Source organism: Astatotilapia calliptera, chromosome 1 (assembly GCF_964374335.1).
Source record: "Astatotilapia calliptera chromosome 1, fAstCal68.1, whole genome shotgun sequence".
NCBI lineage: Eukaryota > Metazoa > Chordata > Actinopteri > Cichliformes > Cichlidae > Astatotilapia > Astatotilapia calliptera.
The window spans coordinates 37,139,975-37,283,711 of record NC_137422.1 but is presented as its reverse complement, the minus strand read 5'-3'; the positions used below and the strand labels follow the sequence as shown (position 1 = coordinate 37,283,711).

The following is a 143,737-nucleotide window of genomic DNA, read 5'->3' as shown; positions in this document are numbered from 1 at the left end:
ATGTGACTCTAAATCACCTGGGCAGGTGAGAGATTAAAATATGAACTGTAATCACTTTCTTTGTAGATGTTATATAACTAATGACACGGTGAAGGTGTTGACTACAGTTGTGCTGTTCGGCTTGGTGTTCCTCTTTAACGTGATCCTATTTGTGACAACTCTCTGGCATATTTTGATTCTCCGCCGTGTCAAAGAGGTATGGGTTAATCTTTAAATCTTTATAATGCATCTTGAAAAGTTTATGAATCTCCACATTTTTCTCATCGGCAATCCCTTTGAAAAGGCCACAAGGAACACGTGTTAAACATTCAGTAGCATCTTTATTTTAAAGGTAAATAAAGTGAAAGTGGGTTACCAGTCATTTAGTTTTTCTGATAAACATTTATCCATCTTCTAGTACATTTCTAAATTGTGTAATGGGTTAGGTATAAACTATTCCTGAGTGTAAATGCTCATCCTTGTGTATTCCTATCGATTTTCTGTCCTTAGTAATATTGCCTGATTACTGTAACCTGTGTTTAATGTGTCAGCTAATCACACATGTTGTTTTCCTAGTGTTTAGTGTTGATTTTCCCACGTTTGACTTTTTTGGAACAGTTTGGAATATGTTTTTTCCCTGCTTCTCACTGAGAATATTTGCCTCAAAGGATACCTTCCAGTGTAATGGCCACTGCCTATCTTGTGCCTAAATTAGTTTTTTACTCCTTAGCCATAAAAGGCTGATGGGGTACTGACATCACCCTGTTGGGCACATAGCCAGAGAGGTGGATGGCATGGACACCCAAGTTTGTGAATGCCAAAATTCAATAATGGGGTGACATTGGGTTTTGAAATTGGCACTGTAGGTGTAGCTACTAAAAATCTTGGACAAGTTCAAACCCTGGTGACACTGACCTCAATGTCAGAGCTCAGCCTTTCTAAAAATCACTTAGGATTTACAACTTTATACCATAGGTGTATCTACCAGGAGGCTGATGGGTAGTACTGGAATCGTATAGTATTTGTATAATTTTACTGTTTTTTACTTACTACCGCTGTGTGCGAGATACCTCTTCCTTGTGTCAAAGTGCTTGCTTGTATGTTATCAACTTCCATTTAGCATGCTGTATGAGCGAATGAAAGAGTCTAAAGATAATACACAAACTGAAAGAGATGTGATCTCATTCACTAGACAGGAGGCAGTTTTAGTGGTTACTGTTCAAACACATTTAAAAGTCATGTTAGCTTCAAGAGCACAATTTTACATAAGCTGAATAAGAGACATGCTTTCCCTGATGAGATAAGAATAGTGACAACGAGTTATAAAACAGATTTCAAGTTCTCATGCTGCTTGTCAGATGTTCTATAATGGGATGTTTCATTTTATGCTTGGCAAATCAGTTTGGACAGCGCAACCGTGACCGTGCCAAGAAAGATATTTGTACCCTGCTGGGAGTCATCACTCTGCTCGGCATTACCTGGGGCCTGGTCTTCTTCTCTTTTGGCCATCTAACCACTCCTGGCCTCTACCTCTTCTGCATCCTAAACTCATTGCAAGGTCTGCATAACCTGCTGAAAGATGAAATACTTGCTTTCAATTTTGCCATGAATGTTTGTAAAGTGTATGAACGAACTGTAACCAGGCACAGTCTTTACTACTTTCTCTCCTTTGTGTGATGCAGGTTTCTTTATATTCCTGTGGTTTGCGATGTCACTGAGAAAGACTAAAAATCCCCGTGCTATGCCAACCAGTGAAATGGCTACAACAAGCAAGTAGTTTGAACAACTACCAACTCATCAAGAAGCTCCCATGTTTGTGTAGTTTATAGGTAATACTGTAAGATGTTCCTACTAACATGTGCTTTCATTATTAATAATATGTCATGAAAAGAAGTGTAGCAAATCCAAATGCAGACTCCAGAAGCAGACGTAATGAAATGAAAAACAAGCCTTATGTGGCTGATTTAAAGCCAAAAGAATGAATCAAAACACTCAGGTCAACAATGAACATCATGCTGTTGTAAAAAAGTTGTAAAGTTTTTGCCTTGCAGGACGAATATAAGCTTACATAAGTGATATTAATCAAGGTTCTATATGATGTGATTTACATTAGTAATACTGTTAATAGGCTACATGTATAAATATATATCAGTGTAGGGTTTCTTTTCTCAGCTGTCACAAATTGGAAGATTCAGGAATTTATTTTACACTAACTGATTCCATATGTTCCTTAGTAATGAAGTGATGATTTTTACTGGTTGTTCTCATTCATATGACTTGCACGAATTACCACAACAAGAGCATTCTGGAGTAAACCAATATATCCCATATGGAAAAGAAATAGTAAAAACTTATATGATTTACTCATGAAAGTGGCCACTTTCTCATTACTTTCATATATTGTTTTAGTAAGTATCCAAAACATACAAGTTTCATTATATAATTTTTCAAGGGATCTTATATCTGTTTTCACTCTTGTATGCTTTTCATACAAGTTTCACACAAGACAGATACAAACTTTATAAGATTTATATATATCTTTTCCAAGGAGTCTAGAATAAGTGTCGCCAGATGTATCAATTTTCTTCTCCTAATTATTATTATTATAAACCTTTCCTTGATATGATGACGTTTTCCACTGAGGTCAAGAAAAATGCACCTTCTGCATTGCCTACTGATGTGATTTGGTTTTGGAAAGTACCTCACCTGGTGCTGGTTTAGTCCTTTGTAGTGTCCTTTGTACATCTGAACGAGCATTGTTAATTCACTAAATGCTGTGACATTAATATCAACAATAAAAGAAAATTAAAATTGTTTATGTAACATGTTTGTCAAGGGTGTAAGTGTGTGGCAGGCAGAGGTGTGGATCCAAAACACATGACTCTGCAACACAGAACAATGGCTTTAAAGCTGGTGAAAAGGGCAACAAAAACAAAAGGCAAAAATACCAAAGTAAACTGTACCAGACGTAAAATAAACTCACTCACTATAAGCTGAACTGAAGGGAAACAATGAGGATCTTCAAGGTTCAAAACACTCAGTAAACTACAAAATCTGAAGTTTTGTTTCATTTCATTCCAGTTTCAACAGGTGGCGTACCTGCTGCTTCTAGGCACTCCGAGGTGTCAGGAAATCTATTTTTGTTAACCAGAGTAAATTGTAATTAATGAATTAATGTTTTATTGACATTACCACTTCTATATATTTAACCTTTATTTATACAGGTTGTCCCAGTAACATTCACGATTTACAAGAGGGCTCTGTTTCAGACATACAGATTGTAATTACACCCATGTGTAAAAGAAAACAGTACCCTATATCTCATTATTTTTGCTGCAGATTGTGAAGCCCAATACAACACTGGAATCAAAAGTGTAATCAAGTAAATATGATATAGAAATTTGAATAGTATTTAAATACATTATTCAAATGATTAGAAGCATATAGATGAAAGAAAGAGAGATACTGCTGGGTGAGCTCCATTCACTCACATCATCAGAGAGTGTTATTTATGTATTACTCACATTATTTATTGTATATTGCCTTGGTGCCACTGGGTTTTAGCATGTCTCAATGTCTCACACATTGATGCCATTGAACAGCCGGATTATTTTATCTCAGGAAGTTGGGGGGAAGCAGACAATTCAACAGGAACAGTCTTTTGTCTCTTCAACCACTGTAAGAGGTAGCAAGGAAGTGTGAACTTTTCTTTGGGAGAAGACCAAAGGTGTAAAAACTGCCTTTTGTTTATCTCAGGATGGCTAAAACATACCCTCTTAGATGAACCTTGGCTAGATGTAGAACAAGCACTTTGCAATAATCTAGAGATCTCAGACCTACCATTTATCAGCTCAAACATCCAATGACATGAATGCTTTAAAAGCATCAACATCAGCTCTTCTCTGACAGCATGGTGGGAGTTTCTAAAATTTCTAAAAAGCGTCTTCATTAATCCCATGCAAACGTACACCTATCTGGAACAACCCTGACATATTACAAAACAATAATATGATAAACTTTTCAGATTGGAGTGGTAAAGGAATCAAATATTTAGAACATATACTAAAAGGAACAGAATTTATTTCATTTGACGGACTAGTTGCACAATATGGGATCAACAAGAAAAGATTTTTAGAATATCAACAAATTAAATCCATAGTAAAAAAGAAATTTAAACCGGGTCAAGTTGAACTACAAACACCACCAAGTGTGGTTCAATTTCTTACTCTTAAAACCCCCAAATTACTATCCAAAATATACAGAATGCTTTCTAAAACAGATGAATCAATATCACTTCCTATTGCAAAATGGGAAGCGGATTTATCAGTTAACTTAGACCAAAACTTCTGGTCTCAGATTTGCTTAAAAACCTTTCATCTAATTAGAAATCCCAGTCTTCAATTAATTCAATACAAAATATTACATAGAGTGCACTATACAGGTCATCGGATGTTCAAGATGGGCTTTACGTCTACCAGCAACTGCTCACACTGCCAAACCAATTCACCGGACAATTATATCCACGCTCTTTGGTTCTGTCCACCAGTTCAGAAGTTTTGGCGCGAGATATGTGAAGACTTATCGAAGTGTCTGAAATGTAACATTCCAACCTCCCCCTTAGTGTGTTTGTTGGGCAGCTTAGATAATGTCACTTCAGAAAAGAATATCGCCCATATGGTTTTCACTGCCCTATGCATAGCCAAGAAAACAGTCCTCATGAACTGGAAAAATAAAAATAATCTTAATTCTAACCAATATAGAAATTATCTATTAGATTACATTAGTCTTGATACAGCCTCTGCCACCACATCAGATCAATTGCTCTGGGCTCCTTTGATCAGCTCCATCACCTAGAGGGGGTTGGGGGTCATAGTTTGGTCCCGCCTTCACTGTTGTGATTGGTGTGGGGGTAGGGACAGGCTTAGGGCGTCGGGGTGGTCCCCGGAGGCATCTTCCGTGGGGGGCTCAACCCGGGGTAGCGGTCATGTCCGGTTAGGGGCTCTGTTGGCTCTCAGGTGACTGTTTCCTCGCGGCTGCGTGCAGCAGGGCTAGGGGAGGGTCTGTGCTGACGGACGTGGGTTACTGACCTGGTAGCCTGGCTGCCCCTGGGTGGGTCCGGGATGGGCGTGAGGTTCTGGGGGTGCTCCGTCTCTGGGCTGGGGCCCGGGCCTCGGGGGCTTGGGTCCTGGTTGGTGTGTTGCCGGGGTTGTGGGCGGGTGGGTGCATGGGGGCCCAGCCCTGGAGCAGGGTGCCGCCGGTGCATCGAGCCACCTGGGGGGCTCTTCAACTGGTGGGGAAGATTGTCACATCTTGCAGGAGCTTTCCTCTCCTCAGGGGCTCTCTCTGCAGGAGGGGGAGATACAGGAGAGGTGGAGGAAGATCTCAGCCTGGGTGTTTATTGTCTTATGTAGTCTGGAAGATGAGTGGATGGTGGGGTGGGTGCAGTTTTCTCTGCGGTGAGGTTGGGTGGACTGTCCCGGGCTCTGTGGGGCCGGGAGGCACTGCTGCGCTGGGCCCCGGTCTGGATGGGCCTGGGCCCCCTTTGCCTGGCGGGTCACGGAGTATGGGGGTGCCTACTGGGGTCAGCGGGGGAGCTGGCCCCAGGGAGGGGTCACTTGCCCCTCCCTTCCTTCCCTCCCCATCTCCAGCTGCCTCCCTCTTCCCGCTCCACCACAACCACCCACACATGCAGGACCTTGGAGTAGGGGTATGTCACCAGGGTGCAGAGGAGGCTAACCCCCCCCCCCCCCCCCTCTGTCCCCTTCTGGCTGCCTCTGCCTCAATTTTATCCCACAACTTAGACATTCACATTACTCACACTCTCATTACACATACATATAGGATCTTGGGGGTGGGCACGATACACGGAATCCAAAGTACCATCAGGGTGTACACCCCACCCCTGACGTCGTTGCCCACCTCTCAAGGTTAAATACACGTAGACATTGAGGGCTAGCAGGAGGGACCATGCGCTTACCTGCTGCTCTCTGGCAGGTAGCTCCATGCCCTCCTGGGTTTTAAATGCACCTTAGAACACACATGCATCAACATTACAATGAGCGGGTGGAGGGAGGTTTGGAGTCTTCTCTCACCCCCATTCTCTGCGACCTGCTGGAGCGGGGGGGCTAGGAGGAGGAGTTGGCCGTCCGACTGCGGTCTGGAGTGTGGGGCCTCCCTGCTGCTGCGGAGTCGGGGCGGTCTGCCTCCCCCCACCGCAGGGAAAAGGGTAACACCACCTGGGTCTGGGTGCAGTTCCCCCCTCCAGGGGCAAGGGTACCTAGACCCGGTTTGTAGAGTACGCTTGGGGAGTGTGATCGTGTGTACAGCGTCTCTTTATGTCTGTCTCCACGTTGGTTGAGTGTGGAGTAAGTGCATATGAGAGCATGAGGGTGGGAATGGATGTTTGTGTCTGTGTGTGCCTGTATTTCTGTGTCTATATGTCAGGTTGGGTGTCAGGCGCCACCTCTCTGGGGACATCTCAGGCCCTCCAAGGTTTGGAGGCCTATCTCCCCCTACCACCACTTCCCCTGCCAGTGGCGGACTCCCTCAGACATCGGTGCGTTGGTGGTTCTTTGTGTCCGGGGGTGGGCGTCCAGGTACACACCGGCTCACTCCTTGGCGGCCGCTTATCGGGGCCTGGAGCCTGGGGCTCGCTCGGGCCACTTCGGAGGTGGGGTGCCCCCGGCCTCTCGGCCTGGGGCTCGGTCACTCAGGCACGGCTGGCTGCCGGCGGAGCTCACGGGCGCGTCACTGCAACTCCCCCTGGCTTCTGCTCCGAGGCTGCTGAGTGAGCCCTCATCTGGGACTCTCCTCAGCTCTTTCCGGGACAGTGGCGCGGCTGCCCCTCTGTTGGTCTTCCTTGGTCTCTTGTGTTCTGGGGGCCTCTGGATGTCTGGAGTTTTGATCTCCTCCATACCTGCTTCACGCCCTGGAGGACGGGGCTGTGGCCCCCCCACACCCTCTAGCAGATCATTACATGAAGGAACCTTTAAAAAACAAAAAACAAGCGCGTCCATGCTCACAGGTGTACACACGGGTGATCACACCCACAAACTACACCCTTTTTGGCTCCTACCTCAAAGCACACTGTGTTCTGTTGATCTTATGTGCTGCACAATAATGTTTAATATTTAGTATTTACTGTCATATTCCCATATATCATTGTGATGTTGTTTATTCTATTACTCTTGTTCTCTTCTGCTTGTTTTCTTTTTTCTTTCTCAGCAGGTGATCCAGGTGATTGATATATGCATTTTTTTTTTCTGCTCATTCTGTTGGTTTATGTCTTTTGCCCTTCTCCCCGTCCCTCTTCTCAGCTGTTTCTCTTTCCCTCTTTCTTTCTCCCCTTCTTTCCCCCAGTCAAGTCTGTCCTGTATTCAGTAAGTGAAAATAAAATAAACAATAAAAGGTGAATCAAATGGACCATTACGGCAAGGCTGGGATGGTCAGTTTGGTAAAGTAAATCCGTTGGGCATCTTTCTTTGCCTTTAGACAACAATTCTGATGGCAAAAGAGCCAAACGGGACAGGCAAAAAAACCCCCAAAAAACTGCCTTTTGTTTCTGTAGAAGGTATTTAAACCCAGGGCTGTGCCAGGTTCAGCAGAGACTTTGCCAGTTGTTTGCCCCGCGATGCCTTCTCTCACCGATCTTGGGTTTTTGTTCTTTTTTGATAAAAGGATGTTAGCTACGCTCACCATTTGTCTGCAAGCATTATTGAATGGAAAACTTCCACAACAGGATGGCATCACGAACAGGATGGTCCATGTGGTTGGTGAACAACGGTTCCCGGGACAGGCTCATCACCCCTGAGGGAAAAGGTACCTTTGTCCTCCCGCCTGTTGAAGTGAGGAAATGGAGGAGCCTCTAGACTGTGTGTTTTAGCCAACACTGAGACATTCGACTCTGAGGGGACTCCTGCAGATGGGTGAGCTGTAGCTAACTTATGTACAGTCCTGGAGACTTTTTGTCTGGCCGTGGTGGAGTACCTGCAGACTCCGGAGTTCGAGTCTCTGTAGGAAAAATCCTCGGGTTCGAGTCCCCAGGCCTGTGTTTGGTTCTGGGCCATCACACGAATGGTGGTTCGAGTCCACTGTTGATAATCATTTCCGCATACCGCAATGGGTTAAGTGACGGTATTTTAGCACTTTTCTGCCGGGAATGGAAGAAAGCCATTGCAGAGGATGCTCTGAATGTAAAGGGAAGCTTGATCCAGCGGGCGTTCCAGGGACAAAGCTCTATATCTGACTATGTCAAGAAATGTGGGTAAAAGTATGTTGTGTTAGATGGCAGAGAAGGGTTTTGTGGGAAAGGGTTCAGCATGAACCAGTTGAAAGTTAGAAAAGCAGTTGGAGAGAAAGAAAAAGAGATGTTTGAGAAGTGAGTTAATAGGTTGATGTGTGGGTGAAAATTTTTAAAAACAATGGTGTAAAAACAATGAAAAATAGGAAATAAAGCAATGAAAACTAAAGAAAAAGAAAGAAAAGGAGAGGAGACAGTGTGGAAGTGTGTGAGAGGGGAATTGTCTCCAACTAGTGGGAGAAGGTGGTACTGCAGTCACCAGCTACCCTTGGTGCACACAAAAGAAACAAAATAGGAGTGTTATAATATTATGAAGAGCAATGTTCCCTCTAATTTTTCATGTGTCTGAGCGAATGCACAAACTCCCTGAGCGGTCCCTTGGACCACTGTGAGCAACAGCAGATGTGTGCACTGTGGTCACGCCAGCATCGAATCCGTCCAAGTTACATGGTTTATTAAAATAATCAAATTACAACATTTACATTTATGTGAGACTACCTGTGTGGTTATAACAATAAACACAGCATCCTTTTCTCTTTATGTTTAACTTTATGAATTGATTTATTGTGAGCAACACGAATGTTTGCAGTAAAACAGGAACTAACACACAGAGAGAGACTCAGACACGTGGGCTTGATTCTGAGACCAGAGAGAAACAACATGAAAGCATGACAGACCAGAGAAACAAAGGAACGGAACACAGAGAAGACACTCAGACAACTTGGTATTAGTATCTTTCCCAAGGATATTTGGTATGCAGACTGGAGGAGACAGGGATCAAACCATCAATCTTCAGATTAGTAGGTGACCTATTTTACTTCCTGAACCACAGCCACCCCCGAATAACTGTATCCGGTATATATTGTAAGTGGAATCATGTGTGAAGAGATTTCACCTCCACAAACAGCAAATGCATGGTTTGTGACACAGGAGAATTGCACTGTTAGGTGATTTAGTTAATTAATCTGACCTTAGCACTGCTGTTATGTTGCAGGTCAAATTGATCCACTTTAAAAGTTAAATAAAAGTGCAGGTTTAAGGGTTCAGATGTGTCAAAAGCTAATGTGAGACATATTTCACCACAAACAAACAAACACACACTCCCTATTGACCTCTTGCAAAAATAGGGTTGTTTTGACTTTTGATGGGACCCTTTTCCCCTTGTGTGGGCAAACTCCACCTACACTTAGTGGAAACTCACCAGGAAAGGAGCAAACCATATAGAGTTTTACAAAATGAGCAGCAGATGTAAACAGCTGACAGCCATGGAGGCTTTGATCACAGAAGAGGAGGATGTGTCTAAAGATAAAGACCATGTTGAGGTTGCTGCTATTCAGGTAGTCTTGTTCATTTTGTTAAATTGGAAGGAGCTGGATAAAATGCATTTACATGTGTTCTAGGGGTGTGTGTGTGGGGACTGGTAACAAATGGGTCCAAAACAGAAGGATAGGAAAACAGAGGTGTTTAGTAAATAAAAGAGTTTTTATTATAGATAATCTTAACTAGAAGAGCCGGCAAGGCCGTTCTTCCAATAACACTAGAAAAAGAAAGAAGGTCGCAACAACAAATAACACAACCAAACAAAAAACTCGACATCACGAGGAGGAACTTCCAGGGGCCCACAGGCCCATCATGTCACTACCAGCAGCTAGCTTTACTGCGGCTGAGGCCCACAAGCTCACACTACTCACATGAAGCAGCTACACTCCCCACTACTCCCCACTGCTCCCACTACTCCCACTACTCCACACCATAGGCTCTCTTCTGACACAATCTGGAGACACCAGAGAATACCACCCTGCCTCATCCAGTTCATCCCCAACTTCTATGACCTCAGAGAGGTGATTGCTGACTGGGCCCAGGTGGTAAACAAGCCCAATGAACAGCAGCTGTGTCCTGGGAAGAGAGAAGAGTGAGAGAGAGACAGAGGGGTGGCGCAAGAGAGGAGGCGGCAGAGAGAACACCACACTCACACAAGAGTAGTTTCAGGAGGCCCGTAACACATGGATATACATGAATATATCCTCGCTCGGGTCTGTAGGTCAAAGGATACATCAACTTTCAGTCTGTGGGATAATGGTGTGCAGATAAATACTGGAATATCGATTCCTCCGATACCAGATATTTATTCTCTAGAATTGATTCTCATTTTAAAATATTCACATTTTAATAATTTAGGGTACATTTATACTTTAACATTAACGGAAAAACAGTGAAAAGTAGTTATATTATCGGGTTCATCGGAATGATTGACAGAAGCTACTTGACAAACCTGTCACGGTGATATGTAAAATACAGCTGTATAAATGCGTCACAGCTCACGTGTGCTTCCAGGTGCAGCGGGAGAAAACGTGGAGCTGGAAGCACGCGTGTAGCTGAATTTGGAAAGTGTTGACGTTCTGTTGACATTTAAACAACAGGGACTTCCTCGTATGATAAATATTACAGAATCCCATTTGTTCAAATTTACATTCACAAATATGGTTATGAAATTAGTAATTAGTAAATAAATACATGCTACAGTACATAGCTGTATTAGTTTACCTTGGGGGTCATATGTGTGTCCCTGCCATCACATGGATTCAGTTGGACTAGATTTAGTCAGGTAAAGATGTAGCGTAGAGCATTTAAAGAGCATTACGTAGGTTGGGTATCATTAAAATATATGCAGTAGCTGTAAGCTACAACTCATAATATTTCATACATAAGATAGATCAATATAACCTGTATTGATAAAATGTTTCTCAGTTGTTTTATGATTTTCAATCAGTCACACTCATTTTTCATTTGAAAATTTAGGTACTTACTTTTCATGTTTTTTTATTTCTTGTATAATAATTCTTTCTAATTAATAAGAACAAGAAGTCTGATGTCTTTTATTCATTACAAAAGGTATACATTATAGTATACTGTATCATCGATGCCATCCTGAATTTTACTTGCTATCAGATCGGAATAGAAATCAGTATTGCACGTCACTGGCAGCCAGAGAGCAGCAGGCGATAGAGATGCTTTGGGTTTGTTTAGGGGAGCTGTTAGGTGTCCATGTTTTTCAACTGGTATTTCTTTCTATATATTTTTTTCTGTTTTGCAACACAGATTCTCTTTGGGGTTGCATAAGGAAGGTTGTCTGGTGTTTAAAAAACTCTAACAGCTCAAACACAGCTGGCGAATGACAAGGGACAAGCCATAAATGGTTTGTCCAACCTGAAAAGAGAAGAGAGTAGTAGAGATAGATATATGTTGATAGTTCCGCCTTTTGTTTCAGATAGTTTACATGTCATTTTATGAACTTGGCAGGAATCTTTCCAAGCGGAGCAGGTTTACTCATTTGCATTTTTCCTGCTGTCACATCAGGTGTGTTCTGGATTGTTTTCAGGTGAAATCATTTCTACAATGAGATCCAAAAAGGGTAGGCTATCATGTTGTTGTCCTTATATTAGAGAGCTCTTTTAGCTTTGTGTATTGTCCTTTAGTGTATTGAATTAGAGTATTTCGTCGTATGTGTTTTTATGTGTCCAGTACTAGTTTATGTGTAACTGCGGTTTACTTATTGATGCCTTTTTTAGTGAGGAAGTGGACAGTGCATCCTCGGTTTTTTAACATAAAACTCATTGTTGCATCCCAAATATGATCTCCTTAGACTAATTTTTAGTTTTAGTATCCTTATTTTCCTCTGACTTGTCTCTTCTGTGTCTAGGTTCTAGATCTAACATAATGTAATGGAAGTTTGTTAGGCACAACCACCACAAGACACAATACTGAAAGACAATGGCACTACACATATTCCTTAAAAAGTAAACTTTTAGCACTTACTTCAGATATCCTGCTATCAATCGGCAACTGAATGAAGTCAAGCTTGCTGTGATAATTCACTGAAAATTACGTCTACAGCCGAAATTCTCATTTAACGTAACTTATATCAATGTGACATTTAATTATTAGATGTCCATTCAACATCCTTCCTGTTCTAAAGGATTACAACCACAATACAAATGCCATACAAATACACCTGGCTGCAGGAATACAGATTGAAATCTGTCTGGAGATTCTCTCTAAATTACAAAGAAGTTACTTGCAAACTTCCAGCAATCTCTCTGAGAGGGACTGCAATCAGTCCAGGTCAGACTGTCACTCTTTGCAGAATGGTGGCTATCAGGCGGTCTGTGCAATTGCAGTGTGATCAAAAGTGGTCATGAGTGTTCAAGAGCCTCAAGTTCTGGGCATCCACCAGTTATAATCTGCTGGAGAATGTGAAAACATTAAAAAGAGCCACCAGGCTGCCACTGATTCGTTTTCATTTGTTGTTGTTAATTCAAGGAGGTTGCAATCCTATTTGTATTTGTGTGATTGTTTGATTCTCCATATTCAAAGTGCGTTTAGTGTTGGACAAGTTTGTTCAGCTAACGTTATCACTGGATGGTGGTGCAGGGGATGAGCCCTCTTGATGTTTAGTATTCTGAGTAGGGCTGCAGATTAATTATTATGGTAATCTATCAATTATTTCATCGATTCATCGAGAAATTAGATAAGAAATGCTTTTGGCTTATCAATGAGCAATAATAAATATTCAAATGAGAACAAACACAGGTCTTAAGTTGAACTACATTCAACATCTGTCCAAAAACAACAACTAAATCATTTGATTTTATGTCCGTGCCATATTGAAATTTAATTTTTAAAATAAACTGTTTCTATGTCAAGCATCATATGTATAATTGTCTACTTTACAATATAAAAGGGCCATTGGTGCTGTACAAATAAAATTGAATTGAACTGAAAGAAAGCATTTCTTAAATGCAAAAAGTATCTAAATAATCAGAAGTACAATCAAAGGTCAAAGTCACATAAAATACGGTATATATGGAATCTAAGAAATTTACCTTTACTATGTGTTCTTGGAAACCTTTCTGACATTAATAGGAGGCAAGTTTTTGTGTAGCTGAAAACAGACATTATAATGTCTCAGGTCATTTACACGTCATTTTTTATACATTTACAGAAAACATTGTCAAAGACAGCAGTTTACTCATTTTCTTTTTTTCCAATTGTTACATAATTCGTGTTCCATTAACTTTTCAGGGGAAATGAATTCTACAAGGGCATCTAGCATCATGCAAGGGTATGCTTCATTTTTGTTCTCTTTATGTTAGAGATGCTTTCTTTATTAAGTATTTAATCTGTTTAATGCTAGTTTAAGAGCACAAAATAAATATAAATATCAGGACTAAAAGTTGCCTATTGATGATTTTTGCAAAGGTACATGGCAGTAAGATTGTGGGGGTTTCTACATGCATGTTTTTTCTAAACATATTTTTCTATGAATATAATAATCATTATCATTATGATTATTGTAGTTGTTGCTATTGTTATTTTCATATATTCCATTCCATTGGATGAGTATTCCACATCCAAAACATTTTTCATTTAAATAAGGATACATTCAGATAAATATTTTGCTAATTCTCTTACTGACATGTGCAGTAAGGGGAAACTGTGCAATCTTATTGAAACACAAATGCAAAAGTACCCTGCCTCACTATTCCTAATGTTTTCTTTTTTTAATTAACACGCCAATTCTTTGCCTGTTTGATGTTAGAAGGCAATTGCATCAAATTTTCAATATAAACAATAACATCTTATATATAGAATCAGAATCAGAATCAGAAAGGGTTTTATTGCCAAATGTTGAGCAGGTTTACAACATTAGGAAATTGCTGCGGTGCGGTGGATCATAGCTTGGTCATTTTCAACCACACTAGGGAAGCTCGTCCCATTTTGACCCTGGGGCCTTCAGGTCATGCTCGGCACAAATGTTCCTGTATACTATGCTTGCCACTTTATGGCATTCTAGCATCTTGCACCTTGCACCCGAGCCTGTCCCAACTATTTGAGAAGGGTTCCTGCCATCAAACTCAAAATTACCTTATTTTTTTTCTTAAAATGTTGAGCTTAAAATTGTTAGATGTTTTGTGTGCGTTCTATTGTGAATAAAATATGGGTTCATATTTATAATCAAATGTATATTTATAATACAAATCACTGCATTTTGTTTACATTTACATTTAACACAGTGGCCCAGCTATAATTGAAATTGGGGTAATAGTTATATAAACCGATGCTCTTCATATTGGACTGATGATGATGAAGTTTATCACAAGGCCTATTCACCTTGATAAAAAACATGTAACTATAAATGAATAAGTGGTGTTTTGTTGTTGTTGTTGTTGTTGTTGTTGTTGTTGTTCTAAACTGATTCTCTCCATTTCCCCAGGATAACATGTTGCATGCTTTGGTGGCTGTTGTCTTTTGTATCTCATGGAAGCTTCTCCTGGAGCTGTGTATCAGGAGCTTCCTGTGGCAATTATTGCAGTTCAGTTTGTAATGAAACATTCTGTAAGTGGTTTAATGCATTTCTCTTAACTTTATCTTAAGTAAACTGAGAAGAGACAGGGACAAGTTTTAGATGAATTTCATAAATATTCTTTATTTATTAGGGTGGCAGCGTGGTGCAATGCTTAGCATTGTCGCTTCACAGCAGAAACCCCAGGTTTTGAATTCACTGTGGGACCTTTCTGTGTGGCATTTGCTTGTTCTTCCATGCTTTGGTGGGTTCTTTCCAGTTACTCTGGTTTTCATCCACAGTCCAAATATATGCATTGGCCTAGGTTAATTGGTGAGTCTAAATTAGGCATAGGTAAAAATGTGAGTGTGAAGGGTTGTCTTTCTCTCTGTGTTAGCCCTGGTTGTGGTAACCAAATCTTCCTTAACCACAAACACTTCCTTCCTTCCCTCAACTTTAGTTGCCTCTGGAACACATTTAGAGAACAATGGTTCAAGTGTTAAATCCTCTTTCTGTAGCCAAGCAACCTCACTAGCACTAGGGAGAGCCTCGGACTTCAAAGGATATAAAATGTGTTCAGCTACTCTTGTTCTCTTCACCTTTTCATGTCTTCTCTGTCACGTGCTCTTTTTTGGTTTAGAATGAGTGCTAGACTCGTCCAATGGCGCATCCTCATTTGCAAAAGGCAATTCATCCAAACCCAAAGCATTAACCTGCTGCTCCTTTGCTTTTGACCTTGTGACCGCTAACAAACTTTCAACTGCTTCAGCCTGACATGAATGCTTGGTTATTAGCTCTGTAAATATTGGAAGATCACGGCCCAACACCACTTGATAAGGCAGAGTTTGCAGCACTCCCACTGAAAGAGTGTAACACTGGCCTTCAACTTCAATTGCAACCTCAGCAATTGGGTACGATACCTTATCACCATGAATACAGCACACATTCACTGTGGAGGCCTATCTCCCCCCACCACTTTCGCTGCCAGTGGCAGACGCCCTCAGACAAGGGTGGATGGATGGGCATCCAGGTACCCATCGGCTCACTCCTGGTGGCTGCTTGTCGGGGCCTGGAGCCTGGGGCTCTCTCGGCCTGAGGTTCGGTCACTCTGGCACAGCTGGCTGCCAGCGGAGCTCACGGGCACGTCACTGCCCATGAGCTCCGCTGTTTATTATATTGCTCTCTTTTTCTTTGCTTGTTTTCTCTTTTTTCTTTCTCAACAGGTGATCCAGGTCATTGATATATATATTTTTTTGTCTGTTTGTTTTGTTGGTTTTTGCCCTTTATCACCGTCCCTCTTCCCCGCTCTTTTTCTTTCCCTCTTTCTTTCTCCCTTTTCTTTTCCCCAGTCAAGTCTGTCCCGTGTTCAGCAAATGAAATTAAAATAAACAATAAAAGCAAAGGTGAATCAAATAGACCAATACGGCAAGGCTGGGGTGGTCCATTTGGTAAAGTAAATTCATTGGGCATCTTTCTTTGCCTTAGACAACAATTCTGATGGCAAAATAACCAAATGGGACAGGCAAAAAAACAAACAAACAAAAAAAAAAAAAAAAAACAAGTACCCCAATTGATGGCTCATGTTGCTGACATTCAAATTCATTTTTGTGATTCTCACTGACTTCAGTTTGTCTAGCAGAACAAATGTAATTTTTACTAACAGACATCTTTGTACACTGAGCTTTAAGATGACCTATTTGACCACACAAATGACATGTTTTATTGGTTTTATTTTTTGTCTCAGATCTGGCAGGATCTGAGTTATACCAGTTCTGTCATGTGTGCTTAGCGTTTAAGTCAGTTCCACCACCTAACTCGTTCGATGGCATGTTGGAAAAAAAAACCTAGCTTGAATGAAGTCTTTTGATGGTCGACAAGCTGCTAAGAAAGCTTCAGCCAGTTCTGCTGCGTGCTTGGAAGTCTTTAGGATATGTTCCTTAAACCACATCTGCATATCAGGATTCAGAACCTTGAGAAACTGTTCCATAACAATGGAATATCCAATTTGATCGTTCGTCTTTGGGGTTCCCTCTTCTCCAAAAGTACTAGAACAAAACCTCATTCGATAGGTGTCAAAACTTATTTCATACTTCTGCAAGACAGCACACTTTACTTTTGCATAGTCCATAGTGTCATCAATATCCATAGCTACATAGACGGAACAAGCTTTCCCAGTTAGCAGTGGTGCTAGGTGAAGAGCCCACTGATCTCGTGGCAATTAGTAATTCTTTCAAATGTGATCAAATAATGTTCAATGTCCTTACCTTCACTGTCAGGTTGAATTTTTGGCACCTTCCAGTCTGAATGTCTCATCAGTGTTGAAAGCTGTGCTTCACTGGGTTGATGTACTGGCTCCAAGTCAAACTTATTTGATTCTTGTGTGCTGGAAGATGGTTCTGGAGTAGGTCCTCTTGAAGACGCAGATGTAGATGCTTGAACTTCAAGCAACTGACGCTATTGGTTGCCCTGCTGCACCTGCTGTTGAACCTGGGCAAACTGATGCCGGATTTGCCTGCATCTATCCTCCTGGTGCTTGTGCTCTTGCTCCAGTTTAGCATCGAGTTCAGCCTGCTGTTGCATCAGAGTTCGCAAACGTTTGGACAATTCAGCCACATTCTCTTGTCCATCAATATAGCCACTTACTGCCCCTTGTTGGTCGCTGCCATCTTGTAAATCACCTGCTTCACATTCTGGAACAAGCCCTCTCTTTGCTTGGGTAGACATCTTCTCCACTCATTAATTGGCCTGGAAACCCACTGCTGCTGCCACCAAATGTGGTAGAACTTGACTTAAGCGGCCAAAGAAGTGCAGGAGACAGATGCTGTCCAGTGTAGCGAGTGATTTATTCACCATTTTGTGACCAAACCATATTTACAAAAATAAATTTAAAAAAAAACTCAACTCCATAATTAACTCAGTTCAAATAAACATAACTAAACTTAAATCAACGGAAATTAAGGTCAAACTCCATACAGCTACACTGACCTGGTCCTTCCTTCCTGAACACCTGCGTTCACCCGCTTAAATAGTCCACTCACCCCTGGACTATTCCATTAGGTAGGTGAGAAGAACCAGAACCAGAACCAGTCCATTTACTTCTTTTGCACAAAGTAGTCTATGGCTAAAAGTTCATGATACAATGAATAATGTCTATTTTGAGCTGAAACGTAATACCCCCATGAAAAATTTATTTAAATTGTTTCCTTTAATTACTTTACAGCCAGCTGCTGTATGAGGTATACAACAAACATCCTGGATGGTTCAACCCAAACAAACCCTGCTGAGTAAGCATTTTATTTACCCTAAATACATGATTTTTTTTTTCAGTTTGTCAGAATTTGGTGTTTGAACATTTGTGTGGTGGGTGAGTGCAATTTGTAAAACACTTTACATTAAAAATGAAGAATTTGGTAATATTAAGAATATTTTTGTGTTATTGAATCGATGACAGGGTGTAAACTAATATAATACTTGTGATGAACTATTCTTGTCCTTTTCCACCAGAGCCTTGATGAGCCTAGAAAAAATTCTAGAAGAAACTCCAGTAAAAGGAGTCATAAATATATCTTCAGGCAATTTTGTGGCTCTCCTCTTCAAACCCACTGGTTCCTTTACAGGCCTTGAAATTTATGCCAGTGACAATGAGGTAAAAACCCAAAAGACAGAAAGGATTGACACTGCTGTTTTCACTTTTTGGGAGCAATACTAACCACGTCCAATCATTTCTTTGGCTTGGGCTGAAATATCTGAACAACTGTTAGACGATATTTAAACAATGTGTACACACACTTTGATCTCAGATGATGACTTTTACTGATTACTGCTTTGATTGACATTGCCTTGAGCACAATTTGCAGGTCATATTATTTTCTTATCAATTATTACATCACTGAACAAATTTCCATTTCTAAATTTCCTTGCTATTAATACTTCAAAAAGCCTTTTAAATACCATCAACTGTGCAGTAGCTGTGACAGTTCTATCATACTATTTCATGTATTCAAATGCAATATTTCTCCCTCTGTTTCTGGGAATGATATAGGCAGGATTGAGTCAGGTCCCCAAGAGCAAAGTGCATGTTCAGCTACCAAGCACTCTGGATATTGGACAACAGGACAAGATTGTGTTCTCCTTGTTTAAGTTGCCTGAAACAAATGGGGTAGGGCAGCATATGGGCTTCTGTAAAATACTTTGTTTCTTCTGTTGTGTATAAAATTCTCCACAATTTTCTCACAGTCAATATGAAATATGTTTTGAGTTCTAAATCAAGCTTGTTCCAATGAATCCCATGGATACTTGATTCGACTGGGTATTGGGGAGCTATCTTGTTATTTGATTTGTGAGCAGGTACCATTTTTAAACCTGATTTATCTTTTACTGTTGTAGTGTTTATAGTTTATTTCTGCACGTAACTCCAACTGCAAATTCACATAGATTTTTTTTGTGATTGATTGTATATCATTGGCCAAGTTTTAGCCAAGTTCACACTCATTCAGAATTCCTTTCAGTATTTTTGTACATAATTTGCTTTATTATTATTACAAAGGAAAAAAAGTAAATGGGTTAAGGGTTGTGTTACACATCATGCAGGCTGAATTATGTTTTGAAAAAAGAGGAAGAGTTACTCAAACACAGTGATGCACAAGAAGTTGATCTTTTGGTATTATGTAAATCAAAATGTAAAGCAATACAAATTTAGAAACATTTGAATTTAGGGGGTAGAGTAGTAGTACATGGGAAAAGACAAACCTCTTGTTTTTACTAAGATGTAAATGACAGATTCAAAACAGTGCGACATTATCTCTGAGTTGCTTTCCCCTTTTGCAGTTAGAATTTTATAAAAATCTTACGTAAAATCATTATGAACAAACTTTTAAATGAACTGGTGTATGTGTTGCATTCTAGACTGATGCGGGAGTGTTATATGATGTATATGAGCGAAGACTGGTTATCCTGAGTGTGCAGGGCAAGCGAATATCAGGTCTTAAGGATCCTGTCAACATCACCATAAACTTTAAGGATATAAATGTAATTATAATTTCATTTCATCACTTGTTCCACTCTTGCATATTGATATATAATCCTGAATATTATGGAAGTCTGTGTAAATTATTATTATTACTAAAAGTTAGTAAAAAAATATAGATGCATAACACTAAACAGATATAAAATAGTTATTTTGTTATATGTCTGTTTATTTTTGCCATAGAAAACCCAGGAACCCTCCTGTCAGTTCTTTAATTTTTCAACAAACAGTGAGTAACCAAGCATGATGTCTCTCATAAAAAGTAATATGTACCATAACTATGTCTTTTTTAAATTTGTAGTCATCTGGGTTTCTAGTTTCACTCAACATTACAGATTTCTGAGTGAACTGATATAATTAAGAGGTGACAGCATCTCATGGATAATAGTTGTTTTTGTTTCACTTACCAGATTTCAGTACGGATGGCTGTCGCACTCGGTGGACTGATGGTCAAAGTAATGTCACCTGTTCCTGTGACCATTTCACATACTTCGGCGTGCTCATGGTAGATTTATTCTTTTTTAATATACAAAGTATAATGAACAAAAAAAGGCATAAAATTATGCCAGTAATTTAAGAAATCTTTTAAATAAATAAATAAGAAGGAGAGTTTTAAAAAGAATTACATCACAGTTTTGTCATGCCTCAGTTAGGCTTGTTAAATCCAAAAGTTTAGGAAAACACTAAACAAGTATTGCTTGCTATGAAGGTTTGCCAGGGTTAGGGCTGCCACGATTAGTCGACTAGTTACGATTACGTCGACTATCAAAATCGTCGCCGACTAATTTAATAGTCGACGCGTCGTTTGAAGCTTTGTAAGATCACAAAAGACGCAGGAATAAGTAGTAGGATTTAAGCGTGTAATAACGGACCGAAACAGAAGATGGCAGCACTGCATGTACAAGGATGCCAGCTGCCATTAACCCCGAAGAAGAAGAAGCTATGTCCCAGAATTCATAGCGCAGCCCAGCTCAGTTTCCAACAATGGCAGCAGCTAGTTAGTTTGAATATTACTGGTATTATTCTTTCTGGGTCACAAAATAAACGTTTAACATATATTCAGGCGAGAATGTAGCTGTGTAAACCTCAAATATCTGCTCAGTTTATCAGGACACCACATATTTTCAAAAACACTCCGACGTTTTCGGAGACGTCTGTTACCCACTAGCTCGATAGCTAGCCGGGGGCAAGGCTCACTAGCGCCGGTGAGAACACTGGCCTCCCAGCAAACAGTTTTCAAACCCACCGCTGTCTTTCGCTACTCAGGTTAAACATATATGAGTCACTTAGATAACTTAAAAATGTTATTGTTTTGCTTTTTTTTGTATTTTATTTGTTCCTGAGTAAATCGGTTTGGCTGAGATTAAAGTTACAGTTTTTACACAACTGAATAAACGTCAAGCAGACAGCTGATCATCAGAAGTGTGAGATGCTCAAGAGTATACTCCGGTGTCCTGTTATATTTTAGATAGCAAGGAGCAGACGGAAACAATCTGCAAATTTCATTAAAATGTAATAAACTAACATCTTGTCTTTTTTAGTTAGCACATACCTTAAAAGCTTAAAGCTGTAAGCTAATGATAGTTATATAAGAGCAGATGCTGCTGGTGCAATAAGCTGTAGGTTTTACGTCCAATGGATGCATGATCTGATTAGTCGACTAATCGCAAAAATAATCGGTGACTAGTCGACTATCAAAATAATCGTTTGTGGCAGCCCTAGCCAGGGTAAGAACATTTATATGCAAATATTAGTAAATGAGGTCCAGTGTCCTTCAGACAGGCAAGAACAAAATGGAGGCAACGTACAAGAATACCAAACATGGAAAAGGTCCACGCAGCTCATACTCAAGCGTGGAATGATGTGGTACCTTGCAGTCATTGAGCTGACTGCATTCACGGTGTACCTATGCATTACAGTGTCAAATGTGAGGCACTCTGTCTGACAGCTAAAGCTTGGGTCAGGCAACAAGCTAATGACCCCTACACACCAGCTACTGGAATAAAAGTTGTGAGTTTATTATAACGGATACAGTAACATTTAATTAGCTTTCTGTTAAAAACAGCAGAGGTGATTTAATATGCCAGTTAACTTGCCAATTGTAACAAAAGCAGTTAGGTCTGAAATATTGTTATTAAAGTTAAAAAGGCTAAACTTAAACATTTTGTAAAATGAATAAATTTAAAAAAACTATCTTAAATAAATAACCGCCCCATTTTTAGGATTTGTCCACCTAGTAAATATAGAATCACTAAACTTAAAACATCTAAAAACCTCAATTTTGTGCCACTAATAATGGGAACAAATAATGTGAAAGTGTATTTGCTCCACAGACGTCTCCTTCTGTGCACGTCTCAAAAAAAGAAATTGAGATATTAGCATACATTTCTGTGATTGGCTGTAGCGTGTCTCTCTTTACTCTGATCATCACCGTTTTACTCTTCATCACAAACAGGTAATTTGTGGTTTTTTGTTTTTGTTTTTTTCCCCATCAACATATTTTTCAATCAAATATGACAAAGAAAGTTGTCATTTACAATAGATCCCTTCTTCTCTATCCAACAGGACGCTCAGAAAAGATGTTTCTATGAACATCCACATCAATCTCGTCATCGCCCTGATCCTCCTCAACCTGCACTTCCTGCCCAGTCAGGCAGTGGCAGCACACCCCTCCACTTGGCTCTGTTTCTACATGGCTCTTGCCCTTCACTACTCCCTGTTGGCCACTTTCACCTGGATGGCCTTGGAGGGGTTCCACCTCTACCTTCTCTTAGTCAAAATCTTTAACATTTCTGTCAGCAGATACATTCTCAAACTCAGTGTGGTGGGATGGGGTAAGTGGAATCCTTCAAACAGGAAGCAGTCAGCAATCTTGTGCGTGACTAATCATTTTTTGTGTTTCAGGTGTTCCTGCAGTCATTGTGTCAGTGGTGGTTATCACAGACAGAGGCTTTTATGGCCATGTCCCTCTAGACAGATCAAACTATGATGACATGAAAATGTGAGGAAAATATTTATTACACAGAGTCATTCATCTCTCTCTCTCTCTCTCTCTCTCTATATATATATATATATATATATATATATATATATATATATATATATATGTATATATATATTAGGGGTGCAACGATACACAAAATTCACGGTTCGGTTTGATGTTTTTTCGATAAAAAAAATGTTCATGCTTTTTTAATTTGTCATTTATTAAAATTATAAATATATATTTTAAGTCAAAAGTACAGTTTTTAAATTTAATGTTGCTGGAACAACAAAGGGATAAAATAATAAATCTATCTGATCGAGAAATCACTCATCTTTGGAAAAGAGAGTTTGTTACAGAGAAATGGCTCTTTCCAAAATAAAAGCTATACTATACGCTTCTTCTGAGCTATATTCTCAGCAGCATATTAAACATATCAGGTCCCCATAAGGAGAATCATGTGCTAACGACTGTCTAAATGGCTCGGGTAAAATTTGTAGCATGCGTGCTTGTTGTTTTTGTCTGCTTCCACTTGTCTTTGCACTAGGATGATGTCGGCATAAATGTGCAGTCATATTCATTGTGTTCCCACTAGTGCTTTCAGGTTAATCTCGTTGAAATGACATTAACGCCACAACACAGCAAATCTCCGTTAACGAGCTACCGCGGATCGCCCCGTGCGTGGGGCTAGACGGCATCAACACGTTAACGAGCAAACTGCACTAACGCAGTAGTTCCCACCCATGTAATTGAGCATTGCGTGGCACATCCGACATACTGTTTTACTTTTGTCCATGACGCGCTTACCTTCAGGGTCATACGTCACATGAAGACCAAAATAGTTCCAAACGCCAGATCTGAATGAGGGTGGGGGAGATTAAATTTGCCATGTTGCAACGAGCTTAGCTTCTGTCTTGCTAGCTTGCCCTGCGCTCAGTGGATCTGCGCTCGACAGTGCAGCCTAGGCGGAGTAGTCGAACGCAGATCCACTGAGCTCTCAACACAGACAGCATCGTCAGAAGAAACGTTGATAAAAAAAATTAAAAATTTTGTATTGTTCAATACATATGCATACCGAACCGAAAGCACTATATATATATAAACATATAACTGTGTGAGATGAAATCACTGTCTGTTTTCTTTCTTTGTAGATGCTATATATCTAATGAAACAGTGAAGGCGGTCACTACTACTGGACTGTTCACCATGGTGTTCCTCTTTAACATGATCATGTTTATGGTGACAGTCAAACGTGTTTTGAATGTTGGGTATAACAAAGAGGTATGAGTTATTCTTGTAATCCTTTTTTAAATAAACTTCAACCTTTGATATTTATAGTAATTTCCAAATCCTTCCACAAAATTGTATCCTTTGATAAGCCCGCCAACAATGAACTGGTCTTAACAACAAGGACTGCTGGTTTTTCGAGATAATTTTCATTTCTTTGCATGAGAAATGGTTCAATGTGGATTTTTAAATAAACTGTTTACATTCCAGTAATATTTCAGTACCTAAAACCTAATTTCCATTACAGTGTCTATAAAAAACAAATAACAACAAAAAAAAAATACTGAAGAATTCCTGTCATTACCTTTAAAACACATGTGAAGGCCTCTGTTAGTTTCAGATTTTGTCTCTAATCTGCTGTGTCTTGTGTCATTTTGTTTTTGGACAGCTTCGCCACAAAAACGCCAAGCAAGCAATTTTTCCCCTGCTGGGTGTCTGCGCTCTGCTCGGCATTACCTGGGGCCTGGTCTTCTTCTCGTTCAGTAACCTGACCAACATTTCCCTCTACCTTTTCTGTCTCCTGAACTCATTGCAAGGTCTGTATATTGTGTTTCATTCATTTAGTTCTTCTGTGTGTGTGTTTGTGTGTGTTCAATCAAAAATTACTACTAAATCTAACCAAAATAACAGAAAATAATTGTGGATTTTAACAAGTGAAATGAATGTAAACTTAATTTCATCGCAGTTTTTAAAAGGCCAAACGTATTTATGCATGACTTCATTTAAATCAGCCGATTCTACAGGATCAGATCTGAACTTTTTTCAGATTTGGTGGTTTTAATATGAAATAACCACTAGTGACTCCCAAAATATGGGTTAGGATTCCGTTGTGGTCACATCAGTTGGGTATGATGGGTCTTTTGCAAGAATACTGTATGACATTATAAAAAAGACTTTTATATTAGTCCTGTGATGGACTGGCAAGCAGTTCGGGGCATACCCTACCTGTCAAAGCTCAGATAAAATCCAGTCCCCCAGTGAATCTAAATTAGATATGTGGCTGTGAAAATAGATGGTTGAAATAAAAGTTGAAATGACCAGAAAATGCATATTTAACCCTTTCATGCATACTAGTGACTACAGTGGACAGCTATTCGAAGGCTGTTTTCTTGTATTTGTGTCATTGTTGATGGTTTACGTGCACATTAACCACTACACTGGACACTGATGTGTCACGTCACTCCATACCCTGCCATGTTAAAAAAAGAAAAAGGAAAAAATTACATGTTTTAAAAAATGAAGTTAAAAATGCACATAGAAGTACAAAAATCATTTTCATGCCTAAAGATAAATGAAAAAACTTGGTCTTTCACGTGGAATTCCAATAAAATTGATTCATGTTTGTGGCTGTAATGTGACAAAATGTGGAAAAGTTCAAGGGGGGCGAATACTTTTCCAAGCCACTGTACTATCAAATAGATGGTTCTATTTTTAGCAGATTTCAATACAACTGTTTCTGTTGGGGTGTGTTTTGTTTGTTTGTTTTTGTTTTTTACCATCTATGGATAAACAGCAATCTGACACTGTTGAAATATCAGGTTTATTGCATGATTTGTATGTCTGGCTCACTGTCCAAACCTCCTCTATTTAACTCTCTCTTGCTCTCTCTTCTGTTTGCCTTGCAGGTTTTTTCATCTTCCTGTGGTTTGTATGTTCATTAAGAAGGCTTAAAAAATCAGCTGAAGCAACTTCCTCCAGTAAGATGATCAACAGCAAATAACAAGAGTTCGAGAAGTGTGTTCATGGAATTTACTTTACTTTACTTTACTTTATTGATTTATATAGCAATCTTCACAGGATAAAAACCACAAAGTGCTTCACAATAATATAAAACACATAAACATAAAACAGTACAATCAAACATACAGTACAAATCTAATTAAAAGCTAATCTAAATAAGTGAGTCTTAAGATGATGTTTAAAAGAATAAATAAAATTCTGGAGGGAGAGAATTCCACAACCTGGGGGCCACCACTCTAAAAGATCTATCAACTCTGGTTTTAAAACGTGTTTGGGGAACTACCAACAGCCTTTGATTAGATGATCTCAGGCTGCGAGAAGGAGTGGGAGGTTCTAAGAGATCAGAAATATAGGCAGGAGCGTCATGATTCAAAGCTTTAAAGTCAGTTTTTAAAAGGACAGTTTATGGACTTCCAAACTGTTCAGTTCTACTGCTCTTCTGAGCAGTAGAGCTGAATATTATCAGCATAAAAGTCAGGGAACTGCCTAATTTCACATTATAATTTTGGCTTTAGATTGTCTGCATGTATAACCATGTACCATGTGTAATGAAATGGGATGAGGGATTTATCTTTCCAAGATATTATGTTTAGATAAGATGTTTATTCAAGTTTCTTTTCTTCTATGAAGGGCAATTCTGTGAAAATTGTGAAATGGTGAAACTGAGAGAATAATTTCTGCAGAAAATCCTGACCTGACCTGATCTTTCTGTCCTGATTGGTCCTGGTTCATTGTCTGTCAAGTCATCTATTCTACTTTTATACAATGCATAAGGATCTGATCTTAGTTTTAGTTGTGTAGAGCTCTGACATTTGTAATTCTGATATTCTGGTATTGTTATCTAGATAATTACTGCATATCATATTTTATGTGAGATTTTTAAATATATCTTCAGGTGTGTCTTCTTACATATATAAAATGCATTTGTGAATACTTTCAGTACTATTTTGCTTATCTAAGCATGTATCTGTATCTGAGTTTACCAGAGGCTATCATGTCAATATAAACAATAAAAACTGGAAATTGTGCAGCTTCATTCTATTTTTGTATTAAGTTTTTTTTTCTTGTTTTTGGAGGGCCATTTTTTCCAGTGTGGCATCTTTGTGTGAGTAAATTTGAGTTGACATACCTGATTTACAACATTTCACTGAAATGTTTATTTATGATTGCAGTCATTATATTGCTTGCTGATGTTTTAAACTATTTTACATGTAAATATACTATTTCCAGCTGCAACTATAAAGACAAACCTTTAAAAGACTGCCATGTGAATACTGAATTTGCAAGTGGTAAATGAAAAAGCCTGACTTTTAAAAAAGCTTTTCAAGTAGGGATGGTAATTGAGATCATTTTAGCAATTCCATTATTGCTATCAATTTGATACCAAGTCTCATTGGGTTCTCATTGACTCTGATTTGAGAGTCACCACCATCTCTAAGCAACATATCAAAGACACATTTGTGCAAATTAATTACATGCTGAGTGGTCAAATGTTTGTAAAAGTTGGAGGTATTTATCATCTGTTGTGATCAGTGTTGGGGTCATTGCTCAAAAGAAATAAGTAATGTATTACACATGTAACACAGAAAACCTTTCTAAAAAGTAATGCAGTACGTTATCAAGAAAATTTGCCACTTATGGGATAAGGTTTATATTATATTATCTTATCTTACGGAATTATTTGGTTTGTAACTCTGATCTGAAACACACTGTCTCATAATTATCAGTTAATAATATAAACCTACAGGCTACAGTCCCACACACCAACACAAATCCCATCTTAATGAAGTCAGATATGATCTTTCTCTTATTATTTAGGTATAAACACAAATTTGACAGCACACAGTGATTCTGTGTTGAAATATGAACAGGTAGAAATGGAGGTTGCAGCCTGACTGCTCATCATTGTTTTTGTTAGCTGTTAGAAGTTCAGAGTCTGACTGCTGAGCTGGGATCGGCATCTACTCAGCTTTAACATAACTCTGTGTTTTTGGCTAGCTTAGAGTTAGCACTCTGGCTATGCACGTGCTCGCAAAGAAAGAAGTTCAGTTATCAGTATAATGCAGTTGTTTCTGTCCTGGATGTAGTCTTCACTTCACCATTACACTCTCGTTTTTGTACAATAAAAGTAAAAGTATTGTCAATATTCACGCTGCAAACTGAGCCAGCATTTTCCTCCTCCAGCACACAAACTCAGCTGAAATCAGATGATTGTTGTGCAAGTGCAAGTGGAATCGATAGGAAAGCAGGCTATTGACTCCAAGGAACTGAGCTTCTGGGAACCAGTTCTCTACAAGAACCAGTTCTCAATCCCCATTCCTAACTCCAAGTCAAACTGTACTTCTCTATACATCTGTGCGTCTGTGTCACTTGGCTGGTGTAACTGATGACTGGTAACTAGTTTGATTTTAACATCCAGAGACCTCATGGAGGTTAAGTTACCACTGTGGCTGAATCACAACAATTCTGCAAAAATCAGTGGGCCATAATTCCTCAACAGCACTGTAAAAGACTCATTACCAGTTATTGCAAATACTTGTTTACAGTTTTTACTGCTAAAGGTGGCCCAACCAGTTAGTGGGTTTAAGAGGAAATCACTTTTTTTTTGCACAGGGCAATGTAGGTCTGGATTAATTTCCCCTTAATAATAAAAACTATCGTTTAGAAACTGCATTATGTATTTACTTGTAGTATCTTTGAATAATATTAAAATTTTGTTTAATGATCTGAAACATCATTGTTACAAACATACAAAAAAAAGTAAATCAGGTGGGCAAACACTTTGCCATACAACTGTATATGCTTTGTCCAAAAGGAAAGTTTAAACGTAATCGTAAATTTAGGCGGGTGTCTGTACCACAGAAGCTGGGTAAAGTGATGACTTTTTAAGTAATGATTTAATTACTATTTGTTTGAAGGCCAATAGTGCCTTCAAACAGTGAATATAGTCTAGGACTTTTTGGGGGAGTCTTGTAGGAATCAGGTATAATGGGCATGTTGATGGTTTGAAGGAAGTGATTGCTCAAAGGAACTATAAATACTACTACTAGTACTGAAAGTAGATGTATGTAGTGATAAATATGCGAGGTGAATCTTGAAGACGATTCTTGAAGATGATTCTCGGATATTCACCTTGCATCCAAGAGCTATGTACAGTTCCTTTAAAAGCTGGATGTGGAGAGTCCCCTCTTTTGACACCTTAGCTCATGTGAGACACATGATTAATAGCGGGTCAATGATCCCCTTAAGGATACCACCCACTAGGGTTTAAATACTTTGGACTCCCCACCATACAGCCCATATTCAATTATAATGTTGTTTTAAAGCAATACTGAGTTGTGAACTTTGTTGTACTGTTACTGCACACATCACTGAACTATGAAACATTCCATTTTGATGCTACTGTATTATTGTATCATATACGTGTGTGTGTGTGTGTGTGTGTGTGTGTGTGTGTGTGTGTGTGTGTGTGTGTGTGTGTGTGTGTGTGTGTGTCATGTTTAAATAATGCAGTAGTTAGCTCAGGTCCTCTACCAGAGGCCTGGGAGCTTGAGGGTCCCATGCATTAACTTTGCTACTCCTATGACTGCACTGTTCTGCATATAGATCTCAGATGCCGTTTGTGGGATGTGCTGGTAATGATCACCAAGATTGCGGTCACTGCCCTAACTCCTCCAATTACCACGGGGACCACTAATAAAATGTAAATAAAATAAAATGTTTTTTCTCATGCTAAGCTTTCATGTAGAAATAATTCCATACTGAAGCAGCACTGTAAATTGTTCTTATATCCTCTTATCTTCTTTGTGTCCACCCTAAAACCATGGTTACAATAAGGCATCTAGCGATGGCATTATTTTTGTGCTACTATTCTGAGCGCAGGTAAAAAAAAAAAAAATTCAGGTGCAAGTGTTGTATTTTGAGGAGAAATTTATTTTGAGTGAACAAAATTCATTGCTGCGTGCAAAAAAATGTATTTCAGTGTTTGCTGTTATCCATACACACACACAATAGCAGCACCTCTCACTTTTGCATTTGCGCTAGCTCGCAATGTATTGCTCGCGCTCTCAACATTTCTGCCCGTACATGTTCAGCTCTTTCTGTACACCATTATATTTGTGCCATAAAACCAGCCAATCACAGACTTGGATGCAAAAAAGTCTGATTGTCTGTTTTGGTCTCCAATCAGCTCGAAATGACGAAAAGCAATATCCCAGAATGCATTTCGTCCAAAACTCAGTACAAAACACAGAGTGGCAGAGTTTGAAATATTACTCTTTCTGGGTCACAAAGTAAATTTTTAAGATATTTTCATGTGAGAATGGTGCTGTGTAAACTTCAAATATCTGCTTGATTTTTCAAGACATCACATATTTGCAAAAGTGCTCTAACGTTTTCGGAGATGCCTGTTACCCACCAGCTGACCGCATAGCTGGACTGGCCATTGGGCATACCAGGCATTTGACCAGTGGGCCGATGGTGATTTTTCATTTTTATGTTTGTTTGTTTGTTTGTTTGTTTTTGTAACAGTTTATACAATGAAAGGTGGTGGATTAGCCAATTGGTCATGATCAACTCTGAGCTGGACCAATTACAATACATCTGCATTGAGGTGAAAAGGAAGCAATTTGTCCCGTACTTCAGCTAGAATGAAAAAAGGACACAAAACTGGAGTTATTCTGTGTCTTTGCTGCACAGCTGCCTCTTCTCTCATTCTCTCCCCTCCCTCTCCTGTTGCTACTTCAATCATGAAACTGATCAATGATCAGCTGATCGGCTTTTCTGCTGAAAGTCCCGTCTCTCTTTGCGCCAGAAAGAGGAAACCAGCGGATGTTTAAGCTTGATCAGCTGTTGTTAGAATATATTTAAAATGACTTTCTAGTATCAGCTGATGTTTGCTGGAGCCACAGCTGTAAAAGCTGCTGGCCACGATATCGGTTTGGATATCTGGTGAGAGGGAAACATGAAGGTGATACATCATACATATAGTACCAACAAGACAGTGTACATAACTGTCACAACAGCGTTTGTTTCAGTTCAAAGGCTTTAAGGTTTTTCCTGTAATACCTGGTGGTGTAGTTGGCTGATTTTTTGTCCCAGTCCAGCCCTGGCTGATTGGGTGGTGAAGGCGCGGACTCCCGGCACTTTGTTTTAAAAACCCTTTTCGTTTCTTTCACTACTTGGGTTAAACACAATATATAAGTCACTTAGATAACTTCTAAATGGTAATGTTTTGTTTATACCTGGACCGTTTAATTTAAATCTGAAGTCTTGGAGAACTGTAAGTCTGTTTTGAATTTCACCCGTCATATTATGAAAAGTTTTCCTCCTCAATTTAAATATTTTTTATGTTCGACTTAATTCAGAGTCAGCTGTTTAAATAAGAACAGAACATTTTACATCAGGGGATATTACAGCACACTTTGGGTGTGATTGTCCCCCATTATCCATCATTACATTTGTTGCAGAGAAACAATCACAGGGCTCTCATTGATTTAGCGTATGGTGAATTATATATTTTCATTTACTTTACATTTGTTTTGTGTTGTGTGTCTTATTTTGAAATAAATATTTTTGCGTTACCATATCGACCAAAGAGCATTAAGGGGCAGAGAGGAGGATGTCACTCTCAAAGTTGTTGGCACATTTCAGAAGGACACTGCTAATAAAGTTACACATTTACACAGTGAATTTGTATTGATTATTATATTTACATAATACCACAGTTTTTGTTTTGGTCGTATCATTTTATTTTGTTGTATTTATCTGTGAAATGTTAAGGCTGGTCCTTGAAAATATTGTCTGACATTCCGTGACGCAAAAAAGGTTGGGGACCGCTGATCTAAGTGACTTATGTATTATATGTTTAACTCGAGTAGTGGAAGACCATGGGGGGTTTGAAAACAATGTGCTGGGAGCTGCGCCTTGACCACCCGGTAAGCTAGTGGGTAACAGGCATCTCCAAAAATGTTAGAGCGCTTTTACAAATATGTGATATGATAAATCAAGCAGATATTTGAAGTTTACACAGCACCATTCTCGCATGAAAATAACTTAAAAGTTTTGTGATCCAGAAAGAGTAATATTTCAAACCCCACCAATCTGTGTTCCTCCACCACTGCCTCGTTTGAGTTTTGGATGAAATGCATTCTGGGATATTGCTTTTCGTCATTTCAAGCTGATTGGAGACCAAAACAGACAATCAGATGTTTTGGATCCAAGTCTGTGAAGATCTCATCCCGTGGGGTCAAAATGATCATGAGAACGGTGAGCAAAGATCCCAGAACCACACGGGGGGACCTGGTGAATGACCTGCAGAGAGCTGGGACCAAAGTAACAAAGGTCACCATCAGTAACACACTACAACGGCAGGGAATCAAATCCCGCAGTGCCAGACGTGTTCCGCTGCTGAAGCCAGTGCATGTCCAGGCCCGTCTGAAGTTTGCCAGAGAGCACATGGATGATACAGCAGAGGATTGGGAGAATGTCATGTGGTCAGATGAAACCAAAGTAGAACTTTTTGGTATAAACTCAACTCGTCGTGTTTGCAGGAAGAAGAATACTGAGTTGCATCCCAAGAACACCATACCTACTGTGAAGCATGGGGGTGGAAACATCATGCTATGGGGCTGTTTTTCTGCCAAGGGGACAGGACGACTGATCCGTGTTAAGGACAGAATGAATGGGGCCATGTATCGTGAGATTTTGAGCCAAAACCTCCTTCCATCAGTGAGAACTTTGAAGATGAAACGAGGCTGGGTCTTCCAACATGACAATGAGCCAAAACACACCGCCCGGGCAACAAAGGAGTGGCTCCGTAAGAAGCATTTGAAAGTCCTGGAGTGGCCTAGCCAGTCTCCAGACCTCAACCCCATAGAAAATCTGTGGCGGGAGTTGAAAGTCCGTGTTGCTCGGCGACAGCCCCAAAACATCACTGCTCTCCAGAAGATGGTAAATGGTAAATGGCCTGTATTTATATAGCGCTTTACTAGTCCCTAAGGACCCCAAAGCGCTTTACATATCCAGTCATCCACCCATTCATGCACACATTCACACACTGGTGATGGCAAGCTACATTGTAGCCACAGCCACCCTGGGGCGCACTGACAGAGGCGAGGCTGCCGGACACTGGCGCCACCGGGCCCTCTGACCACCACCAGTAGGCAACGGGTGAAGTGTCTTGCCCAAGGACACAACGACCGAGACTGTCCAAGCCGGGGCTCGAACCGGCAACCTTCCGATTACAAGGTGAACTCCCAACTCTTGAGCCACGATCGCCCCAGATCTGCATGGAGGAATGGGCCAAAATACCAGCTACTGTGTGTGCAAACCTGGTAAAGACCTATAGTAAACGTTTGACCTCTGTTATTGCCAACAAAGGTTATGTTACAAAGTATTGAGTTGTATTTTTGTTATTGACCAAATACTTATTTTCCACCCTGATTTACGAATAAATTCTTTACAAATCCTACCATGTGGATTCATGGATTTTTTTTTCACATTCTGTCTCTCACAGTTGAAGTGTACCTCTGGTGCAAATTACTGACCTCTGTCATCATTTTAGGTGGGGGACTTCGAAAACCATAACTTTGTGCTGAATATATGGACAGAATATATGTGCATTTTCCTGTATTTAGTTTAACACTTTTAATGTCCACATATTTTTACTACAGACTTAGTGGCACAGAAGAATGTAAATTCAGATACTGTAGCCTTTTGTCAGTTGACACTGCCTCTTTCTTTTTGACAGTGTCATTTACATATTGTCATGCCAACCTCAAAATAAGCTGTAAACGCAAACATTACAGCTGAATATGCTTATTCATTTGTTTTTTTTGCTGTTGTGGCTTCCTGTATTCTTTTCAGATGAAATCATTTGTACAGCAACTCAGCAACAGACGAAAGGTAGGCTATGCTTTTTTAATGATACACACATATACACACATGCACGAATAATGTTAATGTAAATAACTTAACCCATTTCATTATTATGTCTCATGAATTGTTTTAGAGACGTATATAATTTGAATGTAAAGCAGAGAGGTTTTGTTTGCTTGTTTATTTTTTAATCTAAATAAATCTTCTTAACCCTACAGGATGAAGTGGTTGATCTTATTTTGTCTGGTGTTTTTTGTGTATCTTGACGTTTCCTCTCAGAACTTTACAAACATTTCTGTAAAAGGTAAGTGAGATAATATACATTTTTAACTTTGTTTATATCACAGCAAAACATGTAATAGCCGCACTGGTCCACCGTCGGATGTCATGTTTTGCTTCTGCTAAGCATGAAATGGATACACGTTTAACAGGGTGATATTCTATTTCAAGTCAACATGAAAATAGTTATGGCAAAAATAGACATTGCTAACATTGCTAACATGTCTCTTTTAGCCATCCAGTGTAAATATTTCTGGTATAGAAGGAGCAAGGAATGAGCCTCATGCCTTTCTTGTTCACTAGTGACTTGATGCCTTTAAATATAGTATCTCCCCCTGCTAGTACTTAAGCAGGACTGTCTATTTCTTGCTTATGATAAACAAAGTAGGCCATCCACACTATTGACCAGCGTGTTTATTACCCGTTTATATGGGGTTGGTTTTGAATATGAACAATGAAAGATTTCCCACAGGGTAGAAATTTTATGCTTGTTAAAAATGTTAACAGATCAAGGTGCTATAAATACTGTAAAGACATCAAAATAGTCTACAGAACTCATATGTTCCATAACGTTGCAAGACTCCCCACCCTCAACTATACTCAATGCATAGCAGACCCTCATCCTTGGAGCTGCTTTAGCAAAATCAGATATTTCTCACCTGTGATAATTTATCGAGAAATTTAACAGACTTTATTGTTCATGTCTAAGTAAGACTGCCCTTCTTAAAGTAAGTGGGTTGCTGCAACTCACTTGCATTAAAAGCTACAGATACTGAAAGAGCACATCTCCAGGGCTCAAATATACAGCCAGCGCAAAAGAGCTGCTTTGATCTTATGTGGGCTGGACCAGTGAAAACCAGTGAAATTTAACTCGATAAGTTATTTACTTTAGTGTAGCATTAATGGCTATGGGGGGCATCCTAATCAGTAGAAAAAGATGTAAAAATTATGAAAATACAATTAAATGTCTGAAATTTCTCTTCTACTTAACATTTTCCAAAGCTATCCAGTGGGCTTTATTGGAGTCTTTGCAAGATTGATTTTGCCAGCTCTAGCAGCTGGAGTTAGTGATGTGTCTGGTTCCGCTGACAGGTATGCCAGCACAGTGAGTGTTGGGTGCAGACACTCGATCTGCAAGCCCAAGTATTATTGGGAATGATACTAAAACCCAAGTTGTTCCACGGAGTATGAATGCATGTGAAATGTTAAAAAGTGTAAAACAAAATGCTTGTAAGTAGCCCTTTGAGCTGAACTTTGGAATATTCTGGGGACTTGTGTGGTTCTTAACTTGTTAAAAGGGGTCTTAATATTTTTATTTCATTCTACTCTACAGCGAGCCCTGATGCTGAGAAATGTATGAACTATAAAGTCAACCTTTCAGGAACTGGAGGCTATGCAAACACTATCAAGTAAATATTTTCAGTCTTTTCACAGAAAAGATTTCTTTTCTTATTAATTCATAAGTAATTTGAAAAAAGCTGCATAGAAATGTGATTAAATTCTGATTTAAAGCTAAGTTACTCTATGTTATGGAATTAATGAAAGAGTATAAATCAAAATGGCACATGATCTTTTTTTTTTTGTCTTTTTCCACAAGGGACTTGGAGAACATAGAAAAGACTCTTGAGAACATAAATATAAATGCGACTATATCGATATCATTTGGAAATATTGTGGCTCTCCTGTTTATACCGACTGCTCCCTTCAAAAGCGTTACACTTCATGCCAGTGACAGCCAAGTAAGAAAAAGTCAAAATCTCATTGGCTTTTTTACTTACTTCCAGATTTCCAATAATATCAACATCACCACTGTGGTCTATGCAGAAATATCTCAGCAACATCTAAATAAAATAGCTCTAAATTATGTACAGCTATGCCTTAGCATTCAGCTTTTCACCACAAACAAGTAATATTATTTCCTTGTATTTGTCACAAATATTTTTTAAAAATATCTAAAACAGACATAAAGCTTCTCTTTCTGTTTGTTACAATATAATAGGCAGGCTTGAAGAATGTCTCCAATACGACAGTCAGTGTTGAACTCCCGGAAGAACTGAACCTTGGACCAACTAACATGATTGTGTTCTCCAACCTTAAGCTCCCTGAAACAAACAAGGTCAGAAACTACACTACTAGGTTCTCGAATGAGAGGTGAAACACACACACACACACACACACATATACACTGAACAAAAATATAAACGCAACACTTTTGTTTTTGCTCCCATTCCCCATGGGATGGACGTAGAGACCTAAAATTCATTCCAGATACACAATATAACCATCCCTCCCAAACAGTGGTCACAAATCAGTCCAAATGTGTGGTAGTGGGCACATCTGCTATATTGAGATAATCCATCCCACCTCACAGGTGTGCCACATCAGGATGCTGATCTGACATCATGAGTAGTGCACAGGTGTACCTCAGACTGCCCACAACAAAAGGCCACCCAGGAATGTGCAGTTTTGTCTCACAGCAAAATGCCACAGATGCCACAAGCAATGAGGGAGCGTGCAATTGGCATGCTGACAGCAGGAATGTCAACCAGATCCGTGCATTGAATGTTCATTTCTCAACCATAAGCCGTCTCCACAGGCGTTTCAGAGAATATGGCAGCACATCCAACTGGCCTCACAACCGCAGACCTCGTGTAACCACACCAGCCCAGGACCTCCACATCCAGCAGGTTCACCTCCAAGATCGTCTGAGACCAGCCACCCAGACAGCTGCTGGAACAATTGGTTTGCACAACCAAACAATTTCTGCACAAACTGTCAGAAACCGTCTGAGGGACGCTCAACTGCATGCCCGTCGTCCTCATCGGGGTCTTGACCTGACTCCAGCTCGTCGCCGTAACAGACTTGTGTGGGCAAATGCTCACATTCGATGGCGTCTGGCACGTTGGAGAGGTGTGCGCTTCACGGATGAATCATGGTTCACATTGTTCAGGGCAGATGGCAGCTGAGAATGTCCCAGTTCTTGCATGGCCAGCATACTCACCGGACATGTCACCCATTGAGCATGTTCGGGATGTGCTTGACCGGCATATACGACAGCGTGTACCAGTTCCCACGAATATCCAACAACCTCGCACAGCCATTGAAGTGGAGTGGACCAACATTCCACAGGCCACAATTGACAATCTGATAGACTCCATGCGACGATGTGTTGCACTGCATGAGGCAAATGGTGGTCACACCAGATACTGACCGGTTCTGGGTCCCCAGACCCCCAATAGCGCAAAAAACTGCACATTCCAGGGGGGCCTTTTGTTGTGGGCAGTCTGAGGTACACCTGTGCACTACTCATGATGTCAGATCAGCATCCTGATGTGGCACACCTGTGAGGTGGGATGGATTATCTCAATATAGCAGATGTGCCCACTACCACACATTTGGACTGATTTGTGACCACTGTTTGGGAGGGATGGTTATATTGTGTATCTGGAATGAATTTTAGGTCTCTACGTCCATCCCATGGGGAATGGGAGCAAAAACAAAAGTGTTGCGTTTATATTTTTGTTCAGTGTACATATATATATATATACACATGCATATATATATATATATATATATATATATATATATATATATATATATATATATATATATACACACGCATATATATATATATATATATATATATATATATATATATATATATATACACACGCATATATATATATATATATATATCGCGCCTTTTGAGTGAGGCGATGCTGAACGATAGGCTATAGGCTAAAAGCTAACTAGAACAACAATATGTCGCTCAAGTGGAACAGCGAAGTGCAATTACGAAAGCTAAGGGGATGTCACATGATTCGGAAGGCATTGTGGGCATTGTAGGCTCAGCCAATCAGAGCCAGTGGATTTCGTTACAAGGGCATTTTGCCGTACCACGGGCAGAAATATTGCTGTTCAGTGCCTTCGTAAATTGAATTTTTTGTTAAATGGGGTATTCGTAAATCGGGGTTCCACTGCATTTTTTTTACATGAATAATTGGTTAATTATCTTGTTAATAATTTTACCTCCTCACGACTCTGGATAGTGTAGCTCCATGTGAAAACTAAGGCCTCAAATCAGAAGTACCTGACTCCGTGGTATAATTCTCAAACGCGTACCCTAAAGCAGCTAACTCGTAAGCTGGAGAGAAAATGGCGTGTCACAAATTTAGAGGATCATCATGTAGCCTGGAGAAATAGTTTGCTGCTTTATAAGAAAGCCCTCCGCAAAGCCAGAACATCTTACTATTCGTCACTGATTGAAGAAAATAAGAACAACCCCAGGTTTCTCTTCAGCACTGAAGCCAGGCTGACAAAAAAGTCAGAGCTCTATTGAGCCAACAATCCCTTTAACGTTAACTAGTAATGACTTCATGAAAAATTACCAATAATCATCCCACAGCTGTAATATTATCTACAGCTACTTTCAGTACCATTGATATTAATTTGAAGTCTTTTTCTCCAATTGATCTTTCTGAGTTAACTTCAATAATTACTTCCTCCAAACCATCAACGTGTCTTTTAGACCCCATTCCTACAAAACTGCTCAAATAAGTCCTGCCATTAATTAATGCTTCAATCTTAAATATGATCAACCTATCTCTAATAATCGGCTATGTACCACTGGCCTTCAAGCTGGCTGTAGTTAAACCTTTACTCAAGCCAGGTAAAAGCCTGTAGGTATTACAGGTACTGCGCTGCAGTGGTTTTTATCATATCTATCTAATAGACTCCAGTTTGTACATGTAAATGGAGAGTCCTCTTCACACACTGAGGTTAATTATGGAGTTCCACAGGGTTCAGTGCTAGGACCAATTCTGTTTACATTATACATGCTTCCCTTAGGCAGTATCATTAGAAGACATAGCATAAATTTTCACTGCTACGCTGATGACACCCAACACTATCTGTCCATGAAGGAAGTTAACACACACCAATTAGTTCAACTGCAGGAATGTGTTAAAGACATAAAGAGCTGGATGGCCGCTAACTTTCTGCTTCTTAACTCAGATAAAACTGAGGTTATTGTACTCGGCCCTGAAAAGCTTAGAAACATGGTATCTAACCAGATTCTTACTCTGGATGGCATTACATTGGCCTCCAGTAACACTGTGAGGAACCTTGGAGTCATTTTTCTACCACAACATGTCCTTCAACACACATATTAAACAAATATGTAAGACTGCTTTCTTCCATTTGTGCAACATCTCTAAAATTAGAAATACCCTGTCTCAGAGTGACGCTGAAAAACTAGTTCATGCATTTATTACTTCCAGGCTGGACGACTGTAATTCATTTTTATCAGGATGCTCAAAACCTTGCTAAAAAGCCTTCAGTTAATCCAAAATGCTGCAGCAAGAGTCCTGACAGGGACTAGAAAGAGAGAGCATATTTCTCCTGTTTTGGCTTCCCTTCATTGACTTCCTGTTAAATCCAGAATTGAATTCAAAATCCTGCTCCTCACATACAAGGTCTTAAATAATCAGGCCCCATCATATCTTAATGACCTTGTAGTACCATAGCACTTGTTCCTAGAGTATTTAAAAGTAGAATGGAAGGCAGAGCCTTCAGTTTTCAGGCCCCTCTTCTGTGGAACCAGCTTCCAGTTTGGATTCAGGAGACAGACACTATCTCTACTTTCAAGACTAGGCTTCAAACTTTCCTTTTTGCTAAAGCATATAGTTAGGGCTGGACCAGGTGACCCTGAATCCTCCCTTAGTTGTGCTGCAATAGACATAGGCTGCCGGGGGATTCCCATGATGCATTGAGTTTTTCCTTTCCAGTCACCTTTCTCACTCACAATGTGTTAATAGACCTCTCTGCATTGAATCATACCTGTTATTAATATCTGGCTCTCTTCTACAGCATGTCTTTCATCCTTTCTAAAGCATGTCTTTCATCCTGTCTTCCTGTACAATATAAAGCGCCTTGAGGTGAATGTTGTTGTGATTTGGCGCTATATAAATAAAATTGAATTTAATTGAGTTAAAAAGCTAAAAGTGCACGGATTGATTCTTAAAAAAATAAGATAAAATGTTCAGAACAGTAAAAGTTGGTCACCATGTTCATATATTATGCAGACCAAAATGTTTTAGAAAGAGGAAGGGGTACTCAACCACAGTGTTCTGTAAGTAGTTTGCCGTTTGCAAAATGTAAATCAAAAATGTAAATAATACAGATTTAGAGATAACCAGGCAGGTACATCAGGAAATAATGTTTTTACTAAGATGTAAATGACTTTCACTACGCATTAACTGTCTCACTGGGTTGCTTTTTTTCCTTTCAGACAGTCAGGACAGTGAGAAAATATTACATAAATTGTATTGGAGAAACAGTCAAACCAACTGACCAACGTTTTGCATTGTAGAGTGATCCTGGAGCCTTATTTGAAGTTTATGATAGACGAATGATAATCCTGAGTGTGAAGGGCAAGAACATATCGGGACTTCGGCAACCTGTCAACATCACCATGAAATTTAACCAGAATATAATTGTAATTACAATCTAATTGTTTATTCCACTATTTTTCTCAATAGTTTTATATCATTGTTATTTAACACAACACAAAATAACTGTGTATTTTGATGTATTAAAGATTACTGTAAAAATGTAGTATTTTAGAGAGAGTAATAATATTTAATCTAGTTAATATTTAGTTACATGTAAAAGTAGAAGTGTAGATTTTATCAGTAAACATAAGTAGAAATATATAGATGTATAATATTAACCAGATATAAACATACATTTTGTTTGTTTGTTTGTTTGTTTCTTTTTGTCTTAGCAAACCCAGAGACCCTCCTGTCATTTCTTAAATTTTTCAACAAACAGTGAGTAACCAAGCATGACATTTCTCTGGTTTCACTCACCATTATAGATTTCTGAATGAGCTGATGTAATTGAAATGTGGCAGCATCTCATTCATCTCTTTGACTTTGACTTCAGATTTTAGTACAGATGGATGCCACACCATTTGGACACATGATCAGAGTAATGTCACATGTTCCTGTGACCATTTCACATACTTCGGTGTGCTCATGGTAGGATTGTTTGTTTGTTTGTGTTTCAGTATACAAAATGTCATGCCATATCTTGAGAACTAAGGAACCTTTCTTCAACAAAATACAGTCATAAAATTGCACAAAGAAGTTAATCCATCTCTTCATTTGCCATCTGCATCTTGGATTTCTATAAAATTTTCCATCCAATTTGCTCTAAAGGTGGCAGATCCATTTCTGGATGTAGTATGTGTAGTGTCATATTTGAGATCTATTGCTAAATTCAGCCCTGTGTTCTTTATAAACAGTGTTGGGACTAACGCGTTATTAAGTAACGCGTTACAGTAACTACGTTATTATTGTTGTAACAAGCACAGTAACTAGTTATTATGCCAAAATCAGGAACGCGTTAATCGTTACTGGGATTTAGATCGTTATTTGTTACTACGTGTGGTGGCATCGCGGAGCTTCCACAGATTCAGTAATATTAGCAAGGTGGCAGCCAGCTGGTGGATGAGGGAAAGGGGACGCAGGAGGAAGAGAGAGCCAAGGCGGCCGCCGGTCTGAGTGTCAGGTGAGCTGAACTTCAGGTAAGAAGTTATGACCTGCAGTCTATCTGGGTCAGATATAAACCAAGTTTAAGGGTAGTTTATTTTCATTATGCTGACTTTTTCATCCTCAGTACTAGGACGAGGAGTTTCTATACAGCTGGGCGGCATGCTATGATGTTACTGAGCTGAAAAGGAACACAGTTTGTCCTGGACTTCAGCTACAATGAAAAAGACACAAAGCTGAATTTATTCTGTGTCTTTGCTGCACAGCTGCCTCTTCTCTCATTCTCTCCCTCCCTCTCCTGTTCAATCATGAAACTGATCAATGATCAGCTGATCGGCTTTTCTCTCTTGTTTATTTATCATCCACTTTGCGCCAGAAAGAGGAAACCACCGGATGTCGCGTTAAACAACAGCAGCATGTTTAAGCTTGGTCAGCTCTTGTTAGAATTTATTTAATATTAATTTCTAGTATCAGCTGATGTTTGCTGGAGCCACAGCTGTAAAAGCTGCTGGTCATGATATCGGTTTGGATATGTGGTGAGAGGGAAACATGAAGATGAAAGCATATCCTCGTGTTGGTGTTGTTCCCAGATCATCATACTAAATGTTGTACCAGGATCAACATTGCAAGTGACCAATCAGAATGTTGTGACGTCATACTTTTGCGACTTCGGGAAAAACCGGCGTAAAACAAAAAACTGTAGCTGCGAGACACCGCCTCTGTCCGCCGATCAACGGACCCTGACCCTAACCCTAACCTTAACCCTTTAATAAACAGTAAGCAGAATTGATATTGTCCTTGCAACATTGGAATTTCATAAATGCACGAATGGCTTGGCGCGCAAAAGAATAACATCACAACAATGTGATTGGTCACTTGCAATGTTGAACCTGGAACAACATTTTCATGATGGTCTGGGAACAACACCAACACGAGGATATCAGATCATCCAAGATGAAACCAGGAGATGTCCTTACTGAATCATCAGAGCTGAACAGGTGAGGGAGAAACAGGCTTACCTTATAGGTGACAAGAATGAGTTGAAGGGAAGTTTTGAACTGTTTCTGAGAGACAAATAACACCAGGATCATTTTCTATGTAGCTGACAGCTGGTAACTGTGCAGGGGCGGGTCTAGCAGAGTTTTGCCAGGGGGGCCAGGTAGGGCATTAACGGGGGGGGGGCACAAAGAAATACCTTTCTTTCTTATTCTCATTTAAAATGTCTCGCTTTTAAAAAATAATTATCTGAATATTACAACAAATGATTGATAGATTGATACATATATACCATGAAAACAGTGTACATCACTGTCACAACAGAGTTTGCTTTCATTCAAAGGCTTTATGGTTTTTCCTATAATGGTGGGCCGGTCTCTAGTCAAAACGCCCGCTCTTTTGTCCCATCAATTTTTTTTTTTTTTTTTTTTTGCTGGGAGTGTTAGAGCCCTATTAGTTAGGTTGTTTATTCTTTAAAATACCAGAATAGGGAGGATTGAGTAGGATTAAGTTTATTAGATTGATCAGTATTGCTGAACTATGAAATATGTTGGGTGCAGTGCATTTTTTGCTTACAGGTATAACAGAATAGCTTTAGTGTTTTTTTTAACTTGAGTATGAACTTATACAAAAAGCAGCAAGATATTAAAAAAATATTTTTTATTGATTAAAAAACACACTATATCGGATTCATATCGGTATCGGCAGATATCCAAATTTATGATATTGGTATCGGACATGAAAAAGTGGTATCGTGCCATCTCTAATAGAAATACACCATTATACACAAATCCTCTCTTGTTAAGCAAAAGACTGTAATTAACCTCCACAGCATACTTCTACCACTAGATGGCAGAAATGGCACAAAAAAACAAAGACAGAAAAAACAGAGTAATTGTAAAGTTCCATGCAAATTATTTAGAGATAGTAAAGGTAAACATCTGGTGAATTAAAAACTGTTAAATGTCATCTTAAAAAAATGTACCATGAAGTTGAGGATTTGTATATCTTGTATATACAGGATGAGTAAAACTTAAAATATATCCGTCCTGCTAATAATGTGACAAGATAGCATGAATATGTATTTCTCTACAGGTTTCTGCTTCGTCTGGGGGGGATGCTGTTCTTTCAAAAAAAGACATGGAAATACTATCATACATTACAATAATTGGCTGTAGCTTTTCTCTTGTTGCCCTGGTCATCACCGTTTTACTTTTCATCACAAACAGGTAATTTATTCTTTTCTGGTTGTATTTTCCAAACTCTAATTATTTTTTCCCTTTTCAGGATCTGAAATGAGTAAATTCCACCTTGTATTTATTATTATTTACTATATATTTACTTCCATTTTCTGGCACATTTGTGCACCAATGTGTTTCTTTTTTTGCTCTTTCCCATTTTTTTTTCCTTTTTTGTCAATTTTTTCCCCACCATCTGTGTTTTGCAAAGGTCATCTTTTTTCATTCTTTTGTAAATAATATAAAGTTAAGATATGACCGATAGAAAGTTATTTACAACAAATCCCTTCTTCTCTGTCCAACAGGACACTCAGAGAAGATCTTTCTATGAACATCCACATCAATCTCGTCATCGCCCTGATCCTCCTCAACCTGCACTTCCTGCCCAGTCAGGCAGTGGCAGCACACCCCTCCACTTGGCTCTGTTTCTACATGGCTCTTGCCCTTCACTACTCCCTGTTGGCCACTTTCACCTGGATGGCCTTGGAGGGGTTCCACCTCTACCTTCTCCTAGTTAAAATCTTCAACATTTCTGTCAGCAGATACATTTTCAAACTCAGTGTGGTGGGATGGGGTAAGTGGAATCCTTCAAACAGGAAGCGGTGGTTATTAGCAGTGTTGGGCAAGTTACTTTGAAAAAGTAATTAATTATAGTTACTAGTTACTTCTTCAAAAATGTAACTGACTCAGTTACTGAGTTACAAGATCCTAAAAGTAATTAATTACATGAAAAGTAACTATTAAGTCACTTTAAAAAAAGGTTTAACCCTCTGGGGTCCAGGGTATAATTGGCCATTTTAAACCACTTTTGATTTTACCTCTACATTTAACCTTTAAAAACGATTTACTTTACTTTGTCTGGTATCATTCTTTTCAGCACAACCTCACGTCTGAATTTACAGTTGTGTTTTCATTTTGACATTCTGTATTAACACAGTTGATCTAAAATCAGACAAAAAAACCATAAAATCTGAGTAGAAAGTTATATTTTTTACTGCAGCAACCACAGACATGTTTAATGAATCATGTTTCAGAACTTTAAATGCAAATATAAATGATCAATTTTAAAATCCTATGCACAAGTTTTGCCAACAACAAAGTTATCTGCTGCAATTTACCTTTTACCCTCTTTTAAAAAAAACAAAAAACAAAAACATTTCAAACTGTTGACATAACAATCAGCTGTTCTGCATTAAATAAGATTCCACACAAATTATTTGTGCCACTCCAAAAAATAATTTCTCTCCACTATAAAGGAGAACATTACAGCCTGATACCTGCAGGTCTGACAGCAGCAGGTGTATCACTCCTTTTTTTACCTGGCGCCTCATTGTTCTGACACACAACACAAAACTATCTACAACACTACACACTAACTACACAAGACAACACATTAACTACACACTCCAAACATGCTGAAGGTCACAAATCTCTCACATCTCAAAACTCGCTCTCTCTCGTTTTCTGCTGTTTCTCTCTCGCTCTTTCTCACGGTCACTCCTTAAACTTCCCCCTCTTCCTAAACAACCAAATGTCATGTTGCCATATCATTTTTGATTGGTCGACATGGTGCATTTTTTCACCAACTGTTTTCTGTTTTATTTTTTGGTCATAAGCAGAGAGTGCTTGCTAGCGCTGTCCTTAGACAGTAAACGTGACGAAACTATTGAGGAAAAAACGCCGCGTATATATTGATTATCATGACTCTGGTTTTACGTGGCCTATCAACACAACTGGTATATATCACCTTGTTGCTTTGTCATCTTGAAGTGGTCATATGATTAGCTTACCACAATTACTTTATTCCTCCTTAGTCAAACAGCAGCACTCATGCGAAAGTTTGCCCCCTTATAGAATAGAATAGAATAGAATAGAATTCAACTTTATTGTCATTGCACATGCACAGGTACAGGGCAACGAAATGCAGTTTGCATGCATCCAGAAGTGCTTTAGCCATGATATAGATATATTACAATATATGTAAGCTCCAGGTGTTGTGCCAAAAAGTGATTGTGATTGCCATCCGCCGGAGCGCGCACAGCTGCTGAAAGCTGTAGTGCCCAGATTACTTATGTGCATTAAGCTGAACACAGCTTCAGCTGTCTGTTTGTTGAAAAATAGTAACGCAACAGCACAGCATTTTCTTGTTAGTAACCGTAACTGCGTTGTAACGATAGAAATAGTAATCAGTAATTAGATTACTTGTAACTTAAAAACGTAACGCCGTTAGTAACGCCGTTACTTGTGATGCCATTATTCGCATCACTGGTTATTAGTCAGCAAACTTCAGAGTGACTAATCAATTCTTGTGTTTCAGGTGTTCCTGCAGTGATTGTGTCAGTGGTGGTGATCATAGACAGAAGCTTTTATGGCCATGTCCTTCTAGACAAGTCAAACCATGATGACACTAAAATGTAAGGAAAACCTTTTAAAGGGTATGAAATTAGGAATTATAATTAATGTTGACTTATTAACTGTTTTGGATGTGTATTAGAAATTCAATATATATTTCAATGTTTTAAATTGTCTTGTACAGCACTTTGCTCAACACTCCTGTTGTAATTAAATGTGCTATATAAATAAATAAACTATAAATTAACAAGTGGAAAAAAATATTAAGCAATGCTGAGACACTCAGTCATCTATATACACTCAACAAAAATATAAACGGGTAAGATGAAATCACTGTCTATTTCCTTTCTTTGTAGATGCTATATATCTAATGAAATAGTGAAGGTGGTCACTACCACTGGACTGTTCACCATGGTGTTCCTCTTTAACATGACCATGTTTATGGTGACAGTCAAGCGTGTTTTGAATGTTGGGTATAACAAAGAGGTATGAGTTATTCTTGCAATCTTTTTTAAATGAACATTAACCATTGATATTTCCAATAATTAGACACTGAAGAACAGCTTTTGTTCATACACAATTCAAGGCCTCTGTTAGCTTCAGATTGTCAATAACCTGCTGTGTCATATGTCATTGTGTATTTGACAAATTAGTTTGGGCAGCTTCACCATAAACAGGTCAGGAAAGCAATTTGCGCCCTGCTGGGTGTCAGCGTTCTGCTCGGGATTACTTGGGGCCTGGTTTTCTTCTCATTTGGTTACCTGACCACTGTTGCCCTCTACCTCTTCTGTGTTCTGAACTCCCTGCAAGGTCAGTATAGTTTGCTCCTATTCATTTATCTCACTTCTTTAACGACTTCGGTCACTGTGAGTGCTGAAGCTGGCATTTTAAAAACATGCATATGCAGCGCCAGGGTAACAATGCATTAAACAACAGCCATTTGGCTGCTGTTTATGCTATATATGGTATTTTTTACAAAATCATATGTTGGGGTCTTATTTTAGGTTTATGAAACCTGTTTATGCTCATAAACAGTTAATAATAGGAACGTAAACTTTTTTATAGGCCAGTTTGGGAATGTTACAGTGTTGGGATTGAATGAGTGATGCATAATATTAATATACATCCTTATACTTGGAGCAGATTTTTGACATTACTGTTATATACTCTGTATGAAACAGTAATGTCTGAAAGAGTTGAATATCAGTTTCGTTTGCATGATTTGTACTTCTTGTACACAGCCTAAACCTATTTCACCGTTTCTCCCCCTGTATGCTGTGCAGGGTTCTTCATCTTCCTGTGGTTTGTGAAGTCACTGAGAAAGGGTAAAAGCTCTGCCCCTAAGATAAGCAGTGAAGCAACTTCCCCCAACAGAAAGCTTAACAAAAACTAACAGCTCAGGAACTGAGTTGTTGGAATTTTTGTCTGATATTATTATTTCTGCTTTAGGTTGTTTACAGCGACTGATTTTTTAATTATTTAAATGAATGTGATATTTGTGAAATTTTTAAAGGCACTATTTAAATGTTATGTTTGATGCTTTGTGATTGTAACAGACTCTACATCCAGTGTAAAATAGGGCACTTCTGGGAGTGAAAGTTATAAATGCTGATATGATGCATCTTCATTCATTTTGTGTGTGAACCAACTGCCATTGGTTTCAGTAGCCTGAGTAATTTTGATATTGTCATGCAGATTACACCATCACTGTTGTGTTTTGCTGTATACTTATATCCTATTTCATGTGATATTTGAAATATCTTTCCTATATCTTCTTATCACATATATAAAATAAAATATATGAATCCTTTCAATAAAATCATGTATATTTGAACCTCTATTTGCACACATTGTGAGTTGCATACATTCACATTTCACTAGAATCTGTGTTTATGAATGCAGACATATTGCTGCCTGATGTTTTGAACTATTGAACATGTAAAATTAACATTTCCAACTGCAGCTATAAAGACAGAACCTTCTTTAACAGGCTGAAATTTAAATATGAGTGTTATGTAAGTGGCTAAAGTAATTAGCTTTTATCAAAAGATAGTCCAAGTTTAAACTATACTCTTTCTGTACACATCGGTGTTTCTGCCTCAGGTCATTGGTGTAGTTGATGATAGGGAGTTGGTTTAACCACATTCAGGTCTCTAAAAGCATCACTTACTCTAAAATTGTCCGGACATTAAACTCAGCCTACGGTAACCAGATGCCAAGAAATAAAGCTCCTACAATAATACAGTAAACAGAGAAAAGCCCAACAATCATATGACACCCTATGAGCATAATAACTAATGATTAAATGCAGAGACGTGTATAAACACGTAGTGAATGAAAAGGGTGGCTGAAGAAAAACTCACTCACTGATGTGCTGTTTGAGAGAGTCAAGATATTTAACAGTAACAGCTTTGAAAGTTATAACACATGGTGACACAAGATATATGTCAAGCTTTTATAAACACTGGAATAAGTGTCTATATGACTACCGCCCAGTAGCCCTCACCCCCATCATCACAAAGTGCTGCTAGTCCTAGCACACTTCAAATCCTGTCTCCCACCCCACCGTGGACCCCCACCAATTTGCATACTGTCAGAACAGGAACTCAGAGGATGCAGTCTCCATCGCACTGCACTCTGTCCTATCACACCTGGACAACAACAACACCTACGCCAGAATGCTGTTTATAGACTTCAGTTCAGCATTCAATACAATCCTCCCCTCACAACTCATCAGGAAACTGACAGACCTGGGCATCAGTTCCCTCATGTGCAAATGGTTACTGGACTTCCTGACCAACTGCCCCCAACATATCCAGCTGGATAACTGCTGCTCATCTACAATCACAATGAACACCACAAGGCTGTGTGATAAGATAAGATAAGATAAGATAGAACTTTATTAATCCCTCGGGTGGGTTCCTCTGGGAAATTCGATTTCCAAAAAAGCACAGCACCGACAGAAGTTACAGAGTTATACACACACACATATATATAAATACAGAGACAATATAAATAAAATATACGAAGGGGATAAATAGAATAAATAGGAATAAAAAATAAAAATACAAGTGAATTGCACATTTCAAGTATTGAGTCTATTGCACTGTTGACTATTTACAAAAGTATTGCACAAGGTATTGTACAGTGAGGTGAAGAGGCACTACAGCTTAGTTGTTCCCCCCTCCTTTGTCCTCCTGTTTCCCCTCCCTCTCCCCTCCAGAGAGGAGTTAAACAGTCTGATGGCGTGTGGGACAAAGGAGTTTTTAAGTCTGTTAGTTCTTGTCTTTGGGAGAAGCAACCTGTCACTGAACAGACTCTTCTGGCTGTTAATGGCCGTGTGCAGAGGATGCCTGGCATTGTCCATAATGTCCATCAGTTTCTTTAATGTCCTTTTCTCTGCCACTGTCACCAGAGTGTCCAGCTTCATGCCGACCACAGAGCTAGCCCTCCTGATCAGTTTCTCCAGCCTGGATGAGTCCTTCTTTGCTGTGCTGCTCCCCCAGCACACCACAGCATAGAAAAGTACTCCAGCAACCACCGACTGGTAAAACATCCTCAGGAGCTTCCTGCAGATGTTAAAAGACCTCAGCCTCCTGAGGAAGTACAGTCGGCTTTGGGCTTTTTTATACAGGTGCTCTGTGTTGCATGACCAGTCCAGTTTATTGTCCACCCACAGCCCGAGGTACTTGTACTTGTTGACCACCTCCACCTCCTCCCCCTCTATCTGAACCGGCAGTGGACCTGCTCTAGACCTCCCGAAGTCCACAACCAGTTCCTTAGTCTTTGAGGTGTTGAGTTGCAGGTGGTTTGTGTGACTCCATGCGACAAAGTTCCTCACCAGACTTCTGTACTCCTCTTCCTGATCATCCCAGATACACCCCATGATGGCTGTGTCGTCTGCAAACTTCTGAATGTGGCATAATTCAGAGTTGTAGCAGAAGTCAGAGGTGTACAGGGTGAAGAGAAGAGGGGACAGCACAGTTCCCTGTGGTGCTCCTGTGCTGCTGACCACTGTGTCAGACGTGATGTCCTTCAGCCTGACGTACTGTGGTCTGTCGGTGAGGTAGTCGGAGATCCAAGCCACCAGGCAGGGGTCCACCTCCATCCTGTTCAGTTTTTCCTGAAGCATACAGGGCCGGATGGTATTAAAGGCACTGGAAAAGTCAAGAAACAGGATCCTGACCGTGCCTTTTCCCCCATCCAGGTGTGAGTGGGCTCTGTGTAGGAGGTACAGGATGGCATCCTCCACTCCGACACCTGCCTTGTATGCAAACTGTAGTGGGTCCTGGGCATGTTGTACCTGTGGTCGGAGGAGGTTGAGGAAGAGCCGCTCTAGAGTCTTCATAAGATGTGACGTCAGTGCCACCGGTCGGAAGTCATTCAGCTCATTGGGCCGGTTCTTTTTGGGGACCGGGACGATGCAGGATGTCTTCCATAGGGCGGGCACTCTCCCCAGTCGCAGACTGAGGTTGAAGACTCGTTGTAGCGGCTCCCCAAGTTCAGCAGCACACGCCTTTAGCATCCTAGGACACCCCTTGTCTGGGCCTGCTGCCTTTCTGGGGCGAAGCTTCCTCAGTTGTCTCCTGACCTGATCCACTGTGACACTGGGAGATGTTTGGGAAGAGGGGAGGGGGGGAGATGTCTTGCTGCTGAGAGAGGGATTGGAGGAGGGGGGTGTCATGGTGTCAGGAAGGGGGGGAAGCGAGGGAGGTAGGAGAGTGGGGATTGGACTCTGTAGTGAAGGTGAGGGTGGGGGGGTTGTGGGCTGGTCAAACCTGTTGAAGAAGTTGTTGAGTTCGTTTGCCTTCTCCACAGTCCCCCCCACTGTGCTTTTCTTGGTGTTGTGGCCTGTGATGGTTTTCACACCATTCCAGACCTCCCTCATATTGTTCCTCTCCAACTTCTGCTCCACCTTCCTCCTGTAGGTGTCCTTTGCTTCCCTCAGGCAGCGTTTCACCTCCCGCTGTGCTGCCTTCATCTCCTCCTTCACTTTGCTCCTGAAAGCCTTCTTCTTCATGTTGAGGACAGCTTTGACTTCCTGTGTTACCCACGGTTTGTTATTAGGATAACACCGTACCGTCTTAGCAGGGGCGACTGTGTCCACACAAAAGTTGAGGTAGTCTGTAAGATGAGCCCTTTCCTCTACTCCCTCTTCACTCACCACTGCAGACCTACCAGTGGTTTTAGCATCATCATTAAGTTTGCAGATGACACCACGGTGATTGGCCTCATCAAGGACAACGATGAGGGAGGAGGTGGATCGTCTGGCTGAGTGGTGCGACACAAACAACCTACTGCTTAACACTGAGAAGACCAAGGAGCTCATCGTGGACTACAGGAGGAATGCTGACCTACATCCACCCATCTACATTAAGGGGACGGAATGCATGTTAAATTCTAAATCTGCCTGTTCTCTTTCAGAAACCTGCCTGCAGAAAATTAACCTAAAGTATGTAATGCAAGGATGTCATCACTTTCAAGATGGAGAAAGCATAAAGTGACAATTATGAATCACTTAATATGATAAGGAGATTCTGCAGGTCATTAATCAATGTATAAAACTAAAATAAAATGTATTTTAGTGACACAGGACACAAACATGGAAGCAATATGTATAATTAGAATTTTTTATAACAATAAATTATTTCAATTTCTTTAACCATAAAGAATAACTAAATCCTTCAGGACAATGTCACATCAATGCACTGAACTCACTATGTTATCCCTCTAACAGAACCTCCACATGTTCTCACTGTAATTTCCCCCTCGTGAATGAATTTATGCTGCACTAATTTGAATGTTCGGGGGAAAATCAAACGCAGTACTCAAGCTGACTCACCTTTGTTTGAATGACGACTTGTAAGCGGTGACTCCACAGACAAGGTACGAAAATATGTCAGGCTACATCAATAGCGGTAGGTCTTCAGGGTTTCTACTCCACGGCCGTATTTCATACGGGTCCAAACCCCACCCTATCATGTGATTTCCTGTGGTCAGATGGCCCAGGATGTGAGTGGGTGTAAGGTGTCTAGGATGAGATCTCAGAACTGGATTATAGATGGCAGACATTTGGTGTCATAAAGCACCGCCTCTGTTCAAAGATGGTTGTTCACAGTGGACTTTCAGTCCTCTTTCAAAACATCTGTCTTCTCTGTCCAAAATGAACATTGGCATCCTCGAAAGAGTGACCTTTGACCTCTATATAAAGATGAACAGCTGTGTCTTGTCCCATTGAGGTGGCTCTTCTATGTTGTGCTATGTGTTTATAAAGCGGCTGTTTGGTTTTTCCAATGTAGAGGTCTGAGCATTCCTCGCTGCATTGCATAACACACACTATGTTACTAAGTTTTGTGTTTGGGAGTTTGTGTTTGAGATGAACCAGTTTTTGTCTAAATTTTTGGCTGGGTCTGAAGTACACTGGGAATTATGGTAAATGGTAAATGGCCTGTATTTATATAGCGCTTTACTAGTCCCTAAGGACCCCAAAGCGCTTTACATATCCAGTCATCCACCCACACATTCACACACTGGTGATGGCAAGCTACATTGTAGCCACAGCCACCCTGGGGCGCACTGACAGAGGCGAGGCTGCCGGACACTGGCGCCACCGGGCCCTCTGACCACCACCAGTAGGCAACGGGTGAAGTGTCTTGCCCAAGGACACAACGACCGAGACTGTCCAAGCCGGGGCTCGAACCGGCAACCTTCCGATTACAAGGCGAACTCCCAACTCTTGAGCCACGATCGCCCTGCTTGGAGAAGACTCTCCTGAGTTTCTCTGATATACAGTACCTGCTGCATAGGGGATGAGAATATTGTTCCTTTTGTCCTTCTGATCCTCCCTGGTTGAGTTTGATCTTCTTTTCTGTGCATCTTTGCTGATTTGATGAAAGCTCAATTGGCATAACCACATGTTTTAAGAGCATTCTTTATATGTGTGTGTTCTGTCTTTTTCCCTTCTGGTATGGCGTTATTTTTGTGCTGCTCGCGTTCTCAACATTTCTGCCCGTGCGCGCTCAACTCTTTCTCTACACCGTTATATTTGTGCCACAAAACCACCCAATCACAGACTTGGATGCAAAAAAATATGATTGTCTGTTTTGGTCTCCAGTGAGCTCGAAATGACGAAATGCATTATCCCAGAATGCATTTCGTCCAAAACTCAAATGAGGCAGTGGCGGAGGAACACAGAGTGGCAGAGTTTGAAATATTACTCTTTCTGGGTCACAAAATAAACTTCTAAGATATTTTCATGCGAGAATGGTGCTGTGTAAACTTCAAATGTCTGCTCGATTTATCAAGACATCACATATTTACAAATGTGCTCTAATGTTTTCGGAGATGTGAAAGGGGCTGCTATTGTGTGTGTGTATGGATAATAGCAAACATTGAAATACATTTTTTGCACGCAGCAATGCATTTTGTTCACTCAAATTTAGCTTTTCTTCGCTCAAAATAAATTTCTCCTCAAAATGCAACACTTGCACCTGCTAATTTTTTTTACATGGACTCTATTTTTTTTATACGTGCGGTCAGAGTGGCACAAAAATAATGCCATATTCTGGCTTACAGGGACTGGGCACTGGGCAGAAAACAAGATTGATTAAAAAGCTTGAGTGGAAGACTGCCCCAATTGGTTAAAGACAACCAATTGGTCACCCTAAATTCAATTTGTTGACACTAGTGAAAAACACAATGTACAAAACCAGGTTTATACATAGGATGTAAAGCTGTTTACAGAAATACCATGTGAGATAAAATAATTCATTTTTTCTTTATTAAAATCTCCCAAGGGTGTTTTAACTTTAGTTTTTGTCTCAAAGTAAAAATAAATAAATACAAAGAAAATGAAAATTGTTGAACAGAAACTATAAAAAGACAAACACAATATTGCTGATCAAGGAGAAGAGAGAGCTTGTAAGCAGTTCTTCTGCACCAGCCTTTATAGGTGATGACATTCCTAATTTAGGAATTGCTCCCTAACATTGCATGGTCAGGCCTAAGGTGGGGTAGGCCAGGACTACAGTACTCCAAGTACTCAAAGTTTGTATCAGGTTACACTTCCTCTTTTTTCCCCAAGTGTTTTTTACATGTTGTTTTTGGCGTTTTTAATGAACAAGATTATATTCTCCAACATTAAAACAAACAAGGTCAGAGACTACATATGAAGTTTTTAAAAGTGCTGTAATTAGCTATAGTCAAAATTAGATGCCTACCAACTTTGCATTGTAGTTGCACTATAAAAATATGATAATGAATAATAAAATAATATTTTGAGTTGTATTTTTGAGAACTGCTTTTGGAAAAGCATTCAGTAATTTCTATTGATTGTAGTGCACTGTTTAGATTTACAACTAAATGTAAACATGTGTCTTCATGAATCTCCTTTTTTTATTTGAATGATTCTATAACAGAGTAATACAGTTGTATTGTAGTGATTTTTAAATACTGCAATGAAGCAAATAAATATAAATTTGTGTAGTACTTTGGCGTTGATCAGTGAAGAAATATTTCAGTCATGTAAATTTCATTTTAAATGCTCTTAATAGAACATTATTATAAAACATAAAATAAAAGAGTTGGTCAACATTTTCACATTTCATTCTGACTGAAATATGCTACCAAACAGAAAGAGAATCACAGTGATGCAGAGGTTGTTTTTGTTTTTTCAGTAACAGACAAAATGTAAATTAATACACATTTATACAGGAACGTACGTACACCAGGAAATAACAACCATGACCTTTTTAATAAAATCTAAATAAAAAATGTCAAACCTGCTGAAATGAGTGTGTTTTTCAGAGTGTTTTTACCTCAAAATAAACAAGCACTAAAAAGACAAGAGCCTTTTCCCTTTTTAGCTCAAAGCCTTACATACGTGAAGGATAAATGGCAAACCAGGAGAGCAAACACAAAGGCTCAGAGTATTCAAAGAACTAAATGAACAAAACAATGAAAAAGGCTCATGGTAAGGCAAGGCAAGTTTATTTGTATAGCACAATTCAACAACAAGGTGACAAGGTACTCAATTACTCTACGTTATCGTGTTTTACTTACACTTTTCAGTTATAGTTGCTGACAATAAATAATATTGATTTGAATAATTAATGATTTTAGTACAATATAGTGATGAGTATAGATACCGATTTCACAAATATTTTGATTCAGTTTTAAACAAAAATATTAAGTACATGCAAAGAAGGTATTCTGTGAACCACATACTGAATTTTTTGTCTGAGATAAATGTAAATAAATACCTTAATTTTACACAAACACATACGCTAACATTTCAGACGTTTATTTCAAATTATCAAACTCAAATAATTACTAAAAGGATATTCATAGATTTTATCAAGCTCACCCAACTTATATATAGTGATTATATAAGTTGGATGTACAGTGGGGCAAAAAAGTATTTAGTCAGCCACCGATTGTGCAAGTTCCCCCACTTAAAATGATGACAGAGGTCAGTAATTTGCACCAGAGGTACACTTCAACTGTGAGAGACAGAATGTGAAAAAAAAATCCATGAATCCACATGGTAGGATTTGTAAAGAATTTATTCGTAAATTAGGGTGGAAAATAAGTATTTGGTCAATAACAAAAATACAACTCAATACTTTGTAACATAACCTTTGTTGGCAATAACAGAGGTCAAACGTTTACTATAGGTCTTTACCAGGTTTGCACACACAGTAGCTGGTATTTAAGATAAGATAAGATAAGATAACCTTTATTAGTCCCACACTTGGGAAATTTGTTTTGTCACAGCAGGAAGTGGACAGTGCAAAAGTTATGAGGCAAAAATTAGAATACAATAAGAATAAATACAGTACACAACTGTACAGAATAGAATAAAATACTATATACAGTAGAATAAAATAAAATAAATATACAATAAGATAAAAATAGAATACAAATACAAATACTATATACAACTGAGTAAAAATACAACGATGACAGAAAGGATTATTGCACTTAGTATTATTGCACATGTGTGGATGTGTGTGCTTGATCAGTTAAAGTCTTTATTATGGAGTCTGACAGCAGTGGGGAGGAAAGACCTGCGAAATCTCTCCGTCCCACACCGTGGGTGCCGCAGTCTCCCACTGAAGGAGCTGCTCAGTGCTGTCACAGTCTCCTGCATGGGGTGGGAGATGTTGTCCATCAGGGATGACAGCTTAGCTGCCGTTCTCCCGTCACTCACCACCTCCACTGGGTCCAGAGGGCATCCTAGAACAGAGCTGGCCCTTCGGATCACCCTGTTCAGTCTCTTCCTGTCCCCAGCAGAGATGCTGCCGCCCCAGCAGACCACGCCATAAAAGATAGCAGAAGCCACAACAGAGTCATAGAATTTCTTCAGGAGTCGGCCCTCCACTCCAAACGACCTGAGTCTCCGCAGCAGGTACAGCCTGCTCTGCCCTTTCCTGTAGAGGGCGTCTGAGTTATGAGTCCAGTCCAGTCTATTGTTCAGATGAACACCAAGGTACCTGTAGCTGTCCACAGCCTCAATGTCCATACCTTGGATGTTCAGTGGTTGCAGTGGAGAATGCTTGTGCCTGCGGAAGTCTACCACCAGTTCCTTGGTTTTACTGGCGTTGATCTGGAGGTAGTTCAGCTGGCACCAGTCCACAAAGTCTTGGGTCAGACCTCTGTACTCCTTGTCGTCCCCATCAGTGATGAGGCCGACTATTGCAGAGTCATCAGAGAACTTCTGCAGGAAGCACTGGGTGGAATTGTGGGAGAAGTCTGCAGTGTAGATGGTAGATTTTGGCCCATTCCTCCATGCAGATCTTCTCGAGAGCAGTGATGTTTTGGGGCTGTCGCTGAGCAACACGGACTTTCAACTCCCGCCACAGATTTTCTATGGGGTTGAGGTCTGGAGACTGGCTAGGCCACTCCAGGACTTTCAAATGATTCTTACGGAGCCACTCCTTTGTTGCCCGGGCGGTGTGTTTTGGATCATTGTCATGTTGGAAGACCCAGCCTCGTTTCATCTTCAAAGTTCTCACTGATGGAAGGAGGTTTTGGCTCAAAATCTCACGATACATGGCCCCATTCATTCTGTCCTTAACACGGATCAGTCGTCCTGTCCCCTTGGCAGAAAAACAGCCCCATAGCATGATGTTTCCACCCCCATGCTTCACAGTAGGTATGGTGTTCTTGGGATGCAACTCAGTATTCTTCTTCCTCCAAACACGACGAGTTGAGTTTATACCAAAAAGTTCTACTTTGGTTTCATCTGACCACATGACATTCTCCCAATCCTCTGCTGTATCATCCATGTGCTCTCTGGCAAACTTCAGACGGGCCTGGACATGCACTGGCTTCAGCAGCGGAACACGTCTGGCACTGTGGGATTTGATTCCCTGCCGTTGTAGTGTGTTACTGATGGTGACCTTTGTTACTTTGGTCCCAGCTCTCTGCAGATCATTCACCAGGTCCCCCCGTGTGGTTCTGGGATCTTTGCTCACCGTTCTCATGATCATTTTGACCCCACGGGATGAGATCTTGCGTGGAGCCCCAGATCGAGGGAGATTATCAGTGGTCTTGTATGTCTTCCATTTTCTGATGATTGCTCCCACAGTTGATTTTTTCACACCAAGCTGCTTGCCTATTGTAGATTCACTCTTCCCAGTCTGGTGCAGGTCTACAATACTTTTCCTGGTGTCCTTCGAAAGCTCTTTGGTCTTGGCCATGGCGGAGTTTGGAGTCTGACTGTTTGAGGCTGTGGACAGGTGTCTTTTATACAGATGATGAGTTCAAACAGGTGCCATTCATACAGGTAACGAGTGGGGGACAGAAAAGCTTCTTACAGAAGACGTTACAGGTCTGTGAGAGCCAGAGATTTTCCTTGTTTGAGGTGACCAAATACTTATTTTCCACCCTAATTTACGAATAAATTCTTTACAAATCCTACCATGTGAATTCATGGATTTTTTTTTCACATTCTGTCTCTCACAGTTGAAGTGTACCTCTGGTGCAAATTACTGACCTCTGTCATCATTTTAAGTGGGGGAACTTGCACAATCGGTGGCTGACTAAATACTTTTTTGCCCCACTGTATATATATTTATAGTATATATATATATTTATAGTGATTAAGCCTCTGAATTACTTTTTAGAGTGTGGAGTGTCAGCTTTTATTGAGCACATAATTTGCAATTTGTATATAAAAAATCATCAAAACAGCTTTATTTTATCATTTTAGCTGGTAGAAATGTCCTCCAAGGAGGTACTTTTTACTTTCTTACCTTGAGTACATTTCAGAGCCTGTACATTTTTACCTTTTCCTGAGTAAAGAAGTTAAATTAGTACTTCAACTTTTACTAGAGTATTTTTTAACACTAGTATCTTTACTTGCACTTAAGTACAGAATTTCTGTACCTTTGCCACCACTGCAACATTGCAAGGAAGAAGGGTTAAATCAAGATAGCAAGTTCTTATGCTGCTGCATCACTTTCATACAAATAAAACAAGACAAGAACAGGTTTCCAAAAACAGAACAAGAACGGGTTTCCAAAAACAGAACAAGAACAGGTTTCCGTAAACAGATGGTGCAGGGGTGGGTGGCATTTCCTTCTTTCCAGTGGAAAAAATATGTAAATTTACCAAATGTAGGGATTAGTACTAGAAGGAAGATAGGTACACCTGGAAGGCATAACCACAAAATTAACATGATTTTAATGTTGATAAAATGCAGTGTAACTAAAAACAGTGAGTGTTCTTATTTCCTTTAAACACAATAAAGGTATTGTAATCCAACCACGCTTTTTTTGGGGCGATCGTGGTTCAAGAGTTGGGAGTTCGCCTTGTAATCGGAAGGTTGCCGGTTCGAGCCCTGGCTCCAACAGTCTCGGTCATTGTGTCCTTGGGCAAGACAAGTTGCCTACTGGTGGTGGTCAGAGGGCCCGGTGGCGCCAGTGTCCGGCAGCCTCGCCTCTGTCAGTGAGCCCCAGGGTGGCTGTGGCTACAATGTAGCTTGCAATCACCAGTGTGTGAATGGGTGGATGACAGGCTGTGTAAAGCACTTTGGGGTCCTTAGGGACTAGAAAAGCGCTATACAAATACAGGCCATTTTCTGCTGCTGAGTCATTCTCAAACCAGCCAAGAGATATAATCTTTCCAGTGAGTCCTGGATCTGTCCCCGAAGGACATGCCCAAAACACTTGGCTAAGAGGTGTCCAGGAGGCATCCTAATCATATGCCCAAACCACTGCAATGTTAATAAATAAATATATTTTATTTACTCTGTATTATTTTATTCCTTTCCTATTCTGCCATGATGGTTGAGAGTCTGTACACCATAAAATCTATTAATCAAACCCTGTATCTCAGTAATTCAAGTTCTTTCAAATAATTTCTCCTCATTGAAGTGTAGTTAACTGTAGCTTCCTCCTCTGTTGTAAAAGGTCCTAATTGCTTCACACTTTTTAACTTGTGAATATACTTTCACTGCTAAAAGTGTGTCAGTTCAGACAAGGCCTTTATGTAATGGACACGACTCACATTCTATCTGTATTTTTATACCATTTGTGGCTAAATGCTGAAAGGGAAGGTTTACACATAATCTACTTTATTCAATGTAGATTCAAAGCAAACGGTAACAGCAGAAATGCAGTTATTCACTATATGTAATATATTCTTGACCCTCTCACAAAAATCTCAATAATAGTTGATATAATTTTTTCGATGGCATTTCATAAAATCAAGTAAATTGTTTACCACCGCTAAAGTCCCACTGCAATGGCCTCCTTAACAAATACTGCAACTACACAGGCTACAGACTTGGATCCAAGATTTGTAAGTTCCTCTTCACTATTTTTTGTTTCATCTTTTTGTCTTGCCAATATGCTTTGACTCAATGGCATTTATTGTATCTCAACAAAACCTGAAATCACACTCAGAAATAATGGGTGTTACAACGTAACAACCATTATTGGGGTCCCTAAGGACCCCAAAGCGCTTTACACATCCAGTCATCCACCCATTCACACACACATTCACACAAATGTAGTAGCGTACTGGTATGGTAAACTGCATGGAGAATAAACTCCTTACATTCGGTATACCTGTAAGGACAAGTTGCTGAAACATGTAATAATAATGGATTGGATTTATATAGCGTTTTTCAAGGCACCCAAAGTGCTTTACAATGCCACTATTCATTCACTCTCACATTCACACACTGGTGGAGGCAGCTACAGTTGTAGTCACACCTGCCCTGGGGCAGACTGACAGAAGCGAGGCTGCCATATCGTGCCATCGGCCCCTCTGGCCAACACCAGTAGGGTAAAGGACACAACGACCAGGACAGAGAGCCCGGGGATCGAACCGGCAACCTTCCAGTTACAGATGTGCTTCCCAACCCCCTGAGCCACAGTCGCCACCTAAATATCTAAATATATGTAAATATCTCCAAACCAAGTCATTTATCCTGCATCCACTCTTGTGTTGGGAATTCCAGCAGGACGTACAGCTATATAAAATCTATACAGTTTCTGCATAACTAACTGAATAGATTCAAATTTCGTTTAATATTTTAATCATATTAGTCTGTATGTGATATGGAGTTAGTGGCAAAAGAGGAGTGGGAGTACATTTAGCTTTCTATCAGGTTATGCTTCCTCTTTCTGTGTCAGAATGTTATTTACATGCGGTTTTCTCATTCCATGATCCTATTCCAAGCCAGGAAGAATATTTATTTGCTTTTTTCCTGCAGTTACATCAACTCATCTCTTTTCAGATTGTTTTCTTTCTCAGCAACATGCAGAGGTAGGATTGTGATCTTAATCATTTTATTATGTAGTTCTGTTTTTTTTGTTGTTAAAGATGAGAAATAATAGTGCTGGTTTTTGTTCTAAACTTCACAGGATGAAGTGGTCAGCAGTCTGGTGGTTGGTGCTTTTTGTTTCTCTGGACATGCTCTCTCAGAATTGTGTTTCAGAAATTGGCACCTGTGCTAAAAAGTGTGGTGAAAACATGAGTAAGTGCGTACATGTTTTTCTTTAACATTTTCTTGACAGTTATATTAAGATGTTATAAAAATTGCCATACCTTTTTATCATAATACAGGTTGCTATAAATACCTTGAATCCAGTAACGATGTATGGCAAATAGAGACACACCATCAGGATTTCCATAAAGCTGTATTGCCACAGTTTGACAATGACAATATTCCTGTGGGTGTTCTGTGGTGTATGATACTGGGATGTAGTAGAGGCATCTGCGGTGCAGCTGTTTATAGTTCTTGCTCCAGTGCATGTGGATTCTCAATCAGATCGAGGTCTTAGGATTTTGGTTTCAGATCAACATTTTGAGGTCTTTTTTGGGTTCTTCAAGTTGTTATTCAGTAGTTTGGGGATTTGATGTGTTTTTCTGTCTTTAATCTAATAAACTTTAGAAAGCAGAGGTAACCAAACTGTTTAAGAGTAAAGTGAGATCTTTAACTTAATGTGTTGCTTAGTTATTCCTTGTATGTGAGGAGAGGGATTGTATTAAACAAGGAGCCAATAAACAGAAGGATATATGGGAGAAATATGGTCTTTCTTTCTAGTCCCTGTCAGTACTCTCACCGCAGCCTTATGGCTCAACTGAAGGTGTTACATACTGATGGAAGGTGATGTTCGTCCAGGTGCACATTGGGGTGTATCACTCTAAAACATAGCAGTTCTGTGTCACTGCCGGCTTCTATTACTGCCCTGCATTACTTTTGTAAGGCATTACTTGTAATGAACCTTTGGTAATCAGTTTTTGGTAAGCAGGATAACTAATAGACAATAAAATAAAAAGTTCATGACATAAGATATGTAGCCTGGTCTCTACCAAAACATTTATAATAACATTTACTGAATCCAGTGAATTTCTGTGAATATATTTCATATGGAACAACACGGTTAAAAAGTCAAACGTAGGAATAACGTCATTTAGTTAGCACACCCACGTTACTCATCACAACTAATGTGCATTATCTTTGTTATTTGGTCACATTTATACCTTATAAACAGCAATTACACTCCACACATGTTAGTTTAAAGAAGTATCAACCTTAGTGCTGCACTATGATGTCAAATTATTGTCACAACAACAAAAGCAAGGTGATGTGTGGGGGCACAACCACATTAAAACAGCTTCACCAATAATTCTGAAAACCGTTTTTAACGTTTCAAATACTCAGGCTGCCACAAAGGTATTTCAGGAAGGTTCGGGGAGATTTTAATGTTAATGTGCTTCAGCATTTGTTCGTGGCGTTCCAAGATTGCTTCCGGGGTGAGGACGGGCTGCGGGGGGTGTTGAGTCCGCTGAGTCCGTGCTGGCTGGATCGTTATTGTGTTATTGTTCAACAGGGAGGACTCAAGTGCGGGACTCCAAAATCAGCTGTACAGAATAATTTATTTACAGAATCCACCTTGTGTCTTTACAGGCAGTGCAAGGCAGTGCTATATACAATTAAGTCAGGGACGGGGCTCAAGGGAAATCCAAGGGGTTAGTCACGTGGTGTCCAGGGGTCCAGGTTTTAGATCTCACCCTGAGTAGGCACACCTGAATCACATGATTAGTTCATTACCAGGCCTCTGGAGAACTTCAAGACATGTTGAGAAGGTAATTTATCCATTTAAATCAGCTGTGATGGATCATCTAAAACCTGCAGGGACACCGGCCCTCGTGGACTGGGATTGGGGACCCCTGAGTTACACAGTTCACTTTCAAACACTTGACTTAGCTTAGCTGTAGACTTCACTTTCATTAACGCGTGGCAGACAACAATCCAGCGAAGAACAGCAGTCACCTCCTGGCTTAAATGCATGCCACCCTGATTAGGCTCAGGTGTTTCCTCTCACCGAGAGCGTGGGCCGAGGGCGTGAACCTACAAAGAGTTCCGCCCCGGCGATAGAGAAGAGGTGAGAGAGAGAGAGTGGACGTTTGGAAAGAAAGATAGAAAAAACCTCTGATCAGCTGGACGCTGATTCCCCTGGCCGTGACAGGTATTAATGGGTAAGAAAATAAAGTAATAAAGTTACATATTATAATTTTAAATGTTTAATTGATCAGAGAAATCCAAAGACAAAAAACGTTAGACCCTACTACTAAACTCATACAGAGGCCCAAGGGATCGTGGGAATCATAGAATCATGATGTCATTTTTCTGAAGAACTGATTGTTCACTAAGTGGTGATTTGAACCTTTTGAAAATCTAGAACATGTAGCGATGACACATGTAGAAAATTGTGTATGATCCTAAATTTTTTTCGTAAATTAAAAGCTTTCAATATCTTCTCTCTGATATTTTTTGCAAATCACTTTTTTATATAATCTGTGGCATAAAATGATGGTAGAATAAACAATTTTTTTTGTGAACTGAATCTTTAATACCATTGAATATGTGGTACCTTTAATTGACCTTTTAAGCTTAGTATGATATGTTTTCTTTATTCCTTTAACAGCTAGCTGCTGTTTTCAGAATGTGTGGAACCCTGTGCAAAATGGCACCAAAGAAGACCCCATTAAGTAAATGTTTACATTTTTTGGTCATATTTATGCTTGTCTGAATATTTCTGTTTCTGTTTGTTTATGACTGATTTCTTAGTCTTTGATCAAGCATGTATATCAGAGCCAAACGTAAAGAATTCGCTGAGAATTAAGATTAAAATCACGTTCAAGATACGTATTCTGTGATGCGTAAATACTCAAAAGATGCAAATACAAAGGATTCATGTTAATATTTTCTTCTTTATCTCCCCCTCTCCCTACAAGAACATTGGAAATCCTAGAAAATATTCTTGAGCAAACAAAAGTGGAAGGGGCCATATCAATGCATTTCCCTGATTTAGTTGTTCTCCTGTTCAAACCCAATCGTACCTCTGACAACCTTGAAATTTTCGCCAGTGACAGTGAGGTATGAAAGAAAAAAGAATACATAATACACATAATAAAATATAATGATTTTGACATAATACATAATATGTTGATCCATGATTTTGTATTAAGCCCAATTAACATTGTTCTTGTGCAGCTCTAATGCCTTTGTTGTGCAGAATAATTTTTAGCAAAAATCTTCACATCATCGTATCACAGATACATTGCCATGAAATTTTGTTAGAATGAATTTAATAATTTTTAATAAATAATAATTATAAAATAATAATAATTTAATAAATGTTCGGATAATCCACCTTTTCCTCTAGCATGACTGTCAGGTCACTGTTTGTCATGTAAACACAACCTAAAAATCGATCTCATCACTCTCAGCTGAAGTATTCACATGCAATGCTTCTCTATCTTTCAATAATATAGGCAGGATTGACGCCAGTCGCCAACAGGAGAGTACACGTTCGACTACCAAGAGAAGTTGGAGGAGGGGGGAACAAGATTATCTTTTCCATGCTTAAGTTTGCTGAAACAGCCAGCGTGAGAGACTATACTTTGTTATGTATTATAAAAAAGACATGAGCAAATAGTCCTACCCATGTATACTTACTATGTAAATTTAAACTCCCACTTACTTTGGTTTGGCCAGTAAGATTTTTTAGCAAAAATATAATGTTAATATTAACTTACATTAGCGTTTTTGGTATTGCCTTACTTGGTTTTTGAACATGATTAGTTTTAAAACTGGAATTATCTTTTAATGTGGTTTAGTTTATAGCTCATGTTTGCAGTTCTCCTATACATCCAAATACACTGATTAGGGGGGAAAAAACTCCACCATATAGCACCTTTACTTTCTTTTAACCACATGAGAACAAACCACATCAAATTGAATGAATAAAAGTCAATTTATTAAAAAATTCTGAATATTGGATCAGCACTTTTGTTGCAATTTTTTTATTTAACTTTAGCAAGCTAATAAATCTACTAAAAGACAACTTATCAAACTACATAGACACGACTTGCAGGTTTAGTACAATGAGTTTATTTACAATTAATGTTGCACAAAAAACAGAATATGTCCACAAACACAGACAGACTGATAGAGAAAAGAGGGGAGAAATGGTAGACAGCAAAGCAAGTAAAGAAAAACTTTCTACAAGCCAACTTGATGAACTTGTGTTGTATTGCAGAGCATGGTTGGAACCTTCCATGAAGTTTATGATCAACGACTGGTTGGCCTAAGTGTGCAGGGCAAGAAAATATCAGGACTACAAGAGCGCTTCAACATCACCATGAATTTCACCACAACAATAAATGTAACTCCTGATGTAATTCAATATTTTACTCCAGTCTTACTTTCTATACCTTTATATCATTGTTAAAACAACATATCAGGTTTATTAGTTGTTAAAACACATGTATGTATGCTGTATTGCATAAGATGTAAAATGATCGCCATCTCACAATGCTGTGATTGCAGCTATTCCCCAAAGCTGTATGAATGGTGCTCATGGCCACTGATCAGTGGATACTGATCAATGGTCATCGCAATTTGCATATTAGTGATCAAGAAACAAACCTCACAGCCCGTTTTTGGTCAGCGGTGCTGGTTTTTTCCTTATGAGAATGTTCTCTTCGTAACGTTCGGGAAACCTTCTTCAATCTGGGCTGAAGAAGTCACTTTGATGAATGATGAAACGTTTGTACCACTGAAAATGTTACATTCAGATGAACAGAAGCAATTTTTGGGGGGATATAAATGTTAGAAAAAAGATATGCACTCACCAACGACTTCAGTAAGGACACCTTACAAGTGGACCCTGGTTTTTCATTAGAACTGCATTAAATAGAGACTGAATGAAGTTTTTATTCCCATCTACTAATATTGTTTTATTATTACATTATCATAGCACAAGGTTCAGTTGGGTTTCCATAAACACAGGTGGTAGAAACATATTCTCCAAAGAGCTACTGTTCACTTTCTTACTTTAAGTACTTTTCTTGACCATGCCTAAATGAACGCATGAACAGACACGCATATATAAACACACAATATTTTTTGTGCCATAGGAAACCCAAGAGCCATCCTGCCAGTTTTTAAATTTCACAGCAAAGAGTAAGTAACCAAGCTTCACTATTCAATAGTAATCTATAATACATTGTTTGTGTTTGTATTTCTCAATTGTGGTTTCACTCAGCATCAGGAATTTGTGGTGATGTCATTCAGCTATCACAGCAACTCATGCATAATGGTCCTGTTTGTTTGACTTACCAGATTTCAGTAAGGAGGGCTGCCTTACCCTGTGGACACGTGGTCAGGGTATTGTTACCTGTTCCTGTGACCACTTCACATACTTTGCTGTGATCATGGTAGAATTTACCTTTTTCATGATAAAAAGGGGCTTTAAAACCATTTATCCATGCTACATCTCTAACTGTAACAATGTGTATGTATTCTCCTCAGGTATGTACTTCCATCTCACTTAAAGACCAGAAGATTTTATCATACATTACTATAACTGGCTGTAGTCTTTCACTTTATGCCCTGGTCATTGCTGTATTGCTCTTCATCACAAATAGGTATTATTCCCACCTTCATCATCCCCCCTTTCACATCTTCAATATGTGGAATCAGTATCAGTATCTTTAGTTTCTGCTCCCCTTTCCTTTTACCTTTTTGCTGGTCTTCTTCTTTTCATTAATTTAAAAAGGAATGCAGTCATCCTCTCTTACATTCCTTCTCTTTTCTTTTTTATTTCATTTCTCTCATCAAGTATTTTTTTTATTCTTCCACTTAATTTCCCTACAAACATGATATGACCATTAACTTTACACAAAAGTTATCACTTACCACAGATACCTTCTCCCCTCTCTGACAGAAAACTCAGAGAAGATATCTCTATGAAGGTCCACATTAACCTTGTAATTGCTCTGATTCTCCTCAATCTGCACTTCCTGCCCAGTCACATGGTGGCAGCAGAGTCCACCACATGGCTTTGTTTTTACATGGCTCTTGCCCTTCACTACTCCCTGCTGGCTGCTTTCAGCTGGATGGCCTTGGAGGGATTCCACCTCTACCTTCTCTTTGTAAAAGTTTTTGACACCTATGTCAGCAGATACCTGCTCAAAGTCTGTGTGGTGGGATGGGGTAAGTGGAGCACTTTAAACAGGAAGTTGTCTTCACCAGTCTGCAAACCTTTGTCTGACTGATCAGTTTGTGTGTTTCAGGTGTTCCTGCAGTCATTGTGTCATTGGTGGTGATCATAGACAGAGAGTTTTATGGCTACATCTCTATCTCCCCTGAAACTGCAGTGTAAGAAACAAATTTGCATGCATGTAAAATCTAACCTTACTTCACATTTATAAGGTGATTTGCATGTGCATCAAAATTTCTATGTATTTGCATGTCAGGGAGGAAAATGTGTCTAATTTGTTTAAAATACACTGCATGTCCTACATTTCTGTTACAGAATGCTTTTCTGGCTTTTCAGTGTGAGACATTAAATTATCATCTGTTTCTGTTCATTCTCTTTAGATGCTTTATAAACAATCAAATGGTGAAAATGGTGACTACAACGGGACTGTTCCCCTTTGTGTTTCTCTTTAACATGTTAATGTTTGCAGTGACAGTCAAACGTGTTTTCTCTGTTGGACAAAAGAAAAAGGTAAATTTGTCAAAAAAATCTTTAAATTACTTCATTTCTAAATCCTCCATGTCAGCCTGTCCCTTGGAAACCCCAGACCAACTGGTCTTGCCAACATTATTCCTCATTTTTCAATTTAAAATGGATCTGCCCGGGACCTCCTCCAGGTGGGACATGCCTGGAACACCCAGGAGGCATCCTGTCAGATTCCCCTATCACCATAACTGGCTCCTTTCCATGTGGAGGAGTAGCAGCTTTACACTGAGCCCCTCCCAAATGGCTAAGCTCCTCACCCTATGTCTAAGGGAGAGACCAGCCACCCTGAGAAAAAACTTAGAAAGCTCATTTCTGCCATTTGAATCTGTGATCTCTTTCAGTCACTACCCAGAGCTCATGACCGTAGGCGAGGGAAAGGATGTAGTTCGACCAGTAAACTGAGTGCTTTTCTTTTACGCTCAGCTCTCTTTTTACAATGACGAGCCGGTACAGCGCCCGCATCACTACTGCTGCAGCACTAATCCATCTGTCGACTGTCCCACAATTCTCAATTGAAAACAAGAACTCGAAATATAATATAACTTCTTTACTTCACTAATTATCTCATCTGTAACCCAGGGTGGGCACTCCAGGTTGAGGGGCATGGCCTCAGACTTGGAGCTACTGATTCTCATTCCTACTGCTTCACACTTAGTTATGAACCACTCCAGTGCAAGCTAGAGGCCACCACCCGATAAAGCCAACAGAACCATATTATCTGTGAAAAGCACAGATGAAATTCTGAGATCACCCATGTGAAAGCCTTCCAGCACTTGGCTATGCCTGTCCATAGAAATTATGAACAAAATTGGTGCTAAAATGACAGCCCTGGGTCCAACGCGGACCGGGAACAATTCTGACCTATTCCTGCCATTGTGAACCAAGTTATTGGAATGGTTGTCTAATTTTAAATATTCTGAAGAAAGTTATTTACTGGTAATATTTTAAAATGTGTTTTTAAAGCTTAAAACATTTCTATTAAAATCAGACTCTATAAATGAACAAGTGCATCTGGAGAACACAAGCAATTTTGAAAACATTTTGTGGTCATCTGTGTTTTTTTTAACCTGCTGTGTCATGTTTCATTCTGGTAAATCAGCTTGGGCAGATTATCCATACCAAAGTCATCAAAAGTATTTGTCGCTTGTTGGGAGTCTGCGCACTGCTTGGCCTTACCTGGGGCCTGGCTTTCTTCTCATTTGGACAGCTGACCACTCCTAGCCTCTACCTCTTCTGCATCCTGAACTCATTGCAAGGTCTGTACAGTCTACTGCTATGTGTGTTTCTGTCAAAGGGAATAATGAGGATTAGCTTATTGATTCCCACCCAGTATCCAGTAAGGGTCCTGGCTAGACCACCCATATTGAAAACCAAGCCCTGGAATGGCGCAGCTACATCTGCAGCCTGTCTGCAACTCGGACACAAAAACATTTAATTCTTCCCGTCTCACCACCATGGGAAGCAGAGCTTTTAGCTGCTATGCTCCCAGGCTGTGTTCTATTTTATTGTAAAGTGTCCTTGGGTGTCTTGAAAGGCGCTTCCAAGTAAAATGTATTATTAGTAGTAGTATTATTATCAGTGTTATTATTGCATGTTGTTCTGTGTATGATTGTGTATGTGATGAATAAAGCTTGTTTGTTTGAAACTGAACAAAATTTTCCAACAAGGCCACTTGTTAAAGTGCACATGCTATCCATTTCATAGACATTACTTCGAAATACATTATTGTATGCAGTAGATTTTGACTTTTCGTGTGTATAAATGAACAGTAACCTAACACAGTTGACTTATCAGTTTATTTGAATTAATTGCACACTCCTCACACTTCCTGGACTCACTCTGATCCTTTGCCTAACACACTCTTCTTTGTGCCACACAGGTTTCTTCATCTTCCTGTGGTTTGTGATGTCAGTGAGAAAGTCCCAAAACTCTGCTAAACAGACGAGCATTGAAACACGTAGTAAAAGCAACTAGATTAAAGACAACTGGAAAAATACCAAAAGGTGTGCTGGTGAAATGTGCAACATAATGCTGAAATCTGACAGTAACGATTTTGTTTTACTTCTGGATTTTATATGCCCGGCAATTTACCATAACTGGCAGGAGCTGATTCTAAATGATGAAAATAAATGTAATAGTATGAAGATTTTGACAGTTCTGCTGCTTTATTTGAAATTTTCTTGTTTATATAAATCTTTGTGGAAAAGGGGTTATCATTCCAAAATAAAGCTTAAATAGGATGACAACATCCTATTTAAGCTTTTGAGAGTAAAAGTTGCCATACTGAAGAGAATCTAGAATGACTAGATTCCATGTCCGACTGGATTGTCAAGAGGACAATCATCGATTATTGATATTTTTCCCTTGAAGTCACCTGTCCTCTTTTTTTTCGATTGCACACAGAGCAGATCTTGCTTTTAAATGCAGTTCACCCTCCACTGGTTTAGTGCTTTGAGACATTTTGATATAGTTATGTTGATTACACCATTGTGAATTTACGGCATGTTTCCTTATAATCCAGCTTTGAGATTATTAGAAATTGTGTTAGTTATTTTATGTTTTGAACTTTTCTGTGCCAGTTTGTACATCTGAACATGCTCAATGCATTGCTAACTTATAAAAGCTACAGTGTCAGTGTGAATAATAAAAAAATGATATTTTTTTTGCTTTGCTTGTTTGTTATATTTCATAATATTTCTATTAACAGACCTAGTTTAGAAAAGACTGATGTCAGACTCCAAACTCCACTGAAAATAGTTTTTAGAACTGCAGTCATATTATTGCCCCCATAAAGAACATTTGCCTAAAACAAATACCTCCCAAAGACCACACAGAAGCGCCTCTTAAACATTAAACACATAGTCACTCAGGCAGATTACTGGTGACTGTCTGGTCCATCGTGCTCACCTCAGAGATGTTGACTGAATGTTAAGGTAAGTCTTTCTTTATTTTCTCATTATTTATTTCTTTGTGTGCTTTGTATCAAATGCAAAAAAGACATACATTCAAAAGTGAATTTTAGCTAGAAAAAATGCTTAACATCTTTATTAGTTTTGTAATGTATTTCGGCAAACACTTGCTAACTACTAGTCAAGCATTACTAAATCTTGAAAGACTGCAATGCAAACCAGGAATGGAGAAGACTGACCCTTGGACAGTAGCTAAAATCTTTCAAAAGCTGCAACTTTTACTATGAATGCAAATGGTCCCAATTTCTAGTTTGTGTTGCACTTTTCACAGGATCACTATAGCTGGTCTTGAGGGAAAAAAATAGATCATTGACATTTGGCTACACCTGTATGACTGAGGCTTTAGCAATTATTTTCCCAGTGATTGGCATCAACCTTCAGAAATTACTTGCAAAGGGTCAGAAAATGCTCAAAATGGTCAATGGATACTTAAAATGAGAGAGAACTTGAGGGTATAACATTTGTATGTTTTTTAAAGGACTTGAAGACAGTCAGACAAGTGCATTATTGTTATCAGTACATGCTTTCCAATATGCATATTCGAGCTTACTTCCTACTACCTTCCTCATATATGAATGTTTATTGACATGGATTTTAAATAAAGCCGATTGAAACTCTCTGAAACACATTCATTTTGTTTTATATTTTGTTTTAAATTTATTCCACATATTCACAGGATAAATAATGTTGACCGTACTTCTTTTGCTACTGCTGCACGAATCACTGGCTGACCAAGGTATGAATGTCTGTTTTGTTTGCTCACTCATAGGAATTTATATTTATTTATTATTTATTTATGTATCTATTTATTTATCTAACATTTTTGTGCAGTCTTCAAAAAATAACACAAATACAAATTGGATTTAAAATTCTGGTTCTCACCACTTATTTCTGTGGAATATTTTTTTAAATTTACCTCATATTTTATATTTTCTTCCATTTTTTCTGCCTTGTCGTGTATAAGACCTCATGTTTACATGAAGCTGTTATACCAACCACAAAGATAATTTGTAACACACGATTCAGAAAAATTCTATTATTTTATAATCTTACAATATAAAGCACCTTGTGGCGACTGTTGCTGTGATGCTGTACTACTTGTTCCTATGTAAAACATTAAAGTTCTAGGAGATTTAGAGGGAGCAAGAACTGCAATCAAGCTCTATTTACAGTTTTTGCTATAACTTGCCTGGAAATTTGTTCTAACTGGCAACAGTTTTTTCACATCTCTGTGGAGGAATTTTGGCCCTTTTTCTTTGCAGAACTGATGAGTAAATTGGAGCGGGAGATTGAGAGACAGATTGGGGCTGCAGCTGCAATGATGTGGATGCTGTATCAATCTGTTGTGGTAAAAGGAGAACTGAGCATAAAAGCGATACTCTTATTTACCAATCAATCTATGTGCCTCCTCTCACATATGGTCACATTAGGTGTGACCAGCCGCTCACCAGCCTCTGTTGGCCTCACCAGCTGTTGTTTATCCGGGGCCTTGAAGTGGAGAGGGTGAGCAGCTTTAGGTACCTGAGCGTCTACATCTTTGAGGACCTCACCTGGACCTGGAAAATTTGGTATGTCGGCCAAGATCCTCAGCAGGTTCTGCAGCTGCATTGTGGAGAGCACACTGACAAGCTGCATCACTGCATGGTACAGCAGCACTACTGCCATGGACCGCAAACACCTGCAGAGAGTGATAACAACTGCTTGGAAGATCACTGCTGTCACTGCAGAGCACTTACCATCGCAGAGCCCAGAGGAGAGCTGCCTCCATCCCCAAAGACCCCCCACACCCCCAACACGGGCTGTTCACACTTCTGCCATTGGCATGGAGGTTCAGAAGTCTGATATCCAGAACATCTATACTCAACAACTCTTTCTTCCCCATTGCCATCAGACTCTTGAACATCTGACCTATTTTTGACCAGTAATAATAATGTTTTGCACATCAGGCTGCATATTAAGCTATAGCTCTTTTGCACACATCTCTGTTTCACACTTCAATATTTTGTCTCCTTTTCTGTACTTTTGTACTATTTGTATTTTATCTGTTCTATTTCTGTTGTCTATATTAACCGGCATCTGAGGGTGGACAGCAAAGAAAAAAATTCATTGCACAGAGAAATGCCTTTCCCCCCCCTTTGGACACGTGACAATAAACACTTTGAATCTTGAAAAATGAAAAAATAGAGTGCACTATACAGGTCATCGGATGTTCAAGATGGGCTTTACATCTTCCAACAACTGCTCACACTGTCAAGGCAATACACCAGACAATTACATCCACGCTCTTTGGTTCTGTCCACCAGTGCAAAAGTTTTGGCGCGAGATATGTGAAGACTTATCAAAGTGTCTGAAATGTAACATTCCAACTTCCCCCTTAGTGTGTCTACTGGGCAGCTTAGATAATGTCACTTCAGAAAAGAATATAGCCCATATGATCTTCACTGCCCTATGCATAGCCAAGAAAACAGTCCTCATGAACTGGAAAAATAAAAATAATCTTAATTCTAACCAATATAGAAATTATCTATTAGATTACATTAGTCTTGACACAGCCTCTGCCACCACATTAGATCAATTGCTCTGGGCCCCTTTTATCAGCTCCATCACCTAGTGGGGGTGGGGGGTCATAGTTTGGTCCCGCCTTCACTGTTGTGATTGGTGTGGGGGTAGGGACAGGCTTAGGGCGTCGGGGGGTTCCTGGGAGGCATCTTCCTTGGGGGGCTCAACCCGGGGTAGCGGTCACGTCCGGTTGGGGGCTCTGTTGGCTCTCAGGTGACTGTTTCCTCGCGGCTGCGTGCAGCGGGGCTAGGGGAGGGTCTGTGCTGACGGACGTGGGTTACTGACCTGGCAACCTAGCTGCCCCTGGGTGGGTCCGGGATGGGTGTGAGGTTCTGGGGGCGCTCCGTCTCTGGGCTGGGGCCCGGGCCGGGCCTCGGGGGCTTGGGTCCTGGTTGGTGTGCTGCCGGGGTTGTGGGCGGGTGGGTGCATGGGGGCCCGGCCCTGGAGCAGGGTGCCGCCGGTGCGTCGAGCCGCCTGGGGGGCTCTTCAACTGGTGGGGGGGATGGTCACATCTTGCAGGAGCTTTCTTCTCTTCAGGAACTCTCTGCAGGAGGGGGAGATACAGGAGAGGTGGAGGAAGATCTCAGCCTGGGCGTTTACTGTCTTATGTAGTCTGGAAGATGTGTGGATGGTGGGGTGGGTGCAGTTTTCTCTGTGGTGGGGTTGGGTGGACTGTCCAGGGCTCTGTGGAGCCGGAGGGCGCTACTGCACTGACCCCCCTTCCCTGGCGGGTCGCGGAGGGTGGGAGTGCCTACTGGGGTCAGCGGGGGAGCTGGCCCCAGGGAGGGGTTACCTGCCCCTCCCTTCCTTCCCTCCCCATCTCCAGCTGCCTCCCTCTTCCCGCTCCTCCACAACCACCCACACATGCAGGGCCTTGGAGTGGGGGTATGTCACCAGGGTGCAGAGGAGGCTACCCCCCCCCTGTCCCCTTCTGGCTGCCTCTGCCTCAATTTTATCCCACAACTTAGACATTCACATTATTCACACTCTCATTACACATACATATAGGATCTTGGGGGTGGGCACAATCACGGAGTCCAAATTACCATCAGGGTGTATACCTCACCCCTGACGTCGTTGCCCACCTCTCAATTTTAAATACACTTAGTCATTGAGGGCTAGCAGGAGGGACTATGCGCTTACCTGCTGCTCCTTGGCAGGTAGCTCCATGCCCTCCTGGGTTTTAATTGCACCTTAGAACACATATGCATCAACATTACAATGAGCGGGTGGAGGGAGGTTTGGAGTCTTCTCCCACTCCCATTCTCTGCGGCCTGCTGGAGCGGGAGGGCTAGTAGGAGGAGTTGGCCGTCCGACTGCGGTCTGGGGTGTGGGGCCTCCCTGCTGCTGCGGAGTCGGGGTGGTCTGCCTCTCCCCACCGCAGGGAAAAGGGTAACACCACCTGGGTCTGGGTGCAATTCCCCCCTCCAGGGGCAAGGGTACCTAGACCCGGTTTGTAGAGTACGCTTGGGGAGTGTGATCGTGTGTACAGCGTCTCTTTATGTCTGTCTCCACGTTGGTTGAGTGTGGAGTGAGTGCATATGAGAGCATGAGGGTGGGAATGGATGTTTGTGTCTGTGTGTGCCTGTATGTCTGTGTCTATATGTCAGGTTGGGTATCAGACGCCACCTCTCTGGGGACACCTCAGGCCCTCCAAGGTTTGGAGGCCTATCTCCACCCACCACCACTTCCCCTGCCGGTGGCGGACTCCCTCAGGTGTCGGTGTGTTGGTGGTTCTTTGTGTCTGGGGGTGGGCGTCCGGGTACACACCGGCTCACTCCTTGGCGGCCGCTTGTCGGGGCCTGGGGCCTGGGGCTCGCTCGGGCCCCCTTTGGAGGTGGGGTGCCCCCGGCCTCTCGGCCTGGGGCTCGGTCACTCAGGCACAGCTGGGGGCCGGCGGAGCTCACGGGCGCATCACTGCAACTCCCCCTGACTTCTGCTCCGCGGCTGCTGGGCGAGCCCTCATCTGGGACTCTCCTCAGCTCTTACTGGAACAGTGGCGCGGCTGCCCCTCTGTTGGTCTTCCATGGTCTCTTGTGTTCTGGGGGCCTCTGGATGTCTGGAGTTTTGATCTCCTCCATACCCGCTTCACACCCTGGAGGACGGGGCTGTGGCCCCCCCCACACTCCCTAGCAGATCATTACATGGAGAAACCTTTGGAATGCAAGCATGCTGATCCACACAGGTATGCACACATGGGTATTCACAGACGCGGACTAAAGCTTTCTTGGCTGCTGCCTCAAAGCACACTGTGCGCTGTCTATCTTGCGTGCTGCACAATATCGTTTATTATTTAGTAAATATTGATATCTATGACTAGCTAGTTTATTGTGATGGTGCTTTGTTTTCTCTATTATTATGTTGCTCTTTGTTGTTTGCTGTCTCCTCTGTTTGTTTTTTTTGTTTGTTTGTTTTTTTTTCTCCATACAGGTGACCCAGGAGTTCTTTTTTTTTTTTCTCTCTCTTCCCCCCCCCTCTCACCGTCTCTTCTCCCCTTTGGTTTTCTTTCTTTCTCTCCCCCTCTTTCTCTCATTCATTCCCCCTGTCCTATTTATAAAAAAAAAAAAAAAAAAAAAAAGACAAAGGATGAACTGAAGCTCTGCCATCACGTAATGTCGCATACTGCTGTTTCTGATGTCATTTAAGAAAAAAGAAAAAAAAAAAGAAAAAAACTGTGAAATCAGGGAGGGGGCTTAAACTTTTTCACAGCACTATATGTGTACTACTTGGTCTCTCTGGAATAGTTGCTCTTAACTTAACCCTGACTGAATATGTGTAAGTTTATGTGAGTTACATCTTTTTTTTGTCTTCTGTGTCTGTGCACAGTGTGCCTCACCATTTCTACTTACACCACTGAAATTAATGGAACTAATGTAAACATCACTGAACATCAAAGTACGGTGGACTGTCAGATGCACTGTCAGACTTCCTGCGTCTTTCTATGCATCCCTGGAGAAAAGGCATGGTTCAATGGTACGTCTTACTGCTTGGATGTTAAGCCTGAAACAACACCTGAAAATGGAACAATTTATCAACTGGGAAAATGTAAGTGTGCTGAAATCTAGTCTGATTAGGATAGAAATTGTTCTGCCGAACTGCTGATTCACAGCCATTCCCACTTGTCCTCTCTTTTTCTTAATCTCTTTCGTGTCTCTTTTCCAGATCACACTTGCTACCTGTACCCATGCCTGAACAGTTCCATCTTGCGACTGATTGATTCACTGGATTATAAACAGAAAAACTTGATAACACTCTTCAACATAAGAAACTCGTGTTTGAACCTTTTCAATAATAATCAAAAACTCAAGTGGACCTTTATAAAGTAAGTAGGAGTCCTGCAGCAGGCACTCCTGCACATGCTGTTGAGTAGGCACATGTATTTGTCTTTTTTTCCTTTGTTCTATTTTTTCCCTTTAGTACTGTTAATCTTTAGCCCTGTGACCAAAATTGCTCACAGGATGGTTGATCCATCAATTTGGGTCAGACTGAGACATCTTAATGACAGTCGGGTCACCTTGGCACAAATTTTCGTGCCTTCACGTCACACTAGCATTTGTGGTTGCCAAATGCTAGTTCATTTAATGCAAATGTATAAATCTGATTGCAGAAGATGTTCTTTCATTTGCAAACATGTGGATTTTATTTCTGCAGTGAAGAAAGAAAGGCCATCCATACCCTCATAAATAACACCCAGACTGAGGCTGCATTGTCCAGTACCTACAACCAGCAGTACTTGTCTCTGAATGTGATCAACATCAGCAAGGCCCCAGTGAATTCCATAGTGGAAATAGAAGCTCCCCAGGTACACAAGCCAGATGTTGATGAAAAACACAAGGGAATAATATGGACTCAGATAGCATGACAGTGGTTGTTTAAAAGTATTGTCTTTGATCTAGTTACTTATACTGTATGCTTGATTAAAACTACCCTTAAATTGTTCTGCAGAAGGATATAAATGGACTTTTTTTCCCCATCCACTGTTAGCTGCACCCTCAGAACCATTCATTCATCCCTAAGATTTGGCTGCCTGTCGATGCTCTAAAGACCATCCCAGAGGAGAAGAGGATTATTGGCTTGGTCAGCTTCATGTATCACGACCATTTCCAAGTATATCCTAAATCTTTTATACTATTTCAATATCTTTTGATGAACTTTTTTATATTCTCAGTCATGAGCATTATCCCCATTTAAAACAAATTATGTACATAAAACATTTGTATTTATACCATATAATAATGGTCTTTATTTCCTCTCTTACTGTACATTCCTTTGTTAGTTTGATCAGGAAAAGATTTTATCAGTGGTTCTCAGGATAGAGGTGCTGGGGGAAGAGCGCCTCAGAAATCTGGCTTCTCCAATCAAGATGACCTTTAGAGTTAAAACAGACAAAGGTCAACTGGATGTAAGTCTGTTTGTACGGAAATGTTTATTCTTTTAGTTATTGAAAATTTGTAATCGGATTATGGTTCCACGGTGTAATGGTTTACATATTTGTCCAACATGTCAAAAGTCCCTTTGATGCTGTGGCAGTAAAGGCATCTAGCATAACAGTCTGTCAGATCAAACATGCAGTTCCTCCTTGTGATTAAGGGAGCAACTGAGATCACTGTGTCTGATAATCTCGGTGTCTGTTGCCTAATCATACACTGAACCACTAAATTGTGCAACACTAAATGTTCTGGCTCATAAAAAGGGGAAAAAAGATGTGACTTGATTTCATCATCATCATAAGTTTTATAGAACTTTTCTTTTACTAGTTTTATTCTGTTTAAGAAGCTTAATTGACTTTGCATTATTAACATTTTTCTAATTTTACAGAATGACTCACAGTTAGTCTGTCACTATTTTGATGAATTTGATGAAAATGGTAAGTATATATCAGTTTTATTGGTTACTTCAAGATGAACACCAAAGTAATGAGATTGGACACATTAATATTTTTTTACCTAATTATTTGTTAACTGACAATTTGGGGAATCTTTAACTACTGGCTTGATTTATTTACGCTATATTGGCTTTATAAACATGGTGTTTTAAAACTCCTGTAGTTTGGTGTAAGTAAATGGATCTTTGTACGTGAATTAGGACATGTAGTGTAATAGACACAGTGCAACATTGCTGCAGAGACAAGCATAACTGTATTTTGATGCAGTCGTTGTAACCTCTAATCTAATCTTTTGTTGAGAGCTTCCTGTTTTATTTCTGCATGTTCTTCCTGGGGAGGGGGGTGTTTCTATTCAGTACTCTAACCTCTTTGTACACTCATTTCTACTACACTCATTTCTACTACAAACACACCGTTCTGCCCTGCTTCATAGATTGAAACTCGCCCAAAATGCCGCGGCTCGCCTTCTAACTGGTACTGGTAGGCTTGAGTTTATCACCCCAATTCTCTCTGGCTTCCACTGGCTTCCAATTAAATACCGCATTGATTTCAAAATCCTACTGCTCACCTCTAAAGCCGTAAATGATATCACACCTAGCTACTTTATTGATCTCCTCAGTGTGTATATTCCCAGTAGAACACTGAGATCATCTGACCAATTTCTCTTGGTGCATCCTAGGTCACAGCTGAAAACCAGAGGTGACCGTGCCTTCGCTTCAGTCGCACCTAACCTCTGGAACAACCTCCCTCATGCTATTTGCTCGTCTGACTAAAGCCAGACCTTCAAGTCTCGATTGAAAACCCACCTTTTTAGTTTAGCCTTCCCGGCTTCCTAGAGCATGCCTTTTAAGTGTACTTTCTTGCCCTCCCATTTTCCTCTTTTGCTTATATTGTTTTATCAATTTTATCTTTAAGTCTTACTTGCTTATCTGCGTACTTGTATGCTTGGTTAATCAATGCCTCCCACCTGCTAGCTTATCTGCATTTGTATTTTGCTACTGTTTTATTGGATTTTGTGAAGCACTTTGGTGTATCTCTGGTTTTAAATGTACTATACAAAAGTTGTATTGTATTGTATTTCGTCTCTAGATGTGGATGTGTGGATCCACATCTGTGGATGTGCATCCTCAGTTAGGCCTGTGATGGACTGGCGGCCTGCCCCACATTCTATCTCTTGCCTTTTAAAAATTTTGCATATGCTTAAGTGAAGTTAAGAAAGCAGTAATGAAAAGGCACTGATGTATAGATTACTGCACTTAAAATAGGAAACTGTTCAAGTACAAAGAACGAAGTTTTACTTATTTTTTAGGCTCACCCTGGAAAACTGATGGATGTGAGACTCAAAGCTTCAACCAATCAGATGAACAGGACATTGCGTGCTATTGTGACCATACTACACCGTTTGCTGTTCTTCTGGTAAGTTGTTCCTGATGAACTTCTTGTTTTTAGCCGCTTTCAGTTTTAAGATATAAGAAAAATAAATCTAATTATAGAGATCTTTATTCAATATGGGTTCCAGAGGTTAGGTGCGACTGAAAATCCCCTATTTCCTAATTTTCTCACTTGTTTTTAGATATTGGTAAAAGTAAATATGTAAACTACAGACAATTTTCATCACTTTTGCAGATAAGAGGTCAAATTGCAGCAGTCCACTGGAAAATATTGTCATACATCAGTTACATAGGCTGCGGTCTGTCAGCTTTCTTTACTGCTTTGTCTCTTTTGATGTATGCTTTCAGTCGGTATGTATCATAAAATTAGCATGCATAATAATGTGCTTGTCTGTGGACTTCACATATCTGATTGTTTTTTTATTTGTCTCCTCTTCAGTAACCACAAACTGGACTACTCACTATCTATTCACGTATCCCTGAGTGGGGCCTTGTTTCTGCTCAATTCATCCTTCCTGCTGACTGAGTGGGGAGCTACACTGGACCTAGAGGGCGTGTGTGTGTTTGTTGCAGCATTCATGCATTACTCCTTGCTCTGCAGTTTCACCTGGATGGCCATAGAGGGACTTCACCTCTATCTAATGCTGATCAAGGTGTTTAACACCTACTACAAACACTACCTACTGAAACTTTCACTTGCGGGTTGGGGTGAGTATTGCAAAATTTTCAACGGTATTTACTACATGAGAAAAGAGGAAAGGGTTTATGAGGAAACTTGCACTGAACCAGAGATCATGTAGACAATGGCTGCAATCACTATTGAATGTGAAAGTATGGGTAGCTACTAGGGCTGGGTGATATATCAAGTTTTTAAATATATCGATATATTTTTATAAGAGATATTTGATGTGACAATATTGTTTATATCGATATAGTCTATGCTATGTTATAATTATACTTGTGGAGCTGCAAGTTTACCTCTCTTTCTCCCACTTTTGCCTACGCTACGTTACTCTGACTCCCCTCTCTACTTCACTGAATTCACTAGCTGGGCCCACGTCCTCATATTAGGTTTGACAAAGTACTGGTAGGTAAAAGTGAATGCTTTGACACGAATTGAGCTGCGGTTTGGGGAAGGCCTCGAAGGGGACTGGCGATGGCTCCCAGGCCTGGCCGATCCCCATGCACTAAATAGAAATGAGGAAGTTAAAGAATTGAGAACAAGGAGGGAGGGAGGGAGGGAGGGTGAGGCACGTAAACAACGATCAACTGCTTGCAAGAAAACCATTAATCAGCATATGAACATTAACTGATGCTACTGAAGTGAAGCAGAGCAAAGTTACAGAGGTTTTATTAGAGAGCGAAGCAAGTGAATAATGCAGAAAACAGAGCGTTTTAGACGGGAAACAATTCCTGAGAGAGAGAGAGAGCTCTGCACTAAGCATGATTTTATCATGGTGGAAGCAAAACAGCAAAAGTCAGAGGGAATTCATGACGATGTTTATGTGAAGCGAAATGTGAAGCGATCTTCTTTTGCTGCTGGTTCAGTCAATATTGTTTGGAGAGAGATAAAAACCTGCAGCATCAGAATCGAGCGCAAAAAGGACGTAAACACAAAGCTTTCGGCTTTCAGCCCCGACGGCGTGTCCATGCCCGTGCTGTCAGGTGAGAAAGGCGACATCTCACTGATTCTGATCAGTCGGTGGGTCCGCGTTTTGTGTTTACATCTTTGTGCAGAATCCCTGTACCTGCTGTCGTTTACTGTTTTAGCTGTTTGGTGGTTGTTGAAGTTTTTTGATGTTTAACCTGAGATTCAGGCGTTTCGAGCAAAATAAATGTATATTTAAAATTCGATTCAGCATTTTAATGAATCGATATCACGCTATCCAAGCTAGAATCGATTTTAATCAATAAATCGATAATCAAAACCCACCCCTAATCCCGACTAAAGGCTGGAGGACTAATAGTATTTTCACCATTTACAACAGCGCCATAAAGTGCAAAATGAAGACTGTGTGAAACTGCGTGCTGTAGACCGCAAAGTCTCCCAGCCTCCTGCCCCGAAACAAACCACCTTACCAAACTCGTATACCGTATTTTTTGGACTATAAGCTTACACTAAAATCCTTTCATTTTCTCAAAAATCGATAGTGCGCCTTATTTATAAATTCTGGTTGTGCTTACTGACCACGGACCGATTTTATGTGGTACACAGCACTCAGAAATCTGTCAAAAATGTTTTAGTACGACTTTGTTAAGCTACATTGCTGCACCACTTGCTGGAATTGTCGGAGCATTACGGCTACCGTAGTCAGGAGCCTCGCAGAGTGATACGTACTGTGCTTCAACGTAATATTGCCATATTGTGTGTGTATAAGGACCACAAATGACACCTGTTAAGAGACATGATTATGAAGCGGATTTCAAACTCAAGGCTGTCAGTCACGCAGTAGAACTTGGGAACAGAGCAGCTGCGAAATCTGTGTGAACCTGCATCGTGAACTACGAACGATTAACCCCTGTGTTACGTCCCCTGGCTAGTCTAGGGGGTTGAAGGGACGAACATAAAGGTGGATAGTGAAGGAGGAGCCAAGATGGTAACTTTAAAAGGTTTATTTAATGCTGGTGATGAGATTTGGGTTCAGACTGAGGTATAACTTCAGGGAGAGCCATGGCCAACATAACAAACAAAACATCCCTGATGTAAAAATAAAAGAAACTTACCTAACTCCAAAGAAAACAAAATATACAACCTATAACCATAACCTACCTAACAACACATAAACAGGAGAAAACGGGATGTCAAAACAAAAGGCAGCTCTCCCCTACAAGCAGTCTGAACATGAAAACAACAATGCTCATACAAATCACAAAGGCATGCCAGCCTGTACAGGTATGGCAACCAAAATGGCCAGAGGGCACAGAAGCACAGCTCCACAGGCCTTAAGTAGTGCTCTGCTGATTAACAATTAGCCGGACTCTGAGCAGCATCCAATCAGGACAGAGGAGGTGGAGCCTAGATGAAACAAAGAGTTAGTAGGGAGAAGAGACATCCTCCTGGGGGATGTAACACCTCTGAGTCAATTGTGAAGTTTGAGCAGAAGCTGAATAACGCGACTGAAAAAAATCGCACAGTGTATGCCAGCTTAAAGAATATCAATACCAGCCCTAGTAGCCACCCCTTTTGAGATTTCCTTCTACATTCACTGTATGATTAATGAACACTGTTAAAATTGAACAACATCTCTTAGAAATATGTCTGACTTCTTCAGACTCACTTGACTGCCAGATTTCCCTAAACTTATGAATGAAGTCTTTCATATGCTGGGTGCCTCTTTGATAGTAAATAACTTGGTGTTAAACTGTGTCTGTGTCTTATTGTGTGCTTCTTAGGTATTCCTGCTGTAATTGTGGCAGTCTCTGTAGGAGTGATGGATTGCAAACAGTTTTATGGAGTTAAACAGATGACCATGGCTGACACCAACCAAACTAGTTCGATGTAAGTAAACCTGCTTTTGGCAAGACTATAAACTAGCACTATGCGCCTTTAGCAATAGGAATCCAAAACCATGACTGAGTTTGCAGGGCAACCTGTCTGCTACACATGACACAGGCCATGTCCACATGAATACGTTTTTATTTGAAAGCGTTTTGGCCTTCCATCCACACTGGCAAATGGAGCATTTTGAAAACACTCTCCAAAGCAGATACATTTGAAAATGCAGTTTTCACGTCGCAGTGTAGACAACGAACCCAGAGCCTTTTCGAAAACGATGACACATTTTAGTTTTCAAATTTATCCAGGCTAGTGTAGACGTAGCCACGGTGAGAATTTTCATGCCACACAGACATATTTAAAAACCTGCTGAACATTATGTAGTTTGTAATCAGGATAGCAAATAAATTAAATAACGCACTGGAAAAAATGTTCTTTACAGGATGTTCCTGCCTATTAAAGTAAGATCTGTCTTACAAAGAAGTGCGTACTGCTGAAACCATAAAGTACCAACAACCAAGTTTCATATCATTATGAAATTATACTGTTTCTGTTCTTTGTATGCTGGACTGTAGGCAGACTATGCAGCCACAGATTTTGAAACTGTACTTTGACAGCTCTGCCTGTTTTACAGCTGCTGGATCACTGACGACACCTTCTTCTACTCCTTGAACCTGGTATATTTCACCCTTGTTTTTATCTTTAACACTGGCATTCTCATGGCAGTGGCTTCTAGCATATGTAAGATGAAACAAGTGTTACAGACTACCTTAAAGACAGGAGCCACAGCTAAGGGGAAATTGTGGGGAGACCGAGAGAGGCTTAACGCATCCTGTAAGAGTGGCCTAACATTGTTTGGTCTTACCTGCCTGATGGGTACCACCTGGGGCCTGGCCTTCCTGGGTTCTGGATATATCAACTACCCCATTCTCTACCTTTTCTGTATCCTCAACTCCACACAAGGTCAGTTTAGTGGTTTGTGTTTGTGTGCAAGTGATTTGGGCATTTTGTGTCTGATCTGTTCATTTGTTTCTCTGGTTTTCTTGATAAGGTTTCTTTATCTTCCTGTGGATTTGTCTGTCAGCAAAGAAGCAGAGAAAGAGGGCTAAGGAGGACCGAACATCTTCAGCTCCTGTGAGAACTACAGAAATCAAATCTGATTAGAGTTACTCTCTACCATTTCTGCTCTACATGTAATCTTCTGTTATGTTAGATTTAAAAACACACTGAAACTTTAAATACTATTGCTTTATAGTATGTCTGTATTGTCTATATGATTTAATATTTTTTCTGTTTATATTCTGTTTATTTATTTTTTTCTGTTTAGTCAATCATATATATTTTACCTCTAATATTCTTGATATGTATAATTGAGCAATTTGTATATATTAGAGCTATTTCTTAATTTTTTTTAAAAAAAAACTCTGTAACATATTTAATTACTTTAGTCTGTTACTGTTAGTGTCTTGGAGCAACTATAACCCACATAATTTCCTTAGAGATTAAAGTATATTCTGATGTATGCTTCTGAATAAAGTTGTACATGATATATGGTAGACTGGTAATGGACTGATTCTTATATAGCGCTTTTCTACTCTCCCGGAGTACATAAAGCACTCTATACAACATGCCTCATTTACCCAAGCACTTCTAAGCTCAAGTGCAAACTAATCTACTTTCACACTCCAATTAACATATCAGAGGGCAATTTGGGGTCAGTATCTTGCCCAAGGATATTTGACATGCAGACTGGGGAAGCCAAGGATCAAACCGCCAACCTTCCAATCAGTAGCTGATCTGCTCTACCACATGAACCACAACCAACCCACTGAAGTGTTGTTAAGTTTCTATGGGCCTGAACACATGATTAACTTTGCCCTTTTCAGACTTTCTCACACGACACACTGAAGAATTAGACCATTTCTTCAAAATGTAATATGCTAGTGAAAAATATCTCTGTATCCATCCAGGTTAATGTTAGGTTAACTGTGCTTTCATTTCAGCACATGCACCAATAGCCCAGTGACCTTTGGACAACCCCCTGTTAAATAGATAACAATTCTTTATAAGACCGATTTATAATATAGTGATGTCATCAGTGTGATAAGTCGGTCTGACTGATTTATTCAGAATTCATTGAGATATGTAATACCATGCATATGATAAACAATTTACCGAACTGTGGATTTTGCAAAGCTGAGCTAGTGAACTAATATTAACATCTGGAAAAGATCCGGAAAAAGAGTAAAATAGATCCATTGCAATGAACTCCTTATGGAGATTTAACTTTTCTTCCTTTCCTGGTGTGGTCCAGAGAGACTCAATTTTTATTATTACAGCATTTAATGCACCATTTATTCCAGACTTCAAATAAAGGGTGCAACAGTGGTCTGTTTTCAGTTTGACATTTTTTTAGAGAAATCAACTTTCTTAACTTCTACATGTTTAAATCCTCAGTTCTTTTCTCAACCTCAGTGGGTTGTAATAGTTCTCTGAGGTTTGGCCAAAGGGGCCAAAGGTAAGAGATGAGAATTCCGGAGTAAGTACTCAAAATTCCCATGGGATTAAATGCAACAATAATATATGGTATTCACAGTTAAACCCATGTGATCTAAATATAATCTAAATGTAATATGCATTTTAATACGTCACAAAGGTAAATGTAGTTAATTAGAGCAACAAAACTATCATATGAATCACAAAATATAATTCCCTCGTATGCAACTTCGAATGTTCTAGAGATCTGTGAAGGTAGCATATTAGTTTTGAGCGGAGACTGAGAAGGAGAGAACGTATAGCGGAGAAACACACGGGTGTCAGTTCAACACGTGCGACATACTTGGCTTTGTTTGTGTGTGACCAGACGTTAACAGTGTGAGGTGACATTTCCGAGAGTCGCACCACAGTGTAGAAAGGTGTTTTCAACTGCAACTGCTAAGGTTAAAGGTTGGTCGCGACAACTCGTCTGATCAGCGGACCCTGATATGGACCGTCGGAGAGCTGTAAAGTGACTTGCTGGCGCGCTGTAGCACAGACAGCGCGGTGTCCTCAGGAGGAGCCGAGAACTGGATTCAGTGGACTGGTGAGCAGCCACCGACAGAGCCACTGTGTTTCCATTTTTATGTGCAGTGTCTTTACTTATATTGGTCAAGGGACTTTAGTGAACAGGATTTACAAAGGGGTTATGCATAAAAATAATAATAAAATAACAGTTATGACTTTATATCTTTATGACTGCATGTATGTTACTGTACATACATAACCAGTCCAGTACTTTTTGGCCACTTAAAATATCTTTATAGAACTCTTGCTATATTTGTTGCAATTTCTGTTGTCCTCTTCGCCAGATTACTCTTAAAAAGCCATTTTTTAATGTCAACGAGACTTTTTAACTGGACAGTAAACTAAAAGGCACTTTGCCAAAAACTGATTGTGGCTTCTACCTTGTGATAGGAATGTTGTTTGTGGCTCAAGATGACTTGATATCATTCATGAGGGATATATTTGACACATTTCACATAGCATAGGCCAACAAGTGTGGTTTGCTTTTTTGTTTTTTGTTTTTTGTTTGGGGGGGGGGGGGGGGGGGGGGGGGGAAGCAGTGTAACTATGGGCCATCGCTTCTTGGTAAATACCGAAAATCAGTTTTTGACAGGCAATCACATTTTGGCACAACACCACCAAGATGTGATAACCTGCTTCTGTGTTGCTTAATAATATTTCATATGGTATTATTTAATTTAAAATATCTATTTCATTTTCTTGTGGGGATAGGTTAATTGGATAATCCAAATTGTCACTATAGGTGTGAATGTGCGAATGAATGTCTGTCCCTGTGTGTTGGCCCTGCGACAGACTGGCGACCTGTCCAGGGTGTACCCCGCCTCTCGCCCTATGACAGCTGGGATAGGCTCCAGCGCCCCTGCGACCCTGAAAAGGATAAGCGGAAGCGAATGGATGGATGGATGGATGGATGGATGGATATTTCATTTTCTAAAGTAACTGTGATATCATTTGAATTTATAAAAAATGTGTGTTTTTGTACATTTTTATGCTGCACCAAAGTACAGTAAATGTTCTGTTCTTGTGCTTAAGTTGTCTGGGATCAATTCTTTCATTAGTGTTTAAGTGTAACATGCAGGCAAGGGGTTTATGGTTAGTTTCCTTGATTCCTGTCCATACCAAAACCATTGTGGAATCTGATGCAATAACTAATCCAACACCCAAAATAGTGGGTCTAAACTGATGTAAGAGGGTTTAGACTCAGTATAACGGGTGGAGTGCTACACTTTTCATGACATCTGTTGAAGTTCTTAGACCTGATATATAATTTTGAATAATTTGTGCATGTCTTTATGAAGGTGTCTGACACATCTTCTTGTCGATCTGGTTACCCACTAGCAGAGGAAGAACAGAAAACTTTCCTTGCCACTACTTAAAATGATAAACCTGTAATACCACAAGTCCATCACACCAAACCTCATTAGATCTAAGGTAAGTTTAAAGCAAACCACTACTAACGGAATTTTTGGAATAATACATGAGCTATTCTGATTAGAAATGAAATAGACTATGTAAAGAGAAACAGGTCAGGAAGAATAGAAAAATACAGCAGTCCAGTTACCTCCAAAGACTTTATTTTCAAAGATTTGCATCTTATTTTACTGTGTGCTGCAACCTGTAGAACTGGTGTGGCGCAAGTTCCTGTTTTACTTCCTCAGCAAGCTGTAAGTATCAGCACTTCTTTAGTACTTAAAAGTACTTGATTATTGTGGTAGCACTGAAAGAAATTGCCTGATGTGAGTCATTTCCTTTTCTGAGCTGTGAACCACAGATCTGTTAAAGCATGTGATATATGTAGATATGAAACTCCCCCTCATTCAGCAAACGTCAACCAGACAGAAAAATACCCTCTGGACCTCTTACAGCAAATCTATATCTGTTGATGAGTGAGACGCAATGTGGATTATACTTTTTATCACAACAGCCCTCTGTTTTTCTATGTCCCGAGCTATTGGTGAGTAAACCTACCATGTTATCACTCTTATGTTGAAAGGAGTATACTTGTGAAGTGAATCTCAAAGTCATGAATCCTTGAAAAAGTAAAATTACCCAGCTTCTTTGTTACCAATAGCTATTAAAGACTCTAAGTCAACCAGTTTCACAAAACTACCTGCAATTTTATCAAGTGCTGATCAAATACTTGTAAAATAACATCTTGTCTCTCATGTGTCTCTGGAGTTAGATGCCACTTAGACGTTTTATCAGCTTCCAGTCTTGTTTAAATGTATTCATTATGCTAATTTTGGTCTTTCCTTTTCTGTGTGTTTTACTTTGACAGACCTTTGTAAAAATGTTCTTAAAGAATGCCGAGACAGTGACCCATCATGGATAGGGTAATGCAGCTTCTACTGTACATGTCGCATTCCTGTTTGTGAAAAATAAATTGTCCTACATGAATGAATAAATGCTGTCAGTACTTGTTAATTGTTTTCAACAGTGGCTGCTTTTCAGTGGTTTTACATGGCTTCATCATCAAATAAGAATCATTAGAGTATTAGTATACAGCCTCTAACATATACTCATTGTAACAAATACTGCTGTTTCAAACAAGAACACAGTGTAACACTTTGGAATAACCATAATTTTGTATTATTGTTTAAGTGTATTGTGTATGTTGGCGTGTATTTAAACTTGTTACATACTTGATTTATCTAGAAACATTATTTGGATGATTTACTGTACTTTTTATATTTATTTCTTATTTTTCTTTTTGGATTTTGTTAGCTGCTTGGAATTGACAAAGCTGTAGAATGTGATACTGTGATAATATGGACATTATTATTTAATTATTGTCAGAGTTTCACAGCTCAGCATTATTTTGTGCAAATTGAAAAGCACTGAAGGATGCTTAAACCAAATACAACAGAATCTATTTCTGTTCATCTCAAATTCTTGCAGTTTCATTTTTTCTCCTTTAAATGTATATCCATGAACAAATGAAGTAATCAAATAGCAGAGAAAGGTCCACTATGAAATAATTGATCTTACTTCTCATCTCTTTGCATTAGTTTGTCTTTTTTATCCTCAGTTATATCCCTGTTTGCATGTTTATATATCTGAACTATGTTAAATATCTGTTGGTAGTTGTTACGAGGATCGAATTATGACCTGCAAAACAGGCCGCTCCTTGACAGGCATCAAACAACTCAAAGTAGACTCGCTTCAAGAGGTGAGGTCATTTGGAGCTGAAGTGCTTTTTAGAAGTGAAAAAGTTACATTTGATCTGAATTTCTGTATTTTTGTATTAATGAACTCTAATTACTGACAACCAACACATTTTTTAAAGTTATGTTTTCGTGTATGCTTTTTAGGTTGATGTGAGTCCTACATTTGAACATAGAGTTCACATCCCATCATCAGCTCTCCAGAGAAGCATAGGAAATGTGCCTGAGGTGGATGTCCTGGTGGTGGCCTCTGTAATAAACAGCAGTTATTTTAAGGTTGGTAACGCTAAAAGCAACAGAAAAAAACTTAAATATTCCCACGAGCAGAGTCTCTTCACAATCAGCTGTTGCTTATCATGAAAAATGATTAAAAGTTGCTCCTTTAATAAAGAGTTGTTTTCACTGAGGGCCACAATGAGAAATGTTTGCTTTAATTTAGTCTAAAATGTTTGTCTTATATTTGTCTTATATGACAAATTCCTCAACCAGTGTACAAACAACTTTATTAGACTTTAAAATGTTTATTTCAGAAAAGTAATGCATTCTGACTACAGTTCTATAAAAAGGCTACTCACAACAACAATCTTTGGCTACCTTTACCTAATATTACTGTCACGGATTGCCGGGGCAAGCCGTGTGGAATGTAGGAAGGACCCAAAAGGCAGCAGCTCTGGTGCAGGTGAGTGTTTATTAACAGGGGTGGGTAAGTACAAACAGCGGTGGCGACAAAACATGAAACTGGAAACCTAAACTGGGTAAACTAATAAGACAAACCAGAACGAGGATGCAGGGAGGTCCGGAGAAATACATATGGGAAGACGCAGGGAGACCGAGGGGAAACAACACAGACGAACCAGCAATTACTAAGACAGAAAATACAACTTAAATACACTCAGAGAACACAGGGAGATTACACACAGGTGGGAAACACAGCTGGGAGTGATTAACATAACGAGACTAGGGAGGCAAACTGAAAACACTCACATAAGACGCAGACCTTCACAATAAAACAGGAACACACGGGCAGAACAGAGTAAACACTAAACAAAGGAAGAACAGAACCAAAATCGAAGAGAAAACACAAAATGCTGGGTCAAAAGGACCCAGGATCATGACAATTACAATTTGTTTAATGGTCTGAAACATGTAAGTGCGAGAAATATAAAAGAAATCTTCAAAATGCAAATACTTTGTTCATAAAACTGCGCTTGTGGCTGTACAAACTGTAGCTACAACTAGCCAACATTTAAAAAAAAATATCTTGAAATTTAACTACAAGTCCTCTGCCAGGATTAAAGGCTAGATTAGTTTTTGAGATTTGAGATACATTTTTTCATATTAATCCCACCCTAACATTTTATTTATTTTATTTATTTATTTATTTTTTAGAAAGAGGGGCAATACATATTAATGAACATTTTAACAAATGTAAATATGCCAGATTATAGGCTTGGGCTAATTTCCATCTGCAGAACCTCTGGCAGGTTGGTGTTAAACACAAGTTAGTAAAAACATACAGAGACACTATTTACAGGTCATGTGACAAGGACAAAAACAGTGATCACATTATACTAGAACAAACAATGACAAGGAGAGTGGACACAGAGGACAGTATAGATAACAATAACGGAAACACATCAATTATATTGCACAAACCCCAGTATTGTACATGCCCTCACCATCGTGATATTGCGTTCACCCATTGCACTAACAGTTGTTTCCCTTTTTGTAATACACTAACTCTTTTTCACGTCCAATATAACGCATGATTATTAAACATGATCACATGTTTGTGTGTCCCTCAGCCGCCCTTTTAAGTGACTCTTAAAGATGGGTAGACTTGTACTTTCCCTCACTGACAGTGGAAGACTATTCCAGAAGCTCACTCCCTGATATGACAGAGCATTCTGTGAAAAGGTGGTCCGCCTGAGTGCCAGTTCACAATCACTTCTAACAGTGGCCTGAGTTAGTCGAGACCCGGCAACACTGCTAGACTTTTGTTTAATAAAATCACTCATTGGTGGAGGCGCCACTAACATAACTGTCATGTGCCGTCCTTTCAGCTGAGTCCTCCCCAAAGAAGTAGGATACCACAAATTCACCGCAGAAATGGCAAAGTATTTAGGGACTCAGCCGTATGTGTGCGGGCAGGAAACCGTGCAGTCGAGAATCTCTCACAACCCATCACGTTAACCTTCAAACACAACAAAGAGGTAAAAAGACAAAAGTGTTGGACGAACATCTTAAATAGAAAATGTAACAACCTGTTTACCGTTCATTTTGATTCCAGGTTGAAAGTGGAACGTGTGTATTTTGGAAGGAAACATCAGCAAAGGATGGAACAGGTACTACTGGAGATGTCAACCTTCAGTGTTTTTGTTTCTAAATAAAATGACTTAGTTACTCCGAATGTTTTCTTTATAGGTTACTGGAGCAATGAAGGCTGTGACACAAATTACACGGCACATGAATTTATTTGCAGCTGCAACCATCTGAGCTTCTTTGCTGTGCTTGTGGTGAGCTGAAAATCTCTTCCTACATATGATAAAAGCCTTTGGCAAACACCATATTTATCTAATTAATATTTAATTAGATAAACATGTTGATAAACAATTTGAATTGAGAGGCTGTCTCAAATTTATACTGTATAAATAGCCACATATTTAGTTCCAGTCTTTCCACAACCAAATGACCAGAACTGAAATGTCAGCAATACACTCAAAGATGATAATTATGATATTTAAATTATAATTATAATTATAAGTTCACTGTACACATACTTTGTTGTGCATGTAAAATAACAATAAAGGGCTATTCTATTCTATGAGCAAACTAGTGTGTTACACATAGATTGTATAAAAGATAGAGGGAGCCACCATGGTATCAAGTCACAATTTAAGGCTATGGGTCAGCACACCTGTCACTCTAATTTTAAGCTTTGCCAGCACATGGATCACTTACAAAAATAATTAACTCATCATATAGTTGTGATGAAGGGTGAACCAACCGATACATTCCCAACCATGTATTGCACCAAAATGTCTTGCCATCTTAACATGGAAATTTAGCAATTGATAAATTAACAAATCTTGGTCTACTACTAAAACAAATTTCTTATGTAAAATACATTTCAAAACAACAACTTCATCTTTTTATGTTGCAGAATCCAGGAATATCGGTGACAAAAGCTGATGCCGACAAGCTAAACTACATCACTTACATTGGATCAGGATTCTCCGCCCCCTTCGCACTGATCAGTTTGTTCATCTATATTTATCTACAGTGAGTAGATATCATATTATTCACATTTAAAACTTTATAGTTTTCAGTTCCCAATTGTGATCAAATGAGAAACTGGAGAAAATAGACTGTATAAAAGCTATTGAGTTCGTTAGTGACAGCAGCTCAGTGATAAGGTCTCTGACCACAACACCCACACTCAAACATGAGCAGATGAAAATAAGAGATGAAAAAATAAGAACAAACCGATACTCTTAAGAATTTTGCATCTCAAACGATGAAGAAATTAAGGAAGTACCAGGTTGTTTCCAACTGCTTCTTAAGCAAAGTATGCACAATTTGGACTTCTATACCTGGCTGATGCTCATACTAGCCTTTGGCTTCCAGCTGTCTTCCCCTAAATCAGTGATTAATGACCCACTCTTAGTCACGTTAAGTTTAAGGAAATCGTCATTCCGAACATTTAACAAATGCAGGCAAAGCATCAGCCAGACCTGACTGTGAGGTCTGAAGAGGAGGCAGCAGTGCAGTGTTATCAGGAAACTTCAAGTCTAGGAGCTGTCTGTGTACATGATAAAAACCAGAGGAGAAAAAACACAGCCCTCAGGAGAGCTGGAGTTTGATAGGTTTGAGAGGGTTGGACATTTTACAGAAATCCCATTCAAGTTTCTCAGTTAAAAAATTCAAATGTAACATTAAAATCTGATCAAGTAAAATAATTTCAGAGGCCAGTCAGTCCATCAGTACATGGGGCTGCACCTTATCAAAAGCAGAAGATGCTTATATGCTGTATGATCTAGAACAATGAGCTTATCATCATCTATATCAATGCTTACTTTATAAGCAAACAGCAGTGGCTCTAATCTGTCATCAGTTGAGGACACAACCTCATCAGTTTTTTTTTTATCACAAGATGTGTAAATACAGCGGATCTTAACTCATTTAGTTTTCTTGCATCTTTTTTTAGTATTGTGATTAATATGTTTTTTTTCTAAATGACTTCACATCAGTTACATTTCATTTGTTCTGTATGCTGGTTATGTTTCCACCCTCTACACATCTCTGTACGATTGTAGAAAAATCCTCACTGAGCTAGATGGCATCGGGGGCCAGCAGCTGTCCTAATATTCACCATTTTCAAGATGGTTTCAGCCTGTTCTAGTGACATGACAAAATGATTCTGAGAAAGATTCACTAGTATGAAAAAAACATTTTTTCATTTCACATTCCTCCATTGCTTCCTCACTTCTCCACAGCTGGTGTTAGCAGCAGCAGCAGCAACCTGTAAGGATTGGTTACTATTTGTTGCTGGTTCACAGTCAGGCAACCCTGACGGCTTACATGCCGTTACTTTGACACATTTTGCTGCATTTATGTTTAGTTTAGTGTTTTTTATTGTTTTCTCTCAGCTTTCCAGCTCCACCTTTTCACCACTTCTTCCACAATAAACTTTTTCACAAGGTGCGTGAGAAGGTAGAGGGGAGCCGGTCACATTAAGAAAGTTGATTGAACAATCCAGTGGCAGTATTTAAAAAATGAACAAATGGTGTCAGTGCTTTGACACCTGTTGTGCCAAGGTAGTTATCTCCTACAGCATTTGTGTCTCCTGCGCTCCCAACGGGGGAGAAACTAATTCTGTCAGGGATAACTAGCTTTGCATGACACCTGGTGCATGGTGGCCCTTCAGGCAAAGACAAGCAAAGGGAACCCATACAGTTAATATACATACATTTAATAAAATGTAATGGAGTAGCATGATGGTGCAAGTATTTCCCGTTTTTTCACAATATTAGTTTTGGCTATGATATTATACAGAAGACAACTTATTACAGGAAGAAGAGGAGTGGGAAAAGGTGGTGGTACTAGGGGAATCGAGGGGGGCAGTATATCTTGAGGTTCAATGTTGTTATGGCACTGAGAAGTAAACTGCTTTTGACGCTGTTTCTCAGGTGGCAACAGGTCAAAAGTGAGACCAAGATTATTTACTCAATCCTGCTAAATTGAGTAAGTCCTGTAGAGAGGCCGTAGTTTCTGCACAATGTGATACAGTACTTTCTGTAAAAAGTCATGAGCTGTTTTTGACTCACTTTGGTCTTCCCGAGTACTCTGATGAAATGAAGTCATAGCTGTACCTTCTGCTAACTGCAGAGTCTTCTTTAAATTGCAACAATTAAAGTCTCACAAGGAGGAATTTAGCAAATGGAGCAAATAGAGTCCAGTTTGTGCATTAGGTCAGCGATTATCTGAGGAGTAGCTGACATGTTGACTTGTGGATGATTAAACACTGCTGTATAAAACAACTGTTGTTGTTTGGCAAATAGAATACATGGAGTGAATTTATCCACAGTTCCACTGCAGCAGTACATATCCTGATGTTTGCAGTATTACACCGCTTCCATTTACATAAACAGCTGGTATCTGTAGAGCTCTGTAGGGAAAGAAGAAACTCTTGACTCAGACTAACTCTCCTATGTGTGTCTCCACAGCAATGTAATTACATAAAATAAAATAGAATGCACTCATACTCTGCATCACCAAAGAACTTACTAATAGCCTGTAATACTCTGACAGAGTATATCTGAGTCTGGTTTGTGGCAAAAACCTCTGAGGACACAAATACTGTGAGTTCCTACTGTGCTTTTTATGAACTAAAGGGTCGAACTTTTGCTACAGATGTATTTGCTAACTTTTGTCAGGGTTCCCTGTATAAAGAAACATCCCTCTTCCTTTAACAGTTGTCTCTGCAAAGAATGATGAGCGTGTGTGTCACGGTCTGGCTGGCAGACCGTGGGGATGTGGGGAAAGGAGGACCCAAAACGCAGACTCTGCGATGCAAACAGTGCTCTTTATTTACAGTGAAAAGGCTGTAAATACAATAACTCCCCGTTGCTCCCTCGAACCCCGTGTGCGTGCTTCCCTCCGATATCTGTGCTCGTGCTCCCCGCTGTTGTGTTTCCGCACCCCCGTGCGTGCTGCCTCTCCGGACCACTCCTCCTCCTGTAGGGAAACCAGAGACGCAGCCGTCAACACTAACCCTCGGCGGGCATATACGCACAGCACAGACCTAAGCTAACACACACTGACTTGGTACGATAACTCAATGATCCCGCGCCGGTGGGAGCTCCAACTCTCTCCTAAGTAGCTCCCCCGACGAGCCCTGATCACCAACAGGTGTGGCATGAACTTCAGGTGTGGCCAGTCCTTCCGCAGGGCCACACCCCTCAGGCCTGCAGGTGGCTGAGCTCCATCCTCCAGCCACACCCGCAGACATACACACCCATACCCTGCCTATACATATGAGTGGGACACAGACTAACACAGCACAGTGCAGAAAAACACACACATCACCAAAATAATAATAATAATAACAACAATAACATCAACAGTCAAAACTGCTCACGGACCCCGAGTCCTCCAGAGCTGGGTCCGTGACAGTGACAGTGTGAGGTTGCAGAGATTGCGTCACAAAAGCTCAGTTGCTGCTTACATTTTGGGAACTATTTTTTTTCAACATGTTGATACTGGTATAAACAAAATGTAGTCACTTCCCCAGAGACATCTTCTGTCAAGTAGCCTCAAAGAAACACTGCTACGAGGGCCTGGAAATGCCATAAAAAAAACCCTGAACATTAAGAAAACAAACTCAATAATATTAATGGTTAAAAAAATGTGATTGTGAATGAAATTTGTAAAGTAATTAATTAAAGAAATGTTGTGTACATTAATATATCTGCCTGAGAGTGATTTTGTCATGTTTGTCTTTGTAATTTGTTTGTTTAATGAATTTGTTGATTTTCCCATTTCAGTTCAACCCATATTCTGTTACATTTCTAACATTATATGATGCAAATGAGGCGACTGCTACTCAAAGTGTGGTATTAAGTGAACTTTGTGGCTACATCTAGTTAAGAGACCATTAGAGAAGTGAGGCTACAGCCTCATGGCCTTTCTTATATATAGTTTTATCTGCTGCATTAGTGTGGAGTTATTACCATCATCTCACATCTAAAAAGGCAAGATAATATCCACTATCTCCACAGTTGGCAACAAGAGAATAATTCTGTTTCTGTTTTAGTCGGCGGCATCCTGAGAAATCCATAAGTCTGCACATGCAGCTAACAGTGGCGATGTTCTGCCTCCATCTCACCTTCCTGCTGTCCAGCCTCCTGGCCCAACTACTGAAGGAAAAAGAGGACGGCTCATCTTGCCTGGTACTGGGTCTGGTTTTACACTGGTCCCTGCTGGCCACCCTGACCTGGAGTGCTCTGGAGGGGTTCCACCTCTACCTTCTGCTCATCCGGGTCTTCAACATCTATGTGAGGAGGTACCTGCTCAAACTCAGCCTGATTGGATGGGGTGAGTGTCGTTTAGGTGGGACGCTGCTCTGCAATACACTGTCACAAATGTTTAAATGAAAGTGGATTGTGTTGAAGTGTTACATCACAATAAAGGCTTAAACCCTTTATTCTGATGTATTGTGATGTCAAGTAAATTCGCCTTATTTGCATAACCTACTGTATTTAAGCACAACAGACACTGACCAAACACTAGGGCAAATAGGTACAAAACTACTTAAAAAAATCACGAATCATGAAATGTCTTGTATGTATTTTAAAAGTAATTAAATGACACTGTTATAAATTAGGCCTTAACTGAAAAGCCTGTCTAAGAGAGATGTGTTTCAAGTTCAGATAATAATACTGTGAAACAGACGATCTGATATGGACGATTGTATATTGTTCAGCTTTAGTCATTCTAATTTATTCTGTTGTTTAGAATCAACAGCTGTTGGTAAGATCACCTGTGCAGTCAGCATGGGGCACAAAATTTTAAGGACAGGGTTCGTACAGGTGCTTGAAATCCTTGAAAATGATAGAATTTTAATATTGTCTTTTCAAGGTTTGAAAAGTGCTTGAATTTCAGATGTGGTGCTTAAAAGTGCTTGAAAGTGTAACTGTATGTCATCACCACAAATAACATTCTGATTGAATAGTTTTCTTATCAGATAGAGAAATAAAATGAGTCGCAAAATGTAAAAACAAAATTTCAATTTGGGTCGAAAGTGCGGACTTCAAACTATACACCAGTTTTTAAATTGTGTTGATCGGCCATGTAAAACCAGAGGTATGATAAAAAAATACACGCAATGTTTTTTTCTTAATAAAACAGTGGTGTTTGCAGGGGGAACAAACAGCACTAGCAATCACTCTCAGCCTGGGAGTGAAAAAAAAGGAAAAGAAAAAATACTCCTTCCCTATTGGTGGAAAAATGTACCATTTCGACCAATCAAAAAATGTGGCATTTGGTTGTTTAGGAAGAGGGGGAAGTTTTAGGAGTGACACCAGCGAGAGAGAGCAAGTGAGCGAAAGAAAGAGAAAGTGAGTTTTGATAGATACGTGATAGATTTGTGACGTTTACCATGTTTGGAGTCTCACGTTAGTGTGTTATCTTGTGTAGTTAGTGTGTAGTGTAGTCGTTGTTTTGTTTTGTGAGTCACTTCTACTAGAGAATGTCACAGTTGCTGCAAAAAAGCCACAAAAGGCAGATCGCAGTGTAAACGCTGTCTCCAGGTGGAAAACAGGAGTGACACACCTGCTGTCAGACCTGCAGGTTTATCCCTGTGCTGTTCTCCTCTGTCTTAGTGGATACAAATTATATTTTGGAGTTGCATAAAGAATTTGTGTGCCTTCCTATTTGGTGCAGAACACCTTACTGTTCTGTAAGTAGTTTTAAATGGTTATATAAAAACGTCTTAGCCTTGGTTGCATTTTTGGGTGTAAATAGTACCATATAACTTTGTTGTTTGCAAAACTTGTGCATATTTTTTTTAAATGTACAATTTCTATTTGCATTTCAAGTCTGAATTTAGATCAGTTGTGCTTATACAGTATGTCAAAATGAGAACATAACAGATGGGCAAGATAAACAGTTTTTAAAGGTGAAATATAGACGCCAAATAAAAAGTAGTCAAAAATGGCCAATTATACCCTGGACCCCAGAGGGTTAAAGGCTAAAAGCAAAGTTGTCACCAAGTACTGTTTATATTTCTATGTATTTCTGCAGGCACTAAGTATTAACTTAGTGCCTTTGGGTGAAATAATGATAATATGAGGGACCGATCCATTCGGTCACAAAGAATAGCCACTTGTTTCCGTGCTACCAAAGTTCCCCGGCTTTCATTCACAATGTGATTATCGTCAGCACCTACACATTAAACTACTTAAACATTATAAATGTCTTCAAGCTCACAATGAGGCCACAATAAGGCCTGTATCTACTGTCTCAGTGGCTGAGACAGTAGATACATTTATATGTGTTTTTATAAATGAATATTTCATACTTTAAGGCTGCCTGTTTATTTAAGGGAGATGAACAAAATACTGTAGCGGGTCAGGGCTGTTTGGGGTTTGACAGCTATGTTTTGTTGTTCCAGGCGGCAGCGTTATGTTGCCATGGTTACAGGTGATGCTCTCTCTCTCTCTGCGACTGTGTGTTTCTGGGTGGAGAGAGCGCCTTTTTCTTGTGGTTGTTGTTATGCTAGAGCTACGCCGAGCAGTTGAGTTAGCAGCGTTGTGTTTCCTGTTGAATGCTAATAAACGGCTGTGCTCCCTGGCTAACTCTGTGGGAAGCAAGACCAAACGATCCCTCTGTCTCCTCCTTGTCTGAGCTCGCCACAATGCATTAGAATTGTACGTGATAATATCATAGATGATAGATTAAATAAAAAATTTTAAGTAGATGCTTGTGCGTTCTTAAAGTCTTATATATTGAATTGAACTATGTGATCTATTCGAAGCCTCTTGCAGTCAGTGCTGTTCTCCATGCCTGTCTGACTGTACATGATGTTATTAGCACAAACACTTTAAAGGTGATCATTTAGGACTTCAGCAATAATGCAAACAGCAATGTAGTTAAACATCTTACAGTTAGTTTTATTAGGAATTAACTTAAAAAACAAACAAACATCTGTCTCCTATTTTTTGTGTCATACAGGAAAGAAGCATCAATATCTGATGAGAAGACTTATTTATTTCTGTTTTGTTTGTTTTTTTCAATAGGAAATGAATATCTAACAAGTTGATCTGATCACATTTTCACATCTTAATTCTTAAGTGAAATGCGCATTTTGAGTTTATACAATATATGCATTTAAGGCGACCATTTCCTTTTGCAGCATGTTTGTCTGGTGCGTTTTTCTATGTCTTAACAAAAGGGCAACAAAGATGTTTAAGTTCACCTTGGATGATTTGTTTTAATTTTCACATGGTCTTACTGAGGTGATGCGAACTGAAATTTGCATTCTTTGGGGGGGGGGGGTAAATGTGAAAAGGGACCTTAAAGCAGAGGAACAGTGACAATAATGCCTCACGCTGTCCTAAAGAACATTCAGCTGACATTAATTCTGTCTTCCATGTTTTCAGGTTTTCCTACACTGGTTGCAGCTGTTTGTGGGATTTCACGTGTTTATGGCAAATACACTCTGAAATACAGCAACAGCAATTTAACACAACACATGTAAGAACCTATCTTTGGTATCATTTTATATTAGAGTGAGCCAGGAGATTTTATTTCTTAGCAAATTCATGCTGTTTTTTTAATTTCTTTATTAATGAGCAGGTGCTGGATGAGCAACGAGTCTGAACAAAAGCTCCTCGTAGTCAGCTACATCACTACCGTGGCCTTTCCTTTCTTGGTGGTTGTGTTCAATGCCTGCATGCTGGGGCTGGTGGTGTTTAAGATGTTGGAGCTAAGAAGGGGTGATAGAAGCTTTGGAAGCAGCAGTGACTGGAAGAAGATAAACAAAGAGAGAAAGAAGAGGTTATGGAAGGACTGTGTCACAGTGCTGGGCCTCAGCTGTGTGCTTGGGTTACCTTGGGGGTTAGCCAGCACTACATACGTTTCACTCGCTGGGATCTACATATTCACCGTATTGAACTCCCTTCAAGGTTAGTATGTGATCATCATGTCAAGGATTAACTGGACTTTGATCATTTAATAGAAGAACTGACAAACTATGTCTCTCTCTTCACAGGTCTATTTATTTTCCTGTGGTCTGTGGCGATGGCCTGGTCAAAATCTCAACCTGAAAATAACTCATCAATCAGAGACTCTTCCTCTCAGAAAATGATGACTACTAGTTTCAACAGCAGAAACTGAAAAGACTAATGCATTATCCATGACCTATATTAGGTGTTGTGCTTCTATTGATATGTAGTTCAGTATAACCAATAGGGCTGCCACGATTAGTCGACTATCAAAATCGACGACTGATTTAATAGTTGACGCGTCATTTGAAGCTTTGTTTGCTTTTTTGTGATGTATTGTGCACTTAGAGATGCTCTTCTGTATAACCTGGTTGTAATGAGTGGCTCTTTGAGTTTACATTGCATCACCCTTTGAGGTCTTTCTGATAAATCGTTCCTAGTGCTGTACCTACTTATAATTAAGTTATTATTTATAGCAGCTTTCAGGTAAAAAGGAAAAACAACTAGAGTAATCTCTAAATGATCTATATACATTAAGAGTATTTTAAAATACATTGTATTTAATCTCCCCAATTCTTCCCAGATACTGATACTGTTAATATTCAACTCCATCATCATGACCTGACATAAGAAGTCTAACCAGGTGGCAGGTGCCACAAGGTGGCAGCAATACCCACAGGAGACACTCTTTTTTTATGCATGAAGATAAGATAAGATAAGATAACCTTTATTAGTCCCACGTGTGGGAAATTTGTTTTGTTACAGCAGTGGAGAGTGGAAAGTTACATGGAAAATTAGAAAAAAGAAAAACACTGGAATAAGATATCAATAGATACTGTGCGCAACTGTACACAATAGAATATAATAAAATAAAATACTATATACAATTGAATAAAATAGAATACAAATGCTATATACAATTGAGTATAATACAACGATGCCAGAAAAGAGTATTGTACTTAGTGTTATTGCTATTGCACATGTGTGGATGTGTGTGTTTGATCGGTTGAAGTCTTTGTTGTGGAGTCTGACAGCAATAGGGAGGAAAGACCTGCAAAATCTCTCCATCCCACATTGTGGGTGCCACAGCTGCCACTGAAGGAGCTGCTCAGTGCTCTCAGAGTCTCCTGCATGGGGTGGGAGATGTTGTCCAACAGGGATGACAGCTTAGCCACCATTCTCCTGTCACTCACCACCTCCACTGCGTCCAGAGGGCATCCTAGAACAGAGCTGGCCCTTCTGATCAGCCTGTTCAGTCTCTTCCAGTCCCCAGCAGAGATGCTGCCCCCCAGCAGACCACACTGTAAAAGATGGCTGAGGCCACCACAGAGTCATAGAAGGTCTTCAGGAGTCGGCCCTTCACTCCAAAAGACCTGAGCCTCCGCAGCAGGTACAACCTGCTCTGCCCTTTCCTGCATAGGGCGTCTGAATTATGAGTCCAGTCCAGTTTATTGTTCAGATGAACACCAAGGTACCTCTAGCTGTCCACAGTCTCAATATCAATACCTTGGATGTTCAGTGGTTGCAGTGGAGGATGTTTGTGCCTGCAGAAGTCTACCACCAGCTCCTTGGTTTTACTGGTCTTGATCTGGAGGTAGTTCTGCAGGCACCAGTCCACAAAGCCTTGGGTCAGTCGTCTGTACTCCCTGCCGTCCCCATCAGTGATCAGGCCAACTATTGCAGAGTCATCAGAGAACTTCTGCAGGAAGCACTGGGTGGAGTTGTAGAAGAAGTCTGCAGTGTAGATGGTAAAGAGGAACGGTGCCAGAACCGTTCCCTGTGGGGCCCCCATACTGAACTCTTATGAATTGCTCATGCATTTCATGCATGACTCCATGATCTGCTTTTTACCTGGATGGCCAATGATGCACTTCTGTCTCCTGCTGATAAAGGTGTTTATCACCCACCCCTAGCTCCTGAAACTGTCAGGAGTAGTGCAACATCACTATGTAGTACATGCTGTTTGGATCAAACAGTGTGTGATGTTGTTTAAGCTTAGCACAGGATATACCAAGAAACACGTTTCAGGTTATAGATGGAAATAGAGGAAACAGTTTGCTAGGAAGCCTGCTGAGTCTCTCTTACGCAGAACCCTGTCCACATCTTCTAAGATGTTTTTCTACACTGATAAGATAAGATAACTCTTTATTGTCATTGCACAGTCATACATAGTACAGTAGTACAATGAAATTGGAAAACTGTCCTACGTCGGCACTACATATAACACAACACGACACGATATGACACATCACAACGCAACAAACAACACAACACAGTATATTAACTTAGTATAAAAAAGAAGAATAAGTGTATTTGTATTGCACACTGTTATTATTGCACATTAATTATTATTGCACCTTGTTATAAATATAAATATTATTATTGTTATTGTTTTAAACATTGTTACCTCTGCCTTAAAAATTCCAGGGAGGTAGCCAGTCAGGTCAGCTATTTACATTGTGGGCTTTCATCAAATCTTTTAGAAATGGCATAATATGATTCACATCATGTATTATAAATGAAATCTTACATGTGCTGGTTGTCTCTTGAATATGATCTTTGACATGTCACTCTGCATGCATGTTATTGTGTGAGGATTCCTGGTGTAATCATCCAAACCAATTTCCTCTCATATGAGGGTGACAGATTAGGTATTCTCAGACCTCGAGAAAGTGGTGACACATCTGAATAATTTAACTTAAAGAATAACTTAAAAAACAATTCAAATAAATAATTAAAAGACCAAATTTACCACTGACATTCATGCCAGTGATGAGCGTATGTAAACTTCTGGCCACTACTGTCAGTATCCGAGCTCTGATACCAGGGGAAAGGACAAAACACATTCAATAAAAGCATAATAAAATAGAATACTCATATTTTTATCAGTGTAGAAATGAAAGTTTCCTTAAATATGACAGATGCTAGTTTTTAAAGTTCAGATTTGAATCATGAATTCTTCCGCAATATTTACAAGACTGAACGGACTCCACTGACTTTCCCTCAATGGCCAAGAAAGATGCCCAACGGATTTACTTTACCTAGTGGATCATCGCAGTCTTGCCATATTGGTCCATTTGATTGACCTTGGTTTTATTTTCAGTTGTTACAGACATGACTGGGAGAAAGAAAGAAAGAAAGAAAGAAAGAAAGAAAGAAAGAAAGAAAGAAAGAAAGAAAGAAAGAAAGAAAGAAAGAAAGAAAGAAAGAAAGAAAGAAAGGGAGGGAGGGAGGGAAAGAAAAACAGAGGGGAAGAGGGACAGTGAGAAATGGCACTTAAAAAAAATCACCTGGATCACCTGTTGAGAGAAGAATAAAAAGAGAAAACAAGCAAAAAAGAGAGCAACATAATAAACACAACACCATTGCAATAATCTAGCTAAGCATAAATAACAGTAAATACTAAATATTGAATTTTATTTTGCAAATGTCCAGGGTGCGAGGGGTCTTTGATGATGATGCTGGCTTTCTGCTGAAGTCTGCCAGTATAAATGTCTCTGAGGGGAGTTAGTATGGTGCCAATTGCCCACCCACGTGTTTTTTCCTCTTGTCCTCCGCGGTGCAGTAGTTGAAACAGAGTGTGCAGCAGTAAGTCAGAACGCTCTCGATGGTGGAGCGGTAGACGTTTCGAGAACCCTCTGACCTACTGCTGCACACTCTGGTTGCCATTTTTAGAAAAATAATAAGATGCAAGTTCAGGTTTCACTTCCTTGATAACCTATAATTCTCAACAGTTCCTGACAATTATGGCTTAACTTCTTCTTATCTGTTGCGTATATGGAAAGCAGTACCATTTGATCACTTCCTTTTTCTTCAAAACATCATCTCATAATAGTTATTTAGTTGCAAGTAATTGACTTTTGTTTCTGTGTGACCGTTATTTCATTGTTTTTTAAAGTATAATTGTATAAATGATCAAGACTAGCGCCTCAAGGTGCTTTATATTAACTCCTGGCTCCACCCGGAGCCTGCACCCATACCGCAACTGCCTAGAAAAAAAAAACCTGAGTTAATATGAACTTCACATTTGCAAGCAACTGTGGGTCAGAAGAGTTATAAGGGATCTAGCACTGTTGCCATAATTTGCCCAAATCATGGATCATCCCATCTGTTTACGCAAAACTACTGTAACCAATGACTGTTCTTAAGTAATTTCACTTAGTTGTTTTTCTTTCTTGCTCATTGTGTCAGATGTTTAGTTACTCCTCGGCCTCCTTTAGCAGTAATGATATCTGTAACAAATATAGCATATTTGCAGCGCTGGAGGCCAGGATTACTGAATTGGAGACTCGGCTTCGCACCCTTCATTCACCCGTAGCTAGCCAGGCCCCTGGAGCTGGTGCAGCCGAAGATAGCGTAGGCCCCGCTAGCTGTTCCCCGGCAGATCCCAAGCAGCTGGGGAAAGAGGGCGGCTGGGTCACGGTGAGGAGGAAGCATAGTCCTAAACAGAAGCCCCAGGTACACCACCAACCCGTTCATGTGTCTAACCGTTTTTCCCCACTCGGCGACACACCCGCCGGGGGTCAAACTCTGGTAATTGGCAATTCTGTTCTCAGACATGTGAAGCTAGAGACACCGGCAACCATAGTCAATTGTCTTCCAGGGGCTAGAGCAGGCGACATTGAAGGAAATTTAAAACTGCTGGCTAAGGGTAAACGTAAATTCAGTAAAATCATAATTCACGTCGGCAGTAATGACACCCGGTTACGCCAATCGGAGGTCACTAAAATCAATATTGAATCGGTGTGCAACTTTGCCAAAACAATGTCGGACTCTGTAGTTTTCTCTGGTCCCCTCCCCAATCAGACCAGGAGTGACATGTTTAGCCGCATGTTCTCCTTAAATTGCTGGCTGTCTGAGTGGTGTCCCAGAAACGATGTGGGCTTCATAGATAATTGGCAAACCTTCTGGAGGAAACCTGGTCTTGTTAGGAGAGACGGCATCCATCCCACTTTGGATGGAGCAGCTCTCATTTCTAGAAATATGGACAAATTTATTAAACCCCCCAAAATATGACTATCCAGAGTTGGGATCAGGAAGCAGAGTTGCAGTCTTACACGCCTCTCTGCAGCTTCTCTCCTCCTGCTACCCCCCCTAAAACCCATCTCCATAGAGACTGTGTAAGCTTCCAAAAAGACAAAAAACAAACTAAAAACCAGCAACAAACAACTTAAACATAAACAATTACAAAGAAAGAACAATACAGTATCCACATCTGAACCAAAGAGTATAACAGTGAAATGTGGATTATTAAATATTAGGTCTCTCTCCTCCAAGTCTCTGTTAGTACATGACTTAATAATTGATCAACAAATCGATTTACTCTGCCTTACAGAAACCTGGTTGCAGCAGGATGATTATGTTAGTTTAAATGAATCAACACCCCCGAGTCATTCTAACTACCAGAAACCTCGAAGCACAGGCCGAGGGGGCGGTGTGGCAGCAATTTTTCACACCAGCCTATTAATTAATGAAAGACCAAGACAGACTTTTAATTCATTTGAAAGCCTGATGCTTAGCCTCGTCCACCCCAGCTGTGAAACTCAGAAACCAGTCTTACTTGTTATCATCTATCGTCCACCTGGGCCTTACACAGAGTTTCTGTCTGATTTCTCAGACGTTATATCTAAATTAGTTCTGAGCTCAGATAAAATAATTATTGTGGGTGATTTTAACATCCATGTAGATGCTAAAAATGACAGCCTCAACATGGCATTTAATCTGTTATTAGACTCAATTGGCTTCTCTCAAAATGTAAAAGAACCCACCCACCACTTTAATCACACTCTAGATCTTGTTTTTAACATATGGCATCGAACCTGAACATTTAACAGTGTTTCCTGAAAACCCTCTCCTGTCTGATCATTTCCTGATAACATTTACATTTACAATAATTGATTACACAGCGGTGAAGAGTAGACTTTATCAAAGTAGATGTCTTTCTGAAAGTGCTGTAACTAAGTTTAAGAATACAGTGGGGCAAAAAAGTATTTAGAGGTCAGTAATTTGCATCAGAGGTACACTTCAACTGTGAGAGACAGAATGTGAAAAAAAAAAATCCATGAATCCACATGGTAGGATTTGTAAAGAATTTATTCGTAAATCAGGGTGGAAAATAAGTATTTGGTCAATAACAAAAATACAACTCAATACTTTGTAACATAACCTTTATTGGCAATAACAGAGGTCAAACGTTTACTGTAGGTCTTTACCAGGTTTGCACACACAGTAGCTGGTATTTTGGCCCATTCCTCCATGCAGATCTTCTCGAGAGCAGTGATGTTTTGGGGCTGTCGCCGAGCAACACGGACTTTCAACTCCCGCCACAGATTTTCTATGGGGTTGAGGTCTGGGGACTGGCTAGGCCACTCCGGGACTTTCAAATGCTTCTTACGGAGCCACTCCTTTGTTGCCCGGGCGGTGTGTTTTGGATCATTGTCATGTTGGAAGACCCAGCCTCGTTTCATCTTCAAAGTTCTCACTGATGGAAGGAGGTTTTGGCTCAAAATCTCACGATACATGGCCCCATTCATTCTGTCCTTAACACGGATCAGTCGTCCTGTCCCCTTGGCAGAAAAACAGCCCCATAGCATGATGTTTCCACCCCCATGCTTCACAGTAGGTATGGTGTTCTTGGGATGCAACTCAGTATTCTTCTTCCTCCAAACACGACAACTTGAGTTTATACTAAAAAGTTCTACTTTGGTTTCATCTGACCACATGACATTCTCCCAATCCTCTGCTGTATCATCCATGTGCTCTCTGGCAAACTTCAGACGGGCCTGGACATGCACTGGCTTCAGCAGCGGAACACGTCTGGCACTGCGGGATTTGATTCCCTGCCGTTGTAGTGTGTTACTGATGGTGACCTTTGTTACTTTGGTCCCAGCTCTCTGCAGGTCATTCACCAGGTCCCCCCGTGTGGTTCTGGGATCTTTGCTCACCGTTCTCATGATCATTTTGACCCCACGGGATGAGATCTTGCGTGGAGCCCCAGATCGAGGGAGATTATCAGTGGTCTTGTATGTCTTCCATTTTCTGATGATTGCTCCCACAGTTGATTTTTTCACACCAAGCTGCTTGCCTATTGTAGATTCACTCTTCCCAGTCTGGTGCAGGTCTACAATACTTTTCCTGGTGTCCTTCGAAAGCTCTTTGGTCTTGGCCATGGCGGAGTTTGGAGTCTGACTGTTTGAGGCTGTGGACAGGTGTCTTTTATACAGATGATGAGTTCAAACAGGTGCCATTCATACAGGTAACGAGTGGGGGACAGAAAAGCTTCTTACAGAAGACGTTACAGGTCTGTGAGAGCCAGAGATTTTCCTTGTTTGAGGTGACCAAATACTTATTTTCCACCCTAATTTACGAATAAATTCTTTACAAATCCTACCATGTGGATTCATGGATTTTTTTTTCACATTCTGTCTCTCACAGTTGAAGTGTACCTCTGGTGCAAATTACTGACCTCTGTCATCATTTTAAGTGGGGGAACTTGCACAATCGGTGGCTGACTAAATACTTTTTTGCCCCACTGTATAATCCACCCACTGTTATCATCTCCAATGCCCTGTACCAACACAGAGCAGAGCAGCTATCTGAACGCTACCCCAACAGAGGTCGATTATCTTGTTAATAATTTCACCTCCTCACTACGTACGACTCTGAATACTGTAGCTCCTGTGAAAACTAAGGCCTCAAATCAGAAGTACCTGACTCCGTGGTATAATTCTCAAACACGTACCCTAAAGCAGATGATTCGTAATCTGGAGAGGAAATGGCGTGTCACAAATCTAGAGGATCATCATTTAGCCTGGAGAAATAGTTTGCTGCTTTATAAGAAAGCCCTCCGCAAAGCCAGAACATCTTACTATTCGTCACTGATTGAAGTAAATAAGAACAACCCCAGGTTTCTCTTCAGCTCTGTAGCCAGGCTGACAAAAAGTCAGAGCTCTTTTGAGCCAACCATCCCTTTAACGTTAACTAGTAATGACTTCATGAACTTCTTCACAAATATAATTTTTATCATTAGAGAAAAAATTACCAGTAATCATCCCACAGATGTAATATTATCTACAGCTACTCTTAGTACCATTGATGTTAAGTTAGACTCTTTTTCTCCAATTGATCTTTCTGAGTTAACTTCAATAATTACTTCCTCCAAACCATCAACCTGTCTTTTAGACCCCATTCCTACAAAACTGCTCAAAGAAGTCCTGCCATTAATTAATTCTTCGATCTTAAATATGATCAACCTATCTCTAATGATCGGCTATGTACCACAGGCCTTCAAGCTGGCTGTAGTTAAACCTTTACTCAAAAAGCATCTCTAGACCCAGCAGTCTTAGCTAATTATAGGCCAATCTCCAACCTTCCTTTCATATCAAAAATCCTTGAAAGAGTAGTTGTCAAACAGCTAACAGATCATCTGCAGAGGAATGGTTTATTTGAAGAGTTTCAGTCAGGTTTCAGAGCTCAGCACAGCACAGAAACAGCTTTAGTGAAGGTTACAAATGATCTTCTTATGGCCTCTGACAGTGGACTCACAATATTAAGCCTTCACACTTAAAAACGACACTTTAATGATCAGCTCTGGGAACTGTCATAAGGTTCGAGGTTTCTTGTTGGTTTCATGAGCTAAAAACCAAATGTAACCTCTTGCTTCAGTGGTTTGGGTGCAGTGATTGTTGTCGGTCACATCATGACTTTACAGGTGATTGTGAAACATGAATGTTGCATGACAGCTAAGTGGAAACATCAGTCATCAGTTTTCATGGTTTGTACACACATAAACCAATACTCTGATTGGTTTGGACTGAACTGACTTTTTAGTAAAATGGGGCTGCAGACGTCATGTGATGGTATCTGAGAGGAAGTGAAACTTTTATAAACTTCTATGAAACTCCACAACAGAGTTTCTCTGGAGTGATCCCTTGTGCACAATATTTTCTGTGTGCTTTTGGTTTTGCTCGTGCCTCTAATGGCTGATTGTTAGATTCTTAGATTCAATTTAGACACCCTAGTCTTTATGCAATTGAAATACTAACTTCAAGTGATCAAATGAAATGAAAAGGCTTTCTTTCCAATATGGAATATGGTGTTGTAGAGCTTTTTACCCCACTTCACATTTTCACTTTAGGCTCGTTGATTCAGAATAGTACGTAATATGACAGATTTCAATTCAATTAAGCTTCACGGCACCTTATATTGTAAGGCAAAGACCCTTGGAAGGAAAACCAAAATCATATGGTGGCCCCTCTGTAAGCAGCACTTCAGCATAAAGTAAACAGACAAGATCAGATCTTCAACAGAAGCCATCTGCTTTTGTTGTTCCAAGTGAGGGGAAATAGAAGATAAAAAAGAAGAGCACATAGAGATAAGGAGGGCACAAACTATGAGAAGGCAACATTTTGTGGCACGCAGTAGCGCCGAATTGCTCTGTGCATCATGGGAAGTCCTCTAGCACAGGAAATTCGGGGGTAGCTCTACACTCTTTTATACTATACTATTTTCAGCAGTGCCGTCCTCTGCTCAACGGACATGGTAGCTTCATAGGGCTTTATAATTATTTTAGCTGCTGCTGTGTAGCTTTATCTATACAGATAAAATATTTTTAAAAAATGTGTTTCTAGATTGAAAAAGTAGTTCTAGATTAATCTGTAATATGTAATAATAATAATTTAATCTGTAATAATAATATTAAGTAATAAGTAACCAAAAATATCTACCATTTTCTGCCCACACCCACACAAGGGCAACTCCTCCTGAAGTTGCCCTTGTGTGCGTGTGTCCGGCCATATCTCCTGCCTTAGGTGCCACCTTTTTTTATTCAGCTTACTCCCATCAGCAATTAGAAGTACTTAAGGCCAGAAAAAGGTGAGCTCTAGTTCCAGAGAGCCATGCTGGTGTTTGCAGCTAGTGAGCTGTGTGTGGTGACTGGTTGCTCCTGCTCGATGGGGAGGAGTGTTTGGTGATTAATCCTTTTTTTACTTACTTTTCATTTACTGACCAACACCTGAGTTTTGTTTTGTTTCTTCAAATGGTGATAACAGCTTAACCGTCTCTTTTAGTTCAGTTATTAATAGAAGGATTACTAAAACTCTTTAACTTAACCATTTTGCCTCCATCTCTACTGGGTCTGCCCTGGTGGTCCTCCCAGTAGGTCTTGGAATTGGAAGTGCTAATTCTCATTTCTGCCACTTTCACACACAACACAAACGGCTCCAGTGCAAACTGAAGGTCACATGATGAAGCCAACAGAATCACATCATCTGCAAAGATCAAGGATAAAATCATTAGGCCACCAATCAGAATAGAAACAGAGTACTTTATTAATGGAAATTATGTTGGTTACACTTGCTTCAAGGCAGTAACAGTGACAGACTAAACTATTTAAACAATACATGTACAATGTTACAGATTTAACAACTTTAAGAAATAGAACTGATATATACAAATCACTCGATTAAAAATATCAACATTTAACAGAGGTGATTATAAATAAATATCATATTTATGCATGCATATCATATTGAGAAGAATATTACAGAGTAGATAAAAGCGTGTGAAAAAGGCTGTAACTATTGCAGTGTTTACAGTGTATTAGATGGAGGAGGTGTACAGTGAGATGGCCATGGCCAGGAAAGATGTCCTGTGCCGTTCAGTGGTGCTTTTTGGTAATCTCGGTCTCACTGAATGTGCTCTCTGACTAGCCAGCACATCATGGAGTGGGTGGGAGGTAATGTCCAGCTTTGTCCTTATCTTGGACAACATCTACCTGTTAGACACCACCCTAAATGAGTCCAGCTCCATCCCCACAACACTACTGGCTTTGCGGATCAGTTTATTTAGTCTGTTGGCATCAGCAACCCTTAACCTGCTGCCCCAGCATGCAACAGCATAGAGGATAGCACTTACCACAAAAGACTCATAGAAAATCCTGAGCATCGTCTGACAGATGTTGAAGGACCTCAGAAAATAGAGACAACTCTGGTCCTTCCTATAAAGTGGAGTGGTGTTTTTTAAAGTGCAATTTATTGTCTATGTATACTCTGAGGTATTCATAGTCCTCCACAATGGCCATATTGACCCCTGGATTGAAACAGGAGTCAAGGTTTTCCTGGTTTTCCTAAAGTCACAATCAATTCCTTGGTCTTTGCCACATTGACAAAGGAGTCAACCACAGCCCGGTACTATATCAGAGTGGGTAGTAATAATAGAGTGGATAGTAACAATAATAAACATCATCATTATCATCATAATCATAATAATACATTTTATTTATAAAGCACCTTCTAGTGTCGCATGCAGCTGTGGAGTTAGCAGAGGAAGGAACGTAAACAGCCACCAACATTACTTGGGTAAATTCCCTGGGCAAATAATACAGCCGGAGTCCAGCAGTGCACAGTTCAATGTCAGGACAGGAAATCCGTTCTTTGATTGATATGTGGGCAGGGTTGTTGTTGTTAACAAGAATGGCAAACCCCCTTGTTTCTGCTTACCGCTCGCGGCGCTGCAGATATCCTGTTCATAAAAAGATTTTCTGTTCATAAAAAACTATGAAAATTATGAACAGAATCATGACAAAGGGCAGCCCTGGCGGAGTCCAACACCCACCTGAAACAGGTCTAACTTACTTCCAGTGTTACGAACTGAGCTCTATTATTTATATTTTTATATTTGTACAAGGACCGAATGGTCTGTAAAAAGGGGCCAGACGCACCATTCTCCCGAATGGCCTTAATAAAACAACAACTGATAATTCTCTTTCATGTGACCATAGCAGCACAGTCTCCAGCAGACACCTCTCAAACTGATTCAATGCCTGTCATGTCACGTGGTTATATGCTGCCTGTGTGAATATTTCTATCATAACTCAGAACCACAACTTGTTACGTGATCTTTGAGATATTTTGGAAAAAGTAAACGTTGTCATGAATCACCTTCTCCAATGAGGTGTTATTCCTCCCTCTGCCAAGAACATAATGAACATTATTATTTATGAAGTACCAAGCATGATATTATTAACAGCCAAAATATAGTGAAAAAGTACATGTACATTCAAAAAGTACTTTAGTTGCAGTCCAGTGACCCCTGTCAAATAGATAAGAATGTTTATACGACCACATAGTGATAACTCATCAATGTGAGTAATTTATTCAGAATCCATTAAGAAATTCCATACCACATACAGTGGGGCAAAAAAGTATTTAGTCAGCCACCGATTGTGCAAGTTCCCCCACCTAAAATGATGACAGAGGTCAGTAATTTGCACCAGAGGTACACTTCAACTGTGAGAGACAGAATGTGAAAAAAAAAATCCATGAATCCACATGGTAGGATTTGTAAAGAATTTATTCGTAAATCAGGGTGGAAAATAAGTATTTGGTCAATAACAAAAATACAACTCAATACTTTGTAACATAACCTTTGTTGGCAATAACAGAGGTCAAACGTTTACTATAGGTCTTTACCAGGTTTGCACACACAGTAGCTGGTATTTTGGCCCATTCCTCCATGCAGATCTTCTCGAGAGCAGTGATGTTTTGGGCTGTCGCCGAGCAACACGGACTTTCAACTCCCGCCACAGATTTTCTATGGGGTTGAGGTCTGGAGACTGGCTAGGCCCCTCCAGGACTTTCAAATGCTTCTTACGGAGCCACTCCTTTGTTGCCCGGGCGGTGTGTTTTGGATCATTGTCATGTTGGAAGACCCAGCCTCGTTTCATCTTCAAAGTTCTCACTGATGGAAGGAGGTTTTGGCTCAAAATCTCACGATACATGGCCCCATTCATTCTGTCCTTAACACGGATCAGTCGTCCTGTCCCCTTGGCAGAAAAACAGCCCCATAGCATGATGTTTCCACCCCCATGCTTCACAGTAGGTATGGTGTTCTTGGGATGCAACTCAGTATTCTTCGTCCTCCAAACAGGACGAGTTGAGTTTATACCAAAAAGTTCTACTTTGGTTTCATCTGACCACATGACATTCTCCCAATCCTCTGCTGTATCATCCATGTGCTCTCTGGCAAACTTCAGACGGGCCTGGACATGCACTGGCTTCAGCAGCGGAACACGTCTGGCACTGCGGGATTTGATTCCCTGCCGTTGTAGTGTGTTACTGATGGTGACCTTTGTTACTTTGGTCCCAGCTTTCTGCAGGTCATTCACCAGGTCCCCCCGTGTGGTTCTGGGATCTTTGCTCACCGTTCTCATGATCATTTTGACCCCACGGGATGAGATCTTGCGTGGAGCCCCAGATCGAGGGAGATTATCAGTGGTCTTGTATGTCTTCCATTTTCTGATGATTGCTCCCACAGTTGATTTTTTCACACCAAGCTGCTTGCCTATTGTAGATTCACTCTTCCCAGTCTGGTGCAGGTCTACAATACTTTTCCTGGTGTCCTTCGAAAGCTCTTTGGTCTTGGCCATGGCGGAGTTTGGAGTCTAACTGTTTGAGGCTGTGGACAGGTGTCTTTTATACAGATGATGAGTTCAAACAGGTGCCATTCATACAGGTAACGAGTGGGGGACAGAAAAGCGTCTTACAGAAGACGTTACAGGTCTGTGAGAGCCAGAGATTTTCCATGTTTGAGGTGACCAAATACTTATTTTCCACCCTAATTTACGAATAAATTATTTACAAATACCACCATGTGAATTCATGGATTTTTTTTCACATTCTGTCTCTCACAGTTGAAGTGTACCTCTGGTGCAAATTACTGACCTCTGTCATCATTTTAAGTGGGGGAACTTGCACAATCGGTGGCTGACTAAATACTTTTTTGCCCCACTGTATAATCCACCCACTGTTATCATCTCCAATGCCCTGTACCAACACAGAGCAGAGCAGCTATCTGAACGCTACCCCAACAGAGGTCGATTATCTTGTTAATAATTTCAATTTACTGAACTGTGAATTCTGCAAAGCTAAGCTTGAACATTCAAAGAATATTAATATAGATAGGGAAACGAGCATAATAGCTCTGTTGTAATGAAATCATCCTGCAGATGTAACTTTCCTGGTGTGCTCCTCAGTGATGCAGCTTCTAATATTACAGAATTTTATGCATCATTTATTTAAGACTTGAAATGGAGCTTTGCAAAAGTAATCTGTTTTCAGTTTTACATTTGTCAACTTTCTTAACTTCTACATGTTTAAATCTTTATTTCTATTTTTTTAATCTTTTCTATGAGGTGTCTTGGGTTTGGCTGGATTGTTGTCATCATATTTTGATTGTTCATCACAAATTGTTCATCAATTTTGAACAAACTGTGAATGTCTTTATTTTCTCGTGGACCAGTTAACCCACAAAACAGAGAAGCAGAGAATACTTTCTTTCCTACCATTACTTCAAATGATAAACCCGGAATACCACAAATCTCTTGCATCCAATACTTCTAATGTCTAAGGTAAGCTTAAAAAAACACTACTAACTGCATTTTTAGAATAAAACATTAACTGAATAGAAATGAAATACTATGTAAAGAGAAATACATCAGTAAGAATAGAGAAATAATATATAGTGCAGACCCGTAACCTTCAAAGATTTAATATTCAAAGATTTGCATCTTATTTTGTGTGCTGCAACCTGTAGAACTGGTGTGGCGCAAGCTCCTGTTTCACTTCCTCAGTAAGCTGTAAGTATCAGTATTTCTTGACCATGGTCCCCTGACCTTTTGTTTTCTACACATGAAAACTGTATGATTTAGAAATGTCCTCCTCTAGATGCCATCTAATGTCAGCCATTCAGTTACAGCACAAATATTTGTATTTGTTTCTAAGTTATTATTTTTTTTACAATACATAAATTATTAGAACTGTCTTCACAGACAGACTCTTAAATGGCTCTACTGTTTTTTCTACACAGTGTACCAGTCTCTATTCTCAGTTAATATTTCTGTGGAAATTTAGAGCAGAAGCTTAAAAGTATTTGATCATTGTGATAGCACTGAACAAAAAACAGCCTGATGTGAGTCATTTCCTCATCTGAGCTGTGAACCACAGATCTGTTAAAGCATGTGATATATGTAGATGTGAAACTCCCCCTCATTCAGCAAACGTCAACCAGACAGAAAAATATCCTCTCAACCTCTTACAGCAGATCTATATCTGTTGATGAGTGAGACGCAATGTGGATTACACTTTTTATCACAACAGCCCTCTGTTTTTCTATGTCCCGAGCTGGTGGTGAGTAAACCTACCATGTTATCACTCTTATGTTGAAAGGAGTATACTTGTGAAGTGAATAGCACACTAAATATCTCAAAGTTATGAATCCTTGAAAAAGTAAAATTACCCCAGATTCTTTGTTACCAATAGCTAGTAAGGACTCTAAGTCAACCAGTTTCACAAAACTCCCTACAAGTGTGCTGATTAAACACTTGTAAAAGAACATCTTGTCTCTCATGTGTCTCTGGAGTTAGATGCCACTTAGACGTTTAATCAGCTTCCAATCTTGTTTAAATGTATTCATTATGCTAATTTTGATCTTTCCATTCCTGTGTGTTTTACTTTGACAGACTTCTGTGAAAATGTTCTTGATGAATGCCGAAAAAGTGAATCATGGATAGGGTAATTCAACTTACTGTACATATCACATTCCTGTTTTTGAAAATGTATATAGTTAAATGTTAGATAAATGCTGTCAATACTGGCTAAAATGTTTTCATCTCTAAAGTGGCTGCTTTTCGGTGTTTTTACATGGCTTCATCATCAAATAATACTTGTTAGAGTGTTAGTATACAGCCTCTAACATATAAATCACACACTGATACTTGTATGCTGAGAGCAAGACCAGTCTTATCTGAGAGGACAGTGGAGAAATGAGTCACAGATCTATAAACTAGAGCAGGCGTGGGAAACTCCAGGCCTCGAGGGCCGGCGTCCTGCAGGTTTTAGATGTGTCCTTGAACCAACACAGCTGATTTAAATGGCTAAATTAGCTCCTCAACGTGTCCTGAAGTTCTCCAGAGGCCTGGCAAGGAACTAATCATGTGATTCAGGTGTGTTGACCCAAGGTGAGATCTAAAACTTGCGTTACACCGGCCCTCGAGGCCTGGAGTTGCCCACTCCTGAACTAGAGGAACACAGTGTAACACTTTGGAGTAAACATAATTTTGTATTATTGTTTAAGTGTATTGTGTAAGCTGGTGTTTGTTAAACTTAATACAGACTTGATTCATCTAGAAACATTATTTAAATGACAATTCTAACATTTTAGCTGATGCTCATGTTTCTTGATTTAAAGAGCTCAGACGTAGGCAGAAGTGCTGGAGATGGCGTAAATCATAAGACTGCGAACCTCTGTGTCCTCTTTCTCTCACTGTTGACTTTTGTCTGTACTTGTCTTTTTTACTGTACTTTTTATATTGGTTTTTTATTTTTATTTTTGCCTTGTGTTAGCTGCTTTGACAGATTTAGGCAGCTAAAAGTTTTGAGTTAGGTTTAGTAAAAAAATGTGGACTGGGTTAAAATACCACAACTTATGCCTTGTCTTATCATTTCTGCAGCTCATGCATCAAAGAACCAACTGCAGTAACACTGCGGTCTCTGGCATGGCAGCAGCTTTGTCTGAATTTCTCACATTGTTTTCCTGTGAAAGACAACATCATAGTATTTAAAAATGTTCTATGTACCAATGTCTTCATTTAAATATATTTATGTTTATCAAACTATGAGGTTCTTATGTATTAGTAATGGTTAGATGTACGAATCAAGATTAGTTGGTAAAAAATGTAGTTTAGTCACTAGTTTGGGTTAAAATAAGCCTGTTTACTTTGAAAACTAACCGGTTAGACAGTACATTCAAATGTTACGCTGAGGGCTCAAGGTTAAATGTTTATTTTAAACAGGAGTTTATAATCGTTGATGCCAAAGGTAGCAGTGTCCCATTTTGAAATGCCAAAAGACTTAACAAAGCTGTAGAATTTGATATATGATAATATGAACATTATTATTAAATTATTGTCAGAAATTAAAATTAAAGCAGTACAAGAGAATTTATTTTTGTTCAACTCAAGTTCTTGCAGTTTCATTTTTTCTCCTTTAAATGTATATCCATGAACAAATGAAGTAATCAAATAGCAGAGAAAGGTCCAATAATTGATCTTACTTCTCATCTCTTTGCATTAGTTTGTCTTTTTTATCCTCAGTTATATCCCTGTTTGCATGGTTATATATCTGAACTATGTTAAATATCTGTTGGTAGTTGTTATGAGGACAAAATTATGACCTGCAAGCCAAGAGGCCGCTCCATGACAGGCATCAAACAACTCAAAGTAAACTCGCTTCAAGAGGTGAGGTCATTTGGAGCTGAAGTGCTTTTTAGAAGTGAAAAAGTTACTTTTGATCTGAATTTCTGTATTCTTGTATTAATGAACTCTAATTACTGACAATCAACACATTTTTTAAAGTTATGTTTTCGTGTATGCTTTTTAGGTTGATGTGAGACCTACATTTGAACATAGAGTTCAGATCCCATCATCAGCTCTACAAGAAAGCATAGGAAATGTGTCTGAGGTGGATGTCCTGGTGGTGGCCTCTGTAATTAACAGCAGTTATTTTAAGGTTGGTAACGCTAAAAGCAACAGAAAACAAACCTTAATTATTTATCCACAGGAGGTTCAACATTTTCTAATGCTGATGCGTCTTGCATTCCTCCAGCAGAGTCTCTTCACACTCAGCTGTTGCTTATTATGAAATCTGATTAAAAGTTGCTCCTTTAATAAGATGTCCAATTACGTTTCACTGAGGGCCACAATGAGAAGTGTTTGCTTTAATTTGATCTAAAATTAAAGTTTGTCTGATATATCTTACAAATTCCTCAACCAGTCTACAAACAAAGTTAACCTTTATTTCAGTAATGCAATGCATTCTGACTACAGTTCTATAAAAAGCCTGCCATACAGCCAACTCACAACAACATGCTTCACAAGCATGAATCCGAAAGCTTCTGGAGCATTTAGTTTTGTCCATCAACATAATTCTAAAAATCTTACAGAGCCTGTTTCACAGGCCTGAACATAACAATGCAATTTGTCTTTACAGCTCTATCTCTTTGAGATTGAACCTGAAGAAGTGTTCTGGGTTGTATTTTCATTAATGGCTCAGCTCTCTACCATGAATGTTTCACATGGGTCTAATCAAAGTCTGGACTTAAGATATCCTGCTTGAGATATTTAAACACAACTATATACAAACCATTCATCTTCAAAAATCCTTGTTTGACTGAATTAAAACAATTCTGCAAAGTAGACTGGTGTCACGGCTAATGGAAGGTATGGACTCAAGTGCGGAGCTCTGGATGCAAAGCAGACAGTGCGTTTATTTACAGTGCTCAAATACAGTCTTAAACAAGAAAGAAGTGCGATTCTCCAAAGGTGATTTTCTCCCAATTCCCGAAGGTGGTGCAGGTGAGTCTCTTCAATGAAAATCTGTGTGTGCTTCTCCTCCTGAGTGATAAAGGGAGGGAGGGAGACACACACACACTCACACACAAGCAGGTCGTCCGGGGAGGACCGTCTGACTGTGAAAACTAGGACAAATTCCTCCATAGTTATGTAAAAAAATTGTTGACAGTTATTGCAAAATAATAATAATAATAATAATAATAATAAAAATAAAAAACTTTATTTATAAAGCACACTGAAAACCAAGGGTATACCAAGGTGCTTAAAAAGTAACATAGAGAATAAAAGAAAGATAATAGAAATAGAAATAGCAAGTACTAAGTATGCAAGCAGATAACTGTCACTGATACATAGAAGAAGAAGCAGATACACAACAAACAAGGAATTAAATGAGCATAAAAGTGCATAATGTAAAATCATAAGTGAAATGTTAACTAGAGAGAAAGGCAAGATTGAATAAGTGGGTTTTTAGTCGTTATTTAAACAGTGCAATAGAATCAGAGGCGCGGAGGTCGAGAGGGAGGGTATTCCACAGTACCGGGGCAGCCAGAGCAAACGCATGGTCACCCCGAGACTCAGCACTAATTTACTAATAGTTTTGAACGTAAGAAGTAATAATTGAAATTGAATACGGTACTTTATGGGCAGCCCGTGCAAGCCGGCTAGAACAGGTGTAATAGAGCAGAATTTCCTTGTACCAGTCAGAAGGTGAGCTGCCGCATAGAGATTAGGCGCAGTTGGTGGAAGCTATATCTCACTACAGCAGACACTTGCTTCTTACTGAGTTTGAACGAGCTATCCAGCAGTACACCCAAGTTACAAATATACCAAAATGCAAAAAATTTTTCATAACACTGTACTTGTGGCACTTCAAACTGCAGCTGCAACTAGCCAACATTTTCAAAAAAAATCTTAAAGTGATGTGGAAATTAGTGGTGCAACGGATCATGGTTGATCCGTAACCCAAACCGATCCCACTCCACGGTTCGGCACGCACGTGATCCGAAAAAGAAGGAAAAAAAGGATGTGTATGGTGCGCGTGGTCAGTCTGTCAAGCGATAGTTATGGCCAGCGTTAGCGGTCCAAGTGGAGGAGCAGAGGAGTTTACGGCATTTAAGCAGCCCTTTGCTGCCCAGTCTGACCGGGCTAAAGCTATTACAAAAGCTACTGGGGTGTTTAGCTGCAGACATTCTGCAAAATAAGGGGTTTAAACTATGATGAACGTGCTTGAGCCACGCTATGATATCCTGTTGCACGTCCACTTCAGTGACAAGATTGTACCCAGGCACGTATGAGCAGGAAAAGTTTAAAGTTATGGCTGAACTGTCCCAGGCATCTTCTGTTGCCCAACTACAAATGGGTGGACCTCCAGGGCAACGGAAAGCTGCGTGACCGTGACCGCTCATTATATCACAGCGGAGTGGTAGATACAAAGCCCTGTACTGCCCTATATTGCACCTTAATTAGTTTTTATACAATTGCATGGAATGAGTCTTGAGTTGAATGTTTTAATAGCCAAAAAATAATTAAATAAGTTAATAAGTAAATGTTAAAATTTTGTCTTTTTTTTCTTTCTTTTTTTTGCTGATCTGAAAATTTATCCGATCTGTGACTTAAAACCGTGAGCCGATCTGAACCTTGAGATTTTTAATCCGTTGCACCACTAGTGGAAATGTAACTACAAGACGTCTGCTAGGAATAAAGTTAAAAAAAAATTCCAATTAATCTCACCCTAACATGAATGTTATGTATCATCCTTCTTTCAGCTGAGTCCTCCCGAAAAAAGCAGGAGACTTCTTGGGGGTCTGGAAGTATTTAGGTACTCAGTCATATGTGTGCGGGCAGGAAACCGTGCAGTCAAGAATCTCTCACGACCCATCACGTTAACCTTCAAACACAACAAAGAGGTAAAAAGACAAAAGTGTTGGACGAACATCTGAAATAGAAAATGTAACAACCTGTTTACCGTTAATTTTGATTCCAGGTTGAAAGTGGAACGTGTGTATTTTGGAAGGAAACATCAGCAAAGGATGGAACAGGTAATTTGGAGATGTCAACCTTCAGTTAGTTTGTTTCTAAATAAAATGACTCAGCTACTCAGAATGTTTCCTTTATAGGTTACTGGAGCAATGAAGGCTGTGACACAAATTACACGGCACATGAATTTATTTGCAGCTGCAAACGTCAGAGGTTCTTTGCTTTGCTTGTGGTGAGCTGAAAATCTCTTCCTACGTATCATAAAAGCCTTTGGCAAACACCATGTTTATCTAATAAATGTTTAACAACTGTTACTGTTGATAAACAATTTAAATTAAGGAGCTGTTTCAAATGTATGCTGTACTCTTACTGTGTAAGAACACAACAACAGACAGAGGGAAACACAGAGCTTAATCTGACAAAACGAGACAGGGAGGAAGCAAAACTGGAAACACTGAGCATGGGAGGCGAGACTATCACAGCAAAACGGGAAACAAGAGACATACACAAAGACGCGGACTTAGCACTGTGATGTGGAGACATGACTTACTAGGGAACTAGAAACATGAGACAAAAGTAACTAACCATGGAACACAGAGAAGGCACAGTAGAAGAAAACTAAAGACTAGGAATGATAAATATAACACAAGCAGAAAACCATAAAGAGAACCAAAATTGTGTAAAACATCAAATCAAAGAAAATAACTACAAAAACACAAAACACTTGGTCACAGACCCAGTACGGTAACAAGCACACCTGCCACTCTAAGACACACACACTTAATTTTAAGCTTTGCCAGCACATGGATGACTTCTACAATAATTCACTCATCATATAATTGTGATGAAGGGTGAACCAACCAACACAGTCCCAAGCATTTATTGTTCCGACATGTAAACATCTCGCCATTTTAACATGGGAATGGGGAAATTTAGGTATAGATGCTCCTGTACAGATGTCCATCAAACACGTGAATGTAAATTACATTTCAAAACAACAACTTCATCTTTTTATGTTGCAGAATCCAGGAATATCGGTGACAAAAGCTGATGCCGACAAGCTAAACTACATCACTTACATTGGATCAGGATTCTCCGCCCCCTTCGCACTGATCAGTTTGTTCATCTATATTTATCTACAGTGAGTAGATGTCATATTATTCACATTTAAAACTTTATAGTTTTCAGTTCCCAATTGTGATCAAATAAGAAATTGGAGAAAATAAACAATTTGCAAGTTTATCCACAGTTCCACTTCAGCAGTACATATCCTGATGTACATATCCAGAGTGAACTGCTTTGTCTCACACTGTGAAGTTCCACAGTATTCAGTTGAACAGAGGTAGTATGCTTTATGGTATTTTAGTCAAAGAGATGAAAAATATGTTTTTAAAAACATATTATTATTGGATTTATTTAATCAAAAAGTGTTTTCATTCTAAAGTCAAACCACTGTAACAAAGTCACAGATAGAATCAAAACCACAATCAGAATTTATTAATCCCAGAGGGAAATTGAGTTGTCATAGCAGCAAATATGCAACAAACATCAAGCACTCATATAAAATGAAGTGTAGAGATTGAGATATTTTTAGATAAATATTAAGATAAATATAGAGGTATCAGTATAAATAAATATATATACATTTAAAAGGGACACACATATGTGTGTGCGTGTGTGTAACACGCCCCTAGTGAGAGGGCAGCCAACAGATTATATCTGGTCCTGAAAAAAAACAGGTAACTGATGAGATGGACGACAGGTAGTTTGTTTTCCTCTCTCGCTTCTGTCAGATCTTTAATTATACACATTCATGTGTTCAAAATCGGTTACAAATCGTCTGAATCTCTTTATCTCACATTCCCAAAATCAGAATAAACTTAATGATAATATAAATAATATAAACCAAAATCTAAACAGCCATATCGCTTGTTTGTTACTCAGAGCTACAAATCACACTCTTTTTACCCACACATAGTTTAATAAAACAAACATTCCTGCACTCTACCATATACTAGTGGCTTATCTGTGTAGTCAAAATCTCCACATCAACATTGCAGAGTGACCAGAGTTGTTATTTCTCTAACTTTAGTCAGTTACAGTGGCAGCACATCAAACTGTCTCTGTGAATTCACTAACTCAAATATACGGGAGCGGTGTTGTACTTTTGAGGGAGACTTAAGTTTAAAAAAAGACAAAGCCGAAGGCTACACGCAACTCCAGCATGCGCGAGCTAAGCTAGCTCCTCCTGTCTTAACCGTAACAGATTTCAAAGACCAAGACAAATACAGATCCCACCGAGACAAACTAATCGTCAGGTTTTACTTTTACTTGGCATGTTAATTACGTGGACCATATTCAATTTTTCAGTTCAATTAAATTTTATTTAAATAGCGCCAAATCACAAGTGCAGTCGTCTCAAGGTGCTTAATATTGTACAGTAGATCGTACAATAATAGATACAGAGAAAAACCCAACAATCATATGAGCCCCTATGAGCAAGCACTTTGGCGACAGTGGGAAGGAAAAACTCCCTTTTAACAGGAAGAAACCTCCGGCAGAACCAGGCTCAGAGAGGGGCGGGGCCATCTGCTGCAACCGGTTGGGGTGAGAGAAGGAAGACAGGATAAAGACATGCTGTGGAAGAGAGCCAGAGATTAATAACAAGTATGATTCAGTGCAGAGAGGTCTATTAACACATAGTGAGTGGGAAAGTGACTGAAAAAGAAACACTCAATGCATCATGGGAATCCCCCGGCAGCCTGCATCTATTGCAGCATAACTAAGGGAGGATTCAGGGTCACCTGATCCAGCCCTAACTATATGCTTTAGCAAAAAAGAAAGTTTGAAGTCTAATCTTAAAAGTAGAGATAGTGTCTGTCTCCTGAATCCAAACTGGAAGCTGGTTCCACAGAAGAGGGGCCTGAAAACTGAAGGCTCTCCCTCCCTTTCTACTTTTAAATACTCTAGGAACAACAAGTAGGCCTGCAGTATGAGAGCGGAGTGCTCTAATGGGGTGAAATGGTACTACAAGGTATTTAAAATAAGATGGGGCCTGATTATTTAGGACCTTGTATGTGAGGAGCAGGATTTTGAATTTAATTCTGGATTTAACAGGAAGCCAATGAAGGGAAGCCAAAACAGGAGAAATATTCTCTCTCTTTCTAGTCCCTGTCAGGACTCTTACTGCAGCATTTTGGTTAACTGAAGGCTTGTCAGCGAGTTTTTAGGACAATAAGGCCACAGTAAGGAATAAGGTCCACATGTGGCCTTATTACTTACTAAACTGAATAAAATAATTAAATGATGAGACGGCCTCTGCTAGATCTGATGAAGAGCAGTAGCATTACACTAAACCATCTCACTAGGGCGGAGGTGCCCCCTTGTGGTGCAACTTGGGATCTCAGAACATGTTGGCTCTCCAACAAAAATCACAAAATTAAGGCCCTTGTGTAACAAAACTACACCTGAAAACAATGTACAAAAATTAAATCACATAATATGGCCATACACATTATAGTGTTCCTTGTGCAAATATATGTCATGGAAGAATGAAGTTATGTTGTGAAAGATCAGATATATTTCACAAGTATAACCAGTTTAGTTATGCTGTGACAAAGTCGGTGGAACACAAAACCAGTTCGTCATAACTGATCACATTTCTTCTGAAAGTCTAGCAGCCCACAGTCATGGGGGAAAAATGTTTAATAAATTGATCATTATCAAGCTGTGGGTATTAATCTGCTTATATTTGCCATTCGATGGGAGAGAGCAGCTCAGTGTGGTTTGTGGCAAAAACCTCTAAGGACACAAATTCTGTGAGACCCTACTGTGCTGCTTATGAACTAAAGGGTAAAACTTTTACTACAGATATTTTTACTAAGTTTCGTCAGGGTCGCCTATTTAAAGAAATGTCTCTATATCTGAGCATTTATAACAGTTTCCTCTAACAGTTGTCTCTGCAAAGACTGATGAGCGTGTGAGGTTGCAGAGATTGCGTCACAAAAGCTCAGTTGCTGCTTACATTTTGGGAACTATTTTTTTTCAACATGTTGATACTGGTATAAACAAAATGTAGTCACTTCCCCAGAGACATCTTCTGTCAAGTAGCCTCAAAGAAACACTGCTACGAGGGCCTGGAAATGCCATAAAAAAAACCCTGAACATTAAGAAAACAAACTCAATAATATTAATGGTAGAAAAAAAAACATGTGATTGTGAATGAAATTTGTAAAGTAATTAATTAAAGAAATGTTGTGTACATTAATATATCTGCCTGAGAGTGATTTTGTCATGTTTGTCTTTGTAATTTGTTTGTTTAATGAATTTGTTGATTTTCCCATTTCAGTTCAACCCATATTCTGTTACATTTCTAACATTATATGATGCAAATGAGGCGACTGCTACTCATAGTGTGGTATTAAGTGAACTTTGTGGCTACATCTAGTTAAGAGACCATTAGAGAAGTGAGGCTACAGCCTCATGGCCTTTCTTACATATTGTTTTATCTGCTGCATTAGTGTGGAGTTATTACCATCATCTCACATCTAAAAAGGCAAGATAATATCCACTATCTCCACAGTTGGCAACAAGAGAATAATTTTGTTTCTCTTGTAGTCGGCGGTATCCTGAGAAATCCATAAGTCTGCACATGCAGCTAACAGTGGCGATGTTCTGCCTCCATCTCACCTTCCTGCTGTCCAGCCTCCTGGCCCAACTACTGAAGGAAAAAGAGGACGGCTCATCTTGCCTGGTACTGGGTCTGGTTTTACACTGGTCCCTGCTGGCCACCCTGACCTGGAGTGCTCTGGAGGGGTTCCACCTCTACCTTCTGCTCATCCGGGTCTTCAACATCTATGTGAGGAGGTACCTGCTCAAACTCAGCCTGATTGGATGGGGTGAGTGTCGTTTAGGTGGGACGCTGCTCTGCAATACACTGTCACAAATGTTTAAATGAAAGTGGATTGTGTTGAAGTGTTGCAGCAGCATTGAGAAGTAGAGAAACAGTGATAATAATGCCTCACGCTGTCCTAAAGAACATTCAGCTGACATTAATTCTGTCTTCCATGTTTGCAGGTTTTCCTACACTGGTTGCAGCTGTTTGTGGGATTTCACGTGTTTATGGCAAATACACTCTGAAATACAGCAACAGCAATTTAACACAACACATGTAAGAAACTATCTTTGATATCACTTAATATTAGAGTGAGCCAGGAGATTTTATTTCTAAGCAAACCCATTTTTTATGTCTTTAATAATGAGCAGGTGCTGGATGAGCAACGAGTCTGAACAAAAGCTCCTCGTAGTCAGCTACATCACTACCGTGGCTTTTCCTTTCTTCGTGGTTGTGTTCAATGCCTGCATGCTGGGGCTGGTGGTGTTTAAGATTTGGGAACTAAGAAGGGGTGATAGAAGCTTTGGAAGCAGCAGTGACTGGAAGAAGATAAACAAAGAGAGAAAGAAGAGGTTATGGAAGGACTGTGTCACAGTGCTGGGCCTCAGCTGTGTGCTTGGGTTACCTTGGGGGTTAGCCAGCACTACATACGTTTCACTCGCTGGGATCTACGTATTCACCGTATTGAACTCCCTTCAAGGTTAGTATGTGATCATCATGTCAAGGATTAACTGGACTTTGATCATTTAATAGAAGAACTGACAAACTATGTCTCTCTCTTCACAGGTCTATTTATTTTCCTGTGGTCTGTGGCGATGGCCTGGTCAAAATCTCAACCTGAAAATAACTCATCAATCAGAGACTCTTCCTCTCAGAAAATGATGACTACTAGTTTCAACAGCAGAAACTGAAAAGACTAATGCATTATCCATGACCTATATTAGGTGTTGTGCTTCTATTGATATATATTTCAGTATAACTAACAATTAAAAATATATACACATTTAGATGTGTTATTTCTTCCTTTTTGTGCAAATACTATGTAGAAATTTTGAAGAAAATTCTTGTGATTTTCTGTTTCCTCTTTCAAGCAAATATCAATAACTTGACTGTAATGAGTGGCTCTTTGAGTTGACTTCCTATCAGTTGGAAGCAGTGCAGTTATTCTACTCTGACCTCTGGCAACAACAAGGCATTTTCTTCCAGAGAACTGATGCTCTCTGGATATTTTTTCCAGCTTATTCTCTGGAAACTGCAGAGAACTTAGTGTTGGAAAATGCCAGTAGATCACCAGTTTCTGAAATACTCAGGCACCAATGAGCACACCATGCTCACACCTCCGTTCTGTTTCTGAGTTTAATCATGAGCACATCATCTTCACTATTCCTTCATGCCAATATGCATTGAGTTTGTTTGTGTGTTTTGCTTTTTAGTGACTAGTGAGTGTAGTATTTTTTTTTACTGTTTTTAGAGATTCCGTGCTAATAAGAGACAATAAAAATGACATTTTGAAGAAACAAATAACATTTCCATGTATTACATTGTATACTAGATGACCTAATAGTGTGGTCAGGGAGTGTATGTTGTTTGTGATTCCACAGAGACTCTGACAGGCTAACACTAGCAATACTTGGACAACTCACAACCTAACAGGATAAGCATGACATTGCTAAAGCATCACCCTTTGAGGTCCTTCTGATAAATTGCTCCTAATGCTATACCTACTTATAACTAGTTATTATTTATAGCAACATTCAGGTTAAAGAAAAAATGAACTACAGTACTCTCTGAATGATCAATATTCATTAAGAGTATTTTAAAATACCTTCTTTCTTAATCTTGCCAATTCTTCCCTGATATTGATAAAGTAAATCTTTAAAATGTTGACAAATTTTGAAAATTTTTGACAACAATTTTCTTATAAAATAGTATTTACTTTATTTACTGTTACAGTTATGTGTTAGGTTTTCCACAGCTTAACATTTACTTTACAGCAGTCTTCAAAAGGGGAACAGAGCGGAAGAACTCCTAAAACGCAGTACTCGGTAAGAGACAAGGCTGTTAATAATCATCTCCAACATCATGACCTGACATTAGAAGTTTAAACAGGTGGCAGCAATACCACAGGAGACACTCTTCCTCTTTTTTATGCATTACTCTTATGAATTGCTCATGCATTTCATGCATGTCTCCGTGCTCTGCTTTTTACCTGGATGGCCCTTGATGCACTTCTGTCTCCTCCTGATAAAGGTGTTTATCACCCACCCCTAGCTCCTGAAACTGCCTGGTGTAGCGCAACATCACTGAGTATATACTACATGCTGTTTGGATCAAACCGTGTGTGACGCTGTTTAAGCTTAGCACAGGATATACCAAGAAACGCGTTTCAGGTGATGTTTTTCTACACTGATTGTATGATTAAGGGACACTATTATCAGTGCTTGCTTTCTTGATCTTTGACATGTTACTCTGTATCAGAATCAGAAATACTTTATTAAGCCTGAAGGAAATCATGGGTTACAGCAGGCAGCATGCTGGTTGGCACTTGCGCACTCACAAAGGAACGCTCCGACAAAAACACACAATGTCTGACCTCCATCTTCGAGATAAGTGTTCAAAGGCGCTTGGAATCCAGGATGGGGGACGTGGGATGGGGACGAAGAGTCTAAACAGAGTCTGTTATCAGGGAGAGAGTTTTTTGTTCCGTGCTGCGTTCGATGAGCACATTTTGAGAATTCACGACTTGTCCCATTGTTTCAATCATCGCAGGCAGCCTTGTGGGGTTTTGAACAGCTGTTTCCGCCTTCTTCAATTTCCAATAAGCCAGGGCCAAGCCAGCTCCGATCAGCAAAAACCCCGTTATCATGGTTCCGAAAAGGTAGATGTCTTCAATGTCCTCGATCGACAGTCCTGCCAGGCACACAACCCTCTAGTTTTTCCACCCGTCTATCATGTATCCGGCAGGGAACGTCCCTCTAGGACAATCGGGCTCCCCCCGAGCCCAGGCTTGATCAAATCCATAATTCCTCTTTTAGGTTTTGGAGAACAGACTGTGAGAGTCGCATGTTGAGGATTCCTGTTGTAAACATCCTAACCAATTTCCTATCGTACAAGGGCGATGAATTAGGTGCCCAGTTTCACTTTCCTGGAGCTGACAATATTTTCTATATGGGGTATCCTACAACTTTTTTCAGTCTGGGACAAGGGAACTGAGGTTGATATCAGTTTGTGTCTCCAAATCATCATCACAAGCCTCTTTGTAGTGTCCCAGGCTGAACAGTTATAACACTACTCCAGGCAGAGCACAGATTCCTCCATCTAGTTTTTGTGGTTAGCGTGTGGGTTCAAGGCCAAGCCTCGGAAGGGGTGATTTGGGAGTATGGGGTATTCAGTCCACTGTTACAGACAGTCTGGTTCTTATAGAGCTGCAGACAAACACTATATACTGGAATACAGATACCTTCAAAAATCTGGATTTATTTTCATGTATTGCCATCTTTAGAAAAATGACAAGATGCGAGTTCAGGTTTCACTTCCTTGATAACTTATAATTCTCAACATTTCTTGACAATTATGGTTTAACGTATTCCTATCTGTGTATATGTAAAGCAGTAACATTAGAGTAATTCCTTTTCTTCAAAAAAAACTAATATTCATTATTCAGTTACATTTTTTGTTTCTGTGTAAGTGTCAATTAATTTTTTTAAATGGTCAAGACTAGCTTCAAACCAGTTAAAGCTCTGAAGCTTGTTTTGGTTAAAGCAAACTAAAAGACCATGATGTGGTCTGGCATCATGGTCTTGGCTGGTTAGTCATGTTCTAATGCTTTTTCACAGTGTGTCAGTCTATGTTTACAATGAAATTTTCAGTGGAAATTTAAACCAGCAGCTTCAAATTGCTCAGTCATGACATCTTTGAAAAAAACCCAAAACATTAGCCATGAATCACTTCCTCCTCTGACCTCTGAACCACAGCTCTGCTAAGAATGTGTGAAATTCTCAGCTCACTTGGTTAAGCACACTTCAACCTGGTAGGGCAGCACATTGAATGGTCCTCTTACAGCATAGAGCTATTTGTGGACGAGTGAGACACGATGTGGATTACACTTTTTCTCGTCAAAATCATCTGTTTTTCTATGTCCCAAGCTGTTGGTGAGTAATCTTACGATGTAATTGCTGATATGTTTACAGTTGTTTGCTTATGAGATGAGTAACACTAACTGTAAACAGCCCCTTAAAACACTTCTCTACTACCAGGTGGCAACAACAGTTTCACAACGCAGAAGCCACTAAGTAAGTACTGACCAAACAGCCGAACATCTTGCCTTTCATTTGTCTCTGAATTCAGACTTCAAAACTGTATCAACTTCAAATCTTGTATGACTGTTATTTTCTGATTCCTTCACTTTCTGTTTGCTTCACTTTGACAGGGTGTGAAGATGTCCTGCTTCACTGTACACAAAGTAGTCTTTTTTGGACACGGTAATTTAAATGATGGACATCTAAACACTCCTGTTTTGGATAAGTTGCATTGTTGTACTACATGAATGAATTAATGTGGACACTATTTGCTGTGGATAAATGCTGGATTTGACTTAACGTGACTGTCAAAAAGAGAAACACAGATATACATAATAAATTTTGTTTATGGAATCAGACATTAAACCTATTGAAATTAAGATGAACAACATGTTCATATCTAGATTGTCATCATTTATGTGTTTTGAAATATCTGCCTCAGCTAAAGGCTACGTCCACACTAATACGTTTTCGTTTGAAAATGCATCGTTTTCTCTCTGTTTTGGCCTCCCGTCCACACTGAGACGGCGTTTTTGCTGATGGAAAACGCAGCGTTTTCAAAAAGTTCTTGAAAATGCATATATTTGAAAACGGTGCTTTCACGTCGCAGTGTGGACAGCAAAAACGGAGACTTTCTAAACAATGACACATGTTAGTCATATGATGCAGTCATGTGACCAATTAAACTAAGATAGCGGAGGGCATTATAGAGCAGTTGTTTTCTATTGCTCTCAATTTTGACAGCCTTATTAAAGATTAATATCAGTTTGTACATGCTACAGAGACCTTATTTAATTCTCACTCGCTTTTGCATCTTTGTACTTTTGTGTTACTCGCAGCAACAACTCCACCTCATTGTTAGTCCATTTAAAAAACTCTGTGCTTTTCCTAAACATTTTGCCGCGACATTTCAAAGAGCCTGAAACTAAATAAACGGCAGACAGAAGTGAGGCAGGTCAAATCTTCTTGTTTCACGCATGCTCAGTACTGGAATGTAAGCGTTTTTGGCCGTTACAATGTGGACGCGCAACTCTGTGAAAACGACTGAAAACGCTAGTGTGGACGCGGAGCATTTTCAGACAAAAATGCCGTTTTCAAATCTATCCGGGCTAGTGTGGACGTAGCCAAAGAGTACTCCTGAGAGTGTTAGTGCCTTTCAGAGTCATAAATGATGCTATCCAACTGCCTGTTAGGGTACCTGGGTGGTCGACCCACTGTTTGTCCAGCAATAAAGCAAAGTTTGAGTTTACTTCCGCCTCTTTGAGTCTGCATATTGGGTCCCCAAATCTGCCTGCCACACACAGCCACCATGACACTGACTTTTACTAAAAGCTGACAGTGTCATTTGCTGTCAGTGCGCGGCTTAAATCACCAGACTGTCATGCAGGAAAATGGGGTTTGTGTGCTTTTAGAGAACTTCATGGTTTTTTTTTTTTCTTGAACTTTTGGAATTCGGAACATATTCCATTAAACAATGTGTTCGATCAACTTAGTAGATCCATGTTTATGTTTATCATATATACACTACTAGTCTGTTTACTTTTTACATTGTACATACATATTGAAGATATCAAATACCCAATTTCCTTGCGGGCCAACCTTCGGGATCAATAAAGTTTATTGAATTGAATTGAATTGAAATATATAAAGCAAGATATATGGAATTATGCAGCAAAGAACAAAATGACAAAATGACTCTAAATATGTCTTATATTTTAAATTCCTCAAAGTAGCCACCCTTTGCTTTCTTGACAGCGCTGCAAACCCTTGGCCTTCTGTTAATGATCTTAATGATGTAGTCACCTGAAATGGTTTTCACTTCACAGGTGTGCTTTGTCAGGGTTCATTTGTGGAATTTCTTGCCTTCTTAGTTGGGATGGGACCATCAGTTGTGTTATGCAGAAGTCAGGTTGGTACACAGCTGACACCCTGTTTCACAACATATGTTAGAATTCGTATGATGGCAAGAAACAAACAGCTAAGAGAAACAGCAGTCCATCATTGTTTTAAGAACTGAAGGTCAGTCAGTCTGGGAAATTGCTTAAACTGAATGTGTCCAAGTGCAGTCGTGAAAACCATGGAGTGCTGCCATGAAATTGAGGACTGCCACAGGTAACGAAGACCAAGAGTTACCTCTGCTGCTGAGGATAAATTCATCCAGTCACCAACTTCAGAAATTAACAGCACCTCTGATTAGAGCCCAGATAAATGCCACACAGAGTTCCAGTAGCAGACACATCTCTACATCAACTGTTCAGAGGAAACCACGACTAAGGAAGAGCAACAAGCAGAAGAGATTTGTTTGGGCCAAGAAACGCAAGGAATGGACAGTAGACCAGTGTAAATCTGTGCTTTGGTCTGATGAGTCCAAATTTGAGATCTTTGGTTCCACCCGTTGTGACTTTGTGCAATGCAGAAAAGATGAACAGATGGTATTTGCACGCATGGTTCTCACCATGAAGCATAAAAGAAGAGATGTAATGGTGTGGGGGTGCTTTGCTGGTGACACAGTTGGAGATTTATTCAAAACTGAAGGAACACTGAATCAGCATAGCTACCACAGCATCCTGCAGTTGGACCATCATTTATTTTTCAACTTGACAATGACCTCAAACACACCTCCAGGCTGACCAAGAATGAAAGTGATGGAGTGCTGCGCCAGATGACCTGGCCTCCACAGTCACCTGATCTAAACCCAGTCGAGATGTTTTAGGATGAGATGGACCTCTGGGAACTCTTTCAAGTCTGTTGGAAAACCATTTCAGGTGACGACCTCATGAAGCTCAGTGAGAGAATGCCAAGAGTGTGCAAAGCAGCAATCAAAGCGTGGCTATTTTTAAGAATGTAAAATATAAAACATGTATTGACTTTTTTCACACTTTTTTGTTTTCTACATAATGCCATGTGTGCTCATTTATAGTTTTGATGCCTTCAGTGAGAATCTGCAACATAAATAGTCGTGAAAATTAAAACAAACCAGTAAATGTGAAGGTGTGTCCCAACTTTGACTGGTAGTGTTTATCAATATTTGCAGGTAATATATTATCTGATTATTGTAATGGAAACGTCACCTTCAGTATATATTCATAGATTTAGTTGTGCCATTTGTTTCAGATCAGTGAATACTTATATAGTGAGTATATCTTTGCAGGTGTTATGAGGAAAGAACTGCAGCCTGTGAACTCAAAAGGCGTATATTCGGCTTCAGTCGTCAAACCGTGGACTCATCACTAGAGGTGAGCACATTTTTGGGGGGTGAGTTTGTTGTTTTTATAATATCTTTTCTTGAAAGATCTATAAATACCTGAGACAAGGAACAAGGTGCAAGCAAAGGTAACTTTTATAAATTATAACCTGTGTTATATATATTTGTATTGATATACTGTGGAGGATGTATGCATTCAGATCTTTTTTCATGCTCTTGTTTGTGCTTTTCAGGGTGATATGAACCCTACATCTCACCACAGAATTCACATCCCATCCTCAGCTTTCAAAGGAGCTGCCACCACAGTGATGGCTTCTGTTATCAACAGCACTTATTTTAAGGTAAGTAGAACCTTAAGAGAGAACCTTAGTCCCATCATACCGTAAGAATACATAATTTAAGTATTGTCTTTCATAGAAACATTTTGCATCAACTTTTTTTTCCAAAAATTTTGTTTATTTACTTTATATCCTCTGTCCCTTGAAGTGGAGATCAGGTCTTGTTTGATTGCAGAATGATATGATGGCTGAGCGAGGCAGAAAGGATTTTACTCAGAGCTGTAGAAGTTTATTTATAGCTGTCAGAAGGTGATGTGGAAGAAAGCCAGACGTTAGAGACACAAAGGTGAAAGTTCAGATGGAGGATGGCAGCTTTTGAAAAGCCTGAGCAGGGGCAAAATGACAACATCCAAAAGTCCATTATGGCTTTGCAAGATAGGGCGCTAAAGTTGTAGGATTTGGATTCTCAACAGGACACTGCACTGCAAAACGAATCATCTTTCCATGGCATCCTTGTTGCATTCTCTTTAAGAGTCCTCACTTTTCAGAGGGCTTTATTATTTTCTCACGCATCAGTAGGAATGGAAACTTATAAGAATTTAGCAATGCTGATTCCATTATCAATAATTTTTACCCACTCGATTGCTTATTGATGCTCATTAGGTTCTCGTGGGCTTTGCTTTGAGAGTCACCACCAGCTCCAAGCAGCATGTCAAAGATATGCAAATGAATTGCATGCTGTGAGCTATTTCCCCTCTTTGTTGTTATCAGAATTGGGGTCTTTTAAAAAGCAATGTATTACACATTGAACAGGATACTTTTCTTCAAAGTAACGCAGTACGCTACTTAGTTACATCTAGGGCAACATAATTCATTATACTACTCCTTACATTAGGAGTAGTATATATACATACTCCTTTCTCTGTAAAATGGCCCAAAATTCACTCTTTCATAATTACCATTTCATAATATAAACCTACAGCCTACAGTCCCACACAACAAAAATCCCATTTTCAACACTAACATTACTGTCATGTGTCTGCCTCATTGCAGCTGAGTCCTCCTCAGAAAAGTAGATTCCAATTCCACCGCAGAGAAGGCACTGTGCTCAGAGGATTAGTCCTCGCGGTGAAGGCAGTTAACATGACAGAAAATGGTGAAATCATCAGAAATCTCTTACAACCCATCATGTTATTCTTCAAACACAACAAAAAGGTAAAAATACAAACATAGTTGGGCTAACATCATATTTAGAAAATGGAATAACCTGTTTCCATCTTATTTTGATTTAGTCTTCACAGATTACAGATGGAACTTGTGTATTTTGGCAGGAATCAGACAATGGAACAGGTGCTGTTATCGATGTCATTGTTTGGTATTTTTATTTCTAAGTAAAAAGGTGACGCACACTTACTTGCTCTGATTTTTTTTCCTGTGTAGGTTACTGGAGTGTTAAAGGCTGCAAAACCAATAAAACTGAAGATGAATTTATTTGCAGCTGCGACCATCTCAGCTTCTTTGCTGTTCTTGTGGTAATATAATTTAACAGAAAATGATCAAACTTTGGTCATAAAAATATATTTTTGTCTTATTATTGTTTAGCAGCTGTAACTCGGCACAGCATATCAATTAGGAGACAAAATGCCATGTGTATAGCATTTGAGGGGTGACATATTTTGTATAATTAAATATACCAGAATAAATGAGAGGAATAGATTTTTTAATGCCAGCGTGAGCTAACTAGTGCATTACATATAGATTGTATAAAAGCAGGATGTAACCTGATATGTCACTCGTTAGTTTTGGAATCAGCATTTAGAAGCCTCAGTGTTAGCCGCCTTGAGGAAGAGAGGACAGCGGATGTTAGGAATCTTCATCAATAATCTGTATTGGTACATTGTACAGATACAGATATCTGCTTTTGATGACTTACGAAACAACAATAAAATACTGGAATACTTGTATTCTCTCACTAAAACTGAAGTACAAATTGTTTGACTGGGTTGTGTCACACCACATAGTATTTGTTAAATAATATCACTAATCTAAAGGTTAGCTGACAGTATTTAGCCAGAGCTGTTTATGCTAGCAAACATGTTACTCAAAGCTGGCGCATGCCTGACTTTGAGCCTCTCGTTATAACTACAATTATAACTCTATTACAATTGTAATAAATAGGATGAAATTATCTATAGAACCTCAAAACTATTTTTGTACTAAGCTGTAAACTTGATTGTTAATATCATTATGGCAATTTTAACCTTAGTAATTAACTTGCTTTTGGGGGAACTGCAGTGTTTAGCATGTCTACACCAGCTTCTTGGTCACACTGGTACTTCCCTTATTTTTACATACGTACATATTGTCTTACGTTTCAGAACCCTGAGATATCAGTCACAAACTTGGAAGCGGAGAAGCTAAGCTACATCACTTACATTGGATCAGCACTTTCAGTCGTCTTCACATTCATCAGCCTGATTGTCTTCATTTGGTTACAGTGAGTGTCCTCATGTCCCGTGATGTGTCATATTTAAATATTGTAGAATATCTCTTTAGTTTAGCAGACGAGACATTTTTTTCATCCTTTCATCAAGGACCTAAAGTAATGTGTTCATACTAAGTGAATTACTGCCATCTCATTTCATAGAAAAATTACATTTTGTTTTGTTTTTTACTATGTTGTGAAAGATTAGACATTAGTTATTAAGCATCAGAAAACTAACTTGTCCCACACACTTAACATGACATTCATTGTGAAAGATTTCACATCAAGCATTTCATTCTAAGTGGCAAAAACCCAGGTCACACAAATAGCCAGGAAGCCCACCACAGTGTTTGGTGGCTAAGTAGATGGCTTGCCTGTTTCTGAGAACACTACTATGTTATGTTGCTAGGTTACAGCGCCTCTCACCACATGTTGCTTCATAGGACCTCAGTTGTTGCTCCAATTTTTGAAACTTTTTAAAAATAATGTTTGAACTTCCCTGCATGAATGCTTTTTTGCAAAACCTATTTAGTTTGTAAACCTAAAGAAATGCCTGGGTTTTTGCCATTTGCAGAGAGTAGGTTTTAGTTCCTTATAAATAAATTATTGTTCTCTCTTCTATAGTTTGACTTGTTGTCTGTGACACTGCACCCTGCTGATAGTAAACCACTTCAGCCCCCAGTCTAGTTTCAACACACCTATATGTCAGTATTGCGCAGCAGCTATAGCTATAGCTGATACTTTCGCTTTAGTTCATTGTAAATTTACATTGAACTTTGGCCACATCTCAATTTACCTTAAAGTATTTTATGGGGTTGGAAAGCTTTGAAACACTGTGAATCCTGACACCTATGTCAGTTGTTGTGAAAATGTTTATATTTAATGGCTCTTGCATGTGACGGTGCCAAAATGACATGGTTACCAAATCTGCTCCAAACTTCACGTTTGATAAGAGTCCAAGTGTGGAGACGTCTCTATGTCTTTTGGTCACAGATGAACGAACTACTGCATAGGAATAGAAACAAGAAATTGGGTACTTAAGTTGTAAACATCATTCAATGTTCATGAGATGTACAGGAAATTTTCATTGTGGGTTCTACACAGGACAAGCAACTCCTTCATGAAACTACCATGAAGAAATGTGTAAGCTATTCATGTGACAACAGGAAATAGCTTGACAGTAGCAACAGTTGGCCTCAGCTGTAGCACACTTTGACAAAGTGTGAAGACCCTATCATCACTGCTGCCAGCTTCAGTTTTTTGTCTTTTATTGTTTAATCCACAGGACCACGTGCCTCACTTACACATAGACAAGACATTTTATCTTGTATATTTAGTCTTATAGCCATTATAAACAAACAACAAGCTTATAATCTCTATTGGTGTAAAGTATGGAAAAGCATGGAAAGTATGAACAGATATTGAAACTGATTTTAAAATTAAACATCTAAAAATGCCAGATTATGTCTACTGTCTGCAAAACTGGTGATAAATAAATAATCCTGTTTCTCTTGTAGTCGGCGGTGTCCTGAGAAGGCCACAGGTCTGCACATGCAACTTACAGGGGCAATGTTCTGCCTCCACCTCAGCTTCCTGCTGTGCAGTTTCTGGGAATGGCTGAGGAAAAATGAGGACAGCTCAATTTGCCTGGTTCTTGGTCTCTTTCTGCATTGGTCTCTGCTGGCCACCTTGACCTGGAGTGCTCTGGAGGGGTTTCAAATCTACCTTTTGCTCATTCGGGTCTTTAACATCTATATCAGGAGATACCTGCTCAAACTCTGCCTGGTTGGATGGGGTTAGTGAAGTTTTGTTGGGACATTGTTTCTGTCAAATATGGAAAAAAGAAAAGAAAAACACTAATGAAGCAATAGTTCCAAGACAAGACTGAGGGCAATTAATATAGGCAAGGTAATTAATGATTTGAAAACAGGAGAGTAACAAGACAGCTGAATCTAATCTAACTTCTATCGTTATCCTTCTATCAAAAATGAGAAACTACCTAAACGGAAATACTGAGCACAAGTTGGGGTGAAACTCATAACAGTTGAGACCTGACAATAAAGAACACTAAGAAACCAAAAAACTGACAAATAACCTTAAAAACAAGTAGAATTATACAAAGAAAAATTCAGAAACAAGAGTATCCTGAGCTCTCTTTGGCTGTTGTTTGAATTGGTCACCTTTAAATTAAGAAAAAGTTATAGTGGGACATTTTCACACATTATCTACTAAAGCTGCTGAATGTTATTGACTTTTTTCCATTGTGTTGCAAATCACTTTCTCTCTCAGTTCAGCTTCTAGTCAACTGAACAAACTGACAAAGTCTGGCAGTTTAGAGATAAGAGGAATATGTAGATGGGGCTCAATCTCAAAATTTCTCAAGGTTGGTGATTTGTGTAGACTCGTATTATTGTTTTTTGTTTGTTTGTATTTTTTTCATGTAGAGCAATTTCTTTTTGAATAAATTAAATTAAGAGAAGCCACATTCCAGTGTTTGCGTTTTACACGTACACACACAGACACTGGCAAGGTTCTTACACTGAAGCCCAGAACTTGGTGATAATCTAACATTCTCCGTATATCTTTTATTTTATGTTTGAGAAACTGCAATGGATATTGCAAATTTAAAAAAAAAATGTTACATTTGATCTTATCTTGGTCTTTGTATCTAATGATTCAATTAAAGGTAATTGATCATTCTCTTGTCCAGGTTTTCCCACATTGGTCGCAACAATTTGTGGGATTTCAGGTGTTTATGGAAAGTACACTCTACAACTAAGGGAAACCAAAAATGGCAATTCAACAGCACAAATGTAAGAAACTCAGTGGTTTTGATTTTAAATATGTAATTAGCATGGTATTTTGATTATGCACAGATACATGCTGTTATGTTAAAGGAGCTCACTGTATTTTTTTATTTTATCTTTTTAATGGGCAGGTGCTGGATTAGCAGCGACTTCCAATCAAAGTGTCCTCTAGTCAGCTACATCACTACTGTGGCCTTTCCTTTGTTGGTGGTCGTGTTCAATGCCTGCATGCTGGGGCTGGTTGTGTGTAAGATGCGGAAATTAAGAAGTGATGATAAGAAGATGAGCTTTGTAAGCAGCAGTGACTGGAAGAAGATAAACAAAGCGAAAAGAAAGAGGTTATGGAGGGACTGTGTCACAGTGCTGGGCCTCAGCTGTGTGCTGGGGTTACCTTGGGGGTTAGCCAGCACTACGTACGTTTCACTCACTGGGATCTACATATTCACCATTTTGAACTCCCTTCAAGGTTATTATGTGAATGATTCTTATATCAAATATGCACTGGACTTTGATCACTTGCAAGAAGAATTAACACTCGTTTTTCTTCTCTTCTCAGGTGTATTTATATTTCTTTGGTCTGTGGGTTTGGCCCGGAAGTCTTGATCGGGCTATGTTTCATTAGTCAGAGACTCTTCAAAAAATGTTGAACACCAGTTTCAGCAGCCAATAGCCAATAACAGCCAAGATGTATTATCTATGATGTATATTAGGTGTTGACTGTTGAATGAGTTTTTGGGTTTTTGTTGCTGTTTTGTTTCTTCTTTTATATGCAAATGTATATTTTCAAAAAATGCAGCTATGATTCTTATGGTTGTATTATTTTTAGTAGAGAAGGCAAAGATTCTCAACAATTTACTGATTCATAAAAGACAATTCATGTATTATGACTTAGGTAAGTTACTGTAGATGGAAACTTTTGTGCTTTCATAAAAACATTTGGTTTCACTGCAGGTCAGTCTCTCAGTGAACTATACACTTTCAGATATTTTTGTCTGGCTTTCTCACGTATGAGTCAAGTAGGAAAACTATGATTAAAATATTTTAATGCACAGCATCATTTCTACACACTTAAATGGTCTAAATGATAATTTCTGGAAACTATCATAAGGTTTAAAGTTTCATGTTAGTTTCTTGAGCTAAAATTGCACCTAACCTTTTGCTTTAGTGGTTTAGGTACAAAGATTGCTGTCAGTCCTTCTGTTTTAATCAACAGTACATCCTGAAACACAAGCCAGCCTATCACAGAGCCTACATACCCTCTCAGCAGCTGACTCAATGTGTATTAGTCACCTATAATTGAGGAGACTATGCAGACACGCCATGACTTTTTGCTACTGTACAGATGATTGTGAAGCATGAATGTTGCAACATAGCTCAGTGGTTAGTACTGTTACTGATGGAGTGTTTAACATGAAAAAATACTTTAATTGCTTTGGACTGAACTAACTTTTCAGTGAAATGGGGCTGCAGACATCATCTGATGTTATCTGACAGGAATTGAAACTGAGTATTGAACTATGAAACTCAATAACAGAGTCGCTGTAGAGTGACCCCTTGTGCACAATAATTGCAGCCTTTTTTTGTTTTATTCGTGGTTTTACTCATAGGCTGGTTGATTTACAACAGCACATAATGTGACAGATCCTCCAAAACACATGCAACCAGAGTAGCATTTAATTCAATTAAGCTGTAGTTATACATCCAGTTCATAAGAACATTATTCTCAAGGCACCTTACATAATAAGACAAAGACCCCAGGAAGGAAAACCACAACCATATGGTGATCCTTTATAAGCAGCACTTGGCCATAAAGGAAAGAGACAGGAACAGATCTTCAACACAAGCCATCTGCTTTTGTGGTTCCAGGTGAGGGGAAATAGAGGATAAATAAGAAGAGCACACAGAGATAAGGAGGACACAAATTATGAGAAGAAGGCAACATTTTGTGGTAAGCAGTAGTGCCGTAAAACACATCAAGAGTGAAAAGAGTTTAACAGAGGAAGAATTCTTTTGTGCATCATGGGAAGTCCCATCACATCTGTCAAACAACTCACGGTTACAGCTGTTCAAAACACCACGAGGCTGGCTGACATGATTGTGATGGGCAAGCCGTGAGTGCTCAGACTGTGTTTATTGAACGCAATATGGATGAGATCTTGGCTCTGCAACGGGGAATTGATACAGGGAGTGCAGAATTATTAGGCAAATGAGTATTTTGTCCACATCATCCTCTTCATGCATGTTGTCTTGCTCCAAGCTGTATAGGCTCGAAAGCCTACTACCAATTAAGCATATTAGGTGATGTGCATCTCTGTAATGAGAAGGGGTGTGGTCTAATGACATCAACACCCTATATCAGGTGTGCATAATTATTAGGCAACGTCCTTTCCTTTGGCAAAATGGGTCAAAAGAAGGACTTGACAGGCTCAGAAAAGTCAAAAATAGTGAGATATCTTGCAGAGGGATGCAGCAGTCTCAAAATTGCAAAGCTTCTGAAGCGTGATCATCGAACAATCAAGCGTTTCATTCAAAATAGTCAACAGGGTCGCAAGAAGCGTGTGGAAAAACCAAGGCGCAAAATAACTGCCCATGAACTGAGAAAAGTCAAGCGTGCAGCTGCCAAGATGCCACTTGCCACCAGTTTGGCCATATTTCAGAGCTGCAACATCACTGGAGTGCCCAAAAGCACAAGGTGTGCAATACTCAGAGACATGGCCAAGGTAAGAAAGGCTGAAAGACGACCACCACTGAACAAGACACACAAGCTGAAACGTCAAGACTGGGCCAAGAAATATCTCAAGACTGGTTTTTCTAAGGTTTTATGGACTGATGAAATGAGAGTGAGTCTTGATGGGCCAGATGGATGGGCCCGTGGCTGGATTGGTAAAGGGCAGAGAGCTCCAGTCCGACTCAGACGCCAGCAAGGTGGAGGTGGAGTACTGGTTTGGGCTGGTATCATCAAAGATGAGCTTGTGGGGCCTTTTCGGGTTGAGGATGGAGTCAAGCTCAACTCCCAGTCCTACTGCCAGTTTCTGGAAGACACCTTCTTCAAGCAGTGGTACAGGAAGAAGTCTGCATCCTTCAAGAAAAACATGATTTTCATGCAGGACAATGCTCCATCACACGCGTCCAAGTACTCCACAGCGTGGCTGGCAAGGAAGGGTATAAAAGAAGAAAAACTAATGACATGGCCTCCTTGTTCACCTGATCTGAACCCCATTGAGAACCTGTGGTCCATCATCAAATGTGAGATTTACAAGGAGGGAAAACAGTACACCTCTCTGAACAGTGTCTGGGAGGCTGTGGTTGCTGCTGCACGCAATGTTGATGGTGAACAGATCAAAACACTGACAGAATCCATGGATGGCAGGCTTTTGAGTGTCCTTGCAAAGAAAGGTGGCTATATTGGTCGCTGATTTGTTTTTGTTTTGTTTTTGAATGTCAGAAATGTATATTTGTGAATGTGGAGATGTTATATTGGTTTCACTGGTAAAAATAAATAATTGAAATGGGTATATATTTGTTTTTTGTTAAGTTGCCTAATAATTATGCACAGTAATAGTCACCTGCACACACAGATATCCCCCTAAAATAGCTAAAACTAAAAACAAACTAAAAACTACTTCCACAAACATTCAGCTTTGATATTAATGAGTTTTTTGGGTTCATTGAGAACATGGTTGTTGTTCAATAATAAAATTATTCCTCAAAAATATAACTTGCCTAATAATTCTGCACTCCCTGTATACCTGATGACCAGTGAGGGACATTAGCCCGACTGCAAAATCGGATGCAGTTGTTCACATTAACCCAAACAACAGCAAGTTTATTTATTCATGCGGGTGGCTGTGGCTCAGGTGGTAGAGCAGATCAGACTGGAAGGTTGGTGGTTTGATCCTTGGCTTTCCCAGTCTGCATGTCAGATATCCTTGGGCAAGATGATGCATTCATCGGAGTGTGAATGTGTGTGAATGTAGATTACTTTGTACTTGTGTTTAGAAGTGCTTGAATGGGTGGATGAGGCATGTTGTACACAGTGCTTTGAGTACTTGGGGAGAGTAGAAAAGCACTATATAAGAATCAGTCCATAATCATCTCCTTCACTCATTCGGCTCTGGAACAACAAATTCTTCTCCTTGATAACAGGACTCTGTTTTGACTCTCTGCCCCTATCCTTCAAGGACACCTGCATCAGCCGAGGACTGTTGACTTTTGCTTAACCAGGTGAAAGGACACACTCTCTCTCAAGCTGAACACAGGATACACACACACACACACACACACATATGCATGTACACTGATGCAGATATACACTCACCCCCCCGTCCCCATTCCAAAGCCTCTGATGCTTGCTACCCACCTGATGCAGACGGTCCAGTCCAGCACTGGAAAAGGCTGCAGGACAACATGGCTGCTGTCTACACCGGATCATTCCTTACCCCATAGAAGCCTAGACTTCCCACACCCCACCTAACTCCTCCAACTCACATTCCCAGGCAGCTGAGAGATACAATCTCTAGTGAGTCCAGGGTCTGCCCTGGGTCCTCCTCCCAGTAGGATCATGATCTTGGAATGGGAAGTGCTGGTTCTCATTCCTGCTGCTTCACACTCAGCCACAAACTGCTCCATTCAAAGCAGAAGGTTACCGCACGATGAACACATCATCTCAAAAAACCCAAACAAAGACCCTCCACCACCTTGCCATGCTTAGATATTCTGTCCAACACCAACCGGAAACAAGTACAACTTACTACCAGTGATATGAACCGAGCTCTGGCTTTATTTGTACAGGGACAGAATGGTCTGTAAAAATGAGCCAGGCACCCCATTCTCCTCAACAGGATATCCTGAGGGACCCTGTCAAATGCCTTCTCCAAGTCCACAAAACACATGTATACTGGTTGAGCAAACTCCTACCCACCTTTGAATATCCTTGAGAGGTTTAAGATGTGGTCTAGTGTTCCACAGTCAGAACAAAAAAGTCATCATTCCTCCAGAATCCAAGGTTTGACTAACTGGCAGACTGTCCTGTGCCCTGGCATACACTTTCCTAAGGAGGCTGAAAAGTGTGATCCCCTATTGTCGGAGCTCTTCTTTAACAGGGGAACCACCACTACAGTCTGCCATT

General features: G+C 39.7%; 8 protein-coding genes across 15 annotated transcripts in view; all 8 read left to right on the top strand.

Moving 5' to 3' along the window:
* LOC113025004 (adhesion G-protein coupled receptor G5-like) overlaps positions 1–2,792 on the top strand; it is a 14,358-nt gene extending 11,566 nt beyond the window's left edge. Inside the window, exons 12-14 of the mRNA XM_026172368.2 lie at positions 67–196; positions 1,381–1,537; positions 1,662–2,792. Of these exons, the coding sequence (XP_026028153.2) occupies positions 67–196; positions 1,381–1,537; positions 1,662–1,756 (382 nt within the window). The 3' untranslated portion in view covers positions 1,757–2,792. The remainder of the gene's footprint in view (positions 1–66; positions 197–1,380; positions 1,538–1,661) is intronic.
* Positions 2,793–11,258: 8,466 nt separating this feature from the next.
* LOC113031091 (adhesion G-protein coupled receptor G2-like) lies at positions 11,259–26,693 on the top strand. The gene is made up of 16 exons (XM_080300530.1): positions 11,259–11,690; positions 13,361–13,400; positions 14,553–14,674; positions 17,842–17,905; positions 18,126–18,267; positions 18,664–18,780; positions 19,527–19,649; positions 19,831–19,876; positions 20,058–20,152; positions 21,981–22,102; positions 22,213–22,481; positions 22,552–22,648; positions 23,782–23,911; positions 24,306–24,453; positions 25,543–25,614; positions 26,288–26,693. Exons 1-16 carry the CDS (start codon positions 11,675–11,677, stop codon positions 26,329–26,331), a joined length of 1,647 nt encoding a protein of 548 aa, XP_080156656.1. The 5' UTR covers positions 11,259–11,674; the 3' UTR covers positions 26,332–26,693.
* Positions 26,694–33,515: 6,822 nt separating this feature from the next.
* On the top strand, positions 33,516–47,791 carry LOC113024927 (adhesion G-protein coupled receptor G1-like). Of its 2 annotated transcripts, XM_026172256.2 has the most exons (14): positions 33,516–33,562; positions 33,754–33,839; positions 35,148–35,223; positions 35,412–35,553; positions 35,814–35,930; positions 40,185–40,310; positions 40,599–40,644; positions 40,760–40,854; positions 43,459–43,592; positions 43,907–44,175; positions 45,919–46,015; positions 46,310–46,439; positions 46,607–46,763; positions 47,237–47,791. In XM_026172256.2, exons 2-14 carry the CDS (start codon positions 33,755–33,757, stop codon positions 47,344–47,346), a joined length of 1,584 nt encoding a protein of 527 aa, XP_026028041.2. In that variant the 5' UTR covers positions 33,516–33,562; position 33,754; the 3' UTR covers positions 47,347–47,791. The 2 variants fall into 2 exon arrangements, with proteins under 2 accessions (XP_026028041.2, XP_080156633.1); XM_080300507.1 differs by lacking the exon at positions 40,185–40,310.
* Positions 47,792–61,999: 14,208 nt separating this feature from the next.
* Positions 62,000–70,174, top strand: LOC113024818 (adhesion G-protein coupled receptor G2-like). Its single transcript, XM_080300527.1, has 13 exons — positions 62,000–62,951; positions 63,401–63,464; positions 63,711–63,852; positions 64,251–64,364; positions 65,018–65,143; positions 65,898–65,943; positions 66,103–66,197; positions 66,292–66,407; positions 66,707–66,975; positions 67,056–67,140; positions 67,363–67,492; positions 68,607–68,763; positions 69,387–70,174. Exons 1-13 carry the CDS (start codon positions 62,948–62,950, stop codon positions 69,479–69,481), a joined length of 1,443 nt encoding a protein of 480 aa, XP_080156653.1. The 5' UTR covers positions 62,000–62,947; the 3' UTR covers positions 69,482–70,174.
* Positions 70,175–70,352: 178 nt separating this feature from the next.
* On the top strand, positions 70,353–84,356 carry LOC113024744 (adhesion G-protein coupled receptor G5-like). Of its 2 annotated transcripts, XM_026172087.2 has the most exons (14): positions 70,354–70,440; positions 71,153–71,212; positions 75,862–76,080; positions 76,198–76,357; positions 76,687–76,837; positions 77,020–77,142; positions 77,312–77,437; positions 77,854–77,902; positions 79,230–79,336; positions 79,547–79,662; positions 79,751–80,019; positions 82,705–82,810; positions 83,442–83,770; positions 83,859–84,356. In XM_026172087.2, exons 2-14 carry the CDS (start codon positions 71,161–71,163, stop codon positions 83,969–83,971), a joined length of 1,920 nt encoding a protein of 639 aa, XP_026027872.2. In that variant the 5' UTR covers positions 70,354–70,440; positions 71,153–71,160; the 3' UTR covers positions 83,972–84,356. The 2 variants fall into 2 exon arrangements, with proteins under 2 accessions (XP_080156642.1, XP_026027872.2); XM_080300516.1 differs by having other exon boundaries at positions 70,353–70,440; positions 83,442–84,356.
* A 1,253-nt stretch (positions 84,357–85,609) lies between these two features.
* LOC113026680 (adhesion G-protein coupled receptor G1-like) lies at positions 85,610–102,794 on the top strand. 3 transcript variants are annotated; one of them, XM_080300502.1, is made up of 15 exons: positions 85,610–85,889; positions 87,212–87,301; positions 87,492–87,534; positions 87,692–87,824; positions 88,149–88,203; positions 88,955–89,039; positions 89,182–89,310; positions 91,098–91,247; positions 91,325–91,379; positions 91,459–91,550; positions 92,198–92,316; positions 96,350–96,630; positions 99,696–99,789; positions 99,892–100,220; positions 100,307–102,794. In XM_080300502.1, exons 4-15 carry the CDS (start codon positions 87,767–87,769, stop codon positions 100,429–100,431), a joined length of 1,572 nt encoding a protein of 523 aa, XP_080156628.1. In that variant the 5' UTR covers positions 85,610–85,889; positions 87,212–87,301; positions 87,492–87,534; positions 87,692–87,766; the 3' UTR covers positions 100,432–102,794. The 3 variants fall into 3 exon arrangements, with proteins under 3 accessions (XP_080156628.1, XP_026031518.1, XP_026031508.1); XM_026175733.2 differs by having other exon boundaries at positions 87,169–87,301; XM_026175723.2 differs by having other exon boundaries at positions 87,169–87,301; positions 87,492–87,824.
* Positions 102,795–110,132: 7,338 nt separating this feature from the next.
* Positions 110,133–126,543, top strand: LOC113026658 (adhesion G protein-coupled receptor G3-like). 4 transcript variants are annotated; one of them, XM_080300454.1, is made up of 14 exons: positions 110,133–110,226; positions 114,558–114,666; positions 114,852–114,894; positions 115,777–115,828; positions 117,465–117,552; positions 117,695–117,823; positions 120,432–120,572; positions 120,650–120,704; positions 120,783–120,874; positions 121,665–121,783; positions 125,260–125,540; positions 125,719–125,812; positions 125,908–126,236; positions 126,323–126,543. In XM_080300454.1, exons 2-14 carry the CDS (start codon positions 114,658–114,660, stop codon positions 126,445–126,447), a joined length of 1,557 nt encoding a protein of 518 aa, XP_080156580.1. In that variant the 5' UTR covers positions 110,133–110,226; positions 114,558–114,657; the 3' UTR covers positions 126,448–126,543. The 4 variants fall into 4 exon arrangements, with proteins under 4 accessions (XP_080156580.1, XP_026031470.2, XP_080156583.1 ...); XM_026175685.2 differs by lacking the exons at positions 110,133–110,226; positions 114,558–114,666; positions 114,852–114,894 and adding an exon at positions 115,298–115,444; XM_080300457.1 differs by lacking the exons at positions 110,133–110,226; positions 114,558–114,666; positions 114,852–114,894; positions 117,465–117,552 and adding an exon at positions 115,300–115,444.
* A 2,343-nt stretch (positions 126,544–128,886) lies between these two features.
* Positions 128,887–139,663, top strand: LOC113024673 (adhesion G-protein coupled receptor G1-like). Its single transcript, XM_026171973.2, has 13 exons — positions 128,887–129,687; positions 129,793–129,828; positions 129,966–130,017; positions 132,986–133,070; positions 133,273–133,380; positions 134,371–134,532; positions 134,610–134,667; positions 134,758–134,849; positions 135,696–135,814; positions 137,320–137,597; positions 138,513–138,615; positions 138,741–139,075; positions 139,166–139,663. The coding sequence occupies exons 1-13, from the start codon at positions 129,630–129,632 to the stop codon at positions 139,210–139,212; spliced, it is 1,533 nt and encodes a 510-aa protein (XP_026027758.2). The 5' UTR covers positions 128,887–129,629; the 3' UTR covers positions 139,213–139,663.
* Positions 139,664–143,737: the final 4,074 nt, after the last annotated feature.

Coding starts and splice junctions, on each gene's coding strand:
- LOC113031091 (XM_080300530.1), top strand. Junction 22,103..22,212: donor TTACTCTTCATCACAAACAG/GTAATTTGTGGT, acceptor TCTATCCAACAG/GACGCTCAGAAAAGATGTTT. Junction 25,615..26,287: donor AGCTGAAGCAACTTCCTCCA/GTAAGATGATCA, acceptor TCTTCTATGAAG/GGCAATTCTGTGAAAATTGT.
- LOC113024927 (XM_026172256.2), top strand. CDS start 33,755: ATGAAGTGGTTGATCTTATTTTGTCTGGTGTTTTTTGTGTATCTTGAC. Junction 43,593..43,906: donor TTACTTTTCATCACAAACAG/GTAATTTATTCT, acceptor TCTGTCCAACAG/GACACTCAGAGAAGATCTTT. Junction 46,016..46,309: donor AACCATGATGACACTAAAAT/GTAAGGAAAACC, acceptor CTTTCTTTGTAG/ATGCTATATATCTAATGAAA.
- LOC113024818 (XM_080300527.1), top strand. Junction 65,944..66,102: donor TTTAAATTTCACAGCAAAGA/GTAAGTAACCAA, acceptor TTGACTTACCAG/ATTTCAGTAAGGAGGGCTGC. Junction 66,408..66,706: donor TTGCTCTTCATCACAAATAG/GTATTATTCCCA, acceptor CCTCTCTGACAG/AAAACTCAGAGAAGATATCT.
- LOC113024744 (XM_080300516.1), top strand. CDS start 71,161: ATGTTGACCGTACTTCTTTTGCTACTGCTGCACGAATCACTGGCTGAC. Junction 71,213..75,861: donor CGAATCACTGGCTGACCAAG/GTATGAATGTCT, acceptor GTCTGTGCACAG/TGTGCCTCACCATTTCTACT. Junction 77,143..77,311: donor TGTATCACGACCATTTCCAA/GTATATCCTAAA, acceptor TTCCTTTGTTAG/TTTGATCAGGAAAAGATTTT.
- LOC113026680 (XM_080300502.1), top strand. CDS start 87,767: ATGTGGATTATACTTTTTATCACAACAGCCCTCTGTTTTTCTATGTCC. Junction 87,825..88,148: donor TTCTATGTCCCGAGCTATTG/GTGAGTAAACCT, acceptor TTACTTTGACAG/ACCTTTGTAAAAATGTTCTT. Junction 88,204..88,954: donor AGTGACCCATCATGGATAGG/GTAATGCAGCTT, acceptor ATCTGTTGGTAG/TTGTTACGAGGATCGAATTA.
- LOC113026658 (XM_026175685.2), top strand. CDS start 115,387: ATGTGGATTACACTTTTTATCACAACAGCCCTCTGTTTTTCTATGTCC. Junction 120,875..121,664: donor GGTTCTTTGCTTTGCTTGTG/GTGAGCTGAAAA, acceptor TTTATGTTGCAG/AATCCAGGAATATCGGTGAC. Junction 126,237..126,322: donor CGTATTGAACTCCCTTCAAG/GTTAGTATGTGA, acceptor CTCTCTTCACAG/GTCTATTTATTTTCCTGTGG.
- LOC113024673 (XM_026171973.2), top strand. CDS start 129,630: ATGTGGATTACACTTTTTCTCGTCAAAATCATCTGTTTTTCTATGTCC. Junction 129,688..129,792: donor TTCTATGTCCCAAGCTGTTG/GTGAGTAATCTT, acceptor CTCTACTACCAG/GTGGCAACAACAGTTTCACA. Junction 134,850..135,695: donor GCTTCTTTGCTGTTCTTGTG/GTAATATAATTT, acceptor CTTACGTTTCAG/AACCCTGAGATATCAGTCAC.